Source organism: Mangifera indica, chromosome 1 (genome assembly GCF_011075055.1).
Source record: "Mangifera indica cultivar Alphonso chromosome 1, CATAS_Mindica_2.1, whole genome shotgun sequence".
Taxonomy (NCBI): Eukaryota; Viridiplantae; Streptophyta; class Magnoliopsida; order Sapindales; family Anacardiaceae; genus Mangifera; species Mangifera indica.
In genome coordinates this window covers 26,721,558-26,848,320 of record NC_058137.1, presented here as the reverse complement: position 1 = coordinate 26,848,320, position 126,763 = coordinate 26,721,558, and the positions used below count along the sequence as shown (strand labels likewise).

At 33.7% G+C, this 126,763-nt stretch overlaps 12 protein-coding genes, 2 long non-coding RNA genes and 5 pseudogenes across 15 annotated transcripts; 8 read left to right on the top strand and 11 right to left on the bottom strand.

The window, feature by feature from the left end:
* The first annotated feature begins 13,529 nt into the window (after positions 1 to 13,529).
* On the top strand, positions 13,530 to 16,356 carry LOC123214408 (transcription factor bHLH123-like). Of its 2 annotated transcripts, none has more exons than XM_044634161.1 (7): positions 13,530 to 14,109; positions 14,225 to 14,849; positions 14,958 to 15,074; positions 15,211 to 15,276; positions 15,385 to 15,444; positions 15,541 to 15,594; positions 15,693 to 16,356. In XM_044634161.1, the coding sequence occupies exons 1-7, from the start codon at positions 13,793 to 13,795 to the stop codon at positions 15,840 to 15,842; spliced, it is 1,389 nt and encodes a 462-aa protein (XP_044490096.1). In that variant the 5' UTR covers positions 13,530 to 13,792; the 3' UTR covers positions 15,843 to 16,356. The 2 variants fall into 2 exon arrangements, with proteins under 2 accessions (XP_044490096.1, XP_044490088.1); XM_044634153.1 differs by having other exon boundaries at positions 13,531 to 14,109; positions 15,385 to 15,450.
* A 2,467-nt stretch (positions 16,357 to 18,823) lies between these two features.
* Positions 18,824 to 19,258, bottom strand: LOC123209213. Its single transcript, XR_006500998.1, has 2 exons — positions 19,083 to 19,258; positions 18,824 to 18,952 (listed from the first exon to the last, which is right to left on the bottom strand). It is a non-coding gene; the product is annotated as an uncharacterized LOC123209213 (long non-coding RNA).
* A 903-nt stretch (positions 19,259 to 20,161) lies between these two features.
* Positions 20,162 to 23,521, bottom strand: LOC123209206 (probable NAD(P)H dehydrogenase (quinone) FQR1-like 1). Its single transcript, XM_044627071.1, has 4 exons — positions 23,370 to 23,521; positions 21,806 to 21,899; positions 20,707 to 20,969; positions 20,162 to 20,618 (listed from the first exon to the last, which is right to left on the bottom strand). Exons 1-4 carry the CDS (start codon positions 23,390 to 23,392, stop codon positions 20,387 to 20,389), a joined length of 612 nt encoding a protein of 203 aa, XP_044483006.1. The 5' UTR covers positions 23,393 to 23,521; the 3' UTR covers positions 20,162 to 20,386.
* A 3,486-nt stretch (positions 23,522 to 27,007) lies between these two features.
* LOC123192212 lies at positions 27,008 to 30,168 on the bottom strand (annotated as a pseudogene).
* A 3,391-nt stretch (positions 30,169 to 33,559) lies between these two features.
* Positions 33,560 to 37,033, bottom strand: LOC123223439 (G-type lectin S-receptor-like serine/threonine-protein kinase At4g27290). Its single transcript, XM_044646605.1, has 7 exons — positions 35,611 to 37,033; positions 35,328 to 35,474; positions 34,995 to 35,152; positions 34,709 to 34,919; positions 34,354 to 34,591; positions 34,119 to 34,269; positions 33,560 to 34,041 (listed from the first exon to the last, which is right to left on the bottom strand). Exons 1-7 carry the CDS (start codon positions 36,881 to 36,883, stop codon positions 33,733 to 33,735), a joined length of 2,487 nt encoding a protein of 828 aa, XP_044502540.1. The 5' UTR covers positions 36,884 to 37,033; the 3' UTR covers positions 33,560 to 33,732.
* A 1,322-nt stretch (positions 37,034 to 38,355) lies between these two features.
* Positions 38,356 to 55,769, bottom strand: LOC123192133 (annotated as a pseudogene).
* LOC123223514 lies at positions 46,525 to 46,936 on the bottom strand. Its single transcript, XR_006503798.1, has 3 exons — positions 46,837 to 46,936; positions 46,673 to 46,749; positions 46,525 to 46,569 (listed from the first exon to the last, which is right to left on the bottom strand). It is a non-coding gene; the product is annotated as an uncharacterized LOC123223514 (long non-coding RNA).
* Positions 55,770 to 58,021: 2,252 nt separating the features above from the next.
* Positions 58,022 to 60,028, bottom strand: LOC123223486 (receptor-like serine/threonine-protein kinase SD1-8). Its single transcript, XM_044646649.1, has 3 exons — positions 58,749 to 60,028; positions 58,624 to 58,653; positions 58,022 to 58,206 (listed from the first exon to the last, which is right to left on the bottom strand). Exons 1-3 carry the CDS (start codon positions 59,539 to 59,541, stop codon positions 58,175 to 58,177), a joined length of 855 nt encoding a protein of 284 aa, XP_044502584.1. The 5' UTR covers positions 59,542 to 60,028; the 3' UTR covers positions 58,022 to 58,174.
* A 3,585-nt stretch (positions 60,029 to 63,613) lies between these two features.
* Positions 63,614 to 64,201, bottom strand: LOC123223497 (calcium-binding protein KRP1-like). Its single transcript, XM_044646657.1, has one exon. It carries the CDS (start codon positions 64,072 to 64,074, stop codon positions 63,724 to 63,726), a length of 351 nt encoding a protein of 116 aa, XP_044502592.1. The 5' UTR covers positions 64,075 to 64,201; the 3' UTR covers positions 63,614 to 63,723.
* A 4,856-nt stretch (positions 64,202 to 69,057) lies between these two features.
* LOC123223428 (G-type lectin S-receptor-like serine/threonine-protein kinase At4g27290) lies at positions 69,058 to 72,750 on the top strand. Its single transcript, XM_044646594.1, is given in 8 exon segments — positions 69,058 to 69,946; positions 69,948 to 70,572; positions 70,649 to 70,783; positions 70,987 to 71,153; positions 71,343 to 71,553; positions 71,651 to 71,888; positions 71,968 to 72,118; positions 72,302 to 72,750. Coding segments are annotated over 8 exon segments (2,490 nt in total). The 5' UTR covers positions 69,058 to 69,289; the 3' UTR covers positions 72,608 to 72,750.
* Positions 72,751 to 74,037: 1,287 nt separating this feature from the next.
* LOC123223419 (G-type lectin S-receptor-like serine/threonine-protein kinase At4g27290) lies at positions 74,038 to 77,951 on the top strand. Its single transcript, XM_044646588.1, has 7 exons — positions 74,038 to 76,053; positions 76,155 to 76,286; positions 76,413 to 76,576; positions 76,659 to 76,869; positions 76,964 to 77,201; positions 77,289 to 77,439; positions 77,534 to 77,951. The coding sequence occupies exons 1-7, from the start codon at positions 74,706 to 74,708 to the stop codon at positions 77,840 to 77,842; spliced, it is 2,553 nt and encodes an 850-aa protein (XP_044502523.1). The 5' UTR covers positions 74,038 to 74,705; the 3' UTR covers positions 77,843 to 77,951.
* Positions 77,952 to 81,354: 3,403 nt separating this feature from the next.
* On the top strand, positions 81,355 to 85,166 carry LOC123223447 (G-type lectin S-receptor-like serine/threonine-protein kinase At4g27290). Its single transcript, XM_044646613.1, has 7 exons — positions 81,355 to 83,140; positions 83,307 to 83,447; positions 83,547 to 83,665; positions 83,740 to 83,950; positions 84,068 to 84,305; positions 84,386 to 84,536; positions 84,663 to 85,166. The coding sequence occupies exons 1-7, from the start codon at positions 81,844 to 81,846 to the stop codon at positions 84,966 to 84,968; spliced, it is 2,463 nt and encodes an 820-aa protein (XP_044502548.1). The 5' UTR covers positions 81,355 to 81,843; the 3' UTR covers positions 84,969 to 85,166.
* Positions 85,167 to 86,779: 1,613 nt separating this feature from the next.
* On the top strand, positions 86,780 to 88,160 carry LOC123223476 (annotated as a pseudogene).
* Positions 88,161 to 88,408: 248 nt separating this feature from the next.
* LOC123223505 lies at positions 88,409 to 91,977 on the top strand (annotated as a pseudogene).
* Positions 91,978 to 93,153: 1,176 nt separating this feature from the next.
* On the top strand, positions 93,154 to 97,017 carry LOC123223411 (G-type lectin S-receptor-like serine/threonine-protein kinase At4g27290). The gene is made up of 7 exons (XM_044646577.1): positions 93,154 to 95,170; positions 95,272 to 95,403; positions 95,530 to 95,693; positions 95,776 to 95,986; positions 96,081 to 96,318; positions 96,406 to 96,556; positions 96,651 to 97,017. Exons 1-7 carry the CDS (start codon positions 93,823 to 93,825, stop codon positions 96,957 to 96,959), a joined length of 2,553 nt encoding a protein of 850 aa, XP_044502512.1. The 5' UTR covers positions 93,154 to 93,822; the 3' UTR covers positions 96,960 to 97,017.
* A 3,302-nt stretch (positions 97,018 to 100,319) lies between these two features.
* Positions 100,320 to 108,822, top strand: LOC123192024. The gene is given in 13 exon segments (XM_044604529.1): positions 100,320 to 101,679; positions 101,845 to 101,985; positions 102,085 to 102,203; positions 102,278 to 102,488; positions 102,616 to 103,073; positions 103,200 to 103,497; positions 105,370 to 106,659; positions 106,804 to 106,938; positions 107,010 to 107,128; positions 107,209 to 107,419; positions 107,512 to 107,749; positions 107,835 to 107,985; positions 108,072 to 108,822. Coding segments are annotated over 13 exon segments (4,980 nt in total). The 5' UTR covers positions 100,320 to 100,382; the 3' UTR covers positions 108,384 to 108,822.
* A 944-nt stretch (positions 108,823 to 109,766) lies between these two features.
* LOC123223457 (G-type lectin S-receptor-like serine/threonine-protein kinase At4g27290) lies at positions 109,767 to 113,080 on the bottom strand. Its single transcript, XM_044646624.1, has 7 exons — positions 111,737 to 113,080; positions 111,419 to 111,532; positions 111,153 to 111,304; positions 110,848 to 111,058; positions 110,518 to 110,755; positions 110,295 to 110,445; positions 109,767 to 110,208 (listed from the first exon to the last, which is right to left on the bottom strand). The coding sequence occupies exons 1-7, from the start codon at positions 113,013 to 113,015 to the stop codon at positions 109,921 to 109,923; spliced, it is 2,433 nt and encodes an 810-aa protein (XP_044502559.1). The 5' UTR covers positions 113,016 to 113,080; the 3' UTR covers positions 109,767 to 109,920.
* A 1,177-nt stretch (positions 113,081 to 114,257) lies between these two features.
* LOC123230305 lies at positions 114,258 to 119,741 on the bottom strand (annotated as a pseudogene).
* Positions 119,742 to 120,692: 951 nt separating this feature from the next.
* Positions 120,693 to 124,323, bottom strand: LOC123223466 (G-type lectin S-receptor-like serine/threonine-protein kinase At4g27290). Its single transcript, XM_044646633.1, has 7 exons — positions 123,055 to 124,323; positions 122,764 to 122,877; positions 122,421 to 122,569; positions 122,113 to 122,323; positions 121,792 to 122,029; positions 121,570 to 121,720; positions 120,693 to 121,414 (listed from the first exon to the last, which is right to left on the bottom strand). The coding sequence occupies exons 1-7, from the start codon at positions 124,274 to 124,276 to the stop codon at positions 121,109 to 121,111; spliced, it is 2,391 nt and encodes a 796-aa protein (XP_044502568.1). The 5' UTR covers positions 124,277 to 124,323; the 3' UTR covers positions 120,693 to 121,108.
* Between the last annotated feature and the right edge of the window lie 2,440 nt (positions 124,324 to 126,763).

Sequence of the window (126,763 nt, the reverse complement as noted above, 5' to 3'; positions counted from 1 at the left end):
CCATTTCCCCAACCATTTCATTTTCTATTATATTCATTCTTATCTCACTATCCACTTTAATTTGTCATACTTATATTTATTCATCATGTTTATGAAAAACATTGCTTTACGCATCAATTTTTTCATGCAATATTTGTATCTTCATAATATAAAAAATAATAATATTTTGTGTACCCTTTTTTATTACTTAATTGGGTATTTAAATGATGTATTATTATGTGAATGAATTTTTTTTTTTTTGATTTAAAATTAATCAATTAGATCTGGGTACGCAATTGAATTCAAAATTTGATGCATATAGTTTTATCCATATAAAAATGGCTACTCCTTTTGAAGGCTACTGCTTGGACATGAAATGGGTTGATGGAATGATGATTAATTTTTTATTTAGATCAATATTAAGTGGCAAATACATAGCAACTAAAATGTTGAGAAATTTTATTGGTAATAATTAATTTTTAAATTATAAATCAATTTTTAACATCAAAATTTTACTTGCAATATTTAAAGCTAAGCAAATTGAGCCATGGTGGGTCAATTTGGTTCAATCGACCCAAGCCACCAACACCTTATGACCTTTCTTTTTAACTTCAACAAAGTATAAAATCATGAAATCTAAACTAGTTTTTTTTTTTTTATTATTTAGAAAATAAATTTAATTGCTATATGGAAAAATAAAATGCTTTAAAATAGATGTTACCAATTTCTCTAGTTTTTTCCTTTTTTAGTTGGTTTTATATCAATTTTTATACGGTTCTAATGGACCCCAAGTTAACTAATTTATACATAAGGATAATTATTGTGAAGTAATTAGAGATTAAAAATCCAAAATAAGTACTAATTTTGGAAAAAATCGGCGAGGAGTATTTGTAGGAGAAAGAGACAAATCCACGTATCTAACACTAACATCCCCCCATGCAAAAATTAGGGTTCCCCACAAGGGTAGGATCCGGGTAAAATTACATTCGGATGCCCGGATGGGGGCTTCTCCACGGGGAGGGGGACCGTCCCCCAGTCTTACGCCAAGTGGCACTCAGAAGCGTTGACCATACGTACTTGTTCAACAAAGTTTCCATCACTTTTATATATGTGGGTCCCTCTTGAGTTGAGCCAATAAGAGCACAGAGATCCACGTGGGACTGTCTATTTTACAGTGCTCTGTTTGGCAACTTTTTTGTTAGAAAAAAAAGACGGCCAAGTGAAAGTGCTTTTGTTACTAGAAATCAACCAAACCTAATTCATTTAATTCAATCAATTTTTATTTTTATAAATTTAATTTCAAGAATAATAAAAAGTAATTTTAGTGAGAAGTGAAATGTATATTGATGAAAATAAAAAATATACTGATATTAAAAATTGTATCAACAAGAAGTATATTGAATTATGAGTATAATTTGATACAAGTAATTGAAAACGATAATATATTTGAATATAATAAGGTTTTTAAGGCAATTTAATCAACTACCCGAAAGCTTACATTACAGCTATGTTATTAGTTTTTATTTTTATTATAAGTTGACAGTGTTATAGTATAAATGTTAAAAATATTCTCTCTAAGTGTCTGTAAAATCTTTAATTTATAATAAGTCGAAAAGTGGAGTTACAAGTGTAATTACATATATGAATGTTATAACTTTTGTATATTGAATATAAACAAATCCACCTGTTAAGAAAAGTAGATGATTATATGTTCTTGATTTGATAAAAATTAACTCTTATTTTACGATGATAAGTAGGGTTAGATTCAAAGTGAGTTTATTCGAATTTGAAATGAGCTTAATTCAAACGAACCTGAGACAACAAACATAAATTCGAGTACGAGCTGAAAAGTAAGACCAAAAACGAATCTGAATCTGAACCTGAGCTAAAGCCATGTTGGGCTCACAAACAAAGCACGACTCACTTGAATCCTTTGCAAACGATGTCTTTCCCAACCCTACTTAAATATAAGGTTAGATTTAAAGCGAATTTATTCGAGCTCAAAACGAGCTTAACTCAAACGAACCCAAATAAGAGTCCAAGATAACAAACACAAACATATGATTGAGCAAACTCGACAAGCCTAAGTCGAAGTCGAGCCGAGCCTAGTCCAAAACAAGTTGAAAAAGAGTCAGATCTTGTTCAAGCTTGGCTCAGCTTGTTTCCAACCCTAATGATAAGAAATGAAAAAGACACATGGAAGAGATTGTAGGGGACAGTTGTAACTAGCAATAGTTTTGCTTTCCACTATCTAAATAGAAGGTCTTTTGTCTGCTTTGTGTTATAGACTTATGTGTAAATGATGATGTTACTCACTTCATGTCATTCGTATAGTTAATCGTTATTTAAAGTTTTATCATTTTTTTAATGTTACTTTCATTATTTTATAAGGAGTTTGACTAACTAACAAAATCATTAGGTTAAAATAGTGATGTTATAATTTAAAATAAAAAATGAATAATAAATTAAAAAAAGAAATATGATTAATAAAAAGATGGAAAAAAAAAAAAACTTTAGGGATCAAGCAATAGAGGGAGAAAAAAGTTAAGCCTTTAGAGACAAATAATCCAACATTGACTATGATAGTAACCAATTATGATAAACATTATTGATGCATATAATTATAATAAAATTAAAAAAAAATTGATAGACAGTGAAAGTTGTAACAATAATGAACCATGCCATAACAATTACCATACGTTTGATAGAAAATGAAAGTTAATAATATTAGAGAGAGAAAAGAAAGAGACTTGTCAACTATTTGGTGGTAGCTTGGATTAGTGTTTGATAATTGATTTTACCAAGGAAAAACCAAAAATTAGATTGCAATATTTGACCGAAAATTGATTTGTACTCACTTGCTCTTATAAGGTGAGAAATTTTTTATTCTAGCGATTAGTTTGATCCGTAAAGTGAAAAAGTATTTTTATGAAATATCAGATTTCGAATAACATGAACTCTCTCCCTCATGTGAAAGATTTTATATCAATTAGTTTGGGCCTAAATAGGGATAAATCACAATAAAATAAAATTATAACTTATTTATATAGTGAGTGTTGATCTAATCACTGTATCTCAGAAAGTTTACTTGTTTAACGAAGTTGGACAAACTTCCTTTGTTCAACCAAAAAAAAAAAGGTGTGAAGTTTTGAAATCCCATTTTGATTACTTGTAGTTAATCATAATTAAGCAAGTCAAAAGTGGGATTAAAAAAAAAAAACAAATGAAACATGAGGACCCTCAATTTGGGGAACATATATAAATAAAAAAATGCGTTACATGACCTAAGCCAAGCAAATTAATAGTCACACTAAAAAATGACCAAACCAAACGACAAATAATTGGGCCAAATCTCACGTGAATTGTTGCGAGAAGAGAACGGCCCAACTTTGGTGGTTGAGGGGGCACAATCCAGTGTGGCCCTCACACGTGAACCCGACATCAAACAATTACACGTGTGGCCCATTCGAATGTTGACGTTGACCCCATCCACACGTGAGACAAATCCCCTTTGTTCCCCCTGTCGGACCCTTGGAAAAGGGCCGTTCGGCCCACATTGGGCCCATTAAGCAGTCACAAACAACAACAATTGCTTGTGTTGTCACTGAAAGAGATGGGTCATAGGTGTTATTGCTTAATATTCTATCATCCTTCTTGTTCACATGGTGTGACTTATTGTCCCAAATAATCCCCCTTAATTTAACAAACAATCAAAGGTTTGGTGACGTATTGTTTGTATAAATGTTGACTAAGTGGTGACACAAGCACAAAAATAACTAATTATTATATTTAGAGTATAGTATTTTGGGTTATCAATATTTAAATAGTTTGTAGAAATGATAAGCTTATTTCATGTTAGTATATAAATATAATGTTGAATTTCTTGATTAGGAGCCTCCAAAGTGATGGTGTTATAAATAGTAACAACATTATTATTATGAATAAAATTATGCGAATAAAGCTACAAACAAATTTTATTAACTTATCCATACAAACTAAGGTAATTATATGTGATTGAATAATGTAATCAGAACAGAATTGAAGGGGTTCAATTGACCCCCCTTGGGTTTAAAAAATATAAATTACCACTATTTCGTATAAAAATAAGTATTTAATATTGTTTAAATATTTAAAATATCAAAATAATCTATAAATTTTTATAGAGACCTTTTTTAGATTTTATTATTTTTTAATTACCCACTATACTTTTACTTTTATTTAATTTTAACTTCTCTATATTATATTTTTAGGTTTGTCACTGGATATAAGTGTTTATTTTTTATCTTATTTTAAAATCACTTAATTATATGTTAATATCAAATTATATAGATAAATTATTAAAATTTGTTTATATATATAATATTACTTTATTATTATTATTATATTGATGGGGGTTGAGTAGTTTTTGTCCAATGTCTTGCTAACGTTTAACATTAGTTGAGTTTGACAATATCAAGATATTTAAATTAAATCATTTAAACTAAGTACAAGGGAGATTATGTAATATGGGTATGTGTCAAAAGAGACATTTGAACTATAGGGAGAAAATATATGCATGGACCATTATTAATAAAACATATATTAGTCATAAATTTGACACAAATCTTCATTAAATATAAGGGTTTGGTCACTGATTAATAAATTATTAAGCATGAGAAAAATGAACGATTAGTTTATTGAATGTATTTGACATGTTTAATGGTTGAGTTGTTTTCTAAATATCTTACACTCATTAAATGACTACGTATGTCTTTATAACATCAAACAATGTCAAATTCTAACAAAAACAAAACTTCTATTCCACTCAAACTCTTGCTAATGGATATTGAATTTACAACAAAGAAAATGTTAAAATTATATTGACTTGGATTGGAGAAGATTCGTATTCGTATTTTTGAATCCAACTCCATTCAACAAATGCCCACAAGTTAACCCATGTGTTTTTGAACCCCTTGCAATACAAATCTAATAGACATATATTATTGAACATACGAATAATATAATACACTTGAGTGGCAAAAGTGGAAACATCCAAGTAAAAGAGCATGTGTTTGAAACTTGATAGTGATATACAAAGATTAAACGCTTAATTTACTTGGTGTTGAAGTTGTAAAGTCGGTTATTACATTTAAGTTTCACCTACTTGGTGTGTTTAGTTTTTTTGTTTATCTTGTTTTATATTGCTAAAGAGATAGATGAGTATCACCATTTTAAAGTTATTTTAAAAGGGTTTGTTTCGTTGAATCTACTTAGTGTGTTTAGTTTTTTTGTTTATCTTGTTTTATATTGTTAAAAAGATAGATGAGTATCACCATTTTAAAATTATTTTAAAAGAGTTTGTTTCGTTGAATCTATTACATAAGGGTTTTTATTCTAATATAATCATGTAAAAGTTTAGTGTTAAAACTTGTTTTCAATGGAAAACAGTTGTGTGAACTAAAAAATAAACATGTACAAACTTTAACTGAAAATGTATAATATCTTAATAGTAAGATTTTACGTAAATGTGCTGAATAAGAGAAGGAAAGAGAAATCTGCCTTTTTTTTTTTGGGTCTTTAATTAACATACTAATGGTAGACTTGTACTTATGGCCCAATACATGCTATGAAAAGGACTAGAGTAAGAAATCTCTGCATACATATTTCAGTTGATGCATTAATTAAAACTTAGCTCGAGGGCCCAAATTCAAAAAGCCTAAAATCCGTCAAGCTCACCCACATTGGCCCTTGACAATTTTGCTACAACCTCTACCGCTATTTAATATCTCAATAAGAATAATGATATATGTATAAATAATGTATATATTTATATACAAATAATAATATATTATTATATAATTAAATAATTTTAAATTAAAAATAAAATAATATTAAATCATACAATGATATATTATTATTTACATATAAAATTGTATATATTATTTATATACATAATTTTATCGATCTCAATAAACTCTATTTAACAATAATAAAAAAATAATTACATTTCAAATTGATTGAAACAAAATTACTAACTGTCTTAAGAAAATCATCACTAACTCCACAGAGTAACGTGTTTATTTATTATTAATTGAAAATTATCAAATCATATAATAATATTTTTATTTATTTATATTTATTAATACCTAATTATTCGTAAGTAATAATAACATTTTTTTTATTTATATTTATTAATACTCAATTATTTGTGCATAAAGTATTATTGCTAAATTAAACACTGTCTATTGCTAGAATTAGAAAAAAAGCTAAATTGCATCAAGTAAACCAAAATGAAAAGAAGAAGATGGTAATATATTCAATGTATAAATGTAGATAAATTAGAAGAATAAAGCAATGAACAGAAACATCATGATGAAAGTGAAGAAGTGAACTCCATTAGATCTCTCCTCTTATAAATTCTTTATACAATCATGAATCCTTTAAAAAATCACTGCATTTTATAATACATTATCATCTTCATGTGCATACAATAATAATAATAATAATAATAATAATAATAATAATAATAATAATTCCATGTTTATATATATAGAATGATGTAAATAAGAACTCATGGTGTGCACTACTTACTTGTTAGCCAATTCAGAACTGACCCACTTTGCCTTAATCCCTCAGAAATGTTGCAAGTTTTGATTATTAGAGATTCCACTAATTGCCAATAATCGAAACACAATTAATCACAAATCATTATAGTCTTAATTAATTTCTCCCTTAAATTTGGGAGAAAGATTTACAAAATATATAAACCATGGAATAATATAGGTTAGGTGGTTTATCAAATTAACCATTCATAAATATAAATATATATTTTTCTAATGAAAGAAACCCCTTATTGAAAAATAAAATCATATCCCATTAACAAACAAAACAACAATAAACTCAAATAAAGGGAATAATAATTCACCGACCAAGAAAATAAATAAATGAAATGAAAATAAAATATTGTTGCCAAGAAACACATGAGGACAACCAAAGAAAAAGGTTTGAATAATAATAATAATAATTTGTGGGATTAATTTTGTTTTAAAGAATTATTTATATATATATTAATTAAGGTTGTGATAAGTGGGTCTAATCGAAGACTAAAAGGAATGTTTCATCAAAGAGGGTCAAGAATCAAGACCATCCAAGTCAACCCCACCAAGGGTTTGAAATATGACTAATTAATTTATTTTTTAATATATTTTGTGGCAATGCACATGCTCATTGCCCACTACTCAATTTGTTTATCAATTTCATTTTTTATTCATATTTGTATTTTATTCATTCACTCATCATCTTATTAAAACATGATGGCACTTCCTTTTCCAATTTTTTTTATGGTTGAAATTTTGTGTTTGTATTTGAATTCTTTGAATTCAACCCCAAGTCAATGACATGAGAGATGATTACATAACCCACAAAACACATGCCCCCAATTTTTTTTTTTACCACATAAAAAAATTTATTTCCTTAAATATATTTTTTTTTTTGGTTTTTAGAGTTAATTTATTCATTTTAACGAGTTTTAAGATAAAAAATTGATTATTAATTTTAACAAAAAACTTTGTGAACCCAATTAATAAAAGAACTAAAATAAAAAAATAATTTTAATTATTTATATCAAATTTTAAATAACAATAATTTTAACTTTTTCTTCACCTTTTTTATACTCAAAGAGAAGAAAAATCATATCTTTTACTCTAATTTAATACTAATATTTTTTTCACATTTTTCTCCTAATTTTTGATTTCAAGGTTTCTTTAATATAAGAAAAAACTAATAACATCTGTAATTACATGTGAATTTATGTTTTGTTGATATTCTTAAACATGTTTAACATTGTGTTTAAGATGTGATTAAGTTATCAGTTATACTTGTTAATAATAACAACATTTTGAGAGGAGATGATAAGGAAGGAGGAAGTTGGTGAGGATGACTAGAATTGGGTTAAGTTCCCAAGATTAGAATTCCACATTTCATTTAGATGTAAAGCTAGCTTGGACTTTGATAATATTTATTTATTTATTTATTTTAATAAAGATATAATCATATTGTAGGTGAGAATATAAAGCAACCCAACCGTAGATCTTACTAGAACAAGAAACCATGGACCTGCCTTTGTTTTTATTTTGTTAATAAAACGTTTCTATTCAGAACTCTTTGTCCCACTTTCACAAAGTTGGCGAAATTATACACATTTATTTTTGCTACAAAGTGGAAATCTTAGTTGGTGTTTTGTAATATAAGAGTGGAAAGGAACGGCTATGTATCATTATTTTATTTTAAATCGAATTATATATATATTTATTTATTTTTATGAATTGGAGTTATAAATTTAATAATCATAATTATTGATCTCTATATTTTTGCTTTACTATAGGGTATTTTTTGTTTCCATTAGATTAATAGGGTTCATCAGAGCTTTTGCACCATATCACCTAACACTTCAATGCTAAAAATTTAACAATCTTTGTCATTTAAATACATTTTTTATTTTCATTTTTTCGTTAAGAATAATGAATTTTGGACCTTGTTTTCTATATTGTAAATTATTTAATCATTTGTAACTCTTGCATTTATTAAATTAGAGTAATATTGACTTCAGGAGTTAGTAAAATTAGTGAAATATTAAAATTTTCATAGAGAATATTTGGGTTCAAAATTCTGTCATGCTTATAAAACTCTAACTTATTTGGTACAGTGGTTATAGATCTAATTGTTGTATTTCGAAATTTACTTGTCTAACTAATCTGGATGAAATTCCCCAATTATAAAAAAATTAGAGTAATGTTCGACATTTAAAATTATAATTCATTACAATCATATATCATTTTATGTGATGTTATCAAAAAAAAATGTTAATCAACTCAATACTATAATATGAAATATATAAAATTTAAATTAAAAAGAGAAATTTGAAATAGTATTTGAGTTATTATTATAAGCTTGATCATTTAGAAAATACTAAAAACCTCAAAATTATTAATTTGCAAGGTTATATCAAAATCCTATCATTTTCAGAAACTCTAGTAAAAGTCTGATATTATTTGTGAATTATTGATGACGTTATATTATGGAAAAATCAAGCCCAAGAATTCTGAATTACATTGACTACCACAAAAAACAAGATGAATGTTGAATAAGAGTAGATTTTTATTGATGAATCTTAACAGGTCAAACAAAAGCTAAAAACAAAAAAAACCCACCAATCTGGACCGTCGAAATTGCTCCAGTTGGTGCATGACTGTGGAAACATTAGTCAACCCAAAATTATATCAGTTGACAACATTTAAATGGTTAATATTGATTGACCAAATGACATAGGTTTACAGTCTGGCATCAATCACATCAAGCTGAGATTAATTCCTCTAACACAATTAATTAGCTTATTAATATAGCCACCAATGAATTAATCTAGAAAATTAATTCAAATTCTTTGTTTGCAAGTGTTTGTAATAATGTTTGACTTGAAGATTTTTCTTTTGATCTTTACAAGAAGAGGCAAGTGCCAGCCACGTTCTGGGTTTGACAATGAACAGTGAGATAGATGCATGGGCCAGGCATGGAAATTTAGAAGCCGTGTTTCGCTGCTGAGATGTTGCAATTTTAACTTTGTTGTTTTTTGTGTGTGATATTATATTAGCTTTTAGAAAGACCCCACCAGGTTTACTCTTGTGCTGTGTCTTCTTCTCTAATCTCTTATCTACTTTCTTCTTTATTTCTTTCCCTTTCGTTGACGCCATTCACAACTTAAACTTTGTGTAAAGCTTGCTTATGCACACCGCACACCACTTACATCACCTATCATCATTTTGCCTAAGGGTTTCACTCTATTGGCTCTATGAACCCCTATCAATTTTGATTTGCATTTTACTACACTTATATTGTTAATTAGCAAAGTAGTCCATAGTTTAGCTCCTAAATAACAATAACACCATATATATTCAATTTTAAATATCTCATTAGATATTCAAATGATATATTATTATATGATTAAGTGATTTTAAATTAATTATAAAGTAATTAAATATTTAAAACTAAGTAGTACACATAACATTATTTTGTCAATATATAGATTCTAAAGAAAGATATTTGTAAGAGCCTAAAACCCTAAAAAAACTTACAAAATAGGATTGAACTTCTTTTATTTAGTTTATAACTTTGTTAAGGTAAAAAATCGAAATCGAAGATAAAAGATTCATAGCATAACATGGTTCTATTATTATTATTAATACTAAAACGTTGTTAATGTGTGGGATTTATGATTAATCTTGATTTCCAATACACATAAAAAATAATAATGATATATATGATGATTATCAAATTAGTTAACTTGAGAAATATGCATAATAATAAGTGAAAGAGAATAATATTGGTGATGAATAATGGCATAACATAAACCTTATAAATGGGTATAGAATGGATTGGATGGTGCCTCAAGCTCCAACAAGCGCAATTTAAGGTAAGTCATGTCAAATCCCAATATCTCTTGTACACCAAAATAATTGGATACTCATTCACTATTTCCCTTGATTATTTTTTCTCAATATACATGTGCTACCAACTTTCATACCCAATTAGGTATTTTTATTTGTACATTGTATACATATGTATAATTGATAAAAGAGAAGAGCACATGCGATGAAACTGCCTTTATAATTAATCATTCGTTCTCAAATTGTATTCAAAATATTCAACTGATGAATGTGAGATATCGAAGCTTGCTTGCTTCATTATGAATAATTCTCTTCGATTGTTACAGGTTCTTTAAATATACATATATTTATAGGGCCATAAGACTATTTCCTACCCAAGATTCTGTTGATGAATTTATAAAATGACAATAAGGTCATTTTGTATAAATTCATCTATATCTCTTTGTTTCTCTTATTCTTTTTATTTTATATTTTTCTAATTTTTTCTATTTTCCCTCTTCAAAAGTTCAAAACACTTTGGTCTAGAACTCTTTGTCTGGATGACAGGACGAAGGTTTTGCCTTCATCGTCTAGACGATAAGATGCCCTTGGAAGAAACAACAACAACTTTAGGTTTAAAGAAGAGTCGCCGGTGGCTGGAGATAGTCATCAAAGAGCCATTGAAAATAAATCTTAAGTTTTGGAAAGGAGAAATGTTATTTTTTAAAATTAAAAAATTTTTATGTAGAAGTAAAATTATTAGTTTTTAAAATTTAGAAGATAAAATATAATAAATTTTATATTTTTTTAATATTAATGATAAAATAATAAATTTATCTTTTTCTATAACAAAAAAAACTTAATAACAATTAGGTTATGGGTAAATATTTAAATTTTTTAATCATTATGGATATGCTTTGAAATTAAAGTAAAATTTGGGTGAGAAATAGTAATAAATAGAATACAGAAAGACAAAAATATCTAGGTAGAATAGAGAAAGTGGGGGATGCGCAGGTAGGCAGAATGATTTGAAGGAAGAAAATAAGAGGAGGAGAGCGTCGTTTTCAGGGCTCTGACTCAGAGGTGAAGCCAAGCCAAGGGGAAGGATGATGGGTCCCACGTGTCTTCGCACGCGTGCACGCCGCGTGGACCCCCACTCGTTGACTTTCTTCTTCCAATCCAAATCCAAAGCATGACGCAATTTGACCAAATTGGTCTTGTTTTACTTTTAGTCTTCCCTTTGCCGCCTTCATTCAACTCTCCTATTTAGCATTTATCAAAGTCAATTCCTATTTCTCCATCTTAATTCTATTTATTCAACTAATTACTTTTTAATTTCATCTAAATATTATGCAATTTTCTTATTAATTTCCTTTTTATTTCTAATTAATAAGCTATAATTAACCTACTTTCTATACAAATATGTAAGTTTGGAAACATAAATTTCTACATGGGCATTACAAATTTTCTATTGAAATATTCTCAAACCCACCTATTCATATAATTACAGTTTCAAGTTTCAACTATTATAAGTCCACGGTCTTGGAAAAGAAAAATCAAACAAACAACATTGGAAGTCTTGTCACGAAATTTAATAGTTGGTTAAGTTTGAAAATTCCATAGGAATTGGAGCTTGGTTTTCTCCAATTTGTTTCTTAATTTCTATCTTTAATTTTGTGCTCACGGCATGATCTTCTTCTTCTTCTTCTTCTTAATAGTGTTTGAGTTTTAGAATATGATTTCTCAAGAAAAGAAAAATATTTTCTTTACGAATGAAAGAGGGAAACGTAATGCATGCAAGGTAATTGTTGGGGTTATATGTATTTATAAAAGAATATGGCAGACAAATTAATGGCATTAGAAATCATAATTCTAAGATCAAAATGAACTTATCTTGACGCCAATTGTTTCAATATCTGATCATCATTCCAATTCGACATTATTGAGAATCACAAAAATCCAAAGAAATATTTTATTTTCACCTACCCTAGGCCATTCACCAACAGGTTTAACTTTTTTACTTATATGAAGATTTGTTGTGAACTTCTAGATTACTATAATTATTTGATTATCATGATTCATCAACAACAAAATTTTGCACTTGATAATCAATTGATTGCCAAGTGTCATCCACCTGCCGGGAGAATTTCAACCATCTTATTAAAGATGGGAATTGAATTGAGATAATTAATTTGCCTAACAAAGTATGCTTTTATAGGAGAATTAAGTTAATACCATTCTAATCTGCAGCTTAAATATAAATATAATATTGAGCAAGAATATAAGGTGAAACGCTCCTCTTTTTTAAAAAGAAAGTTAAATTGGCATATCTTCCAAATTTGGGCTGCGATCGGCTAAACAAAACAGAAATGTTCATTGAGTTTGTGGGGAGATTCTTCTCCATCGTTGGGCAATGGGCTCCATCTACCTGTGGACGCCAATTTTGGCACCAACTTATTTAATAAAGCAAACCCATGGAGTGTAGGTTGGAATCAAGTTGAGTTAGCTCGAACTCAGTTTATTGGTTAGTTTGAATAAACCAATTTTTTGTTGAAACAATTTTAGTTAATTGAGTTTTAGTTTGGCTCATGATCAACGATAATACTAAAACTCGTCTCGTCAATGATTTTTTTCTTTTTTAGTGATTAATCTTCATCTTCTATAGTTTTTCTTCATCTTCGATAATTTTTATTTTTATTTTTATTTTTATTTTTCTTTTCTTCTGTGATTCTTCTTCTTTAATATTATTGTTCACTTTCTTTGATATTATTGATCACCAACTCAAGTAACCAAGCCCAAACTTACCGTTATTTATATTCGATTTGATTTGAATTCATCCCTAAATCTATCAGACATACATAATATTTCTCACATATATTTTTCTATTAAAGTATTGAACCCAAATAAGTAAATAAAAAACTCAATAAGAATCATAAAATCAGCAAAACTGTTAAACGTTTTCTCTATTTCCAATCTTAAATACTAAAAGAATTGGTAAATTTTCAACTTAGAAGATGATATAGTGTATTTGATTAAAAAAAAAAAACCCCCTTTTGAAAAGAAAATAAACACACAAATATCTGACTTTTTGGCATTTAATTAAAATAAATAAATTGAAATTGAAACTGAGGCTTCTTTCTTTCTAGTCTTAACCCTGAAATGTCAACCACGTTCCGGTTACAGTCGTTTGAAGCTTCGTATTTATATAACTCATTCGCTTGAACGGTAACCTGCAACAGTCGCTTGAAGCTTCTTATTTATATAATTGTAATATGCAGCGACCCGTTTCTCATCATTTTATGTAACTTCAATACCTCCAAGAAACCAAAGCAAGAAGCTCTGTTATCTCAAAGATTCTAAGAGCAAAGCAATCTTCCAAAATAGCCACAATCAGGCAACAACTGTGCTTTCTAGCCATGGCAGACGAATTCAATACGACTACCAACTGGTGGGATTCTTCCAGAACCCGGTTTGATAACAGCGGATCTTCTTCTTCGTCTTCAGGTCTCAATAGCTTGGGGAGCTTCGGATGGCCAACTGAAATGGTGGATATTAAAGCTAGAACCTCTACAGATTCTTCTGTTTCTGGTAGTTCCTTGGTCTTTCAAGACACCCAAAAGCTGCAACAACCCCCTCAGGATTCTACTTCTGCCGCCGCTGGTGGTGTTGCCGACTTGCATATGGTGGGTTTAGGCCTCTCTTCGCCTTCCATGGAGTGGAATCAAACCTTACTGTAAGATAAGAAAATGATTGTAAACTTGTAGTATTTTCATTTTGTTAAGTTTATTAGAAGCTTAATTGTGGCTTCATATTTAATGAGATAAGGCCTTTCCTTTTCATTTTCCCAGTCGGGGTGATAAATCTGAAAACAGTTTTCGATCCATACTGCAAGAGAACTTGAATTCGAGTGCAAATTATCAGCAAGAAACCGGGCTGGGATCGTCTCAAGTTCATTGGAGATCGGAGAAATTGTTTTCCGGGGTGAGTGGAGACTCATCAGTGAATGAATTCAAGCAAATCAATAGAGGCTTTTCATTAGATCATCAACCTCAGTTTAGTCCTCACGGCGGCAGCTCCAGTGACAGCACCGTCACATGTCAAGGTTTGCCGTCAAGTTTCCAAATCGATTCATCTGCTTTGTACGGCAGTCCTTCCACTATTTTACAAGGAATATTAGGAGCGCCAGAGAATAATGATAATAATAATAATCAGCCACATCAATCTTCCATGAATTATCAATACGGCGGAGCAAGTAGCTACGGCAATGAGCTAGTTCCTTCATGGTCCAAAGTTCCTCAATTCCTAAGAACTTCACCGCCGAAACAGCCGCCGCAACACAGCCACTTACACTTCTCCAATAACGCTCCATACTGGAACGCTTCCGCCGCCTCCATGAACGATGTTCGATCTTCAGGCTTTTTCCCATCGTTGCAAACCCCATATGCAACACAAAACTACGAGGAAAAACCAAAGGTAATTGATCAATATCAACCATTTACGATTTCTTTTTCTTCTATACTTAAATTAGGGTTTTCTGGTATTTTATTCGACCATTTTATTTCTTTGGTAAATTATGTTCAGCATGCTATATCTGAAGCTCGGGAGCCAAGTACGGCGGTGAAGAAAAGCAACAGTGGAAGCGAAGCGGCATCGAAGAGGCCTCGAAACGAAACGGCATCTGCTATGCCGGCTTTTAAGGTATAGAATTATTGATAATAAGTTGATAAAATTAAGCTTTTGTTGATTTGAGAAGAAGGAAAGGAACTTTTTCAAGCTTTAAAATGATTTATATAGAGAAAAGTCATAAATGAGGATCAGTAGCTTTGTTCTTTAGGTGAGGAAAGAGAAGATGGGGGACAGAATCACTGCACTGCAACAATTGGTTTCACCTTTCGGAAAGGTAAATTAGTAGGTTTCTGATGATGAAATTTTTTAATTTTATCTCTGAATTCATGAAAAGATTCCTCATTCTTAATCTTGCAACTGTATTGTATATAAATTTTGTCAGACTGACACAGCCTCAGTGCTATCTGAAGCCATTGAATACATCAAGTTCCTCCATGAACAAGTCAGTGTAAGTTCCATTAAAGATTTCCATTTTCACAATAAATTCTAATAATAAGATATCATGATGACTTAACCATTTTGATATAAATTTTTTCAGATTTTAAGTACTCCATACATGAAAAGTGGAGCTCCTAGTATTCAACACCAACAGGTATATATCTCTGTTGGTTTTCCAAAATTAAGTTCTAATATATTCATAATTCTTTCAAATTGGGTTCATATTATGCGTTTTTGTCGATTCTGATTCAGAATTCTGAGAAGTCTAAGGACAGTGAAGGACCAAAACAAGATCTTCGAAGCCGGGGACTATGTCTAGTACCAGTTTCAAGTACATTTCCAGTGGCACATGAGACCACAGTTGATTTTTGGACACCCGCATTTGGAGGAACATTCAGATAGAGGAATAAAAATTTGTCTTCGCCAGCACGTAAACATCTTGCCAAAGTTTAACCCTAGCCAAGCCAAGCCTAGAATGGGGATTATTGATAAGAGATTTTACATATGATTTTAATTATGAAGAAGTTAATTAGTGAAAGCAAGCAAAGAAGCACAAGAAGCTGATCTTCTCAAGAGAATTAAAGTTTCTAGTCGAGGATGGAAATGGATTAATTGTAGAAAGAAACTGTAAAAGAGAAACCCAAAAAAAAAAAGATCCCTCAAAGGACTTGTTGGGGCAACTTCAAGGCAAAATGATGTAAGTTTGCCCAATATTTGGGGCGATTGGGGGGTATATTAATTGTTGTAATAATTGAAGAATTATGATGAATTTAAGGTTGGTAATGGGGGCATGAGATCAATCTTTAGGTTCTGATTTTAGGAAGACAAAGTTGTTCAGTGAAATCACATTAATTTGTAATGTAGCAGTTGATGATCATTAAGCTTAATAAATAAACTAATTGGTAGATTAATTAAAGACATTCTTGAATAGGGTAGCTATGGCTTTTGTTGAAGGGGAAGGAATAATTGAATTTCAGAATAGCAGTGAGTGTGGGGATGAGATTTGATTGGAAAATTCACTTTTGATTTGTTTATGTGTTTGGAATATATGTTAGTGGGAAGTCAGAAGGTGTCCCACTTCTCTTTTCAGGTTTTATTTTAAGACTTTATTATAAAATTAATCACATTAGAAAAATTAATATTGGAGAAAAATAAATAAATGAATCAATGTGCAGATGCTATCACAATTTGCTTTTGTGCTTTTCATCCAATGGTCACATACACCAGCTTCCATTGGAAGGTTAAGATGCAAGCCAAACCTCTCTCTCTCTCTCTTTTTCATCTTCAACCTCTTGTTATCCATACATAAATATATTATCATCTTTTTGTGTGATTTTATTTTCGGTGGACTTCTCAATACCATTGACACATATTTATAGGGTCCTCATTTCATGATCATCATCTCCAATATATACATATATAACTTTTATGTGTTTTGGAATTCACACTCTGCAGAACTGCATAATATGGGCAGGGAGTAGAAGGTGAACTTATTCTTGATGTTGAATATTACAATCACTTATATTAATAAAAGTTTACATTAATTCACTCTTAATTGCTATTATATATTCTGGTTTTCTTAAATTTTATAGTGTTTTGTGGTATTACTTTTATAAGCTATGTAATATGTATATATTTTTTATTATACAATATAGTATACTAACAATATATCATTATGTAATTGTATCTTATTTTATCTTTAATTTAAAATCATTCATTCATATGAGACATATTATCTATTTACCCAATTGTATACTTAAAATCATATATATATAATTTTATTATATTTGTATTCCATTTTATAACGTAAGTTTTACATTAGATAAACACAATTTCTAGTAGTGAGTAGTGAGAAAATTCTTTTAACGACAATATTACTTTGTGTACAAATGTTGTAATTATCAAATATAAACAAATTGATATGTTAAATTATACAATTATATAATGACACGTCAGTTTATTTATATTTGTTAGCATTTGTCATATATATATATAGTGCAACTCTTTTAGCTATGATGTAGAATATTTTTTTTAATTTTTTGTGTAATATTTTTTATATATAAGATTATTAATTTGCAAAATTAATCATATGAAAATAAATGTTTTGAAGATGACATGGATTCTTTATCTAATTAGTTTTTGAACAAAGACTAAATTAATAAAAGTTTGAGTGAGTGTGAAGACTAATTCAAGAATATTCCCATAAAGTGAAATTAAAGGGAAAGCATCAAAAAGAAAGAAAGAGAGAAATAAAAAGCTTAATATATATAACAAGACTAAATCATGAAGCTATCAAAAAGAAAGAACAAAAATAAAAAAAAAGGCAAAAGATCTTTCTTCTCAAATCTACTTCATTATTATTTGGCATCTCTTCTTTCTTCTCCCACTTTCCCTCTTGTTGGCTCAAGAGTTGTGTTTTTGTAACATATCTTTTCCCAAACCCTAATTTATATTCATACTTTATTTTCATTTCTTGCAACAAAACCTTTCATCATTTTTTATCCCACTCTACTCTTGTACTATTACTTTTGACTTTAAGATGCCAAAAGCTTGTTACTCTTCAATCTATATATATTTTTCCTAAGGAAGAAACTGGGGTTTTTAGGGATGCTTTTCTTTGTACATTGGTTTAAAGGTGAGTTTCAAACTAATGTAGGGAAGCACTTTTTACCAAAGGAAATTAATGGTCAATGGGCTTAGCTAACTCCCAATTGAAAACCACTTCTTCTGCCCAACATCATTATTGGATAATGGAATGGAGTGTAAAATGCGTTATCAGTCACTCACTCATGTGCTTCACATATGAAGTCTTCACTCGAGACAGAGATTTAAAAAAAAAAAATTAACTCAAATTTTCCGAAAAGAATCAATTCATAGTAATAGTAAAAATAAATATACTCAGTTTTAAATATTTAATTAGATACTTAAATGATATGTTATTATATAATTTGTTGATTCTAAATTAATTATAAAATAAGAATTAATTATTTAATTATATCTAATTTAAATACTCAATTAAACACTTAAAATTAGATACACATAACATTACTCTAATGGATTTGCATTCAATTTCTCCGCATGTTTATATGTTGAACACAACATTCATAAGTCTTAATATCAATTTTCGAGGTAATGTTATGTTATCAATTCATGAGAAACTATTCCCTTCGAGTTTGATAGCTAGCGACTTCTAAGGCCATCAATAATTCGAATTTGATTTGTTTCTTTCGAAGGTACCATTTTGTCTTTCATTTTGTTGATTCTAAGAGAAATTTAATCACTTCAAAGATGTCTAATCTGATCTAATCATCCTTTGTCCCTTAGTGTTGAAGCATAAAAACATGATTGAGCAAATTTCTAAAGAACAAAAAAAAAAAAAAAGAAGTTAAAATCCCCTTTAAGAATAAATTTATTGGAATCTTGTAATTATTATCAAGGATTGTAATGACATGAGTGGCTTCATTAAAATTTGATTGCCTCTTTTTGTTCTGTTCCCTATCTGTTTTCTTCTTCTGCAATCCAATGAAGAAAGTTGATAATGAAAACTACAAATCTTGGGCTCCATAATTAACAGTGGATTAGCAATATCATTAGTGTAAAATATGAATGTTATTTTGTTGCCCTTAAGGAGAAAGCTAAAACCTTTAATTGATTCCAGCTGATTGCTATACTGTTTGTTTCATTATTACAGGTAAGCACTATGCCGTTTGTCTAGCATTTTTTAGAAGATGCTAGCTACAATCAGACCAAGAAACTAATTCATATGCTACGCAAAGAATAAAACTTCGTTTATATATTTTTAAGTACTTTACATATGATTTATTATCATGTAAAGATTAAGAGTAAAATAATACTCAATCACATAATAATATATATGATAATCGAATTGTATATAAAAAATTAAATTTTTTATATTATGTATTGAATATAATATCTTATAATATGATACCATTTTTAAAAAATAAAAAAATCTTATTGACACGTCATTATTTTAGAAAATATCATAAATATCCTTAAAAAATTAAGATTTTTCATATACACGTCTATTATATCATCATTTTTTTTCAAATATATTGATTTAAATCAGTAATATGTATTTTATTATAAGATATATATCATAAAATATATCTATTACATCGTATTAATTCGATATATCTCATAATATTTATTATTTTTATCTATTTTATATTATATTATAAAATATATATTATATATTGTAAAATATTAACAACTATAATGATATATAATATATACTTAATCAAGATTTATTTTATCTATAGTTATTGAAAAAAAATAAAAAACTTATAATGTGAAGTTCTACCCTATCCTATTTTTAGAATCCCGGCCCAATCTAATGGAAGCTCAGAAGTTTAAACATACGGTAGAGACAAGAGGTGTACTTTTTCAGAAAAAAGGTACATAATTGAGTGATTTCAGCGTACGAAATTTAAGCCTCAAAGTTATTTTTTCCAGAGAGAGAAGGAGAATAAAAGTGTAAATGGTGTTGGGAATATATGTTACAAGGGGATTGGCACACATCTCTGCTGTCAAGGTATGGGGTAAATTGTAAGGGAATAATATATATTACGAAAAGTAATAAATACCTGACGTTAGGTTTGCTCAGGCAAATCAAATTCCTGTCGGACGCTTTGGTTTCCAATTCTTCATTTTGCTTTTACTTTACCCCTACTAAGACAAGTTTCAACAGTAAGACTTTGCAATTGCTCACAAAAATAATCTTTCATCTTAATTTAGGAATACATAACATAACAACCTGAAACAAATTTACCATTGAGAAACAGGACTGTATATATAACACACTTACAAATTTATATGAAACAAAGCGGGAATTATTGTTTGCAAACCTTGGAAATACAAATTCTAAATGTGAAAAGAATGGAAGAAAGGGGCAATGTAAATGTGTTTATGGTGTTATCCAAATTTATTTAAGCACTTCCCTTGAGCTTCTTTGTGATGTTGGCAATGTACTTCCCTTGGTGGAAAGCTTGCTCCAACTCGAGTTCAGTTGGCTGTCTCGAGCCATCCCCAGCAAAAGTTCCAGCACCATATGGACTTCCGCCCTTAATCTTCTCCATTTCAAACATGCCAGCACCAAATGTGTATCCAATGGGAACAAATATCATCCCATGGTGAACAAGCTGAGTGATTGCAGTCAAACTGTGAAAAGAATTAAATAGTTAGTTTTCATTGGTCTGAAGAGTTTTGGCAATTTCAGTTCAAACAAGACTGTGATATAGGCACTTACGCTGTGGTCTCTTGACCACCACCTTGTGACCCAGTGCTGAAGAAGATTCCAGCAGGTTTTCCTGCAAGTTGTTGGGTTCTCCAGAGACCGCCAGTTGCATCCAAAAATGCTTTGAATTGAGCAGCCATCATTCCAAATCTTGTTGGAAAGCCAAAAACAAACCCATCAGCCTCAGCAAGTTCTTGGGGTGTAATGATTGGTACATCACTCTTGGGTGGTGCACCCATCTTGCTGAGCACCTCCTCTGGCAGTGTCTCAGCAACCTATTCCATGTGGGAGTTAACATCAGTAAGGGTATGTATATCAACTTCTATAACGCAGAATAAGACATTCATGAAAGTATCTTTACTTTTAATAAACAATCAATGCACATCCACTAGATTTTTAGTTTGATTTAAACAAGAAAGCAGAAGAAAACCATAACAGATTTGCAATCAAATTAACTAAGAAACATTAGAAAATAATGAAGACGAATGGGAGACAGTAGAAAATTCATTCAATAAAGAAAAACATAAACGGTAAGCATATCTGTGGATCCTGGCAAACACTGTTAATTTAGAAAAAAAAAAAACATGATGAAAAAAACCAAGAGTAGCAGTTATGAAGGAGCAGCATTATGAATAAGAAAAAAGAGTTAACCAACCGAGATACCTGATTGTGGAAGAACAAGCAATAATTCACAATGATAAAGGAAGAGAGTATGGGGCAACATATAATGATATGAATAGATGTCAAGAAAAAAAGAAAGTTTAAAAGCCTCATGGAAGCCATGGTTTTAAACAAAAGCATCTAGGGCAAAACTTTTCCATTGACCTGAAAATAACTGAATTTGAGAATGGAGGATGATCATAGCCTACCATCTAAATGATATACCACCTCTAAACATCTTTCTTGATGAAAAGGAAACCTGGTTTGCAGTCTAAATCATATATTAGTTGGCTTTTTTTAAATAAAGTGAATGTCTCTTTGCTAAATTTGTCTGTTCTCAAAATGGGTTAATAAATACAATCTACCAAGCAAAACTAAAACATACAGTAAAATTAGCAGTTAATTAATGAATACAGAATGATATGCATAAATTGCATAATGAATATCTTACCTGCCATAATTGGGCTTCAACACCTTCAACAGATGAAGCACCTTTCTTTATCTCTTCTGCAAGTTTCTCTACATGTCCATACATGGAATAGTACCTGCAATAGCAGCAAGAAATATTGATCAAAAGATTGACAGTGCACTAGCAACATAGTAAAGCAGTGAAAGATAAAAAAGAACTAAGAAAATGGACAGTGGCATGTAATCATAATAATTTTAAAATGATTGTACCACTATCTATTACAAATTAAATATTGCATGAGAAAAGGAAAGAAAACAGTTATTTATGGGCAATTCATTCAACTAAATATTACCACAATATATGAAATATCAATTTATTTTACATAGATCTGAAGACATTTAGATGTGTACATCTGTTACAAATCCTTACTCGCCTATTAGTTGCCATTGCTTGCCCGGAACTACAAAACTATGACCAACTAGACTTAAGGTCAATTACCATGTGTAACGTACCACATATATCAGCAATCATCTAAGTTATGAATTCAGAGTCAGATGGTGATGTAACAAATGGGTGGAATGGATGACTGAAGACAGAACTATACCGGCCTACAGATTTTAATACATTTTCATACAGTCTTTGACCAGACAATAATGAGCAAATTCAGCTTTCTCTATCAAAAACAGATTAATGAAAGAGACACTAGAATTAACATCAAGCTGTGAAAAATTTTATCTAAATGATCAATTAGGTCCTCTGCTTACAGATAACATTACATCTAAAAAACAATTTATTATTAAAAAATGACAAGTGGGACTAGAAGTTAAAGAGGCCTCTTATCTACAGCATTAGCAAGACCAAGCTTTCAGCTACATTAAACTAATAAATAAAATAAAATAAATTATCATTCGGCAAATCAGTCAAAAAAACTACAAAATAAAGTCTAAACAGAGGAAATAATCTGCACAACAAAGCAAACAAAATTGCATTCACAAAGAGAATTTGATAATGAAACTACACTGCCTCACTAATCACATTATCTTTACTTTTCACACCACCTAATTCAAAACGAGATATATCCCTATAAACCATCTAGATATATTAGAAAATGAGCTTCAGTATCCATCCAATTCAAATTCCATCACACCAAACACAGCTTGAGTCTATATTTTGACAGAAAATTGAGCATTATATTTTAAATTGATTTATATTTCAGAATTTTTTCTCCAGAGTGCAATCTTAGAAACAAACTTCATAACTATCAAATCACTTTATCGATACCTTATCACATCAAAATTAGAATTATTTCACGCTTTTTAAGCAGAAATGTTACTCTCAATATATTCAATTCTTAACAAAATGACTCTTTCATGATAGTAAATTCCAGGAACTAAAATAACAGATTCTCAAAAGGCCAATCCGATCAAAGAATTCACTGGAAAATCTACAGCTAAAGCTCACTAATCACACAGAGTTTAGGTAGACAAAACTCAAAAAAGTTGAAAGCATAAATAGATCCAAAACTTGCCGTAAATTCTATACAGAATCAAACGATCAGCAGCAAAACGAAGATTAAATCACTAAAAAATGAGAGAGAAATACGTACACAATATACACTTTGACGGCCATTTGTGAATGAGTCTTTCACAAGTCACTGAGTTTTTTCTTCCGTGTCTGAGATTGAGATTTTCCACGAGTAAAATTGAAGACGCTGGAGCCTATTTATAGTTGCACTGGAGAGATTAAGAAAGTTGATTAGTTGCTTAATTGGGTGGTTTTAAACGACTCCGTTTTGAATTTTTGGATTAAAAATAAAAGATTAATGATGATATGTTGTTGTCACGCTCATCATCATCACCGCCGTTGGAAACTAATTCTGTAGAAGATAGTTAATTCATTTTAAGTCTTTATTTTATTTTTATAAATAATTAATTTTTTGGTTATTTTAAGGAACAATAATTAATTTAATTTCCCCTATATTTGGTATAAGTACAGTCTAGAAACAATGCTTTTTTAAATTTGTATTTACATAAATAATATTGAAACTTATAATAATAATATAATACTAATTTAGACCATCAATCTCTTATGCAAATAAATCCTCAACCAGTATCATGTGGGGGAATACGTATTTTCATTAATTGAATTGGTAATTTGAAGGATTTATAATAAAATATGATTTTTTTTTAAATATTTATTTGAGTATTTTAAGCAAATGGAAGCAATTAATTTATTAGGCCAATCGAAAAGAGGGACTGTGAGGGTGCGATGGACGGCTGCGATAGTGAAATGAAGCTAGGTAAATCTGCACCGTGGATGAATGTTTCCGAGATTAACGGTTTTGGAGGGACTGATAGGATGAGTTTACGTAATTCGGCTGCTGCTGATTGGTTGATAGGGTTGACTTTTTTAACTTACATGTGGACAAGATTAGGTGACGTATCGTAGGGTGCATGCTGACCAAACGACACGTATGATTGAAAGCTTGGATTTTAAGAAATTTGTGGTGTGTGAAATGACGGGAATATGATTCTAATTAAGATAAGATAAAAATCAGCTTAATTAAGTAATTTTTATTCATGATTAAGCTTTGATTAGAATAAACAGGAGGGGACTGAAGTTGGTGGGTTAGATTAAGAAGCAATAAAAGGAGAAAAATTGAAGTTGGAGAAATTAGATGTCATAATTTGGATTATTAAGTCAAGAAAATGCAACTCTCAATCAATCATCCCATAATGGGTGCTTCAATTTTCCAAATTCTATCATTTTAATTGGTCCAATTAATTTGGCGAATACGTGGAAGGTGCAAAGCATTAATGTGGAATAAAAAGCTTATAATTATTTAAAAAAAAAAGAAAGAAGGCGAATTTTTGGGTCAAAAAATGCAACTCATAATGATCCAAAATTAATATTATAAAAAGAATTGGCATGGTCAATTTGATCACAGTGAACTTAAAATATTTCAAGTTGTGCTCATTTATTCTTTTTTAAAATATCATCACAGTGATGTCACCAAACGACACCGTTTGCCCGTCCAATCTATACACAGCCAAAGGGATTCTGTTCCCATCACAAGAATACAAATATAGACAATGTCAAATAATACGTAATACAGACGATCATCTTTTGTCATCTAAATACAACTTGAAGTGTCTCATTCCCGTTTTGTTTTATATAATGTGACTTTAAAGACATCTCCAAATATTTGACATGTCAAGAATATATATAAATATAATAAAATTATATGTAAAAATTTTAAACACATAAATAGATATATATTTGATGTATATTACTATATAATAAATAACTTTAAATTAATAATAAAATAACACTTAATTATATAATAATAATTTAAAATATGTATATATAATATTACTCTTATAAATATTAATATATCAATATATTATTGAGTATTAATTTATATTAATTTAAAATAATTTAATTATACGATAATATATTAATATTTGAGTGATTTATGTGTTAATAGTTTTGAATATACCTAATTAGGTATTTAAATTATATACATTATATAATTAAATGTTAATAAAATATTATTTTATTATTAATTTAATATTATTGAATCATATGATAATATATTATTAGAATATTCAATTAAATACTAAAAAATAAATACACTTAATTTTTATACGTATTTTTACTTTCTTGTAAAACTGATCATACTATTCTACTAATCTACCCTAAACAATAGCATAAAAATGCCAGGACCAAAAAATGAACTTTGAGGGTAGTCTATAATAAAAACAATCCAACTATTTGTATTAATAATTTGTATATTAATAATGATGTGCATTTAAATTAAAAATAAAAAAATCTAATTATATGATAATATATTGTTATTAATATAAATATTAATATTCGTATATATAATTTTTAAAAAATTTTTATTTAAATGAAAAAATTAAATATATATAATTACACATTATATATATATGTGTGTGTGTGTAGTTTGGATAATAAATGACATTATCACTTTACTTCAAAGAGAAAGAAAGTAAATTTTATATTTAAAAAAGGAATAGTCTCTTTTGAATAATCAAGAATCTTAATTCAACGATCTGATATATATCACTACCACTCATGATTGATCATAATTTCTTTTACAAAGGGTCTAAATAATACAAGTGTATGAAAATGGGGGATTGAAATTGGCTTTGGCTTCAAGAATATAATATTTATATACGAGTTGTTTGTCAAACCGTCTGCCTCCATGATGTTGTTTCAATCAATGTTCTTCTTGATGTTGCCTTCTTCTCAAAGTTTATGCTAACAGACATTTTTGAATTGACTATATCTCCCTTAACATACCTTGCTCTCATTGATTTTTCCTGCCTTCTCTCACCAAACCCATCTTATATCTAAAACTTGTTCTTGTATTGTTTGACTACATTGCACATCTAAGATATCCTACCTTGTTGAGCAGAGTACTGGGTACCACGCTTATAATCTTATCACCTGGATTGGTAGTTTTTGTAAGACCATACTTGATGATAATACGTAACTCCTTCACTTGACAAAGTAGATAGATATCACATCCATTCCTGCCACTAACATGTTAACACTATTATTTTCTTAGATAAGTTAAGAGTTTAATCTTATTATGTCGTTATAGGAGACTTAAACTCATACTCTTTTACACATAAAACTTCTATTAAGACTTATCATAATAAGGCTAAATTTTAGGTAAAAATTAATGTGCAGGTTCAGTTAGCTAGTGTTTGAATGTGGCTGTATTATTATTTTTGTTTAATACAAATTCTTAACTAATCCACTAAAATTAACAAGATGTATAAATTAATACGTAAGGCATAACCAAATAATAAATATAAAAAATTTTATATCGACAAGGAAATGAAGGTTTTGGGTAAATATAAACTCTTTTCTTCCCCATGAGATGTCTTTTTAGGATAAAATTATGAAACCAACAAAGTTTAAAGCAAACACCACATCATCACTTTAGCCTGTTATGTGCATATCAAAACAACATCAACAATGGTTGATAACTTCCATATGAACGATGCCAGGTACTCTATCTAAGCCCCTCTACAGGAGCTGACACCCTCTAAGTGAGGCAACATCAACACAAATAATACCAAATTAGTTAAAACTGTGTGATGCTTCAGGATGATATAAGCTAAACTACCACATAATTATTTCACATTGCTAATTTTTCTAAATGAATCAAAAATTTTTTGGTCTGCGGAAGTCTAACATCCATTTGTTCAGTTCATTAGGTTAAAAATTATATAACTATCGTGCCTCTAACAATGAGATAGTGATTTCATTAGTTGAAGAAGATTCAGCCTTTGCCGATGAAGGGTCTGATCCCTGTGATTTCCTATGCATCAAGAAACCAGGTTGTTTCGGCTCAGGCAGAACGTTCTTACTATGAAGCATTACAACTACAGATGACACGTTTGGCCTTTCCTCCAGATACCGTTGAACACACAAGAGACTAATGTGGATACATCTCATCACTTCTGAAAGATTGCATGATTGATCTCCCGATACTAAATCAATCAGCTCCAATGGCTTGCCTTCTTTCCATAGTTTCCATGCCTAAAATATATCAAAACCCTTCTGTCATTCTGCCAGAAATAACATAACTCCTAAAACATTATTAAGATTTCACTTACAGACCCTATAAGGTTGAGGTTGTGATCTAGATGATAAAACCCTCTGTTTTTCTTTCCGCTTATTGTCTCCAGCATCAAGATGCCGAAACTGAAGACATCGGATTTTACTGAGAATAGTCCATCAATGGCATATTCTGGAGCCATATAACCACTGTATAAGAATGTAAATGGAGATTTTGTTCATTGTAGAGGGGAAGTAGTGAACATTAAAATGACAAGGCAAGAGAATACTTTCTAAGTTCTAACCACTCTTTTTGTGTTTCCGTCTTATTGATCTCCACCAAAAGTTCGTGCCAAGCCACACTCTAAAATTTTCGAATTCATCTCATGATTAAGTACATTACTTGCTTTCGAATCTCTATATATGATCTACAATCTTGAATCTTGACGAAGATACAAAAGACCTTTGGCAATCCCACAAATGATTTGGAAACACTTGGACCAATCTATTACCTTACATCTTGTTTGATCTAGCAAAAATAGTATTCAGGTTAGTGTGTAGTTATGCTTGAACTGTTAAAAAATTAGCCTCAATTTTGCTAGAACAAATCAAATGTCTGTAATAGAAATAAACTAATCCAGCAGACCGAAAATGAAAGAATCTAGGCTTTTGTTGGGCATGAATTCATATATCAGCATTTTCTCATCTCCTTCAATGCAGCACCCATGAAGCTGTACAAGATTCCTCTGTTGTAGTTTGGCAATTAGTATAGCTTCATTCTTGAATTCATTTACTCCTTGCCCAGAAATCTTCGAAAGTCTCTTGACTATGATCTCGTCCATCCAAAAGTGTCCCCTGGAGAAGATATATTGTGAGTAAAATAGTAGTTATATGTTCTTGTTATCAGTTCAAATAGTGTTATGAGCTTACTTTGTATACAGTTCCAAAGCCACCTTCTCCCAGCTTCTTGTTGATTGAAAAATTATTAGTGGCATTAGAAATTGTATCTAATTCAAACAGTGGAAGCTCCAAGTCTTCTTTTGAATCAGCTTTTTTATGACTGCTGCCCCGGTTGTATTCTGTTTTCTCTGAAACAGTGAACATGTTGGCTATAAATAATGAAACATTGTTCACCATATGTAATGAAGACTCAATGTTCATTCTGTAAATAGAAGCTACCCTGTTTCAGAAGACTGACTGAGAAGAAACTGCTGGCATTCAATTCATTTTATGCGAAGTTTTGACAAACAAATGAAGCCACACTTGAGATTGCGGACTGAGTAACATTACCTACTAAGTTTGTCCTGTTTTTGTGAATATAATAGACAACAATAAGTGAAAGCACTCCAGCAACCACAGCAATGGTAGTAAATACTATTATTAGTATAGTCTTCTTCTCATCATTCGCGCCTTCATTGCGACAGTCTTGATATAGCAAAGAGAGCATAATCAAGTTATATAAAGTACTTCTATATTATCTTAATCTGTACTCAGAAGAAGAAGAAGCGATATTAGTAGACAAAATTAAGGCAGTACCTATTTCTAAAGCAGACATTCAGATATACAAGTCCTGCCCACCAGGTGAAAACTGTCTCATGTCTATCAGATCACCAAACCACATAGTGCAGCCACTGCCTCCTCCTCTAATATCTGAGGTAGTGTATGCCATACAAGAAGAGTTCTGTAAGCATTTCTCCCTGCATTCCTTCAGATTCATACTTTTTTCCAACGAAGAATGTGTAGTGTCTGGCAATTTCAACCCACCAAATTTGATAAAACCATCTGCTTTAGAGTAGTTTAGTGGCTTATTGCGGAATGCAGCCTTGAGACCAGTCCATGCTGTCTACTGATTTAGGCTTGAATCCTTCTAATCATTGGCAAATTGGTGATGCACTAGGAATGCAAATCCCATAAGAACCACAAAGACCGTAACTGTCACAGCGATCTCTTGGCACGGATGCATACCTTTTCCAGCTCTGATCTTCTTTATTCCATATGAATCGTTCACGAACATTATTGGTTTCACTCATAACAATTCTTAAGATTGCTGATTTTTTTGTCGCATTGAACATGTAGTAAACCTCTTCCTCATTAGATACAAAGTTGTACTTAAAAACTGGATTAGGCCTTAACTCTGGTGTTCCACTGGATCCAAGGCCATTCCATGGACCGCTCCTATAAATTTTTTTGAACCCTTCCACATAATTATCTCAGGATTTTCTTGTCGTTCAATTCCCCATAGTAAAGTCTCCTGGTGAAGGTTTATCTGGGCTCCTCCAGGCTGATATTCGCCGTTCAAAACCAGTTCTTAAGTCCCATCCAAGCTTCATTCCTGCTATTAATGTATCAGAAGGATAGTCAAAACTTTGCCACAAATAAGCTCCTAAATCACCATTTTGTTCATCTCTTAGAACAAGATTTCCTGTATCCAGGAGCTGAACTACCACTGAACTTGACACTTCTTTTGTCAAGTTAGCTGACCATACTACACTTGTGTTCTGGCTCATCAGAACAAGATGGCCTGTTCCGTTTATCATCAACATTCCTGAAGAATCATTGATGGGATTGAGTCAATTGGCTACCCAGACAACAGTTTGAACTAGGATCTTCTTGTACCAAATTCCCAAGTAACGATTCTTTGAACTACCCGGACTGAAGAAACCAAGCTCAAATGTTCCATCTCTTGAAACCAAAGTCCTGCTTTCAGAAAGGGATTTGGGTGGACGAATGGTGTCAATTGTTGCATAACATAATCCAGAGAAAAAGAGCAGAAACTTATAACTGATAAATAATAAACCAGGAACATCCATTGGTGTCTGGACCAATTAGCTCTCTGCAACAAGTTAAAGATGAAGAACATAAATAACCGTCATCTAGAAAAGCTAATAATCTTAAGTTAAATCAGAGTAAGAGAACTATTTTTATTTGTTGCTGAATGAAGGACATTTCAATAGCACATTGGTTGGTGAACATTTAATAACACATTGTTATGAAGAAAAAGTTGGTGCAATGTGCAACATAACAAAATGAAATAGAATTTGATTGGTTTGTCAGGCTATGCGGCAGTTTTTACATTCACATGACCCCAAAATTTTCACACTGGAAAATGACATGCTTGACTTCAATAATTGATTTCTGTTGTAAATATAGTTGAAAAGAGAAAGAAATATAAATGTATTTAAGCTAAAAGAAACGAAAAGAAATGGAAGCAAAATATGTGCAAGATTGATTCAAACGGAGGGGAGTATGAATGCTCTAAAGTGGAAAAATAGTGTGTCAACAAAAGGGGGGTGGGTGCGTGGTGGGGTGTAAAGAAAAACTTACTGTTCCCCACCGTTCACATCTAATGTTTTCCTATGCTTATTTACTCTCACATTTAACGTTTTCGCACCAAGTTTTCAAACTTGCCTCTATGATGGAAAATCTACCATATCTATAGCACTTTCTCTTAAATTTTCATTATTTACAAATAATTATATTAATTTTATTGAGAAAAAACTTAATAAGATAAAAATCAAAATAAAAGAATGTAATTATTTAATAAAATAACTTTCTTATCTTTTCATTTAATATAATTCATTAACAAAAATAGATGACGGGTTAGAATTTTACTTTTTAAAACTTAAAAAGGATGCAAATATAATCTTAGCAAACCTTGGTTAGGAAATAGTCTTTTGACCTTCTAATAAATATGATTAGTTTGTTTTAGATAATCATAGATTAAGGATTTCAAATGTATTGTTGGGATGCCATTTTAACACTTTTTTTTAAATCATATACTATTATTAAATATGGTATAGATATATCTTTGTGTTACCAGTGAATCCTTAAAGTTTACAATTTTATCACAAATACCCCTTTGTGCCAACTCTATCACATTACCGTCTAGTTATCAAAACATCTCCTTATATAACCGAAGATACTATTTTACTCATCTACACTAAACAATAACATAAAGAAGTTAGGACCAAGAAATATTTGTGCAAAATTTCGAACTTTGTGGGTTGTTTATACAAAAAGTGTAGAACTCGTTATCCACATGAAAAATTTAAAAACTTTGTGGGTACTAGATGATATTTTCCTTTGTTTTAAAGAGAAAAAAAATAGATTTTACATCGAAAAAAGGAATGGTCTCTATTAAACAATCAATAACCATAACTCAACTATCTAATATATATACTACTATTATTGATGATCGATTATAATTTCTTCTACAAGGGGTCCATATAGTACTAGTGCATGAAAATAGGGAAGTGGAATTGGCTTTGGCTTCAAGAATACAATATTTGTATATAAATTGTTTGTCCACCCGTTTGCCTCTATGATGTTGTTTCAATCAGTCTTCTTCTTGATGTTGCTTTCTTCTCAAAGTTAATTATGTATACATATAGACATTTTTTAATTGACTTTGTCTCCCTTAACATACCTTGCTCTCATTGATTTTTCCTCCCTTCTCTCATCTATATCTAAAGCTTGTTCCTGTATTGTATGACAACATTGCACAAGTAACATATCCTATATATCCTCCCTTGTTGAGTGAAGTTATCGGGGCTTATAATCTTATCACCTTGTTTGGTAGTATTTGAGCTCCTAGGTGGATAGAGATGTTATTTACATTGAATCCTTTCCTGTCATTAACAAGTACCCATAATGACCTGATATACAAATGTTCATCAGTTTATAAGTCAAGAAAATTAAGATAAAACATAATCTCATTTAAAATCTATAAATAGAAAATAAGGGTTCATATCAATCACAACTTTTGTAAATTCAGCAATCACAATTAAAATGTAATTATTGCCCTTCCAAATCGAAATCATGATAGTGTCTATCAAGCCATACATCTTCACACTTTACAACAAAAAAACATATATGCATATAATCCTTACTCCTACTAATATAAGGAAGGACTAAGCGAGAGACATGACTAACCTTCAATTAGCATTCCATTATAATGCTAGCTTCCAGTTTACATTACTCAAATAATATCATTACAATATACGTATGCCCTTGACATTGTTGACGAAACCATCTTAAAAATTGATTGTTTATGTTCTTTCATGTCTCTTCATATTCTTACACCAAATTTCATAACAATCTAGTATACTTCTCATTAGTGCGAACCTCATCACCAAGCACTTGTTACTTTTTACGTAACACAAAAGTTAGGGTTGGGTGTTTATGGCACTAAATTGGGTATAATTTAAATAGTTTGTGGTTTGGTGACTATTTTGAAGCAGGAGGTTGAAAGCTACTAGTAACCCTTTGTCTTTGTGCCTTTAGTTGATGCAGTATTATTATTGGTGAGAGATTGAATATTGAGCAAGGAAACAATCATTGTCATTATTAAATTATTGTTTGTCCTCTTAACTTCAATTGGGACCCATCATCAAAAGGTTAAATTTTGGATAAAAGTTAATACGCAGATTGAGTCAGCTAGTGTTAGAATGTGGTTTTATTCTTCCTTAACTCAAATTCTTAGCTAATACACTGAAATTAAAAAACTATATAGATTAATACATGAGGATTGATTAATTTGTTAATGCCAAAATTCTCACATTGAATATAGTCAAAGATCTTAGATCAAGATAAATTTATTATTTCTTTCTCGCAAATATCCTTTGAATAAAATTGTAAGATCAACAAAGTTTAAAACAAATAATACCTTATAATTTTAAGTGGCATGTTTTGTGTAAATCAAAACAATATCAACAATGATTTGTGCCTTCAATAAGAAAGATGTTTGATGCTCTCTCTAAACTCCTCTCTTAACTAATGCCCTTTGAATTGAGATAACATCAACACAAATAATACCAAATTAGTTAAAATCCTAAGATGCTCTAGGATCATCCTTAATATATCAATTGATATAAGCTAAACTACAACATAATCTATTTCACATAGCTAAATTTTGTAAATGAATCAAATTTTCTATGGTTCACGGATGTCTAATATCCATTAGTTCAGTTTAAAACAGATAATATCTTATCAATTCAAATGGTTTGTTTTATACAAAAAATATTACTTCAAGTGATGAACAAAGTTTAAAACAAACAATATCTTATTACTTCAAGTGATCTGTTCTATACAGATGGAAGTAATATTAACAATAATTTGTATCTTCAATAAGAAAGATGTCAAATGCTCTCTCTATGACTGACGCCCTTCTATTCAGACAACGTCAACACAAATAATACCAAATTAGTTAAAACTCTAAAATGCTCCAAGATCATCCTCAATATATTAGTTGATACAAGCTAAACTACAACATAATCTATTTCACATAGCTAAATTTGATAAATGAATCAAAGTTTCTGTGGTCTATGGATGTCTAATATCCATTAATTCAGTTGATATAGTTAAAAATTATGTAACTATCGAGCCTCCAACAATGAGATAGTGATTTCATTAGTTGAAGAAGATTCAGCCTTACCCGATGAAGGGTCTGGTCCTTGTGATTTCCTATCCATCAAGAAACCAGGTTGTTTTGGCTCAGGCAAAACGTTCTCACTATGAAGCATCACAACCACAGACGACACGTTTGGCCTTTCCTCCGGATACTGTTGAACACACAAGAGACTAATGTGGATACATCTTATCACTTCTGACAGATTGCATGATTGATCTCCCAATGCTGAATCAATCAGCTCCAATGGCTTGCCTTCTTTCCATAGTTTCCATGCCTAAAATATATCAAAACCCTTCCGTCATTATGCCAGAAATAACATAATTCCTAAAACATTATTGAGATTTCACTTACATATCCTATAAGGTTGAGGTTGTGATCTGGATGATAAAACCCTCTATTTTTCTTTCCGCTTATTATCTCTAGCATCAAGATGCCGAAGCTGAAGACGTCAGATTTTACTGAGAATAGTCCATCAGTGGCATATTCTGGAGCCATATAACCACTGTATAAGAATGTTAACGGAGATTTTGTTCAGTGTAGAGGGGAAGTAGTGAACTTTAAAATGACAAAGCAAGAGAATACTTACTAAGTTCCAACCACTCTCTTTGTGTTTCCTTCCGATTGCTCTCCACCAAAAGTTCGTGCCAAGCCAAAATCTGAAATTTTCGGATTCATCTCATGATCAAGTAGTACATTACTTGCTTTCAAATCTCTATGTATGATCCGCAATCTTGAATCTTGGTGAAGATACAGAAGACCTCTGGTAATCCCACAAATGATTTGGAAACGCTTGGACCAATCTAATACCTTGCATCTTGTTTGATCTAGCACAAATAGTATTCAGGTTAGTGTGTAGTTATGCTTGAACTGTTAAAAAATTAGCCTCAGTTTTGTTAGAACAAATCAAATGTCTGTAATAGAAATAAACTAAGCCAGCAGACCGAAAATAAAAGCGTCTAGGCTTTTATTGGGCATGAATTCATATATTAGCATTTTCTCATCTCCTTCAATGCAGCACCCAAGAAGCTTTACAAGATTCCTATGTTGTAGTTTGGCAATCAGTATAACTTCATTCTTGAATTCATTTAATCCTTGGCCAGAAATCTTCGAAAGTCTCTTCACCGCAATCTCTTGCCCATCCAGAAGTGTACCCTGGAGAAGATATATTGTAAGTAAATTAGTAGTTATATGTCCTTGTTATCAGTTCATATAGTGTTATGAGCTTACTTTGTATACAGGTCCAAAGCCACCTTCTCCAAGCTTCTTGTTGCTTGAAAAATTATCAGTGGCATTAGAAATTGTATCTAATTCAAACAGTGGAAGCTCCAAGTCTTCTTTTGAATCATCCTTTTTATGACTGCTGCCCTGGTTGCATTCAGTTCTCTCTGAAACAGTGAACATATCAGCCATAAATAATGAAACATTGTTCTTCATACGTAATGAAGACTCAACATTCATCTTGTAAATAGAAGCTATCCTATTTCAAAAGACTGACTGGGAAGCAACTGCTAGCATTCAATTCCTTCTACGCAAAGTTTTGACAAACAAATGAAGATATACCTGACATGGCAGACTGAATAACATTACCTACTAAGTTTCCCTTGTTTTTGTGAATATAATAGCCAACAATAAGTGAAAGCACTCCAGCAACCACAGCAATGGTAGTAAATACTATTATCAGTGTAGTCTTCTTCTCATCATTCGCCCCTTGATCACGACAATCATGATATAGCAAAGAGAGCATAATCAAGTTATATAAAGTACTTCTATATTATCTTAATCTATACTCAGAATAAGTCAAAAGAAGCAGAACCAATATCAGTAGACAAAATTAAGCCTGTACCTATTTCTGAAGCAGACATTCGGATATACAAGTCCTGCCCACCAGCTGAAAACTGTTTCATGTCTATCAGATCGCCAAACCACATAGTGCAGCCACTGCCTCCTCCTCTAATATCTGAGGCAGTGTATGCCATACAAGACGACTTCTCTAGGCATTTCTCCCTGCATTCCTTGATATTCATACTTTTGTTCACTGAAGAATGTGTAGCATCTGGCAATTTCAACCCATCAAATTTGATAAAACCATCTGCTTTAGAGTAGTTTACAGGCTTATTGCGAATGCAGCCTTGAGACCAATCCATGCTTTCTACTGATCTAGACTGGAATCCTTCTAAACATTGGCAAATTGGTGATGCACTAAGAATACAAACCCCATAAGAACCACAAAGACCGTAAGTGTCACAGCGATCTCTTGGCACGGATGCATACAGCTTCCAGCTTTGATTTTCTTCATTCCATACAAATCGTTCACGAACATTACTGGTTTCATTCATAACAATTCTCGAGATTGCTGATCTACTTGTCGCATTGAACATGTAGTAAACCTCCTCCTCATTAGACACGAAGTTGTACCTAAAAACTGGATTAGGCCTTAACTCAGGCGCTCCACTGAATCCAATGCCATTCCATGGACCGCTCCTATAAACTTTTTTTGAACCCTTCCACATAATTATCTCAGGATTTTCTTGTTTTTCAATTCCCCAAGAAAAGTCCCCTGGAGATGGGTCATCCGGACTCCTCCAAGCTGATATTCTCCGTTCAAAACCATTTCGTAAGTCCCATCCAAGCTTCATTTCTGCTATTAATGTATCAGAAGGATAGTCAAAACTTTGCCACAAATAAGCTCCTAAATCACCATTTTGTTCATCTCTTAGAACAAGATTTCCTGTATCCAGGAGCTGAACTACCACTGAACTTGATACTTGTTTTGTCAAGTTAGCCGACCATACTACACTTGTGTTCTGGCTCATCAGAACAAGATGGCCTGTTCCGTTTATCATCAACATTCCAGAAGAATCATTGATTGGATTGAGTCGATTTGCAACCCAGACAACAGTTTGAACTGGGATCTTCTTGTACCAAATTCCCAAGTAACGATTCTTAGAACTGCCCGGACTGAAGAACCCAAGCTCAAATGTTCCATCTCTTGAAACCAAAGTCCTGCCCTCACTGAGGGACTTGGATGGACTAATGGTGTCAATTGTTGCATAACATAATCCAGAGAAAAAGAGCAGAAACTTACAACTGATAAATAATAAACCACGAACATCCATTGGGGTCTTCACCAATAAGCTCTCTGCAACAAGTTAAAGATGAAGACCATAAATAACTGTCATCTAGAAAAGCTAATAATCTTAAGTTTAAATCAGAGTAAGAGAACTGCTTTTATTTGTTGCTGAATGAAAGACACTTCAATAGTAGAATGGTAGGTGAAAATTTAATAACTTTGTTGATGAAGAAAAAGTTTCGTGCAACATTACAGAATGAAATAGAATTTGATTGGTTTGTCAGCTTTGTGGCTGTCTCTACATACACGAACCCTCAAAATTTTCACTCTGGAAAATGACATGCTTGACTTCTACAATTGATTTCTACATACAATTTCTCTCTGTAATTTTTCACATTGAGTAAAGTTAGGCCATCACCATCAATCAAGGGCAATCCACGAAGGAGACATATCTACAATGTCAACTTTAGGGTAAACTTAATTTCTTCTTGGTTTCAGTTGAATTCAATTTATGTGCTAAAAGGGAGATAAGAGCTTTAGATATTAAATTAGCTTGAGTAACAGACTGTTAATGCAATCATAATCTTAGATGTGTTAGGTCTACTGAAATGTATCCATTATTAAGAGGCGTAAGTTTGGAATGCTTCTACTTGATCCACTTTGGTGAAAATTTGAATAATGAGCCAAGGAGAATTATCATCCCTGCTGTTTTAACTTATTATGGAATTGAAGAACAAGGTATAAATAATGAATTTGAAAATATATAATTAGAAAACTATGGAGCCTTCAAAAGTAAGAGTGAGTTTATTCTTTGTCATTAATCCAGGATTGCTTGGTGAAAGGTCTGGCTCGAGAAATTTCGTGTCCATCACGAAACAGGTGGCTTTGACTGAGGCAATGGAGACCCTGCCAAACATCACTACATTTGACACTGATGGCCTGTCCACGAGATACTGATTCACACTAGAGATGACAATTTGTGTTTGATTTTAGGGGTCCTGACTCTCTTCGACCCTAACGGAGAGGGGATTCTCCGATAGAAACGGGAAAGGGGACGGGTACGGGGATTAAAAAAATCTCCGTAATTGGGGACGGGCCGGGGATGGGGATACATGTGTCCCCTCCCCGCCCTTTTATATTAATATATTTATTTAAAATATTAATATATTTTTTTAGTTTTAAATTATTTATATTTTTTAAATTTATTTAGATTTTTGTTGTGCATATTAAAGTAGTTAATATATAATATTTATGATATTTGAAATAGTAGGTTAATTTTAATTTTGTTATTTTGTTATTTAATATATTTATATTATATTTAGAAAGTATAAAAAATAGACTTTTTTTTACGGATACGAGGAGGAGATTTTTCCCCGCGGGTACGGGGAGGGGATTTTTATTTGCTGGGAGGGGACGAAGATTCATTTTCATCCCGGTAGCGGGGAAGGGGATTGATATCCCCTATGGGGATGGGAACAGGGATTGAAATCTCCTACCCGCCCCTCCCCGTTGCCATCCCTAATGCACACGTAAGAGACTAATGTGGATGCATTTTTTGACTTTTGAAATATTGCAAGATTTCTCCCGACACTGAATCTATCAATTCCAAAGGCTTGCCTTCATTCCACAATTTCCAGGCCTAAAATATATCAAAACCCTTCTGTCATTTATGATTCACCAATCCAAAATTAATCATAAGTTGACATAATTCTATTGAAAGTATTCACTTATGTATCCAAATTTGATAGTAGGCCTACCTACGGCTTCTTCTCTTGGAATTTTCTTAAAGGTCTTATTGCAGACAGCCTCAAAATTTTCATCCATTTTAAGCAATCTCCACATTCCATAGACAAGGAATTAGGGTATTCAATATTCATTATTAAATGAATGCATCAACTTAAGCCATTAACTCTCAATATTATAAATTTTTTTCACTAGAAACTTATGTTATAATATGTATTGAAAAATTGTATATTACCAAATTTTTTTTAAAGAAAAGTCAGATTGCGAAATGTGTCATTAACCTTAAAATTTAAGGAAAATTAATTAAAACAACCATATTTAAGGCATTTACGAAATTGGTTGAAATTCTAAAGGTTATACGAAGACAACCAAATAACTCAAGTAATGAATACGCTCGTCCTATCCTGAACATTTCACCACTTGTTGCAGGACATTAAGGGGATCCTTTAACGGATCTGGGCCTTTGTCAGGTAAGCTTTTACCTTCCCTCAAATAAAAGTTGGAGGAGGCTCAAAACATAATTATTCTCAACCCAAACCAATATAGCCCACTTGTCATCTCAATAATTATTCCCAACCCAAACCAATATAGCACAAAAATAAAAGGGTTGTTATAAAGCCAGGTGGCTTTCCACCGAAGCAAGTCAAAAAAGGCAGTGGGAATTCATTTATTAGAGCAAGAAGAAAATGAAGGTGACGCAAGAGAAGCAAATAAAATGGGTTTTAGTCAATATATTAGGTAAAAGGGGAGGCGGTAAACTGCTAACACCACCCTCCCCACCCCCAAATATTTTATACGCAATTCTTTCTTTCTTTCTGCTTCTTCTTGTTTTTTTATTCTTTTTGTCGTGCTTTGGCTTAATAATTTTATTTAGCAAGTCAATTACTTTATTATTTTTATAACATGTTATTAACACAATCAGTTCAGGTATATTATATCTTTATATTATGCTGTTATGCTGTTTAAATATTATAAATACGGATATCCCAGTTGTGATATCCCAGTTGATTTTTAATTTATGTTATATTTCTGCTTAATTTTTCTTTATAATTATACAATATTTGAATCTAGACCTGAAGTCTAGAATATCTTAAATCTGAACCTGAAGTTCTGAATCCTATTTGTAACTTGAAGTTTACAAAATTATAAATCTGGACCTGCAGACCTGAATATCATGAATCTGGATTTGAAATCCTGAATATCATTCGTAACTCGAAGTTTACGAAATTATAAATTTGTGACCTGAAGTCATAAATATTATTTGTAACCTGAAGCTTACAAAACCAAGAATCTAGACCGGAAGTCCTGATATTATTTAAATGTTTATTTTTATTATATTCCATTTATTTGAATATTTATTTATTCGCATATTTATTTATTTAAATATTTATTTATATCCGATTTACAACCTGAAGTTTGTAAAATCGTGAGAAAATCATATATGGGCCCGAAGTCCCGAGTTTTACAATTTACAACTTGAAGTTTGTAAAATCATAAGAATACATATATATGGGTCGGAAGTCCCCAGTTTATCAAAGTCTTTATTTTAATAATGATATCACCTTTGCAATCTGAAGTTTGCATAAAGTGTGAAAAATATAGACTTGAAGTCCAAAACATACTCAGAATACGTATTATAATATTTTGAAAACTAATTATAAAACCAGAAGTTTTGTATATATGGGATAATATATGGACCTGAAGCTTCCAAAATTAATCTCAATATTTCTCCTACAAAATCAGCTATTTTGTAAATATGAAATAATATTTGAACCTGAAGTTTTAAAGATTAATTCATATATATTGTTTATAAAACCAGAAGTTTTGTAAATATGACAATAATTGAACTTGAAGTTCCTAAAATTATATGGATAATATTAAATGGGCTTTTTTTACATAAGTCTCCACCTAGAATTTGTGAGCCTTAAAAAACTAACTAAATAAAATATCTCAAAAGGACAAATACAAGACTATTATCTTTTGGCATCATACCCCTGAAGGATTACAAGCCAAAATATGAATACAATGACTCTATATTTAGTATAACTCTGTAATATTCAGAATCTTTTCTTGAACGTGGAAGATAAAATATTTCTCATATTTTATTTTATGCTCCTGTAGTAGCAATATTGGAAAAGAAATTCTGAATTACTATTTTTTTGTTATATATCGTTCCCTGAAGTGAACGCAACTACCAGAAATAGTTATTATGAGTATGAAATGCCCAAAATTTTTATAATTAAATCCATTATATATATTTATTTTGGAGTCATGCATATTATTTTATTGTCATGTTCTCTTCCTTTCAATATTTTGTATACGTTATAACTAACGTAATTTTTAAATGAAAGGAAATGGACTCCAAAATTAAAGCGTTAACTTCAAAAGCTAATGTGGGAGACATATGTTTGGTGGATAGTGTAACAACGCACACAATTCTTAAGGAAAAGAAATTTTTTTTATCTTTAGCATTAATTGAAGCTAAAGTAACTACCATATCAGAATCAATTGATCTGATAGAAGGCTCCGGAAGAGCCACAATTATGTTAAACAATGAGACCAAATTAAGCATCAATGATGCATTATATTCAAGTAAATCCAGAAGAAATCTACTAAGTTTTAAAGATATAAGAAAAAATGGTTATCATCTTGAAACCATGAGTGAAAATGGTGCAGAATTCATCTGTATAACTAGTAATGCCTCCAGAAGAAAGCTTATACTAGAAAAATTGTCTGCTTTATCATCTGGATTGTATTATACAATCATAAAGGCAATTGAGACCTACGCAGTATCGAACCAGAAGTTCGTTGATCCAAAAATATTTATGCTTTGGCATGATCGTTTAGGCCACCCAGGATCTACAATGATGCGTAGGATTGTTGAAAATTCACATGGATATACATTACAAAATCATAAAATTTTATTATCTAGTGAACAATTCTGCATCGCCTGTACTCAAGGTAAATTAGTAATAAGACCATCTCCCTTTAAAATTGGAGGTGAATCTCCATCATTCCTGTAAAGGATTCAAGGGATATATGTGGACCCATTCATCCACCAAGTGGGCCATTTCGTTATTTTATGCTCTTAATTGATGCATCTACACGATGGTCTCATGTTTTTTATTGCCTACTCGAAATGTTGCATTTGCTAAACTGTTAGCACAAATTATCAAATTAAAAGCACATTTTGCAGATCATTCGATCAAGTCAATACGTCTAGATAATGCTGGTGAATTTACATCCAAAACATTTGATGATTATTACATGTCTATGGGGATTGAGATTGAACATCCAATCCCGCATGTCCATACACAGAATGGATTAGTTGAGTCTCTTATCAAACGACTCCAGGTAATTGCACGTACTTTATTATTAAAAAGTCAATTACTTACTTCTATGTGGGAACATGCTATATTACATGCTGCAGCGTTAATTTGCTTGCGACCTTCTTCTTATCATCAATATTCTCCCCTACAATTGGTTCTTGGTCACCAACCTGATGTATCTCATTTGAGAATTTTTGGTTGTGCTGTATATGTCCCTATTGCGTCCTTTCAACGCACAAAAATGGGAGCCTAATGTCGTTTGAGAATATATGTTGGATATAATTCACTATCCATTATCAGATACCTAGAACTATTAACAGGTGATCTTTTTGCTACACGATTTGCAGATTATCACTTTGATAAGACAACTTTCCTATCTTTAGAGGAAAAGAAAATGCCTCCTGAAGTTAGGCATGAACTTACTTGATATGTACCTACCATGTCTCATTTAGATCCTCGCACATCCCAAAGTGAAACTGAAGTACAAAGGATAATGCGATTACAAATTATTGCCAACCAAATGCCCGATGCATTTGTGGATACGGCAAAAGTGACAAGATCACATGTTTCAGCTGCTAATGCACCAGCAAGAATCAATGTGACTGTTGAATAGTCCATTCGAGCCATGACTGATCTATCTACCTCACACCAGAAGCGTGGTAGACCTATTGGATCGAAGGACATTGTCCCTCGAAAAAGAAAGACAAATAATCAAACAAATATTCCTCCAGAATAGGGTATAGTCCCTAAAGTGGTACAACCCCTGAAGTGGTACAAAATCTTGAAGAACAAGAAAATGAGAATATTGAAATATCTTTAAATTATGTTCATACACAAGAAATGTGGAATCGTGAAACAATTATAGTTGATGATATATTTTCATTTGCAGTAGCTACTGAAATTCTGAATGATGATGATTTTGAACCACGTACTGTGGCTGAATGCAAACAAAGACATGATTGGCCTAAATACGAAGAAGTAATTCAAACAGAATTAGCTTCTCTAACAAAACGTCAAGTGTTTTGACCTGTAGTTCCAACACCTCAAGACGTACAACCCGTTGGATATAAATGGGTATTTGTGAGAAAAAGAAATGAGAAAAATGAAATTGCTAGATATAAAACCAGGCTTGTAGTCCAAGGCTTTGTCCAAAGGCTCGGTATAGACTTTGATGAAACATATGCACCTGTAATGGATATAATCATATTCAGATATTTAATAAGTTTAACAGTCTCTAAAGGACTGGATATGCGTCTAATGGACGTAGCTACTGCTTATTTGTATGGAAATTTAGACACTAAAATTTATATGAAACTCCCTGAAGGATACAAATTGCCTGAAGCAAAAAGGGTCAATTCAAGAGGCTTGTACTCAATTAAATTACAACGATCATTATACAGATTAAAACAATTCAGACGTATGTGGTACAATTGTCTCAGTGAATATTTGAAAAAAGAGGGATATGTGAATGACCCTATATACCCATGTATCTTTATTAAAAGGTCAGAATCGGGATTTGCTATTATAGCAGTTTATGTTGATGACATGAATTTAATTGGAACTCCTGAAGAGCTCTCAAAAACTGCTGAATATCTGAAAAAAGAATTTGAAATGAAGGACTTGGGGAAAACAAAATATTGTATTGGCTTGCAGATCGAGCACAATTCAAATGGAATACTTATCCATCAATCAGCGTATATTGAAAAATTATTAAAACGTTTTAATATGGATAAGACTTATCCTTTGAGCACCCCAATGGTTGTTCGGTCTCTTGATCCAAAAAAGGACCCATTTCGTCTTAAAGATGAAGATGAAAAGATACTTGGTCCTGAAGTACCATATCTTAATGTCATTGGAGCCTTATTATATTTGACCCAATGCACGAGACCGGATATATCCTTCGCAGTTAATTTATTGGCCTGATTTAGCTCTGCACCAACCTGTCGCAATTGGAACGGAATCAAACATATACTCTGTTACCTTTATGGAACTAAAGATTTGAGATTATTATATTCTGTTAAATCCCCTAAAAATCTTAGTTTGGTTGGATATGCAGATGTTGGTTATCTTTCTGACCCCCATAAGGCCCGTTCACAAACGGGATATGTTTTCACTTATAATGATACAGCTATATCATGACGCTCCACCAAGCAGACCTTGGTTACAACTTCTTCAAATCATTCAGAAATTTTAGCTCTCCATGAAGCCAGCTGTGAATGTATATGGTTATGGTCTGTCATCCATCATATTCAGAATGCATGTAGTCTTCCTTCTATAACAAACACTCCTTCCATATTATATGAAGACAATGCAGCATGTATAGCCCAAATTAGAGGTGGGTACATCAAAGGAGACAAAACCAAACATATCTCACCGAAGTTCTTTTACACTCATAAGCTCCAGCAGAGTAAAAAGATTGATGTCAAGCAAATCAGATCCAGTGAGAATCTTGCAGATTTGTTCACTAAAACACTACCGACATCAACATTTGAGAAGTTAGTGTATAACATCGGTATGTGGCGGCTCAACAAGCAACCAAGTTAATCCTACTACAAAGAGGGGGAGCGTTCATCAGGGGGAGCATTCATCAAGCAAAATTTTGAAGTTTATCAAATATTAGACAAAAGGTACACTGTACTCTTTTTCTCTTCACTAGGTTTTGTCCCACTGGGTTTTCCTAGTAAGGTTTTTAATGAGGCAGTTTAAGCACGTCCAACGCCAACTTACAGGATATTTAATAATTATATTCCTTTGCTTTGGTTTTTATCCCACTGAGTTTTTCCTTAGCAAGGTTAATATAATTATTTGTAAGTGGTGAAAATCCAAAGGGGAGTGTTATAAAGCCAGGTGGCTTTCCACCAAAGCAAGTCAAAAAAGGCAGTGGGAATTCATTTATTAGAGCAAGAAGAAAATGGCAAGGTGACGCAGGAGAAGCAAATAAAATGGGTTTTAGTCAATGTATTAGGTAAAAGGGGAGACGACAAACTACTATATAACCCCCCCCCCCCCCCCCCCCTCTCTTTCTCTATTATTTTATACACAATTCTTTCTTTCTTTCTGCTTCTTCTTGTTTCTTTATTCTTTCTGTCGTGCTTTGGCTTAATAATTTTATTTGGCAAGTCAATTACTTTATTATTTTTATAACAAAGATTTTTTTTTAAAAAAAACTACTTTCCATCTCAATCATTATTCCTAACCCAAACCAGTATATCCTACTTTCTATCTCAATCAGGGGTGAATTCGAGTCGAATCAAGCTCGAACACAGGCAAACTCGTTTTCAGCTTGATTACTGTTTACTCGAGCCGAGCCGTGGCTCAAGCTCGCCGAGCTTAACGAAAATACAGCTCGTATTCGAGCTCGCTGGCTCGCGAACTGTTCATGAGCCTTTAATGAGCCTGGCTCGTAATGCTTAACGAGCTGAAATTCGCGAGCCTTTTAACAAGCTAAAATTCGAGCCGAGCTTTCAAACCTTTTAACGAAAGGCGTGTACACAACTGATTTCCCCACCAATCCGCCATTCAAATTCAACTATTCCGGCACACCGTCGAAAAACCTTCTGGTAAACAGCTGCACAAAGATTGTGGTGCTGCCTTGTGGTTGGTCAAGGCATTGGAAACTTCAATCTCAACAAAGACCCTAAAAACTTCAACCTGGTTAGCCCTGCTCAGAGGAACACTGTGGGCGTACCCTCTGATGGGTGGGTCGCCATTCGTTTTCTTGCGGACAACCCAACCAAGGTAGGTTTTAAAGCTAATTACAGTGTAAATTGGTTTATAGTCAAGATAACGACAAAATTACTCTAATTAATAACTTGTCGGCGTAAATCTACAATAACTACTGATGAATAATGAACAGGTGTCTGGTTTATGCATTGCCATTTGGAAGTACACACCAGTTGGGGGTTGAAGATGGCGTGGATTGTGATGGATGGAAAGGAGCCAAAGCAAAAACTGCCACATCCGCCGTCTGATCTTCCGAAATGTTAAACTTGAATTTGCCCTCCGATGATGCGGAGCTTCTATATCTATCAGTTATTCTTAATTTCTATTTTTTTCTTATACTTCAGACAGATTACCTATATATGAACAAAGTTTTGTACTATTATGTTTCAATCGAATCAAACAAAAATTTCCATGTTAGTAATTATTCTTCTTCCTTGTTTTCGTAGGGAATGTAATATTATTACTTGCATCTTGACTGTTCTCCTGGGATCATACAGTGACATAAAGTCAAGCAACAATTTGCTTGATAGCAATTTGGAGGCATAGGTATTTGATTTTGAGCTTTCCAATTTTTAAGAAGATGAAGAATCACTCATTGTGACCATCGTTGCAAGAACATTTGGGAACATTTGGCTGCATGGGCTCAGATAGGCATGGTGAATACAGTACCGTACTCTGTATATTTACCATTTCAGAGACCATTTGACTCTTTATTACTTGAATTGTGGAAGAACATCCTTGTGACTTGGCCAATGAAGCCTAGTTATCACTATTCACAAGTCATAGTTAATAAATTGTTGACATTTGTAGAGTGAATCACATTTCTATCTCTTGATTAAATAAATAATATTTTTTTATTCAATGTCCTGCAAATATATTCAACTTAATATCTCTTGATGCCTCAAATGATGCTTCAATGTCCTTAATCTGTCTGTCCCTGCAAATATATTCAACATTCTCAGTTAAAAAAAGGAAAGTTCCCTCATAATGTTTTTAAGCTCTTATACTTGTTCAAATAGACAAGTTTGGATAGAACAAACCTATCATTAAGGTTTTCTAAAATGTTACGGCCTCCCTTCTTCTCTTTCAGTTCTTTTGCTTGTTTTTCAGTCAAAGACTGCAAAAATCAATGTATTTGTTACAGCAAAGCTTTCACAAGTATTTTTCAAAAAAATATGAAATAAATAGTTCTCTTATCAAGTACCTGTCTTGTTGATTCCATGCTAAGAGGAGAAATATACTGAGTCTTAACCAGCCAAGAAACACCTTTATCAGTCGGCCGTTCTTTTTTCCTTATACCATCTTTCTTCCACATCATCATCATGCAACAACTCTTCATCTTCTGGAGCAAGAGGTATTCTGACACCCTTGGGAAGACTAATTAAACATGCAGAAAATACAACAATCAGGACTGTTGGCCTTGATTAAAAAAATTATGAAATTCTTAAACAAGTTTAAACTGGTAAGAAATAATACTTGTAAACATTAAGGTCAAGCAGGTCAAGAGGTATCCCAAGATCCGGCTCAACATACAGCTAGGGCTTGTAATTTTTCTCCAGAGATGTAATTGTGTATCTCGTAAATCTGCAACGTGGAATAAGAAGATTAACATGGCATTATTACACAATATAATCAGAACATGAATTCTGGATGCATGCAGACAGCTAAACTTTTTCCCTCAATCTTTGCAACTTAAAGAGGACAAAGGCTGTTTCAAATGTTCCGTTAACATAGTCCATTTGATGCATGCTATCATTCAAATACCCCTTGGAAAATTGATCTGTTAGCATAAAAATATTGAAAGTAGTTTTAATTGTCCAATTAAATTCCTCAACACCAAACATGTTCCAGTCAGATATACACTTTGTCAATCAGAGCACAAAATAATGTAACTGCTGTAACTTAAGTAGAAATCGCCCAAAAGTTATAATTACACTCTCATACACACGCATGAACAGGATCAACATGTCAAGATAATTAAGAAATGTTGCATAACGATCTTTGTCCTTCTTCAAAGCCATAAGCTTTGGCTGTGCACTTGGGTCAGGAAGCTCATTACGGAATCTACACAAAAGTTCAGGGGTTAAAACAGCATGTCTTTATGCTTGCCCAACATATCACGTTGCTAATCTAGCTTCCATAATACGAATTATAGTGAATTATATTAAGGACATTGAAACATCATTGAAGCATCACATTTCTATCTCTTGTTATGGCAAAGATTTGATTAGAATTAAGTTGAATTCCCGCAATATACATGTTGGTGTTTGGAAACAATGACGACAAGTTGTCGCCCATCATAATCAAAAACTCCACACAAGCAGCCTACAGAACATAGTACTCTTCACCTTTTAGCACAAGATAAGAACAGGGGACCAAGTTAAATGGACTTGTTAGAGGCACACAGGAAAAATTCGAAGGACTTACATATAATTTCATGTACAAGATAATCTGCATTTCGCAAAAATCAGCTCTCAGTGTTACTTCTAATGCAAACAAAAGTATATACATGTATAGACACATGCTTGTTAATAAAGGAGAACTGATTTCTTAAATGAACTTACGGCTATCACTAGGCGACCAGGTTTTCCAAAAGCAGCTTGTCCAATGTCTGGGTAAGAAAGATATATTACTAGTTTAAATGAGACAAAAGATTAGAACAGTTCAGTATTAAAACAGGTCTCACAAATTAAATTGATCAATCCTATAGTTTCACGGATCATATCACTACACAGTATTGAGATAGGAGGTTAACTAAATTAAGAGAGATAGAGCATGCAAGTAGCCTTTTTTTTTTTTTTTGAAGCAGTATCCAGAATCATAGTTCATCAAATTAGTCAAATTTGGTATCCAACAATGAGTAATCAAACAACGAAAAAAACTGGAAGCAAACACAATCGATTTAACACGCATAAAAGAAAACAAACAAAAGTTATACAACTTCAAAAAAAATTACAGCCTGCATTTAACCTCCACAGACAGTGAAATGAATAGATTTCTCTTCAAACACAAAGACTTTAGAATATAGATTTAAACAAAGTACACTAACTTACAATGGATCTTTAATGATGCATGACACAGCATAGCAATCACAACAAATTTGAACATGTAGCAAACAAGATTGCAATGATATCATAAGACCTTTCAGTAGCAGATTATAATAAATTGGATCTACTTCAGGAATCAAATTATACATGAACATCAAATTGAACGCAAGCAGTAACCCTAATTAAAATTTTATATTAAAACATGTATGTTGAAACATTTGATGTTCATAATCCAACCCCAACAGCGTAGTTTCAACAATAAAATTTTATATTAAAAATTAAAAAATTAAAAACCCCCAATTCAGAAACCCTAATTCCAAAGTTAGGGTTCAATCAATTTAAAGCAAAATTAAAAAATTGAAAGTGAAAAAATGGAAAAACACAAACCTGAAATATATTTGTGTCATCCACGTCGCCGCCGTCGTCAAACTTCTCTCCGTAGAACTCTCGATCATTGGAATCTTCTATTGGCATGTCAGAAGACTTGAACAGAAACGCTTGAGAAACCCCCGTCGACGGAATTGGAGAGCAGCTGTAGGTCGAAACTTCAGATGGCGGAGGGTTGTACTCTGGTTTAGAACTGGAACTGGAGCTTAGAGTTTGGAGGAGGAGAGTTTTTACGCGACAGGAAAAATAAACAAGGTTAAAGGGGATGAACTATCGGCTCGTGAGCCGAGTCGAGCTGCTCGACTCGCGAGCCATAACTAGCCATTGGCTCGCGATCCATAACGAGTCACTGGCTCGCGAGCCATAGCGAGCGGCTCGCTTTCCAGCTCGTATTCAGACTCGAGCTTGGTTCTTCCGAAACTTGAAGCTCGAGCTCGGGTTCAGGCTCGTTAGTACTTGGCTTGTTTCGGGCTCATTCAAGCCGAGCTCTATTTTGAGCTTGAGTTGATTCGGCTCGAATCCAAATAATTATTCCCAACTCAAACCAATATAGCCCAAAAGTAAAAATATTTTATTTTTTCAAAATTTGAAACGTCTTAGAAACCCTTTCTCTCTAGTCATATCATCTAAGATTTTAATCTTAGCTCATTGATAGATTTGTTACTGTTACAAGTTGTAATATTTTATTATTTTTTATTTTTTCACTTATTTAATAAATTAATTGATTTATTTTGGATTTTTAAAAATAAATGATATTATTGATACGTGGATTTTTTTCCCTTAAAAATCAATATTTGATTGATATTGCAAGAATTTATAGGATGAATTATAAATTTTTAATTTGAAAGTTATTTGAGTGTAACTATTATATTAAATGGTTAGTGTTTACATTCTTTTATAAATTCTTCGGTGAAATGTTTTTAAATTTTGTGTTATAGTTTGTAAACGAGAAACTTATATTTGCTTCAAAGATAGACAAATGCCACAGTATTGAAAAACATGATTTTATGGGATATTAATTAAAATCGATAAAAACTTTTCTGCTTAAATATTTTTAAGCAAACTTATAACAGTTTCACTTTTATAGACAAATTTATTTTTAATTTCAAAAATACTTTCTCTTAGTTTATTACATCACTCGTAGCGATTTACGTCACGTTCGGCCGCCTAAAATTTTTTTAATAGATTTGATAATTTTTTATTCGAACTATTACTAATTCATATTCTAAGGATTAAAAACATACTTAAAAATTGATTAATTTTTGTTCAGGTTTCAAATACAACTAGTAACTAAAAAATAACATAAATGAAAAGAATGATAAGTGCGAACTGATGTTGTACCACAATGTGTATGAAGCGTAAAAGATGCATACAAGGTGCGTGCAGGGTGTGTACAGGGTGCGTAAGGTACGTGTAGGGTGCAGAGTGTGTAAAGGGTGCAGAATGCAGAGTGCGTAAAAAATATAAGTATAAATAAACAAATAAATTTATATATATAATATTTAAAAAATATAAATATATAAATATATATATTTATTATATATAAAAATAAAAATAATAATTTTTAAATATATATTATATTATTATATATATTTATTATATTTTTTTAAATATTATATTCTATTATTATATATAAATATAAATATATATATATATATATATATATATATATATATATATTTATATTTATATTTTTTACGCACTCTGCACGCACCCTGCACGCATCTTGCACGCACCCTTTATGCTCTATACACACCGTGATACAACATCAATTCACACTTATCATTCTCCTCATCTATGTTATTTTTTTATTACTATCTGTATTTAAAATCTAAACAAAAATTTATCAATTTTTAAGTATATTTTTAATCCTTAGAATGTGAATTAGTGATAGTTTGAGTAAAAAATTATAAAATTTGTTAAGAAAATTTTAGATGGCAGAGCGTGACGGAAATCGATAGGAGTAATGTAATAAACTGAGAGAAGGTATTTTTGGAATTAAAAGTAAATTTGCCTATAAAAGTGAAAATGCTATACGTTTATCTAAAAAAGTTTACGAGAAATTTTTTTTACCAATTTTAATTATCATCCCTGATTTTATAAACTCCAAGAACAAAGTATAGAAGAAACATATAATCTAGCTCCCAAGTAGCATAACATCATGTCTCAGAAACACTCCAGCAAATGGCAAACAGAAAGCACCAGAAAATTAACTAAAGCTCCACGGATATCCAAAACCGCCTGCATGAGCCGAAAATTGTCAAAAGAAAAAAAAAATTAAAAAATAGAAACATAATATTATTTTAACCAAAGTAGCAAATATGTAGACATTATCAAAATTCTAGTTTATAACTAAAAATTTAACGGTACGTACTAAAATTAAAATATTTGGAATCAGCACATATATGTCAAAGCATATTAACATTCAAGTTCCCAGACTTTTATTCTGCAATCAGTTTTACAACTTGCTGATGCTCATTAACCTATCACAAACGTTTCACTATGTGATTGAATTTACAAGGTATTTTTTATGAGGAAGCCTAATTGAAAATTAGATGGAGACAAGTCTCAACTTTACCTGATATTTTCTTCTTCCCCTCACTCAGCCCTGAAAAACAGTTTGAAAACAACCAAGCAAATGAATTATTAGCACTACCCCAAAGACAATACATCAACCAAGCACATATTCCATGCATAAAACATATATTATCAATTTAAATAATGTTAGAATTTATTTATATAGACATATATATTAAAAATTACATTGAAATGTAAATTAATGCTTCTTACTTGTCCCACAAGAGTAAGACTTTGGTCTGTGTGATAAAAACTTCTGCATTTCTTTCCACTGACAATCTCCAGCAGTAGAACCCCGAAGCTATATACATAAGATTTTGTTGAGAATTGACCATCAATCATGTACTCTGGCGCCACGTATCCACTGTAGGAAGTTGTTAAAACAGAAATTTTATTAAGGTAATTAAATTATAAAGAAGAAAAACATGACCAAGACTTACAAGGTTCCAACCACTTTCTCCGTTCTTCCGTTAATCCCATCTCCACCAAAGCTTCTTGCCAAGCCAATCTGAAATTTTTGGTTTCATCTCCTGATAAAGTAAAACATTACTTGCTTTTATATCTCTGTGTATAACCTTTACTCTAAAATCTTGATGAAGATAGAAAAGACCTTTAGCGATCCCATAAATAATGTGAAAGCGATTTGACCAGTCCAACAGCTTGCGATTTGTTTCATCTGGAAAGTTTAATATTCAAGTTAGTTTAATTTCTCAAGGATTAAAGAAATGGCCTATATTTAAATAGAGAACTACGCCAAGTGAATTCATTAGTTGGGAATGCAAACCAAAAATGAAGTAGTCTAGACTCTTGTTGGGCATAAATTCATGAACCAGCAATTTCTCATCTTCTTGAATGCAACCACCAAGAAGCTTTACAAGATTTCGGTGCTGTAGCTTGGCAACCAGTATAACTTCGTTTTTTAACTCATTTAATCCCTGCTGTGAAATGTTTGATAGCCTCTTCACTGCAATTTCTTGTCCATCAGCTAATGTACCCTGGAAAAATATTTGTTAAATGATTTGTTTATTTTAGGCAAATGCTTGTTTATATGATAATACTCACATTTAAGAATTTTTATGTTATACAAAAATATTATTTTTCAAATCTTCTGTGGAAAAAATGTTAACATGTGTATATATAGACACACAAGCGCATATACATTTGTACATTTGTATATATAGCTGATAATACTCACATTTAGACATTTTTATCTTAGGCCAAAGGACTATTTCCCACTCAAGGTATGCTGCATTCTCAAGTTTCCCTCCTTTAACTTTGATAATACCAAATATCCACCCATGAGCAGTCAAATTTATTGAAATTCTAACCCCTTGAAATTTTATCTCTTTTTACCCTCTTAAACTTTAAAAACTAAAAGTTTTCTCTAGCCTCAGTTTTAAAAAATGACAGTTTCACCCTAAGATTTCGTTTTGAAATCTCCGATGTCATCTTCGGCTCCATTGCTAACGGCCTTTCCCTACGGCGGTCTCTTTTCTCTTATTTGGACGTCGAGGAAGTGGTCGAAGATGAAGAACTTAGAACTTCGTTGAAGAAGAGGAAGTTCTTCATTTTTCTAGGCAAAGACGAAGATATCATTTTCTTTTAAGAAGACAATCGTGTTCCCAAAAGAAGATCTTTGGAAAGACGATCATTACAAAAAATTATTAATTTTTGTAAATAAAAAGAGTAAAATGAAATATAATTTTATTTATTTTAAATTAATAATAAAATAATGATTTTATCTATATAACTAATCGAAAAATATTAAAATAAAATTGTTTAAGAAATGCATATAAAACTGAATTATTCAAAAAAATGAATTTTATTTGCTTATTTATTTAAAGGGGATTTGTTTATTTTTCTGTTTTGATTTGTTCTCCTTGTTTTTGAAATCAAAGCAAAACTGATTTGCTTGCTTTCTCCCCCTCCCTCTCTACATATATATATATATATGTCCACTCCGGATTTATTTTCTTCTTATGTTTAAAATGTCATGAAGTCAACCTTTTACCGAAAATATTTTCAGTATAATGTTGACCGTAAAATAGGATAGATTGAATCTGGAGTGGCCCAACGTATTGTGCTTACACCTTAGTGGGCCTAGCAGGCTAAGCCTTGGGTGGTCAGGGGCAGAATCAAATCTCCCAAAGGAAACATTTAGTTATAGAGATGTTTTATTACTAAAATTAAAAGATTATTTTAAAAATAAATTATTTTAAAAATTATTAATTATAAATTATTATTATATTTGATAAGATTTGATAAAAATAGATAAATATAATAATTATTGTGTTTGGTTAAAAATAATAAAAGAATACTAATATATTATTTTACTTAAATATCTTTAAATATAATTATTTTAAAATATTTTTTTATATTATTTATTATATTAATTGAAAATAATGTTATTTTTACCCTAAAAAAATTAAATATTACATTTTTATTTTGAGCAATGCTATGGATATACTCATTTAAATATTATATTATGTGATTAAATATTATTTTATCTTTATTTTAAAATAAATATATCACGTAATGATATATTATTAGTATACCTAATAGTATAATTAAAATTATGTATATATAATTTTATTTTCTGATATTTTGCAGATTACTTGCAATTTAGTTTTTATATGAAAAATTACTCATCCTGTGGTTGTATAAAAAAGACGGGTTATTAAATATTTCAAAATTTAAAAGGTAACTACAACGAAGAGGCTTACATCAATCAACCCATTTAAAAATAGGGCAATTTGATTTCATTTCCGATAAGGGATACAAATCCCATCTTAATATGGGATAGTTTTGACGTTTAGGTCTGGTCCATGGAATGGTCTCAGGTTTAGTGGTATGCCAAATTTAAAACCAAACCCAATTTACACATTTCGACTTTGTTTTCAACGACAGGGAAATACACTACAAGTATGAACTGGTTAACAGCTCAGTTGTGACGAGAATGGAGCTGACTTCTGGTGGAGCTCTGCAGCCTTACATATAGGTCGATCGAACTAAGGAATGGAACCTGTATATAGATGCATCTCAAGCCTGAGTTAGCCAACATTTCAAGCCTGAGTAAGTCCACTCCTCATTCAACCTTTACCAATTCCAGGAGAAGCTTGGACTGGAATATCTACGGACTTTATCATTGGTCTACCCCCATCACAAGGGAAGTCAGCTATTTTTGTGGCGGTAAGCAGACCTACCAAATATACTCATTTTGTTGCCACTGTGCAGCCCTTTACTGCCAGTTAAGTTGCTAAGGAATTTTTATATCACATCTACAAGTTACATGGGCTAACACATTCAGTTGTAGCCAAAACAAACAAAAGTTAGATAAAACAAGAGCTTATAGAATAAAGAGTCTAGATCTAGCGAGATCAGGCGGAGAATAAAAACGAAATCGAGAAATCCTATCGAAGAGAGAATGAGGGAAGAAACCTGATGTATCAAATGGAAGCCTAAAACTCATCTTCTTTGCCATTTATCTAATGAAAATAACATAGCTTCGGATTCCATTTAAATCATCAGTGTAGTCGTTTGGTGGTGATCGGAAGCTGCGATCTTACAGAGTGGAGACAGTCAATGGCAGCAGGCAGGAGCTTATTATTATATATAAGCTCTGATTTCAATCAATACTAATCGATAGTGTATTTTATTGTATTTTAAAAATTTAATTTTTTTATATTATATATTAAATATTATATTAAATTATATAATTTTTAAAAAATAATAATAATAAATGTAATTAATATTTTATTATTTTTTATAAAAATATTATAAATATTTTTAAAATTTTAAGATTTTTAATATACATTTTATTATATCTTTTGCTTTTTAAAATATCTTAACTTATATTAATAATATATATCATATTGTATAATATATTTATTATATTATATTAATTTTGATCATAATATATATAATTTTTTATTTATATTACATTGTATTGTATAATATATAAATCATATATTATAGAATAACTTACCTGAGTTTTGTTGTTTAAATTGAACTAATTATAATTTAAAGGGCCATAGCATGTATCCAAATTTGATCGTAGGCCTACGGCTTCTTCTCTTGGAATTTTCTTAACGGTCTTATTGCAGACAGCCTCAAAATTTTCATCCATTTAAGCAATATCCACGTTCTATAGACAAGGAATTAGGGTATTCAATATTCATTGTTAAATGAAAGCATCAACTTAAGCCATTAACTCTCAATATTATGAATTGAATGATATGGGAGGTACATTTTTTTCACTAGAAACTTATGTTATAATATGTATTGAAAAATTGTATATTACCAAATTTTTTTTAAAGAAAAGTCATATTGCGAAATGTGTCATTAACCTTAAAATTTAAGGAAAATTAATTAAAACAACCATATTTAAGGCATATACGAAATTAGTTGATATTCTAAAGGTTATACGAAGACAACCAAATAATTGAAGCAATGAATACATTCGTCCTATCCTGAGCATTTCACCACTTGTTCCAGTACATTAAGGGGGTCCTTTAACGGATCTGGACCTTTGTCAGGTAAGCTTTTACCTCCCCTCAAATAGAAAGTATCAAAGAAGTAGGAGGAGGCTCAAAACATAATTGTTCTCAACCCAAACCAATATAGCCCAGTTGACATCTCAATAATTATCCCCAACCCAAACCATTCAAGCCCACTTGTCATCTCAATAATTATTCCCAACCCAAACCAATATAGCACAAAAATAAAAAGATTTTTTTTAAACAAAAAAACCACTTTCCATCTTAATCATTATTCCCACCCAAACCAATATATCCTACTTTCTATCTCAATAATTATTCCCAACTCAAACCAATATAGCCCAAAAGTAAAAAGATTTTATTTTTTCAAAATTTGAAACGTCTTAGAAACCCTCTCTCTCTCTCTCTAGTCATATCATCTAAGATTTTATTCTCAGCACGTTGATAGATTTGTTACTGTTACAAGTGGTAATATTTTATTATTTTTTATTTTATTCACTTATTTAATAAATTAATTGATTTATTTTAAATTTTAAAAATTAATGATATTAATGACATGGAAATTTTTTCCCTTAATAAATGATATATGTAAAAATGTTAAGAAGATTATAATTCACGATTGTTTACTATTACAATATTTGATTAATATTGTAAGTATTTATGGGATGAATTATAAAATTTTAATTTGAAAGTTATTTGAGCGTAACTATTACATTAGATGGTTAGTGTCTATATTCCTTTATAAAATTTTTTGATGAAATATTTTTGAATTTTGTGTTAAATATTCTATAGTTTACAAATGAGAAATTTATATTTGCTTCAATACAATAAAAACTTATATATAAACTACTATTAATTATAAATGACCTTATGTAAATGCCACTAAATATTATGTAGATTGTTGAGATCAATTCTATAAGGTGGAAATGAAACTCAATTTTGTTAAGCAATTCAAATATAATAAAAATTTATTAATTTTAAATGTACTAGTAAGAATAAAGCAAAATTGTTTTCAAAACAAGGATACTATTAGATTTTTTTTCTCTCAAAGTTCATAAAAATATTATTAAACCCAAAAAGTTTGGTCAATTTTTAAAAATCCTCTTAAAAGTAAGTAAAATGGGAGTTTAATGAAGATTAATATATTACTGATATTTCTACTAATCAGACAATTTTTATAATTGTGATTAAATTATAAATTTGTGTAAATATTTTTTGTATATTTATTTGGCAATTTTTGTATTACAATTGTGTGGCTTTTTCTTTCCCTTTTTAAAAGTTTTTTTTTTTTTTAAACAATTACTAATTATTGTATTTTCTTAATATTATTTTTTTTACTCTAGGTTTAGTAGTTATTTTTGAAGGGACTTGTTAATTGACATATAACTGGAGGATTTTATCAGTAAACTGTTATCGGTAAAGAATTTTCACTTGCATATCCTACAAGGTTTAGGCTCTTGTTAGGAAGATAAAATCCTCTTTCTTATCCCGGTTACAATCTCCAACAATAAAATGCCAAAACTAAAGACATGAGATTTTATCGAGAATGACCCATCGCGAGCAGATTCTGGTGTCATATAACCATTGTATAGATGATTAAAAGAGAGATATCAGTTATTGGGTGAAACTGAACAATAAAGATGAAATGACCAAACATACTAAGTGTCAACCACTCTTTTTGTGTTTCCTTTGGTCTAGTCTCCACCAAAAGTTATTGCAGAGCCAAAATCTGAAATTTTTGGATTTATCCCATGATTTAGTAGTATATTACCTGCTTTTAAATCTTTGAAATAATCAAAATATTAACTACAAAAAATGAGGATATGAAGCTTAGTTTTATTAGAAAATTACGAATATTATTAGAGAAGACGATGAACATCCTCCAAAGATAGACAAATGCTACAGTGTTGAAAGACATGATTTTATAAACCCCAAGAACAAAGTATAGAAGAAACATATAATTTAGCTCCCAATTAGCATAACATCATGTCCCAGAAACACTCCAGCAAATGGCACACACAAAGCACCAGGAAAATTAACTAAAGCTCCACGGATATCGAAAACCCCCTGCATAAGCCGAACATTGTCAAAAGAAAAAAAATTAAAAAATAGAAACATAATATCATTTTAACCAAAGTAGCAAATATGTAGACATTATCAAAATTCTTGTTTATAACTAAAAATTTAACTGTACGTACTCAAATTAAAATATTTTGAATCAGTACATATATGTCAAAGCATATTAACATACAAGTTCCCAGACTTTTATTTTGCAATCAGTTTTACACCTTGCTGATGCTTATTAAACTATCACAAACCTATCACTATGTGATTGAATTTACAAAGGCATCTTTTATGAGGAAGCCTAATTGAAAATTAGATAGAGACAAGTCTCAGCTATGCTCTGTTGGAAAAGGGTTGGATAGAATAAATTTTCTCACATGAAGGACCATACATTTCTAAAAGCAAACAGAGTAACTTTACCTGATATTTTCTTCTTTCCCTCACCAGGCCCTGAAAAACAGTTTGAATGCAGCCAAGTAAACGAAGCAGTAATACAACACCAAATACAATACATTTAATGAACACAAAATTGGTTAAGCCCGTACCTAGTTCTGATGCAGACATTCGAATAAACAAATCCTGTGCAGCACCTGTAATTTGTCTCATATCAATCAAATCACCGAACCACATGGTGCAGCCGCTGCCTCTTCCATTGACATACAAATTTGCGTATGCCATACAAGAAGAGTTCTGTAAGCACTTCTCTCTGCATTCCTTTAGATTCATATTTGCATTAACCAAAGAATGGTTAGCATCCGGCAATTTCATCCCCTCAAATTTGATAAAACCATCTATTGCTGACAAGTTTAGTGGCTTATTCCGCACACACTCCTGTGACCAGTCCACATTTCCTGGTGATTTAGGTGTGAACCCTTTCAAACATTGGCAAAATGGTGATTCACTGAGAATACAAACGCCATATGAACCACAAAGCCCATAAGTGTCACATCTATCTCTCGGCACAGTAGCATACAACTCCCAGCTTTGAGTTGATTGACTCCAGGTAAATCTATTACGTTTTTGCTCAGTTTGGTTCATTACAATCCTGGAGATCACTAAATTATTTGTAGCTTCGTATGTGTAGTATATCTCATTTTCATTGGATACGAAGCTAAAATTGAAAAGTTGATTAGACTTTAACTCTGGGGCACCACTGAATCTCTGGCTATTCCAGGGGCCACTCTTGTAAAATTTGGTAGATCCCTTCCAAATAACCAGCTCAGGATTTTGCTGTGGTTCTACCTCCCATGTGAAGTTTCCAGGAGACGGGTCATTAGGGCTCTTCCAAGACGTCAAACGCCTCTCAAAACCATTTCTTAAGTCCCATCCAAGCTTCATTCCTGGAAGCAAAGTATCAGATGGATAGTGAAAACTTTGCCACAGATAATCAGTCCTGGAGTTCCCATCCTATTCATTTCTCAGGACAAGACTCCCTGTATTCAAGAGCTGAAGTATAACCACGGAACTTGATATTTGTTTGGTAAAATTTGCAAACCAAACTACATTAGCGTTCTGGCTCATTAAAACAGGGTTGCATGAGCCATTTATCATCAACAAACCTGTCGAATCATTGGTGGGATTGAGTCTATTCGCAACCCAAATAACAGTTTTAACTGGGATATTCTTGTACCAAATTCCCAAATAACGATTGACGTTATTACCAGGACTGAAGAACCCAAGCTCAAAGGTTCCATCCTTTGAAATCAAGCTGGTGCCACAGGTATCACAGAGAGACTGTGATGAACTAAGAGAATCTGGTGCAAAGGAGAATTCCGAGAAGAAAAATAGTAACTTAAAACTGATGAACATGAAACAAAGAATACCCATTTTTGCCTGCAGCTTCAGTTAGAAAGAATCTCTCGAAAGAATACGCATATAGATACGCAATGTATCTGACTCTCTGCAGTCTACACCTATGCTGCTGTAATTTGTAAAGAAAAGTTATGTTATGCTTCTGTAATTTGTAAAGCGATGATACATGTGCATATATATATATATAAGCATATAGAAAAAATGTCACTGTGATACCCGATGTTCTAATAAGTAAAGGTAGTCTTAATAATATTCTTGGATATCCGATGTTCAGTTTTAGTTACTATCTGAACCCGGCCAACTTCAGATAGGTTTTAGTTTCGATTCTGATTCCGGTTCTACCCCTCCAAAACCAGACCAAAAATCAGAACCTATTTTTTCATTTCAAATCAAATCGTCTATTTGTTTTAGGCAAATGATTGTTAATATGATAATACTCACATTTAGACATTTTTATCTTATATAGAAAAATTATTTTCAAATCTGCTGCCGAAAAGATGTTAACATGTGTATATATAGACACACACGTGCATATACAGCAAGAGTTCAAGTTTGATCAGGTCAACTTGGTTAGTTGGTTACATAGAGTAACTACACAACCAATATACAGATCCCAGAAAACTTCAAGCAAATAAATTAAAGGAAACCAAAATGACCAAAAACAATGACTTGTCTTCCACCACTTTCATAAATTTTGGTCCAAAAGACCCCAGCAATCCTATTGTCAATTCCACAACAGGGTTTTGGAAAATTCCACCTTAGATTTTAAAATCTGTATGGCACCATCACTTTAAAGGCTTCTCCAGCAACAAAGATTTTGCCACACTTTTCCACAAGTGATCTAACATTACTTAATTATTTCTGATAACAAGCCTGTGACAAGATGAATAATCTAATTTAAATATTTCTTTAGGTTCATGAAATTGATCAAGAAAAGAATATAAATTTATTTCCGTAACAAAGGAAGAATTGTTTCAGTTTTTTTTCTTATGATTTGTTCTGTTATTTGATTAAAAAAATCATTGTTCTCCTTATTAATACATATACGTTGTCCACACGGCATTCAAAAAAGAAAAATTACTTTAAAGAAAATTGTTGGTTTAAAAAACTAAAAAAGGAAATGAAATAAATTTCAACAGATATCAATTTGGAGATTAACAAATTTTGGTTTTTGACATTTTATTAAACATTTTACATTAACATTTACAGATTTACTGTGATTGGAATAAATTCTCTAGACCGTATGTATACGAGGAATTTTAATTTGTATGTTATGCATGTTGCCCCAAATGTATTTGGATAATGATATGTGTGAATTCTCATTTGCAATACCCATTTATGACTTCGAGTAATATGATTTTCCTATCACGTGCTAATCATGTGCTAATCTCGTGTAAATCACGTGCTAATCATGTGCTAATCTTGTGCTAATTTATAATATATCGGTAAATAATTCAAAATTGTCATCTGAAAATTATTTGAATGACTATTCAATTCAACCGATGTGAGTATTCTGCACAACAAATAAATAATATTTTAAAGATCAAGTTTTGAGAAGCAGGTGGATTTAGAGGATGTAAACTTATTAGTAATATCTTCAGCTTTATGTCATCAGTGGCCGCTTGATAAGTGGCTAAAATATAGCCAAGTTAATATTCATTAATGCTGTAACATAGAGAATAAATACAATAAAAATGAAAATTAATCAAACCAGATTATTAAAAGAAAAGTTCACTATTATATTTTTTGATTTGTTCTCCTTATTTAGGAGATTAAAACAAAACCGCTCGCTTTATATATGTAAATATTAAGAGGATTTTATTTATTTAATATTTTGATTATTTTTTCTCATCTTTACTTTATTATAAAGTCAAGATTACATGAAAAATAGTGGATACTATTTTCTGTATAAAGTTGACTGTCCCTTGTGTTCATATATTGATACAAGTGATTTTGGAGACAATTGCTGGTTGGTAATCTCAATAAGTTAAGGGTTTTTTTTGGGCAAACAGGTTTGGTAATCTTATTTAGTGGGGTTTTTGTGATTGAAATTATGTCATATAAAAACACAAGAAATTGTATGCAAACAAACGTATTTGATTTCCAATGATTGAATGAAACAACCCAAAGCACATATTAATAGTTTGATAACTTAATTTAACAAATTATATTTTACTATCTTTAAACTGTACAAAACATATATACAAAAACACTTTTGTGCTGTTATATACATAGTACAACTGCGCATTATTGACAAAGGTAAAGTGAAAACCGGGTTAGGCCTTCGTGCCGGTGAACCACTTAATCCAAGGCCATTCCATGGACCGCTACTGTAGAATTTTTTGAGTCTTTCCATATAACTTGCTCAGGATAATCTTGTAGTTATACCCCAAGTAAAGTCTCCAGGACATGGATCATTTGGGCTCCTCCATGTTGATAGGCGGCGTTGAAGAGTGGTGTTCTGCCTGAGTAAGACAGGATAGCCTCTGCTGTTTATCATCAAAAAAACAAGAACAATCATTGATGCAATTGAGTCTATTTGCAACCCACACAATCGTTTTAACCGAGATCTTCTTGTACCAAATTCCTAAGTAGTGATTCTTGGTACTACCAGGACTGAAGATACCAAGCTCAAAGGCTTCCATATATTGAAACTATGGTTCTTCAAGAGACAGGGATGAACTAATGGAGTCGGAAGCATGAGTAACCAACAGTTTGTAAGGAATGCATTTGGGAATAAAAAAGAGATGTTATGCTATAGAAGAATGCAACCTTATCCATACACGTCTATAATTTAGTCATCTAAACTGGTCTACTGAAGTCAAAGAACGGCATTCCAAAAGACTACAGCCTTCAAGAGTTCAAGTTTGATCAGGTCAACTTGGTTAGTTGGTTACATAGAGTAACTACGCAACCAATATACAGATCCCAGAAACCATCACCATCCAACTCCAAGCAAATAAATTAAAGGAAACCAAAATGACCAAAAACAATGACTTATCTTCCACCGCTTTCATAAATTTTGGTCCAAAAGACCCCTTAGATTGGAAATTCCACAAGAGGGTTTTGGAAAATTCCACCTTAGATTGGAAAATCTGTATGGCACCATCACTTTAAAGACTTCTCCTGCAACAAAGATTTTGCCAGACTTTTTCACAAGTGATCTAACATAACATTACTTGATTATTGTCTTAAGTGAATTTAAGTTAAAGGCAAAGGCTTGATTCTAAGCACTATATTGTGGATTACAGATTACAAAACTCAAGCTAAATGTTTAGAATAACATAATTTAAGACTCTAGATAATCTGCTTTTGCTCTGTCTTTGTAATGACACTTGACCATTCAGCCATTGCCAGAAAGCCAGAACCTAGTCAGAAAGTTTCTTAGCTTTTTCATGGTTTTAGAGCCATAACTAATTATATTTAGACACCTTAGAGTATATTAACAGACAATTACCGTCGCATTTGAACCCAAACTTCTCCATTTTACACTCTCAAATGAAATCATAATAGCGCTTTAAGCTTGGGCTCTTGCTATGCCCCGAAATGTATGTGCAAATGAATAATTCAATATAACAAGAGCAACCCGGAACAAAAATGGAAATGAAAAATGTTTATGAATTTCTCATTTTCCTCATGTATATTCATCAATTCATTAAACGAATTATTCCCAAAAAAAAAAAAAAAAAAAAACAAATACAAAAGGAGTCAATGACAAGCCTTCAACTCTTGTTCAACAGCCTCTTCAACCAAAAATCTTGAGGCTTCCATCAACTCAGGGCTCAATCTGAACATCAAAACACAAAACTCCATCTGATTAAGAACTCCATCTCCATCAAAGTCACCTTCTTTTAACATAGACCTGAGATCATCGTCACTCAACTCTTGTAAGCCCATCAAAGCTGAGTTCCTTTTAAGACTCTCAAATGTGATGACCCCTTTATCAGCATCCTTCAAAAGATTGAACCCATTACACAACTCTCCGATCAAACCATCCCCACCAAGCTTGTGGGCCATGAAGGGCAAGAAATCTTGAAAGTTTTGTGAAGCAGCTGCCATTGTAATCAATTAGAGAAGGAAGAACTCAAAGAAAGAATTTTTTATAATTCTGAAAGTTGATCTGGGTTTGAGATGTGAATGATGGAGGAATGTATATATAGGTGAAACAGAGAAGGGTTTTCCAAGAAAGAGAGCCATGGAAGACAACTAAGTTACAGGTCATGATGGAAAGGATGGGCAATTTCTTAACACCGTGATATGGGTTTCTGGGAAGGCGGTCAGGGGTAGAATGGTCATCTTAAAGGAGTAGAACATATGGGGACAAAGGGGTATAATGGTAAAGCAGGTTTGGTCGGACAAAGAAGGAGTCATCAGGGGTGATATTGCCATTCTGAAGAGATGGAAAAGGAAATTTGTTTACTTAAGGAGAAACTTAAGGGCTAGATTTGTCAAATCAGGAAAAGCTATGACTCTATGAAGAGTTACCAACCACTCATTTCGTATCCAATTCATATCCAATCAAATTATATTTATACAATTTTAAAATTTTAATTAACTATATAATTAATATTATTATATAATTAAATAATTTTAAATTAAATAAAAAATAATATTTAATTTCATAATAATATATTATTTAAATATAAAATGATATTACCATCTCCTAGTCATAATTTCTTGTCTGCCTCCTCTTCTGACCAGATGGGAAGAAAGAATTGACACTGTCTCGGAAATTGTTGTTTCAAGTATGTTAATAGACCAAAATCAGTTTCTCAGTAACAGTTAATTGACCCAACATTCTTTGAATTGTTCCATTAATTCCACGTCAAAGGTCTAAGTCTGACCTTTTTCGACCGCTACTGCCATTTGAAGTTTCCTTTTCCTTCTTTTTCTTTGGATGCTTTCAGGAATTTACAACTTGGGAAGGAAACTCCCAGGGGCAGATTAGTCATTTAATAGTTGAAAGAGGTTGGAAATTCCTTAGGCGACTTTATTTTGGAGGAAAGCTCATTAGGGGTATAATTGTCCATCAAATAAAATAGAATATTCTTTTTGGGTCATGTCCATATTATAAAAATCATACAAAAGAAACATACAAAAGGCAAATTCCTTTCGCTTTTATAGATTTGAATAATCAGTATAAAATTTATTATATTTTTTATTAGCTATTTTTCATAATTATATATAGAATTGGGATATTGAATACTTATTGTTTACTTTTATGATACAAGATAATATATATATATATATATATTTGCCATAAATGATTTATATATTATAAATATAATTAAACAAAAATTAAAAATGAAAAGAGAAATATGTGATAGAAACGGAGAAAAAAATATATAAGAAGAAGCAAACCCTTCAATTAATTTGAAGAAGGTGTTTACATGAACGTAAAGCAAAAATGGGCATGTCTTTACAAATGGAGGTGGAAGGGTCTTTATATAGATGAACTCATTGTCTTCCACTGTCCACATTTCATGCGTATTTTCTTTTTATATTTAATGCGTTCCCATCCACCATATATATATATATATATATAGTTTTAAATATTGAAATAAATACATAAATAATATATCATTATTTAATTGAATATTATTTTATATTTAATTGAAACTCATTTAATTATAATATAATATATTATTTAACTCATAATTATGAATAACACTATATATCTATAATAATATATATTAAATATATTTATTTATATATTTAAAATATATATGAATAAGTATATGACTGGGGATAACAATAGCAACTGGATGGTTGAGATTGTTTAGATATGATTGAGCGTATGAGGCCTTTGTTTGCTAAACCGAACTGATTTTTAATTTAGAGGGCCCATAGCTAGAATCTAAACGTGATAATGGGCCTGAGACTTCTTCCTCTCGGAATTTTCTTGTGTTATTGTATAAAGCCTCAAAATTCTTCCTCACGCTAAGCAATCTCCCCACATTCCATAGACAAGGAACCAGGGCATTCTTGTGATTAATGATTAAGAGAATATATGGATGTACTGAAGCGCCTTGGGCAACTGGCCTCATGGTGATATGCTCATAGACCTCATAGATACACAGTGAGAGATGAACATGGTTTCAAGAAGAGATGGGCAGGTCTTGTCGATTATGTTCTTGTGCATCACTATGGGAGAATATAAAGAAGAAGAAGAATCATCTAGCAAACACTGCAGGCAGTAGGCAGTGGCAATCTATCACCTTAATGATTTTTAGTGATGGGGGTTGTTGGCTTTTTTGGAGAGAATTGAAAATACACTTCGATTTGCAAGCTTTGACATGCATTGCTCTGCATGATTCTTTCAGGATAGGATGACAGACCATGGGGAAAAAACACTGCCCTTATGTCTGTCTTCATTTGCTTACTTGCTGTCAATTCATCCCATTGAAATCTTGTCTCTCCACAAATCCATTAAGCTAGATCGTGCACAAGATCATGTATGCAAACTTAAAGGACCTTTTGGCATTTTTTCTGATACTTGATGGTTGAAAATTTGACCTTGATAAGAGATCACGAAAATACTCCAGGCCTAAGTCTTCCATTTGTTTTAATATGCTTGATTGTTTAGTAAGCTCTTGTGCCATCAATAGAAGAACATGTTCTTTCTGTTCTAATTCGTAATTCTTTGAAAAAATTGCACAATATGCAAAACATCTCTTTAGATGAAAAGGAAGATGATGGTAGCTTAATCTTAATACCGGAAAAATGACGCTTAGAGCTAGGGATCTTTTCCAATCCTAGTTTACTGCTGTTTTTCCAGATTTCTTCCAACCTTCTAGAGGTATCTTTTATCTTGGACTCCATACTTCTCCACATCATTGGCCAAGTCCAGAAGATCAGCAAGCCCAATTTCACAGCTTTGTCATTCAGTTGTTTCTCCTCTGCGTGGCTGAGAACTGCCTGGATCTTCTCAAATTCTCTTCCCATTTTTCCATCTTGGAAGATACTCCCTCTTGACTTACAATGTTGAGCAACTCTGCAGATGTCTGTCTGTCTGCCAAATAGCCTTAAGGAATGCATAGAAAGACCTTCCCATAGCAATTGATACAATTTACTGTTGAAAGGAAAGAAACAAGATTGGTTACACAAAATAGAGAAATAAGAGCAAATTTCTCACTAAAGTTCTTGTTCACAAGTTCACTTAGGGCGCGGCTACAGTTTTTATGGGAAGGAGATTTAGAGCAATTTGCAATTAAATAAGTAGAACCAATAGACAACTACGATTTGTTTTGGTAATGCAACCTGCAAGCAAACAAGAGTTGATGCGATTATAAAAATCAAGTCGAGTACAAGGCATAAGTTGTGTTAAGTATTTATGATTAGAGTTAATATTAAAGCGTCGAGAGAATATGTCAAAAAAAGAGTGAACTAAGAATTTAGAGCATACATAGAGAGAATAAATAATCTCACCTTCACCTGTCAATCTTTTTTCACTATAATGAAATTTTCTCCAGCTAATTTTCAATTTCTCATACTTTTTCTTCTCTGATTTCATGACAGAGGGATAATATTTTGTGCTTCGTCCCCACTGCATAATTTTTTTTTCTCCTGTATGACATTGGCAGATAGCACGAGTAGGAGTCTAAACAGTCTAATCCTGGAAATTAGTGGCACTTGCATGACTAATGGATTCTAATATGTAATGGCAGTCTTAATAATATTCTTGAAAATGGCATCACCATCAAGAATCTATTTGACTCAAAAGGTACGGAGAATATTACTTAAAATTCAATCCAGTACCACCTGCACCAAATGGAAAAATCAGCAATAATGCAATGGTACTGAATGACCTCAACTTTGTTTTTATTCTCTAGTTCTCAAACATCTATTCTGCTTTATCAATTTTAAGCAGTCCAACCTCTTTTCATGTTAAAAAATAATACATCAGGGGGAATATGGGGAAGGCTCTCATTTCGTTTCAAAAAAGAAATCAAGGCACAACAGAAGTCTTCAAGCTCATGTAGAACTCTTGTACCTCCCCTATTTTGTTTCATAAAAGAAATGAAGCCACAGAAAGAGGAAACTGGACAAATCTTAGCATCTTTGTCTGCTGGAAAAATCTTAATTTTTTTCAGGGCGATCCACATATGAAACCAAGCAATAAACTTATTTTCTGAATATGCTGCAAGCATCCCATGATCTGCTAAAAAAGCACATTATATTTTCATCACAATTGCTATGTGAAATATATGTTTTTTTTCAAATCTTGATCAAATTTACCTGTTTATTACTCCATAAAATACAAGGTATGCATTATTATTATTATTTTTTAATTACAAAACAAAATGAGATCTGGGCAGATGATTTCCCACCAGAAAAGTGGATTCTCTATTGACTGCTCTTATTCTTTACACATTTAAAACATTCGTGGGTTCAGACTACGATAAGGAAATGATGAATTGATGATGATATTCATTGAATTTTCAAGCAGAGACTTTGGAGGCCTTTGCCCACTACAAATTTGGAAATCAGATTTTTGCCAATATCGTTGACTTCTAGAAGCCTTTCAGAGCAAGTGAAAAATAAAATAAAGGAGAAAATTCATGGGATCTGACCGTCCAAGAGTTAGGCATGAAGCCATCAACTATTTTGCTTTTCAATATATTGTGGATTACACAGTATTGAAGTGAATACTAAAGAATCAGTGTATTCAAACCCGATACCTCATTAGCGGAAAATTTACATTTCAAACCACTGATTTTTGAATTCGAATAACCCCTTATAGAATTCGATTCACCACTATATAACAGTACTTATTTTCCAAGAAAACAACAAATAGGCACATTAGTTAGATGTCAAGAGTCATTACTTCATATTGTAGAATAACCTAATGATTTTGGTGTTGTATTCTTACAAATAATTTTGACCCTCAATTCCTACCTATAAGTAAAGATTTTTTTGTGATATCCCATCATTTTCCCTCAAAACTAAAGTCTTGAGGAGTTTTTTAAATGGCTGGTTCTGGTATTATTCAATCTTCATTTGTCAAATTTGAAAGAGAAATCATTAATAAATGCACCACATTGCAGCTGCAAAATTGGAAAAAAAAAATTTTGATTGACTTGACGATTATAATTGGACCAAGTATACCATATAAAGCAAAACTTGCAAAAAGAAAAAGATTGGTTGTTCAAACACTAGCCGGAAAATTAATCCTCCATCCCACCAAATTAAGTTCATTCGTTGCAGATCAATTTCCTCGCCAAACTTAGATGACTAATGAAGTTTTCTTGATGTTGGCCATAAACTAAGAAGTATGAAGGTATCAGTTGCAGGCTTTGTTGTCCTTATCATATATTTTATTTCATTATTTTTCACAATAGGCTGTTCAGCAAGAGACACTCTTGATGCAAAGCAATCACTTAAAGATGGTGAAACCCTAGTGTCCGCAGAAGGAAATTTTGAGATGGGATTTTTTAATCCTGGAAAATCTGAAAAACGGTACTTGGGGATATGGTACAAGAAGATAGCTACTGGGACAGTTGTTTGGGTTGCCAACAGAAATAATCCCCTTAATGATTCTTCAGGGGTGCTTAAGTTTCTTGATGAAGGAAATCTTGCCCTTGTCAATAGTACAAATGATACCATCTGGTCTTCCAAGTTATCAAGATCGGCTACCAATCCAGTTGCACGGCTTTTGGATACAGGAAATCTTGTTGTGGTAGATGTAAATGATGATAACCCCGAAAACTTCTTGTGGCAGAGTTTTGATTACCCTGGTAACACATTTTTAGCAGGCATGAAGGCCGGTATAGACTTTCGCACTGGCCTGAAAAAAGACTTGACATCCTGGAAGAGTCCAGATGATCCTTCTGCAGGTGAATATTCAAACCGGCTTGATCCTGGTGGAGTACCACAGCTTCTTTTATGGAAGGGTTCAGTTTTGAGGTTCAGGTCTGGTCCATGGAATGGTCCTCAGGTTTAGTGGTATGCCAAATTTAAAACCTAACCCAATTTACACATTCGAATTTGTTTTCAATGATGAGGAAATATACTACAAGTATGAACTGGTTAACAGCTCAGTTGTGACAAGAATGGAGCTGACTTCTGATGGAGCTCTGCAGCGATACATATGGGTTGATCGAACTAAGGAATGGAACCTGTACGTAGATGCATCAATGGATGATTGTGACAGGTATGCATTGTGTGGTGCACATGGCAGTTGCAACATAAACAATTCCCCAGCATGCGGGTGCTTGGAGGGATTTGAGCCAAAATTCCCCGAAGAATGGGTCTCAGCTGATTGGTCTCATGGATGTGTGCGGAAGGTCTTATTGGATTGCAGCGAAGGGGAAGATTTTCTGAAATATTCTGGAATTAAAGTGCCTGACACGCAGCAGTCTTGGTATAATAAAACCATGAACCTTGAAGAATGCAAGAAGGTGTGTTTGAAGAACTGCTCATGTACTGCATATGCCAATATGGATATCAGTGGAGGAGGAAGTGGATGCATACTTTGGTTCAATGATCTGCTTGATATCAGACAGTATAATGAAAATGGGCAAGATATATACATAAGACTGGCTGCCTCAGAAATTGGTAATGTATTCATTTAATCTAAGTCATAATCATACTACTGAATTAATGACAGTTTTCACTTAATTTGGCTATGCAGCTGCATACAGAAGTTCCAAAGGAAAAGAACGGATTATGAAGATATTCATCCCTTTATTATGCTTTGTAATAATTCTCCTAGGTCTTTTCCTGATCTTCGTTATCTTGAAGAAAATGGCTAAATTTAAGAGAAAAGGTAGTTCCCCTTGATTTTCATTGAAGGATAAGTATTATTATCATGTTATTCCACTAATGTTCTTATTTGGCTCTTCTTGATGATGGAATGTAGGAAGTTTCATTTTCCTTTCGATTTGTTTTTGCATCAATCAGGGACACCTTGATAAATTTCTTAAGTTTCGCTAGCATCCTCCCTGAGCTCCACTGTTTCTATTTTTGTAGGGGGCCTAGGGGCTTTTGTGCTGAACCAAGAGCATGACTTCACTGAAGAAGGAGAGACAGAAGATTTGGAGCTACCATTATTTGATTTTGCTACATTAACAGATGCAACTGGTCATTTTTCATTGAACAATATGCTTGGCCAGGGCGGATTCGGATCAGTTTACAAGGTTTTCCCAATATTGCTTATGGCTTCTTGGTTATTATTCTTGCTGCTATGCAATCTTCAGAATGCATGATTGAGGCTTTAATATCTGCATTTTTTGATATATTCAAAAGCAATATTATCTTTTTAGTGAAAACTAACTAAATTCACCAGTGCACATAAAGATTGGCCACTGACAAACTATTTTTTCCAGGGAAAATTAAAAGATGGGCAAGAAATAGCGGTGAAGAGGCTTTCACAGACATCGAGGCAGGGAATTGATGAGTTCAAGAATGAAGTTTCATGTATTGTTAAACTTCAGCACCGCAACTTAGTGAAGCTTCTCGGTTGCTGTATTCAAGCAGAAGAAAGGTTGCTGATCTATGAATATATGCCTAACAAAAGCTTGAACTTCTTTATTTTCGGTATGGTTCTCTCAAGACCCTCATTGGTTTCACTTCATTTCCACTATTTGCATAATTAGCAGCATTAGATTGTTTCTAAAGGAAAAAAATTGAGCAGATCAAAACAGAAGCAAAGTATTGGATTGGCCTAAGCGCTTCAACATCATCAATGGCATTGCTAGGGGACTTCTTTATCTTCATCAAGATTCTAGATTAAGAATCATTCACCGGGATCTAAAAGCTAGCAATATTTTATTAGATCATAATATGAATCCAAAAATTTCAGACTTTGGATTGGCAAGAAGTTTTGGCGGAGATGAAACAGCTGCAAATACAAACAAAGTTGTTGGAACATAGTAAGCAGTCTCAATGATTAATGCAATTTATCTTCAACTTGCTATTTGCATGTAAACTTATTCAATTTTTCGGCTGCAGCGGCTACATGTCTCCAGAGTATACAATTGATGGACTCTTCTCCACAAAATCTGATGTTTATAGTTTTGGAGTTTTGGTATTAGAGATAGTCAGTGGGAAGAGAAACAGGGGATTTACTCACTCTGATCACAACCTTAATCTTCTTGGGCATGTAAGTGCAAATATGATGTTTTATTGTTTTTGCATACCTAGATAACGTGTTGTCATATGATTGGATGATAGATTATTCTTGACACATTTTTTGTGTATCCAACTGGGCATTTGAAATTAGATACATATAGTTTTATAGTTTTTTTAACTAGTTCTCTTCTTCTTACGGTTTCAAATTTTTCAGGCTTGGAGACTGTTCAATGAAGGCCGTTCTATCGAATTGATCAACAAATCTGTGAAGGAATTGTGGAACATATCCGAAGTGTTACGTTCAATTCATGTGGGCTTATTATGTGTGCAACAAAGTCCAGAAGATAGACCAGGCATGTCGACCGTAATGTTGATGCTGAGTAGTGATATAGCATTGGCTCAGCCTAAGAAACCCGGGTTTTATTTAGAAAGGAGTTTGACAGAAGGAGATTCTTCAACAGGCAAGCAAGATTTATCTTCAACCAATGAAGTAACTGTTACATTGCTAGAGCCTCGATAAAATACACATCTTGTAACAGAGCCTGCATAGATTTGCAGAATATGTTTTTATCCTCAAAATAGTTTTCTTTGTGCATATGTTTTGATCACATTATATAAGGCCATAGTCTCTTACTTTCTGTGAGAGCTTAGTGAATTCCCGGAGACAGAAGAGTGTCTAAATGGCTATGATTTGATTTCTTTGACAGCATTGGCAAAACCATCCGAATTTTGAAAGAAAGAAAATATTTGGAGGATATGCATACGAGAAAAATCCTTTTACAGAATGAGATAACCAGATGGCAAAATGCATAGGCATATACCTAATTAGATAGTAAATATGTTATCATGTGATTAAATAATTTTAAATTAAAAATAAAATAATATCTTCTTTGTAAACTCATTATCAGACAGATAAAAATTTTTTTCAATCAATTAACTTACAGTTTTTGTTAGAGAAAATAAAGTTGAATCTATCCAATAAGAACATTTATAAAATTATAATAATTATCATCTAGATTTTTTTTAATTTAATAAGAACTAAACACATTCATGATAAAGAGAGATGAAATTAAACCAAGTTATTAGCTTACCCATTTTTATAATATCATATGTCCATTGAAAGTTATCTTCAGACACAACCAAGTTATTTTACTTGGGTCGTCTCATGTTAGGCTTGGGCACAGAGTTCCAAAAGAGCCCAGCCCCCAATTTATTGGGCTATATTGAACGTCCCTACGTTATGATGCTCCCTTTGTTTTATTTTATTTCCTTTTTAATCTTTCATTTGTTATCAACAAAATTACTCAGGTTTAATAAGGATCCATTCGAGTATAGTCTAAATAGAAATGGATTTGAATTTGGATTAAATTTAAAAATTCAATTGAAACTCATTTAAAGTAACGATGATTTATCAAACAAGATATCATAAAAGTTATTAGAGAGAGTATAAAAAAAGATAAATCTATTATTATTAATGAAAAATTATTAAAAAAAAAGATGAAAATGGTCGAAAAAAGGGGATTTGTAAATGATTGGACAAAATCAAGCTAACTTGTCTACCCCAACTCAATTTCAGACATGTTTGAGCTCACTATGATGTAATCTTATTCTCATATATAGTTTGTCCATACAAGAAAAAGATTACGCTTAAAACAATTGTAATTGTACGATTGGGGGAATCTGTGAAAATTTAAGAGCCATGCTGTCACAGAAAGAAGAGAAAAGAAGAAAAAAAGAATAGAACTTAGGAAGGAAACTATCTCCCCTGAAGAAGCCGCAATTTTGGAGTCAAAAGACATGTGGAACATGACAAGAGTTTTGGTGTTACGTTTATTTCCCTGTTGCAAATCTTTCATCTCAAGTAAATTAAAGTGGTTAAAGGTCTTAATCAGAGAATTTGATCTGTAGATTTAATTAAATTAATTTTAGATGGTGAGTCATATTGTTGGCAAAAAATTCCTCAGATTAGTTGGTAAAGTCATAAATGAACGCCAAACCATGATTTTTCTCGAAGCTTTTTTGGAAGTTATCAGGAAATTCACAACACAACATCTGCAAAGGCCAAAGCTCAATTCATTAACGAGCCTTTCACTGTCTACTTTGCCCTGGTGCCCACGTTATAGAGGTAGATTGGCTCTCGATTGATTTTTAGATTTTAATATGAGAGAAAAAATGGAAGATAGCAACTGCAAGATCATAGCGCAAGCTTCACTGCTGGGCCATGGCCCCGGCAACTTTACCAGTGGCGGCCGGTACCCTATGAAAATCCTTTGTTAAGACTTGTATTAGTAAACAACTAGTCCAGATTGTTTTGTGTTTTTTTGGATGTCTTTATCAGTTCCTTTCATTTTGAATTAGGCTGGAAACACGTTCACATTAGCTGAAGAAATTAAACTCCTCTGTTCAGGGTTGCCATGGCTTGCTTTTCGAGGCTTTCATATTGTTTTGTATTTTCTGGGTTATTTTATTGTACTTAAACTTCTTTCTTCTTAATTAAAAATTTTAACCTTTTGGACTTTGTTGCTAATTTGGTACCCTAACACTACAGTCTTTTTTGACAAGCTTAAAAGATTTCCTGGAAATCAAAATGTCTATATGCATTATATATCACTATAACTATGCTGGGCCAATTTTGGCTAAAATGTAACAGCAAGAGCTTGAAGTTAAGCATGAGGAGTTCTTTAGGGGGCTTCAGAATCCTGGTTATATGCCTGTTTCTGGTTTGTTCCATAAGAACTGTCACTGCAGAAGACACAATTTCTATGGGCCAATCTATTAGAGACGGGGAGACAGTAGTTTCAGCAGGAGAAAGCTTTGAACTTGGGTTCTTCAGTCCAGGAACATCAAATAGCAGATACTTGGGGATTTGGTATAAGAAAATTTCACCTGGGACAGTTGCTTGGGTTGCTAATAGAGATTCTCCACTTTCTGATCTCTCAGGAGTTCTTAGTATTAATCTTCAGGGAGATCTTGTGCTTCTCAATAGCACAAATTACACTATTTGGTCATCAAATTCGTCGAAAACAGCTCAGAATCCTGTCGCCGTGCTCTTAGATTCAGGAAACCTTGTTTTGAAAGATAAAAATGATGATGATAGCACAGACAACTTTTTGTGGCAGAGCTTCGATTATCCATCTCATACTTTATTACCAGGTATGAAACTTGGCATAAACTTTGTTACAGGTTTGAACAGGTTTTTGTCATCCTGGAAGAGCTTAGATGATCCTTCTAAAGGAGATTACACATTTGGCATAGACCCTGATGGGTATCCGCAAGCATATCTTAGAAAGGGATCAGATATACTATTTAGATCAGGTTCCTGGAATGGTCTTCATTGGACAGGAGCTTCAACACTGAAACCAAATTCAGTCTATACTTACGAGTTTGTATTGAATGAGAATGAAGTGTACTACAAATTTGAAATCCTGAATAATTCAGTCCCTTCAAGGATGGTGCTGAGCCCTTCAGGTCAGTTGCAGCGTTTCACATGGATAGATCGAGCGGGAAGATGGGCTCCATATTCTGCAACAATGAGTGATCAGTGTGACAATTATGACCTGTGTGGTGCATATGCTAGTTGTAACATTAATAACCCTCCAGGTGTATGTGGTTGCCTGGATGGATTCTCACCAAAATCTCCAGGAGATTGGAATATCTTCGATTGGTCCGATGGGTGTGTTCCAAGGACTCCATTAAACTGCAGTGAGACTGGAGATGGCTTTTTGAAGGTTTCGGCTGTAAAATTGCCGGATACGAGTCATTCAAAGGCTGATAAGAACATCAGTCTTTTGGAATGTGACAAACTCTGTCTTGACAATTGCTCTTGCACAGCATATGCAAATTTAGATGTCAGAGATGGGGGAAGTGGTTGTTTGCTCTGGTATGGTAACCTCATTGACATAAGAGATTATTCTGACAGTGACAGTGGGCAAGATCTCTATGTTAAGATGGCTGCTTCAGAACTAGGTATTCTTCCTTATTGACATATCTTGTTCTTTAACTCTATAGTATTTCTTCACAATTTTACTGCTAAAATTTGTTTAATAACTCTATTTTCAATGTTTCAGATATAATTAGGAAAAGAGGGCAATTCAGTAAGAAGCATGTGGTGATCATAGTAACATCTGTAATTGCAGCCATGGGAGTCCTTGCAATAGGATGTATCGCATATATGCTGAGAAAGGAACTGAAGAATCAAGGTAAAATAACTAAATAAAAATCTCTGCTAGACTAAATTTGGTTCAATTTGTTCTATTTTGTAGACATGAAACGATTGTTGTCTCACTGTAAATATTGCTTGCCAATTTTCTCTGATAAACTTGCAGGGAGGACTGAGAACACCCATCAATTTTTAGACCAAAGCAATAAAGACAGCAGGGAAAGTGAAATGGAACTGCCAATGTTTGATTTAACCACCATAGCTAACGCCACTAACAACTTTTCAAACAATAACAAGCTGGGAGAAGGTGGTTTTGGGCCTGTTTACAAGGTAACTTTGCAGCATGCAAACAAGTTTTGTGCTACAAAACTTCATAGAAAAAAAAGATTGATGTTTGAGTGATGGTTTGCAGGGTAAGTTGATAGAGGGACAAGAAATTGCAGTTAAAAGGCTTTCAACAACTTCTGGACAAGGAATGGTAGAGTTCAGAAATGAAGTTCTTCTGATTGCTAAACTTCAGCACCGAAATCTTGTAAAGATTCTTGGTTGTTGCAATCATCAAAATGACAGAATGTTAGTTTACGAATACATGCCCAACAAAAGCTTGGACAACTTTATTTTTGGTATGATATATCTTCACACAGACCATTTTTTTAAGTCATATAGTACCCATTTAATCACAGAGCTAAGAACTAACGTTGATGGGGAATTTTTTAGATGAAAAAAGAAGGAAATTACTGGATTGGGGCAAGCGCATCAATATTATTGAGGGAATTGCCAGAGGGCTTCTTTATCTTCATCAAGACTCTAGATTGAGAATTATACATAGAGACCTGAAAGCTAGTAATGTGTTATTAGATCATGAAATGAATCCCAAAATTTCAGATTTTGGCATGGCTAGGACATTCTGGGGTGATCAAACTGCAGCAAACACAAGTAAAATTGCAGGAACATAGTAAGTGCCCTTGCTTTTTTTCTTATCCAGCTTATGCAATTTGTTGTCAAATCCCCTCCCTGACCCTTTTCCAATGCAATCTTGCAGTGGTTATATGTCTCCTGAATATGCAGTAGACGGGCTCTTTTCAGTAAAATCTGATGTCTTCAGCTTTGGCGTTTTAGTACTGGAGATAGTAAGTGGAAAAAGAAACAGAGGATTTCAAAACCCTCAGCACAACCACAACCTTCTTGGACATGTAAGCACAAGGATGTGCCAAAACCCATTTGAACATTAACTTCAAATGCCTTTTAGCTTTGAATCTAACTGTTGTTTTTATCGGCAATTTCCAGGCATGGAAACTGTGGATTGAAGGGAGGCCATTGGAGCTAATTGATGAATCTTTGGATGAGGCTTGCCCATCGCCTGAAATATTAAGGTGCATTCATGTTGGTCTGCTATGCGTGCAACAGGCACCTGAAGACAGGCCAATTATGGCATCTGTTGTTCTGATGCTGGGTGGTGAAAGATCATTGCCTCAACCGAAACAGCCTGGTTTTTTCACAGAAAGAAATCTGCCTGAATCCTTGGAGTCCTCAACAAGCAAGCATAAATTTTCTTCAAACAATGAAATCACATTCTCATTGTTAGAGGCTCGTTAAGTGTATGATGTCAATCCAGTATTCTTCTATCTAACATAGTCCTCTTAATCATTTTATACGACTTGAGTTTGTAGAATAATTTTATTTATTTATTTTTGTCCAAAATCTACCATAGTTCTCGAAGAAGATATCCTTCAAGCTTGAAAGTCTTCAAGGTAAGAAAAACCAAAGTAAAATTGATGCAACAAGTCAAGAAGAAAGAAAGGTTTAAAGATTGAAGCATGAAGATGTAGGTTGAAAAAAATTGAAAGAGTTTACAAGAATCTGAGGACAATTGAATAATCAATAGAAGATTACAGATAAAGCAGGGATGTTGAAAAAATAACTTGTAATCTAGAAGAAATAGGCATGGATCAGAACAAAAAGAAAATTTTATAACTAATAGATTTAGAAAGAATTAATATAATAAAAAACTAAATCATTGAGATTTTGAAAAACTAATGCAAATAAAGCATTAGTTCTACCTAGAACTGACGATGAGGGCTATGGGGAGGACTTACAGGTAGGGATGGCAATTTGGACCCGATTTTAGGGGTCCCGACCCTTCCCGACCCTAACGGGGAGGGGATTCCCCGATAAAAACGGGAAAAGGGGCGGGGATGGGGACGAAAAAAATCCCCGTAATCGGGGACGGGTCGGGGATGGGGATACATGTGTCCCCGCCCCGCCCCTCCCCTCCCCTCCCCTCCTCGCCCCGCCCCGTCCCCGCCCCGGCCCGCCCCTCCCCTCCCCACCCCACCCCACCCCCTAAACCTAATATATTAATATAATAATTTCTAAGCTATTAAATTTTAGAAATTTTTACATTATGATTTATTAAAACTATAACTTTAATTTTGCTAATTTTTGAATTATCAATTATTAGCTTTTACTAATTTCTAAACTATTAATCTAATATATTAAAAAAATCCCAAAATCTCATTATCATAAAATGCAAATGCACCAAATTAATTTTATTTCAACTTCAAAACTTAATTAGTCCATCCACCAGATTTTACACACAAAAAATAATAAATTATAAACTTGATAAAATCAATTGAAGTGAATGAAAAGTGTTAAATTTAATGTTATTATAAAATTACCCTAAATCACATACATGAAAAGCTACTAATGAAGAGATTGATTATTGCATATTGTTAGATTTTATGAAAACTTTATATTTGAACTAAAATAACAAAGAATATTTTGTAGCTTTTGTAGCAAGTGATATTTTGAGAAAATATGATTTATTTTATTTATTGAAATATATAAAAGAATTAAAATTTATATTTATGGGTATGGGGAGGGGATTTTTCCCCGCGGGGACGGGGAGGGGATGGGGAGGGGATTTTCCTTCACGGGGAGGGGACGGGGATTATTTTTTATCCCCGCAACGGGGACGGGGCGGGGACGGGGATTGATATCCCCTACGGGGATGGGGACGGGGATTGATATCCCCTCCCCGCCCCTCCCCATTGCCATCCCTACTTACAGGTGAACCAGTAAAAATTATAAAAAAAAAAAAACTAAAAATATATATATAAAAATTCAATTTTTAATGAGTGGACAACAACAAAAAAACCCACGGAAGCATGACTCAAAGGCTACGAGTTTTGGTCAGGCCCAGCCCGACCTGGCCTATGAACAGGTCTAGTTGTGCCAAACAAGCCCAAACTGAAAAGGTTTTGGGCTTCAAGAACTCCTGTATTTTACAGACACCAAACAACTCTGCGTTCTCCAATCATTTTGGGACACAAGCCATCTAAACTACAATAATTTTAGTGCAGCACACTGAGCAATGAAGATATTGTCCGGTGAAAGATTATCCAAGGCTGGACAACAACATGCATAATTTTTAAGTAGGATTATTTCCAACCCTAACTTTGTATTGTGCTACCCTTGTTATGGGAAAAAAGAGGTGCCTTGACACGCAATTTTGGGCCCAAGAAGCCCACCTAATTAATGATCCATTATTAACACTACCAACATTTTTGTATTCAAGTTGTTGTAGGTCAGCATGTCATTAATTATTGGCTCCATAGCTTATCTTCTGCCCTATGATTCTACCTCTAGTGTCCTACTGTATTTCTAGTTTTCAACCATGATTAGATCTTCTTCAACAAAAATGAATGTCGATGAGACACTTCTCAACCGACTATTGAAATTAGGAATAGGTTTGGATTCACAACTTAACGATATTATTTATTTTACGGATAACTTTTTAATATTATTATATACTAATTTAAATAAATTATAATTTAAATTAATATTATATATTTTATTTGAATTTAAGTCAACCCTAAATTGATTCTTTCTTTCTTAGTTGATGTTGTCATATTACTTATATGATTATTGAAATACCCATATATTTTTTGTAAACCCAAACAATAATCAAGGAGAAGATGGTGAAAAGGTTTCTCCTTTGTTGACTATTTCCCACTCAAAGTTAACCTATTGTTCAATATGTAATTATTAGTAATAAATATTGATAATAACAAATTAATTGGTAGTAAATGTATGTTTAAATACTAAAAAATAATATTTTAAAATTATTTAAATATTAATATGTTCCTGGACATGGTCTTTGACTCAAGTGACTGTTAGGTTAGGTATAATTCCGTCTTCTCCAAGTGAACTTTTTTCATAAAAAAATTATCAAAAGCAAATCCTGGTATGACCGATTCCAGTTTCTAGAATTACCTTGACCATCCAGACAAACTTATCCAATCAAGTCAAAAAGCAAAACATGTGGTAGAAAACAGATAACTTTTTCGGGGTTTTGGTTCAGTTTTTTTAGATCGTATTGATAATCTATTTTTTAATTTTTTATTTAATTTATTAATAATAAAATATTACAGTAATTTTTTATTATCAATATTGATATAACAGATAATATAGTTGATAATTTGATTATTATCTTTATCTTAGATATTTAAAATTATCAAGGTAATTTTGATTTTGTTATAATTATATTATTTTTTTATTCATTTTTTAAGACAAAAATAAATTTATTTTTAATTAATATGGTAAATAATATAAAAAATATTTAAAATTAATTATATTCAAAGATATTTAAGTAAAATAATTTATTAGTAATCTTTTATTACTTTTAATCAAACACAATAATTATATATAACTATCAAATTTTATCAAACATAATAATAATTTATATCTAATAATTTTATAAATAATCTATCTTCAAGATAATCTTTTTATTTTAATAATAAAATATTATCTAAACTAATGCTTTATTTTTAAGGTAATCTTTTGAGTAAGTCACGGGCAGTGAGTTAGATTTGGTCCCCTCGGCTCTCTCCTCTGAAAATGAAAGAAAATGAGAGGAAGAGCTGCCGTGTATATGCAGATAAAGGAGACTTGGTCATGAAGATTTATGTTCATTTTAAACATAATATCAGCAACTGGCAACTTCCATGGTGGTTTCCAATTAAAGGGTCCATCATAAATTAATCTCTGAAAACAATTTTGTTGCAAGCTGTAGAAAATTGCTTTGCTCCTCCCCCTTTCAGGAGGGTTAAAAAAAGCAGGATTTTTGCAAAATGTCATCTAAGTCGTTTGCTTTAAGCAGGGTTTCACCTAAAAGTTGATTGTGTAAAGAAGGGTTTCAGTAAATAAGTCTTCAAAGTCGTTCGGATTTACTTTCCATTTCAACCACTTCACTTGGCTCAGAATGCTTCCCTGCCTAACTCAAACATGAATATTTTCTTTGTCCTGTCTTGTTTATCAATCTTTAAGCCATATGCAATTTCCAGTCAAGCGTATGCCAAAATGCATTTGGTGTATTCAATTAATAAGTGGACATTTTTACAGGAATTACTGGTCTGGTATTTTCAATAAACTCCATCCAAAATGATATTTTGCTAACTACGGAAGAATTTAATATACGGACCTAGCAATATTTATGGTATATGAACTATTCCTGGTCAGTCTTCGTGGCCGCAGAACATAACTGATAACTGATAAAGAAATAAAGAATTAGATCTAAAGCTTGAGAGAGTCTATGCATGGCAGGTGGCTGCACAATTCTCTTTATCTTCTGTTTTCTGGTTTCTACAGTAACAACAGCCACTACAGTAGGCACCATTATCCCTGGCCAAGCCATCAGAAGTGGTGAGAGTACCGTTGTTTCAACAGGTCAAGCTTTTGAACTTGGTTTTTTCCCTCCTGGAAGATCAAGTTACCGATACTTGGGAATTTGGTATAAGAAACTACCTGGAAAGGAATATGACGGAACTGTTATATGGGTAGCCAACAGAGATACTCCCCTCTCAGATTCCTACGGAGTTCTAACTATCACTGAGAAAGGAGTTCTTGTTCTTCGCAATAGTACAAATGACACTGTTTGGTCCTCAACTGTGTCAAAAATTGCGCATAATCCAGTTGCTGTGCTATTAGAATCAGGAAATCTTGTTGTGAAAGATGCGAATGAGGACAATAACCCGGATAACTTTTTGTGGCAGAGTTTTGATTATCCATGTGATAACTTGTTATCAGGTATGAAGCTTGGAGTAAACTTGGTTACTGGTCTAAACAGGTACATGTCATCCTGGAAGAGCAAAGATGATCCTGCTCATGGAGATTTCAAATATATGATAGATCCACATGGGGTTCCACAACTAGTTCTTAAAAAGGGGAATGCAACTCAATTTAGGGCAGGTCCATGGAACGGTCTTCGTTGGACGGGCGTGCCTCAACTGAGAGAAAATCCTGTTTATGGATTTGAGTTTGTTTGGAACGAGAAGGAAGTGTTCTACAGGTTTAATGTCACTAATAGTTCTGTCCCTTCAAGGATGGTGTTAAGTCCAACAGGTGTTACAGAGCGGTTAACATGGATAGACCGAAGCCAGAGTTGGAAGCCTTTTTCACGGTTCTCCGGGGTGACACTTGATCAATGTGACAATTATGCATTGTGTGGTGCATACGCTAGTTGCAACATAAATATGAACACTCCATCATGTGAGTGTTTGGAAGGATTCAAACCAAAGTTCCCTGATGAGTGGAGTAATTTAGATTGGTCTAATGGGTGTGTTCGAAAGACACAATTGAACTGCAAGAATGGGGATGGCTTTCTGAAGCACAAAGGAGTGAAATTACCTGACACGCGTTCATCTAGAATTAACAAGAACATCAGCCTTTTGGAATGTGAGATATTGTGTTTAAACGATTGCTCTTGTACAGCATATGCAAATTCAGATATTAGAGGAAGTGGTTGCTTGCTCTGGTTTGGTGAACTGGTTGATATAAGATCACTTACCGAGAATCAACAAGACCTCCATATAAGAATGGCTGCTTCAGAACTAGGTACCATTTCTTTACTTTTCTGCCTCATCTTTTCACCCAAAATCTTTTCTACAGTTGGACATGGTTTTCAAATTTCTAGTACTAATTACTAGCAACATTAGGAGCAAACTTAAGTTATTGTTCAATTTCAAGAATTTGTTTGAGAATTTTATGTTTAATCTTTCAGCTAGTATTGAAAGAAGAAGACAATCCAGAAAGAAAAGGATTGTGATCATCATAGTTACATCTGTGCTTTTAGCCTTGGCCATGGTTGTGCTTATCTTTGGATGGATCTTATATTTGAGAAAAAAGAAACCCAGGAATCAAGGTAAATTAGCTCATCAGTTACCCCTGTTGATTTAATTTCCAATTTAGGCTATACCTCTTTAGTGAAGTGCATTAACAGCTTTGAATAAAATGATTTAAGGCAACGGGAATGAAGAAATGGATTTACCAATATTTGATTGGGCAGCCATAGCTAATGCCACTTGCAACTTCTCAGACAATAACAAACTGGGAGAAGGAGGTTTTGGACCTGTTTACAAGGTACAATATTCAAATAAGGTGTTCTATCGTCTCTTAGAATAAGAATTTTACTTCTGTGAATGATAATTTTCCAGGGTATTTTATTGGAGGGGCAAGAAATTGCAGTTAAAAAGCTTTCCAAAAGTTCTGGACAAGGAAAGGAAGAGTTCAAAAATGAAGTTATTCTGATTGCTAAACTTCAGCACCGAAATCTTGTAAAGCTTCTTGGTTGCAGCATGCAAAAAGATGAAAGATTGTTAATTTACGAATATATGCCAAACAAAAGCTTGGACTACTTTATCTTTGGTTTGATCTTCTTTTCGAAACTGACACTGTTTGTGGTTTTTATTCATATAATTCAGTTATCTGTTTTTCAAAATTTAAGTATTGGCTGAGGACTAACTTGGATGAGAAACTGTTCAGATGAAGGAAGAAGCAAATTAATGGATTGGAACAAGCGAGTCAGCATTATTGGAGGAATTGCTAGAGGGCTTCTTTATCTTCATCAAGACTCCAGACTGAGGATAATACATAGAGATCTCAAAGCTAGTAATATATTATTAGATAAAGAAATGAATCCGAAAATTTCAGACTTCGGTCTGGCTAGGACATTTGGGGGGGATCAAACTGAGGCAAACACAAACAGGGTCGTTGGAACATAGTAAGTAAGCTTGCATTTGTTTTATTATTAATCTTTTATCATATTTAGCCTTCTTTCTCTGACACATCGGGATGTTTCAGTGGTTATATGTCTCCGGAGTATGCAGTAGATGGGCTCTTCTCGGTGAAATCCGATGTCTTCAGCTTTGGTGTTATAGTACTAGAGATAGTGAGTGGGAAGAAAAACAGAGGATTCCACCATCATGATCACCAGCATAACCTCCTTGGACATGTAAGCTTTAGAAAAAAGATTGTCACCAGAATTTTGTCTGTTTTAATTTAGAATCTGATTCCTATAGTTAATAGAAGCTCTTCAAAGTACGGAAGTGGAATGTAATTTTCGTTGTCTTCTGTTCAGGCATGGAGACTGTGGATAGAAGGGAGACCAGTGGAGCTAATAGATAAATCTTTTGATGAATCTTCTGCTTTATCTGAGGTACTACGATGCATTCATGTCGGTCTGTTATGTGTGCAACAAGCACCAGAAGCCAGGCCAAATATGTCAACTGTGGTTCTAATGTTGTGTGGTGAAGGATCGTTGCCCCAACCAAAGCAGCCTGGTTTTTTCACAGAAAGAAATCTGACTGGATCACAGTCCTCGTCAAGTAAAGAGAAATCATGTTCAACAAACGAAATCACAGTCTCATTGATAGAGGGTCGTTGAAGAAACAGCACTTCATGAAGAAAACTAAAAATCTACAAGTATCCACTGTAAATAAGCTTAAGGATAGTTCTCAGGGAATTTTTATAAATGTGGATTTGTGGAGATATTTTACCAAAAATCTTACTAGATCTTCAATAATATTATACAACCAGCAAAGTAATTTCTACTTTCTAATAAAGATACATACTGCTGATTCAATGGCTTCTATTGGAGTGGTTAACTGTTCCCTGTCAGTAGAGAGTAATGACCTGAAAACAATCTCAAGAGTTGTTACAGTTTATTTCAGATTAAAAGGTTTAAAATGACTTCTGATAGAACCCTGATCACTATCTGCACACATAAAGGTAGGATTGAGAGCAGAGAAAACCAGCTAGCAAAGTGTGCTAGAAAGGAGATGATTAAGGAAGATTCTAAGAGCACCTAGTCTTGGCCTTGTACCCAAATGTGGTATGTAAATCCCACATCGACAAATCATGAAAAGGATATTGGATCTGTTAATGCATCTCAAATCGTTTAAGGGTACTAAGATTAACGCAAAGCCTAAAAGTAAAACTGTGTGTTTAAAACAAGATAATTTCACACCATGATAGATTATGTATTCAAAGTTGACAATATTTTATGAAAAAATAGAGAATAAAGTGTGAGAGTAGAGGGGAGAAAAGCAGTTTTTACTGAAGGGACAGTAATAGCCTCTTGAATAGCCAGAATTTTGTCTGTCATTTTATTCAGTTTGCAAGCCAAGAGGGGGTCTATGCATCTACCTTCCTTATAATTGCCTTACTGATCAATGAGCAATATCTTTGAGTAAAATTACCAGTCCATTTTCTTACTTATTTCTGAATCTTTGTTCAAGCAATTCTGTGCGTTTTCTGGTTTGTAACACCTTTAAATAAAGGTAATGTTTTTAAAACCAAACTAATGATCTAATTAGTTATCTCATTAGTTTATGGTTCAATAAAAAATTTATCGATTTAACTTATTATTAAATTATAATAAATTTTTTTAAATAATATTAGATTAACCAATAGACTATGTTTACAAATTTATAAAAAATAAATTCAATTAAGATACTCAAACCTATAGTAATTAGAATATATATTTTCTATCTCATTATGTAAAAAAAAAAAAAAAATATGCAAATCATTATCTATAGAAAATATTTTAATGGATATGAGATACATTTTTTTAATATTTTTTATTTTATTTTTGAACTTATGTTTTTCTTATAAACTTTTAGAAATTTATCCACTCTAATCTAAAATAATGAAATTATTCAAAAATAATTAAATTTTATAAAATACTTTAAATTTTGATCAAATCTAATTTTATTGATTTTAATCGATTTATCGATTTATCGATTTTAATTGGGTTTAATCAAGTTAATAAATAAATTATTTTTTAATGTTAATCAAACCAAAATTAGATCTAATTTCTAATTTAATCAATTAAATTAATCAATCCGATCTAATTTTCAAAATAGTAGATAATTCCCCAACTCATTCAAATGATATTAGGGCAATAAATTACCCATTCCCTTGCTTAAAATAGTGTTAAATCAATGCCGTGAATGATGACGCTAATTTAGGGATAACTGTGGATGAGTCAAAAAATTGACAGATCAAGTCAACTGAAGTAAGATGTTCTGCCGTATGTTTACTTTAAAATTCCTACTTTCTAGTTAAAGTACCTAAGAAATAAATTATAACTGCCCTATGAAATACTAAACTTTTTTGTATGTACGCCGTGTTTGCTAGGCCAACTACGGTGGCCACATATAACAAGGGAATAATGTTGAATGCAAGCTTGATATGAGAGTTTATGGGAGGTTTCATATTGCTAATTTTCTCTGTTTTGGTAGTTTCTACCGTGACAACTGCCATTACAAGAGACACCATCACCTTTGGCCAGTCTGTTAGAGATGGTGAAACAATAGTTTCAGCAGGTGAGGGTTTTGAACTGGGATTTTTCAGTCCTGGGAAATCGAAGAGCCGGTATGTGGGAATTTGGTACAAGAAAGTGTCAACTGGGACAATCACATGGGTTGCCAACAGAGATGCTCCAATTTCTGACCACTCTGGAGTTTTAAATATCACTCAGCAAGAACTCTTGTCCTTCTCAATAGCTCAAACTACACTGTTTGGTCATCAAATGTTTCCAGAACTGCGAAGAATCCAATTGCTGTGCTTTTAGAATCAGGAAATCTCGTTGTTAAAGATGAAAATGATGATAATAACCCAGATGGATTTCTGTGGCAGAGCTTTGATCATCTTTGTGACACCTTATTACCAGGAATGAAACTTGGAGTAAATTTGGTTACTGGTCTTAACAGGTTCCTATCTTCCTGGAAGAGCTTAGATGATCCCGCTGAAGGCGAATTTAAGTCTATGATAGATCCCCATGGGGTTCCTCAGCTAGTTCTTTGTAAGGGTTCTGAAATTCTATTAAGGGCAGGTTCTTGGAATGGCCTTCGTTGGACGGGGGTTCCTCAGTTGGAACCAAATCCAGTTTATACATTTGAGTTTGTGTGGAATGCCAACGAGACATTCTACAGGTTCAACATAAAAAACAGTTCAGTCCTTTCAAGGATGGTGTTGGACCCCTCAGGTGTTGTTCATCGTCTCACTTGGGTGGAAAGAACCAAAAGCTGGGAATCGTTCTCGCGGTTCAGTGGTGTGACACTTGATCAGTGTGAAAAATATGCCTTATGTGGTCCAGATGCTAGTTGTGGCTTTAAAATGAACGCTCCTGTATGCGAATGCTTGGAGGGATTTATACCCAAGTTTCCGGATGAATGGAATTTCTCAGATTGGTCTGATGGGTGTGCTCGAAGGACTAAATTGGGATGCGATAATGGGGATGGTTTCCTGAAGCACAAATCAGTGAAATTGCCTGACACTCGTAACGCATGGGCTGACAAGAACATTGGTCTTTTGGAATGCGAGAAGATCTGCTTAAAGAACAGCTCTTGTACAGCATATGCAAATTCAGATATCAGAGCAGGTGGAAATGGCTGTTTGCTCTGGTTTGGTGAACTAATTGATATAAGAGAACTTACTGACATTGGGCAAGATCTCTATATACGACTTGCTAGTTCAGAAATAGGTAAAGATTTTTATGTGATATCCTATCATTTTTCCTCAAAACTAAAGTCTTGAGGAGTTTTTTAAATGGCTGGTTCTGGTATTATTCAATCTTCATTTGTCAAATTTGAAGGAGAAATCATTAATAAATGCGCCACATTGCAGCTGCAAAATTGGAAAAAAAATTTTTGATTGACTTGACGATTATAATTGGACCAAGTATACCATATAAAGCAAAACTTGCAAAAAGAAAAAGATTGGTTGTTCAAACACTAGCCGGAAAATTAATCCTCCATCCCACCAAATTAAGTTCATTTGTTGCAGATCAATTTCCTCGCCAAACTTAGACGACTAATGAAGTTTTCTTCATGTTGGCCATAAACTAAGAAGTATGAAGGTATCAGTTGCAGGCTTTGTTGTCCTTATCATATATTTTATTTCATTATTTTTCACAATAGGCTGTTCAGCAAGAGACGCTCTTGATGCAAAGCAATCACTTAAAGATGATGAAACCATAGTGTCCGCAGAAGGAAATTTTGAGATGGGATTTTTTAATCCTGGAAAATCTGAAAAACGTTACTTGGGGATATGGTACAAGAAGATAGCTACTGGGACAGTTGTTTGGGTTGCCAACAGAGATAATCCCCTTAATGATTCTTCAGGGGTGCTTAAGTTTCTTGATGAAGGAAATCTTGCCCTTGTCAATAGTACAAATGATACCATCTGGTCTTCCAAGTTATCAAGATCGGCTACCAATCCAGTTGCACGGCTTTTGGATACAGGAAATCTTGTTGTGGTAGATGTAAATGATGATAACCCCGAAAACTTCTTGTGGCAGAGTTTTGATTACCCTGGTAACACATTTTTAGCAGGCATGAAGGCCGGTATAGACTTTCGCACTGGCCTGAAAAAAGACTTGACATCCTGGAAGAGTCCAGATGATCCTTCTGCAGGTGAATATTCAAACCGGCTTGATCCTGGTGGAGTACCACAGCTTCTTTTATGGAAGGGTTCAGTTTTGAGGTTCAGGTCTGGTCCATGGAATGGTCTCAGGTTTAGTGGTATGCCAAATTTAAAACCTAACCCAATTTACACATTCGAATTTGTTTTCAATGATGAGGAAATATACTACAAGTATGAACTGGTTAACAGCCAGTTGTGACAAGAATGGAGCTCTGCAGTGATACATATGGGTTGATCGAACTAAGGAATGGAACCTGTACGTAGATGCATCAATGGATGATTGTGACAGGTATGCATTGTGTGGTGCACATGGTAGTTGCAACATAAACAATTCCCCAGCATGCGGGTGCTTGGAGGGATTTGAGCCAAAATTCCCCGAAGAATGGGTCGCAGCTGATTGGTCTCATGGATGTGTGCGGAAGGTCTCATTGGATTGCAGCGAAGGGGAAGATTTTCTGAAATATTCTGGAATTAAAGTGCCTGACACGCGGCAGTCTTGGTATAATAAAACCATGAACCTTGAAGAATGCAAGAAGGTGTGTTTGATGAACTGCTCATGTACTGCATATGCCAATATGGATATCAATGGAGGAGGAAGTGGATGCATACTTTGGTTCAATGATCTGCTTGATATCAGACAGTATAATGAAAATGGGCAAGATATATACATAAGACTGGCTGCCTCAGGAATTGGTAATGTATTCATTTAATCTAAGTCATAATCATACTGCTGAATTAATGACAATTTTCACTTAATTTGGCTATGCAGCTGCATGCAGAAGTTCCAAAGGAAAAGAACGGATTATGAAGATATTCATCCCTTTGTTATGCTTTGTAATAATTCTCTTAGGTCTTTTCTTGATCTTCATTATCTTGAAGAAAATGGCTAAATTTAAGAGAAAAGGTAGTTCCGCTTGATTTTTATTGAAGGATAAGTATTATTATCATATTATTCGACTAATGTTCTTATTTGGCTCTTCTTGATGATGGAATGTAGGAAGTTTCATTTTCCTTTCGATTTGTTTTTGCATCAAGCAGGGACACCTTGATAAATTTCTTAAGTTTCGCTAGCATCCTCCCTGAGCTCCACTGTTTCTATTTTTGTAGGGGGCCTAGGGGCTTTTGTGCTGAACCAAGAGCATGACTTCACTGAAGAATGAGAGACAGAAGATTTGGAGCTACCATTATTTGATTTTGCTACATTAACAGATGCAACTGGTCATTTTTCATTGAACAATATGCTTGGCCAGGGCGGATTCGGATCAGTTTACAAGGTTATCCCAATATTGCTTATGGCTTCTTGGTTATTATTCTTGCTGCTATGCAATCTTCAGAATGCATGATTTAGGCTTTAATATCTGCATTTTTTGATATATTCAAAAGCAATATTATCTTTTTAGTGAAAACTAACTAAATTCACCAGTGCATATAAAGATTGGCTACTGACAAACTATTTTTTCCAGGGAAAATTAAAAGATGGGCAAGAAATAGCGGTGAAGAGGCTTTCACAGACATCGAGGCAGGGAATTGATGAGTTCAAGAATGAAGTTTCATGTATTGTTAAACTTCAGCACCGCAACTTAGTGAAGCTTCTCGGTTGCTGTATTCAAGCAGAAGAAAGGTTGCTGATCTATGAATATATGCCTAACAAGAGCTTGAACTTCTTTATTTTCGGTATGGTTCTCTCAAGACCCTCATTGGTTTCACTTCATTTCCACTATTTGCATAATTAGCAGCATTAGATTGTTTCTAAAGGAAAAAAATTGAGCAGATCAAAACAGAAGCAAAGTATTGGATTGGCCTAAGCGCTTCAACATCATCAATGGCATTGCTAGGGGACTTCTTTATCTTCATCAAGATTCCAGATTAAGAATCATTTACTGGGATCTAAAAGCTAGCAATATTTTATTAGATCATAATATGAATCCAAAAATTTCAGACTTTGGATTGGCAAGAAGTTTTGGCGGAGATGAAACAGCTGCAAATACAAACAAAGTTGTTCGAACATAGTAAGCAGTCTCAATGATTAATGCAATTTATCTTCAACTTGCTATTGCATGTAAACTTATTCAATTTTTCGGCCGCAGCGGCTACATGTCTCCAGAGTATACAATTGATGGACTCTTCTCCACAAAATCTGAGGTCTATAGTTTTGGAGTTTTGGTATTAAAGATAGTCAGTGGGAAGAGAAACAGGGGATTTACTCACTCTGATCACAACCTCAACCTTCTTGGGCATGTAAAGGCAAATATGATGTTTTATTGTTTTTGTATACCTAGATAACATATTGTCATATGATTGGATGATACATTATTCTTAACACATTTTTGGTGTATCCAACTGGACATTTGAAATTAAATGCATATAGTTTTATTGTTTTCTTTTAGTATAACTAGTTCTCTTCTTCTTACGGTTTCAAATTTTTCAGGCTTGGAGACTGTTCAATGAAGGCCGTTCTAACGAATTGATCGACAAATCTGTGAAGGAATTGTGGAACATATCCGAAGTGTTACGTTCAATTCATGTGGGCTTATTATGTGTGCAACAAAGTCCAGAAGATAGACCAGGCATGTCGACCGCAATGTTGATGCTGAGTAGTGATGTAGCATTGGCTCAGCCTAAGAAACCCGGGTTTTATTTAGAAAGGAGTTTGACAGAAGGAGATTCTTCAACAGGCAAGCAAGATTTATCTTCAACCAATGAAGTAACTGTTACATTGCTAGAGCCTCGATAAAATACACATCTTGTAACAGAGCCTGCATAGATTTGCAGAATATGTTTTTATCCTCAAAATAGTTTTCTTTGTGCATATGTTTTGATCACATTATAAAAGGCCATAGTCTCTTACTTTCTGTGAGAGCTTAGTGAATTCCTGGAGACAGAAGAGTGTCTAAATGGCTATGATTTGATTTCGTTGAAAGCATTGGCAAAACCATCCGAATTTTGAAAGAAAGAAAATATTTGGAGGATATGCATACGAGGAAAATCCTTTTACAGAATAAGAAAACCAGATGGCAAAATGCATAGGCATATACCTAATTGGATAGTAAATATGTTATCATGTGGTTAAATAATTTTAAATTAAAAATAAAATAATATCTTCTTTGTAAACTTATTATCAGACAGATAAAAATTTTTTTCAATCAATTAATTTACAGCTTTTGTTAGAAAAGATAAAATCGAATCTATCTAATAAAAACATTTATAAAATTATAATAATTATCATATAGTTTTTTAAAATTTAATAAGAACTAAACACATTCATGGTAAAGAGAGATGAAATTAAACCAAGTTATTAGCTTATCCATTTTTATAATATCATATGTTCATTGAAAGTTAGCTTTTGACACGCTACCAAGTTATTTTACTTGGGTCGTCTCATGTTAGGCTTGGGCACAGAGTTCCAAAAGAGCCCAGCCCACAATTTATTGGGCTATATTGAACCTCCCTAGGTTATGATGCTCCCTTTGCTTTATTTTATTTCCTTTTTAATCTTTCATTTGTTATCAACAAAATTACTCAGGTTTAGTAAGGATTGATTCGAGTACAGTCTAAATAGAAATGGATTTGAATTCAGATAATTCAATTGAAACTCATTTAAAGTAAGGATGATTTATCAAACAAGTTATCATAAAAGTTATTAGAGAGAGTATAAAAAAAGATAAATTATTATTATTAATGAAAAATTATTTAAAAAAAAGATGAAAATGGTCGAAAAAAAGGGATTTGTAAATGATTGGGCAAAATCAAGCTAACTTGTCTACCCCAACTCAATTTCAGACATGTTTGAGCTCACTATGATGTAATGTTATTCTCATATGTAGTTTGTCCATACAAGAAAAAGATTACGCTTAAAACAATTGTAATTGTACGATTGGGGGAATCTGTGAAAATTTAAGAGCCATGCAGTTACAGAAAGAAGAGAAAAGAATAGAACTTAGGAAGGAAACTACCTCCCCCGAAGAAGCCGCAATTTTGGAGTCAAAAGACATGTGGAACATGACAAGGGTTTTGGTGTTACTTTTATTTCCCTGTTGCAAACCTTTCAGCTCAAGTAAATCGAGGTGGTTAAAGGTCTTAATCAGAGAATTTGATCTGTAGATTTAATTAAACTAATTTTCGATGGTGAGTCATATTGTTGGCAAAAAATTCCTCAGATTAGTTGGTAAAGTCATAAATGAACGCCAAACTATGATTTTTCTCGAAGCTTTTTTGGAAGTTATCAGAAAATTTACAACACAACATCTGCAAAGGCCTAAGCTCAATTCATTAACAAGCCTTTCACTATCTACTTTGCCCTGGTGCCAACGTTATAGAAGTAGATTGGCTCTCGATTGATTTTTAGATTTTAATATGAGAGAAAAAATGGAAGATAGCAACTGCAAGATCATAGCGCAAGCTTCACTGATGGGCCATGGCCCCAGCAACTTTACCAGTGGCGGCCGGTACCCTATGAAATTCCTTTGTTAAGACTTGTATTAGTAAACAACTAGTCCAGATTGTTTTGTGTTTTTTTGGATGTCTTTATCAGTTCCTTTCATTTTGAATTAGGCTGGTAACACGTTCACATTAGCTGAAGAAATTAAACTTCTCTGTTCAGGGTTGCCATGGCTTGCTTTTCGAGGCTTTCATATTGTTTTGTATTTTCTGGGTTATTTTATTGTACTTAAACTTCTTTCTTCTTAATTAAAAATTTTAACCTTTTGGACTTTGTTGCTAATTTGGTACCCTAACACTACAGTCTTTTTTGACAAGCTTAAAAGATTTCCTGGAAATCAAAATGTCTATATGCATCATATATCACTATAACTATGCTAGGCCAATTTTGGCTAAAATGTAACAGCAAGGGCTTGAAGTTAAGCATGAAGAGTTCTTTAGGGGGCTTCAGAATCCTGGTTATATGCCTGTTTCTGGTTTGTTCCATAAGAACTGTCACTGCAGAAGACACAATTTCTATGGGCCAATCTATTAGAGACGGGGAGACAGTAGTTTCAGCAGGAGAAAGCTTTGAACTTGGGTTCTTCAGTCCAGGAACATCAAATAGCAGATACTTGGGGATTTGGTATAAGAAAATTTCACCTGGGACAGTTGCTTGGGTTGCTAATAGAGATTCTCCACTTTCTGATCTCTCAGGAGTTCTTAGTATTAATCTTCAGGGAGATCTTGTGCTTCTCAATAGCACAAATAACACTATTTGGTCATCAAATTTGTCGAAAACAGCTCAGAATCCTGTCGCCGTGCTCTTAGATTCAGGAAACCTTGTTTTGAAAGATAAAAATGATGATGATAGCACAGACAACTTCTTGTGGCAGAGCTTCGATTATCCATCTCATACTTTATTACCAGGTATGAAACTTGGCATAAACTTTGTTACAGGTTTGAACAGGTTTTTGTCATCCTGGAAGAGCTTAGATGATCCTTCTAAAGGAGATTACACATTTGGCATAGACCCTGATGGGTATCCGCAAGCATATCTTAGAAAGGGATCAGATATACTATTTAGATCAGGTTCCTGGAATGGTCTCCGTTGGACAGGAGCTCCAACACTGAAACCAAATTCAGTATATACTTACGAGTTTGTATTGAATGAGAATGAAGTGTACTACAAATTCGAAATCCTGAATAATTCAGTCCCTTCAAGGATGGTGCTGAGCCCTTCAGGTCAGTTGCAGCGTTTCACATGGATAGATCGAGCGGGAAGATGGGCTCCATATTCTGCAACAATGAGTGATCAGTGTGACAATTATGACCTGTGTGGTGCATATACTAGTTGTAACATTAATAACCCTCCAGGTGTATGTGGTTGCCTGGATGGATTCTCACCCAAATCTCCAGGAGATTGGAATATCTTCGATTGGTCCGATGGGTGTGTTCCAAGGACTCCATTGAACTGCAGTGAGACTGGAGATGGCTTTTTGAAGGTTTCGGCTGTAAAATTGCCGGATACGAGTCATTCAAAGGCTGATAAGAACATCAGTCTTTTGGAATGTGACAAACTCTGTCTTGACAATTGCTCTTGCACAGCATATGCAAATTTAGATGTCAGAGATGGGGGAAGTGGTTGTTTGCTCTGGTATGGTAACCTCATTGACATAAGAGATTATTCTGACAGTGACAGTGGGCAAGATCTCTATGTTAAGATGGCTGCTTCAGAACTAGGTATTCTTCCTTATTGACATATCTTGTTCTTTAACTCTATAGTATTTCTTCACAATTTTACTGCTAAAATTTGTTTAATAACTCTATTTTCAATGTTTCAGATATAATTAGGAAAAGAGGGCAATTCAGTAACAAGCATGTGGTGATCATAGTAACATCTGTAATTGCAGCCATGGGAGTCCTTGCAATAGGATGTATCGCATATATGCTGAGAAAGAAACTGAAGAATCAAGGTAAAATAACTAAATAAGAATCTCTGCTAGACTAAATTTGGTTCAATTTGTTCTATTTTGTAGACATGAAACGATTGTTGTCTCACTGTAAATATTGCTTGCCAATTTTCTCTGATAAACCTGCAGGGAGGACTGAGAACACCCATCAATTTTTAGACCACAGCAATAAAGACAGCAGGGAAAGTGAAATGGAACTGCCAATGTTTGATTTAACCACCATAGCTAACGCCACTAACAACTTTTCAAACAATAACAAGCTGGGAGAAGGTGGTTTTGGGCCTGTTTACAAGGTAACTTTGCAGCATGCAAACAAGTTTTGTGCTACAAAACTTCATAGAAAAAAAAGATTAATGTTTGAGTGATGGTTTGCAGGGTAAGTTGATAGAGGGACAAGAAATTGCAGTTAAAAGGCTTTCAACAACTTCTGGACAAGGAATGGTAGAGTTCAGAAATGAAGTTCTTCTGATTGCTAAACTTCAGCACCGAAATCTTGTAAAGATTCTTGGTTGTTGCAGTCATCAAAATGACAGAATGTTAGTTTATGAATACATGCCCAACAAAAGCTTGGACAACTTTATTTTTGGTATGATATATCTTCACACAGACAATTTTTTTCAGTCATATAGTACCCATTTAATCACAGAGCTAAGAACTAACTTTGATGGGGAATTTTTTAGATGAAAAAAGAAGGAAATTACTGGATTGGGGCAAGCGCATCAATATTATTGAGGGAATTGCCAGAGGGCTTCTTTATCTTCATCAAGATTCTAGATTGAGAATTATACATAGAGACCTGAAAGCTAGTAATGTATTATTAGATCATGAAATGAACCCCAAAATTTCAGATTTTGGTATGGCTAGGACATTCTGGGGTGATCAAACTACAGCAAACACAAGTAAAATTGCAGGAACATAGTAAGTGCCCTTGCTTTCTTTCTTATCCAGCTTATGCAATTTGTTATCAAATCCCCTCCCTGACCCTTTTCCAATGCAATCTTGCAGTGGTTATATGTCTCCTGAATATGCAGTAGACGGGCTCTTTTCAGTAAAATCTGATGTCTTCAGCTTTGGCGTTTTAGTACTGGAGATAGTAAGTGGAAAAAGAAACAGAGGATTTCAAAACCCTCAGCACAACCACAACCTTCTTGGACATGTAAGCACGAGGATGTGCCAAAACCCATTTGAACATTAACTTCAAATGCCTTTTAGCTTGGAATCTAACTGTTGTTTTTATCGGCAATTTCCAGGCATGGAAACTGTGGATTGAAGGGAGGCCATTGGAGCTAATTGATGAATCTTTGGATGAGGCTTGCCCATCGCCTGAAATATTAAGGTGCATTCATGTTGGTCTGCTATGTGTGCAACAGGCACCTGAAGACAGGCCAATTATGGCATCTGTTGTTCTGATGCTGGGTGGTGAAAGATCATTGCCTCAACCGAAACAGCCTGGTTTTTTCACAGAAAGAAATCTGCCTGAATCCTCGGAGTCCTCAACAGGCAAGCATAAATTTTCTTCAAACAATGAAATCACATTCTCATTGTTAGAGGCTCGTTAAGTGTATGATGTCAATCCAGTATTCTTCTATCTAACATAGTCCTCTTAATCATTTTATACGACTTGAGTTTGTAGAATAATTTTATTTATTTATTTTTGTCCACAATCTACCATAGTTCTCGAACAAGATATCCTTCCAGCTTGAAAGTCTTCAAGGTAAGAAAAACAAAAGTAAAATTGATGCAACAAATCAAGAAGAAAGAAAGGTTTAAAGATTGAAGCATGAAGATGTAGGTTGAAAAAATTGGAAGAGTTTCCAAGAATCTGAGGACAATTCAATAATCAATAGAAAATTACAGATAAAGCAGGGACGTTGAAGAAATAACTTGTAATCTAGAAGAAATAGGCATGGATCAGAATAAAAAGAAAATTTTATAACTAATAGATTTAGAAAGAATTAATATAATCAAGAAACTAAATCATTGAGATTTAGAAAAACTAATGCAAATAAAGCATTAGTTCAACCTAGAACTGACAATGAGGGCTATGGGGAGGACTTACAGGTCAACCAGTAAAAATTTTAAAGAAATAATAAACTAAAAATATATATATAAAAATTCAATTTTTAATGAGTGGACAACAACAAAACAACCCACGGAAGCATGACTCAAAGGCTATGAGTTTTGGTAAGGCCCAGCCCGACCTTGCCTATGAACAGGTCTAGTTGTGCCAAACAAGCCCAAACTGAAAAGGCTTTGGGCTTCAGGAACTCCTTTATTTTACACACCAAACAACTCTGCGTTTTCCGATCATTTTGGGACACAAGCCATCTAAACTACAATAATTTTAGTGCAGCACACTGAGCAATGAAGATATTGTCCAGTGAAAGATTATCCAAGGCTGGACAACAACATACATAATTTTTAAGTAGGATTATTTCCAACTCTAACTTGGTATTGTGCTACTCTTGTTATTGGAAAAGAGAGCTGCCTTGACAAGCAATTTTGGGCCCAAGAAGCCCACCTAATTAATGATCCATTATTAACACCACCAACATTTTTGTATTCAAGTTGTTGTAGGTCAGCATGTCATTAATTATTGGCTCCATAGCTTATCTTCTGCCCTATGATTCTACCTCTAATGTCCTACTAAATTTCTTGTTTTCAACCATAATTAAATGTTCTTGAACAAAAATGGATGTCTATGAGACACTTCTCAACCGACTATTGAAATTAGGAATAGATTTGGATTCACAACTTAATTCGAATGAGTTAATTTCAAATTAGAGTTTAAATTCCGTAATCTAACTTGAATAAGTTAATTTTGAACTAGAGATCTAATTTGACAACTTAATTCAAGATTAATTTGTTTATTTATCTGATGATATTATTCATTTCTCAATAATATCTCATTAACTATTCTAACGATATTATTCACCTTACCGATAATTCTCTAATAATATTATGTACTAATTTAAATGAATTATAATTTAAATTAATATTATATATTTCATTCGAATTTGAGTCAACCCTAAATTGACTCTTCCTTCCCTACTTGATATTGTCATATTACTTGTATAATTATTGAAATGCCAATATATTTTTGTAAACCCAAACAATAATCAAGGAGAAGATGGTGCAAAGGTTTCTACTTTGTTGACTCTTTCCCACTCAAAGTTAACCTATTGTTCAATATGTAATTATTAGTAATAAATATTGATAATTACACATTAATTGGTAGTAAATGTATGTTTAAATACTAAAAAATAATATTTTTAAATTATTTAAATATTAATATGTTCCTGGACATGGTCTTTGACCCAAGTGACTGTTCGGTTAGGTATAATTCCGTGTTCTCCAAATAAACTTTTTCATAGAAAAATTATCAAAATCAAGTCCTGGTATGACGGATTCCAGTTTCTAGAATTGCCTTGACCATCCAGACAAACTTATCCAATCAAGTCAAAATGCAAAACATGTGGTAGAAAAGATGATAACTTTTTCAAGTAAGTTATGGGCAGTGAGTTAGATTTGGTCCCATCTGCTCTCTCCTAGGGCTGGATTCGAGCCGAGTTAAGTTTGAGCTCGTTTGAGTTCGAGCTCAGCTTAGTTCATATATGGGTGGCTCGAGTTCGGGCTCGAACTCGACCGAGTTCGGCTAAGGCCAGCTCGTTTCAGACTCGAATTCGGTTCGATTCATTTTTCATTATCAAAACGATATCGTTTTTAATATATATTAGTCAAAACGACGTCGTTTTGTATGAAAAATTTTAATTAGAAAATTTGTCGAGTAGCTCGAACTCGATCGAGCTCGGCTAAGCCTGACTCATTTCGGGCTTGACCGAGCTGAGCTCGAACTCGAGCTCGAGCTGGCTCGGCTCGAGTCCAGCCCTACTCTCTCCTCTGAAAATGAAAGAAAATGAGAGAAAGAGCTGCCGTGTATATGTAGATAAAGGAGACTTGGTCATGAAGATTTATGTTCATTTTAAACATAAATATCAGCTACTGGCAACTTCCATGGGGGTTTCCAATTAAAGGGTCCATCATAAATTAATCTCTGAAAACAATTTTGTTGCAAGCTGTAGAATATTGCTTTGCTCCTCCCCCCTTCAGGAGGGTTAAAAAAAGCAGCACTTTTGCAAAATGCCATCAAAGTCGTTTGCTTTAAGCAGGGTTTCACCTAAAAGTTGAGTGTGTAAAGAAGGGTTTCAGTAAATAAGTCTTCAAAGTCGTTCGGATTTACTTTCCATTTCAACCACTTCACTTGGCTCAGAATGCATCTGTAACACTCTAGGTCCAATAGCCCAGCCCATTGTTAAGATATTATCCACTTTGGACACACAGTCCATCATGAGTTTGCTTCTGGGTTTTGCAACCCAAAACGCCTCTTTACAGTTAAGGAGCTCACAGACTATTTAACCACTCAAATTCTCCCACCACTAACCAATGTGGGATACATACACAGACCTAGCATCTCTCCAGTGCTTTGTCGATGTGGGATTCGCCTAAGGGTATCATATACACCCCCCTTTACGGGACTCAACGTCCTCGTTGAGGTTTGCTCCACTATTGTTCAAGAGGACATGCAGAACCATTCTGATACCGTTTATAACACCCCAGGTCCAATAGCCCGGCCCATTGTCAAGATATTGTCCACTTTGGACACACAGTCCATCATGGTTTTGTTATTAGGTTTTACAACCCAAAGCGCGTCTTTACAGTTAAGGATGCAATTTCCAGTTAAGCGTGTGCCAAAATGCATTTGGTGTATTCAATTAATAAGTGGACATTTTTACAGGAATTACCGGTCTGGTATTTTCAATAAACTCCATCCAAAATGATATTTTGCTAACTACGGAAGAATTTAATTCTACGACCTACCAATATTTATGGTATATGAACTAATCCTGGTCAGTCTTGGTGGCCGCAGAACATAACTGATAAAGAAATAAAGAATTAGATCTAAGGCTTGAGAGAGTCTATGCATGGCAGGTGGCTGCACAATTCTCTTTATCTTCTATTTTCTGGTTTCTACAGTAACAACAGCCACTACAGTAGGCACCATTATCCCTGGCCAAGCCATCAGAAGTGCTGAGAGTACCGTTGTTTCACCAGGTCAAGCTTTTGAACTTGGTTTTTTCACTCCTGGAAAATCAACTTACCGATACTTAGGAATTTGGTACAAGAAACTACCTGGAAAGGAATATGACAGAACTGTTATATGGGTAGCCAACAGAGATACTCCCCTCTCAGATTCCTATGGAGTTCTAACTATCACTGAGAAAGGAGTTCTTGTTCTTCGCAATAGTACAAATGACACTGTTTGGTCCTCAACTGTGTCAAAAATTGCGCATAATCCAGTTGCTGTGCTATTAGAATCAGGAAATCTTGTTGTGAAAGATGCGAATGAGGACAATAACCCGGATAACTTTTTGTGGCAGAGTTTTGATTATCCATGTGATAACTTGTTATCAGGTATGAAGCTTGGAGTAAACTTGGTTACTGGTCTAAACAGGTACATGTCATCCTGGAAGAGCAAAGATGATCCTGCTCATGGAGATTTCAAATATATGATAGATCCACATGGGGTTCCACAACTAGTTCTTAAAAAGGGGAATGCAACTCAATTTAGGGCAGGTCCCTGGAACGGTCTTCGTTGGACGGGCGTGCCTCAACTGAGAGAAAATCCTGTTTATGGATTTGAGTTTGTTTGGAACGAGAAGGAAGTGTTCTACAGGTTTAATGTCACTAATAGTTCTGTCCCTTCAAGGATGGTGTTAAGTCCAACAGGTGTTACAGAGCGGTTAACATGGATAGACCGAAGCCAGAGTTGGAAGCCTTTTTCACGGTTCTCTGGGTTGACACTTGATCAATGTGACAATTATGCATTGTGTGGTGCATACGCTAGTTGCAACATAAATATGAACACTCCATCATGTGAGTGTTTGGAAGGATTCAAACCAAAGTTCCCTGATGAGTGGAGTAATTTAGATTGGTCTAATGGGTGTGTTCGAAAGACACAATTGGACTGCAAGAATGGGGATGGCTTTCTGAAGCACAAAGGAGTGAAATTACCTGACACGCGTTCATCTAGAATTAACAAGAACATCAGCCTTTTGGAATGTGAGAAATTGTGTTTAAACGATTGCTCTTGTACAGCATATGCAAATTCAGATATTAGAGGAAGTGGTTGCTTGCTCTGGTTTGGTGACCTGGTTGATATAAGATCACTTACCGAGAATCAACAAGACCTCCATATAAGAATGGCTGCTTCAGAACTAGGTACCATTTCTTTACTTTTCTGCCTCATCTTTTCACCCAAAATCCTTTTTACAGTTGGACATGGTTTTCAAATTTCTAGTACTAATTACTAGCAACATTAGGAGCAAACTTAAGTTATTGTTCAATTTCAAGAAAATGTGAGAATTTTTATGTTTAATCTTTCAGCTAGTATTGAAAGAAGAAGACAATCCAGAAAGAAAAGGATTGTGATCATCATAGTTACATCTATGCTTTTAGCCATGGTCATGGTTGTGCTTATCTGTGGATGGATCTTATATTTGAGAAAAAAGAAACCCAGGAATCAAGGTAAATTAGCTCATCAGTTACCCCTGTTGATTTAATTTCCAATTTAGGCTATACCTCTTTAGTGAAGTGCATTAACAGCTTTGAATAAAATGATTTAAGGCAACGGGAATGAAGAAATGGATTTACCAATATTTGATTGGGCAGCCATAGCTAATGCCACTTGCAACTTCTCAGACAATAACAAACTGGGAGAAGGAGGTTTTGGAACTGTTTACAAGGTACAATATTCGAATAAGGTGTTCTATCTTCACTTAGAATAAGAATTTTACTTCTGTGAATGATAATTTTCCAGGGTCTTTTATTGGAGGGGCAAGAAATTGCAGTTAAAAAGCTTTCCAAAAGTTCTGGACAAGGAAAGGAAGAGTTCAAAAATGAAGTTATTCTGATTGCTAAACTTCAGCACCGAAATCTTGTAAAGCTTCTTGGCTGCAGCATGTTAAAAGATGAAAGATTGTTAATTTACGAATATATGCCAAACAAAAGCTTGGACTACTTTATCTTTGGTTTGATCTTCTTTTCGAAACTGACAGACACTGTTTGTGGTTTTTATTCATATCAGTATAATTCAGTTATCTGTTTTTCAAAATTTAAGTATTGGCTGAGGACTAACTTGGATGAGAAACTGTTCAGATGAAGAAGGAAGCAAATTACTGGATTGGAGCAAGCGAGTCAGCATTATTGGAGGAATTGCTAGAGGGCTTCTTTATCTTCATCAAGACTCCAGACTGAGGATAATACATAGAGATCTCAAAACTAGTAATATATTATTAGATAAGGAAATGAATCCGAAAATTTCAGACTTCGGTCTGGCTAGGATATTTGGGGGGATCATCAAACAAACAAAAACAAACAACATAGTAAGTAAGCTTGCATTTGTTTTATTATTCATCCTTTATCATATTTAGCCTTCCTTCTCTGACACATCGCGATGTTTCAGTGGTTATATGTCTCCGGAGTATGCAGTAGATGGGCTCTTCTCGGTGAAATCCGATGTCTTCAGCTTTGGTGTTATAGTACTAGAGACTGTGAGTGGGAAGAAAAACAGAGGATTCCACCATCATGATCACCAGCATAACCTTCTTGGACATGTAAGCTTTAGAAAAAAGATTGTCACCAGAATTTTGTCCGTTTTAATTTAGAATCTGATTCCTATAGTTAATAGAAGCTCTTCAAAGTACAGAAGTGGAATGTAATTTTCGTTGCCTTCTGTTCAGGCATGGAGACTGTGGATGGAAGGGAGACCAGTGGAGCTAATAGATAAATCTTTAGATGAATCTTCTGCTTTATCTGAGGTACTACGATGCATTCATGTCGGTCTGTTATGTGTGCAACAAGCACCAGAAGCCAGGCCAAATATGTCAACTGTGGTTCTAATGTTGAGCGGTGAAGGATCGTTGCCTCAACCAAAGCAGCCTGGTTTTTTCACAGAAAGAAATCTGACTGGATCAGAGTCCTCGTCAAGTAAAGAGAAATCATGTTCAACAAACGAAATCACAGTCTCATTGATAGAGGGTCGTTGAAGAAACAGCACTTCATGAAGAAAACTAAAAATCTACGAGTATCCACTGTAAATAAGCTTAAGGATAGTTCTCAGCGAATTTTTATATATGTGGATTTGTGGAGATATTTTACCAAAAATCTTACTAGATCTTCAATAATATTATACAACCAGCAAAGTAATTTCTACTTTCTAATAAAGATACATACTGCTGATTCAATGGCTTCTATTGGCGTGGTTAACTGTTCCCTGTCAGTAGAGAGTAATGACCTGAAAACAATCTCAAGAGTTGTTACAGTTTATTTCAGATTAAAAGGTTTAAAATGACTTCTGATAGAACCCTGATCACTATCTGCACACATAAAGGTAGGATTGAGAGCAGAGAAAACCAGCTAGCAAAGTGTGCTCGAAAGGAGATGATTAAGGAAGATTCTAATAGCACCTAGGCTTGGCCTTGTACTCAAACGTGGTATGCAAATCCCACATCGGCAAATTGCGAAAGGGTATTGGATTTGTTAATGCATCTCAAATCGTTTAAGGGTGCTAAGATTAACACAAAACCCTAGAAATAAAACTGTATTTAAAATGAGATAATTTCACATAATGATAGATTATGTATTCAAAATAGAGAATATTTTATGAAAAAATAGAGAATAAAGTGTGAGAGTAGAGGGGAGAAAAGCAGTTTTTACTGAAGGGACAGTAATAGCCTCTTGAATAGCCAGAATTTTGTCTGTCATTTCATTCAGTTTGCAAGCCAAGAGGGGGTCTATGCATCTACCTTCCTCATAATTGCCTTACTGATCAATGAGCAATATCTTTGAGTAAAATTTCCAGTCCATTTTCTTACTTATTTCTGGATCTTTGTTCAAGCAATTCTGTGCGTTTTCTGGTTTGTAACACCTTTAAATAACGGTAATGTTTTTAAAACCAGACTAATAATCAAATTAGTTATCTAATTATTTTATGGTTCGATAAAAAAATCGACCGATTTAACTTATTATTAAATTATAATGAATTTTTTTAAACAATATTAGATTAACTAATAGACTATGCTTAAAAATTTATGAAAAATAAATCCAGTTAAGATACTTTAACCTATAGTGATTAGAATACATATTTTCTAATGAGTGGCAATTATTTACCTGATTTTAATGAAATAATTAAATGAAAAAAATGTCTCCATCTCATGATGCAAAAAAAAAAAAAAAATTATGCAAATCATTATCTATAGAAAATATTTCAATAGAGATGAGATACTTTTTTTTTCTTATTTTTTATTTTATTTTTGAACTTATGTTTTTCTTACAAATTTTTAGAAATTCATTCACTCTAATTAAAATAATTAAATTATTCAAAAATAATTAAATTTTATAAAATACTCTAAATTTTAATCAAATCTAATTTTGTTGATTTGGATCGATTTATCGATTTTAATTGGGTTTAATCAAATTAATAAAGAAATTACTTTTTAATATTAATCGAACTAAAATTAGAACTAATTTCTAATTTAACCAATTAAATTGATCAATTCAATCTAATTTTCAAAATAGTAAATAATTTCCTAGCTCAATCAAAAGATATTAGGGCAATAAATTACCCATTCTCTTGCTTAAAATAGTGTTAAATCAATGCCGTGAATGATGACGCTAATTAAGGGATAACTGTAGATGAGTCAAAAAATTGACAGATCAAGTCAACTGAAGTAAGATGTTCTGCCGTATGTTTACTTTAAAATTCCTACTTTCTAGGTAAAGTACCTAGGAAATAAATTATAACTGCCCTATCAAATACTAAACTTTATTGTATGTACGCCGTGCTTGCTAGGCCAACTACGGTGGCCAGATATAACAAGGGAATAATGTTGAATGCAAGCTTGAGATGAGACTCTATGGGAGGTTTCATATTGCTAATTTTCTCTGTTTTGGTAGTTTCTACCGTGACAACTGCCATTACAAGAGACACCATCACCTTTGGCCAGTCTGTTAGAGATGGTGAAACAATAGTTTCAGCAGGTGAGGGTTTTGAACTGGGATTCTTCAGTCCTGGGAAATCGAAGAGCCGGTATGTGGGAATTTGGTACAAGAAAGTGTCAACTGGGACAGTCACATGGGTTGCCAACAGAGACGCTCCAATTTCTGACCACTCTGGAGTTTTAAGTATCACTCAGCAAGGAACTCTTGTCCTTCTCAATAGCTCAAACTACACTGTTTGGTCATCAAATGTATCCAGAACTGCGAAGAATCCAATTGCTGTGCTTTTAGAATCAGGAAATCTCGTTGTTAAAGATGAAAATGATGATAATAACCCAGATGGATTTCTGTGGCAGAGCTTTGATCATCTTTGTGACACCTTATTACCAGGAATGAAACTTGGAGTAAATTTGGTTACTGGTCTTAACAGGTTCCTATCTTCCTGGAAGAGCTTAGATGATCCCGCTGAAGGCGAATTTAAGTCTATGATAGATCCACATGGGGTTCCTCAACTAGTTCTTCGTAAGGGTTCTGAAATTCTATTAAGAGCAGGTTCTTGGAATGGTCTTCGTTGGACGGGGGTTCCTCAGTTGGAACCAAATCCAGTTTATACATTTGAGTTTGTGTGGAATGCCAACGAGACATTCTACAGGTTCAACATAAAAAACAGTTCAGTCCTTTCAAGGATGGTGTTGGACCCCTCAGGTGTTGTTCATCGTCTCACTTGGGTGGAAAGAACCAAAAGCTGGGAATCGTTCTCGCGGTTCAGTGGTGTGACACTTGATCAGTGTGAAAAATATGCCTTTTGTGGTCCAGATGCTAGTTGTGGCTTTAAAATGAACTCTCCTGTATGCGAATGCTTGAAGGGATTTATACCCAAGTTTCCGGATGAATGGAATTTCTCAGATTGGTCTGATGGGTGTGCTCGAAGGACTAAATTGGGATGCGATAATGGGGATGGTTTCCTGAAGCACAAAGCAGTGAAATTGCCTGACACTCGTAACGCATGGGCTGACAGGAACATCAGCCTTTCAGAATGCGAGAAGATCTGCTTAAAGAATTGCTCTTGTACAGCATATGCAAATTCAGATATCAGAGCAGGTGGAAATGGCTGTTTGCTCTGGTTTGGTGAACTAATTGATATAAGAGAACTTACTGATATTGGGCAAGATCTCTATATACGACTTGCTAGTTCAGAAATAGGTACTCTTGTTTCCCTTCTCGTCTTCAAGTGTAATGGTATTCTATTACAGATATCACATAAGTTAAGATTTTTTATCTATAAGGTCCTGTTAAGTGGCCAATGTTTCAATAATATGTTAGCCATCTGAATTTTCTACCTTTCAGCTCGTATTGAGAGAAGAACACAATCAAGAAAGAATATTCTGGTGGCGATAATAGTTTCATCTATACTATTAGCAGCGGGACTGTTTATGATAGGATGGATCTTCTACAGGCAGAAAAGGGAACTCTGGAATCAAGGTAAATAAGTTCAACAAAAATCTTGTTGATTTCATTCAATAACAATAATATCCATAAATCGTTTGATACAGGCAAGGGGAATGAAGAAACAGATTTACACATGTTTGACTGGACAACAATAGCTAATGCCACCGGCAATTTTTCTGAGAAGAACAAGCTGGGAGAAGGGGGTTTTGGACCTGTTTACAAGGTAACATTACAATCTGCAGATAAACTGTTGTTTTTCCATTCAAAGTAGGATTTTCAGCTTTTGTGAATGATGACTTCCAGGGTACATTAGTAGATGGGCAAGAAATTGCAGTTAAAAAGCTTTCAAAATGTTCTGGACAAGGGAAGGAGGAGTTCAAAAATGAAGTTATTCTGACTGCTAAACTTCAGCACCGAAATCTGGTTAAGCTTCTTGGTTGCTGCACTCAACGAGATGAAAGAATGTTAATTTATGAATACATGCCTAACAAAAGCTTAGACTACTTCATTTTTGGTGAGATGTTATTCAAACTGTCACTTTCCACATCCTCTTCCTTAGGAATTTAATAATAGGCTGAGGACTAATTTGGATGAGAAACTGTTCAGATGAAACTAAAAGCAAATTACTAGATTGGAGTAAGCGAATCAACATTATTGGAGGGATTGCTAGGGGGCTTCTGTATCTTCATCAAGACTCTAGATTGAGGATTATACATAGAGATCTGAAGGCTAGTAATGTTCTATTAGATAATGAAATGAACCCAAAAATTTCGGACTTTGGCATGGCCAGGACATTTGGAGCAAATCAAACTGAGGCAAACACAAATAGAGTAGTTGGAACATAGTAAGTAACTTGCATTTGTTTCATTATTGGTCTTTCATCATCCCTAAAATCCCTTATTTGACTCTTTGCAATGCAATTGTTTCAGTGGTTATATGTCTCCTGAGTATGCAGGAGAAGGGCTCTTCTCGGTGAAATCTGATGTCTACAGTTTCGGTGTTTTAGTACTGGAGATGATGACTGGGAAGAGAAACAGAGGATTTCACCATGCTGACCACCCCCATAGCCTTCTTGGACATGTAAGCTTCATACATAAGATTTAAGGTGTCACATAATTAAAGCATGCTTGTGTAATGTAAATCAATGTAAATATCATCTGTTTCAGGCATGGAGACTGTGGATAGAAGGGAGACCAGCGGAACTAATCAATAAATCATTAGATGATTCTTGTGCTTTATCTGAATTACTACGATGCATTCATGTCGGTCTGTTGTGTGTTCAACAAGCTCCAGAAGACAGGCCAAGCATGTCGACTGTGGTTCTGATGTTGAGTGGTGAAAGGTCATTGCCTCAACCAAAGCAGCCTGGTTTTTTCACTGAAAGGAAACTACGTGTATCAGAGTCCTCATCAAGCTTTAGCAAGGAGGTACCATCTTCAACAAATGAAATGACATTCTCGCTGATAGAGGCTCGTTAAAAAGGCCCTACTTCACAGATAAAGCAATGTAGTTTCTGGTAAAATCTAAGCAAAACAATCTGGATAAAAGTTCACCGTATGATAAATGTGTTGTCTCTGTCCCATTCAATTATGAACTGTTGGCTAAGCTTTATTAGTTGAGTAATGTTATGTGTACATACTTTTGATACACAATTTCAATACATATATGAAATATCATCATGTGATTGGATATTATTTTATCTTTAATCTAAAATCATTCAATCACATAATGATACATTATCTGTATACTTAAATTGTATATCAAAAATGTATATACATAGTTTTATTGTTATTAATTTCTTTTTTTGGAGAAGAGGTACAGATGTTCGCTGTATACCATTCCTCTCGGTTCCTAAAAATGAAGTCCTCTTCGCCAAAACTAATCACTGATATATGTGAAGGCTGCTTACTGTTTTCATTTTGTGCTTGGGCCTCAAAGTTAGGCAACTGGTGCATTTTAACCTCACAAAACATACATGGTTTAACTATTGGAGGGAAGTTTTACCCAGCCATGTGGTGCATTTAATAACCGAAAAGTTCAACTCAGGTAAGTCCATGGGCATAGCTAGAGCTTCTTGTAACATTCTGGTTCAATAGTAGACTATCCAGTCTATTATTGAAAATATTGTTATTTTTGGACATAGAATCCATCACGATTTTTTGTTTTGGGCCTTGATAGCTTAGGAGATTATATATTATTTAAATAGTTTTGTCTCTTCCATATTTTGATGATATGAGATTTGTTTAGGGATATTACATTTACCCTTTTACCGAGTTCAATGTACTTTTGCTTTTAGGATTTACAACAAAAAATGTTTTTTGACAATTTATAAATTCATAAATTATTTAATCAATTTTGTTTTAACATCCCAAGCAATATAGGATGCTCATATATACTAAGAATCTTTTTTATGTTTTATCGATGTGAGATTTGTTCAAAGATATTAGAATTTTTTTTTACAAGGACTAAGATTTAAATAAAGTGTGAGAGAACAACCTGAAAGCCTGATTGAAAAATGTATTATTTTGATCAGTTCATCAATATACAATCACCTTAACCTACTTGTCTAAAACACAAAATTCCTTTCCTCTCAAACATGAGATTAGTTGGAGGGCGATGTGACAGAAGCATGATAGTTAGAACAACTAAAAGTTTAGATAAAAATTGTACCATTAAGTAGGGTTAAATTCAAATTAAGTCAAATTTGAACTTAACAATTTTAAATTTAATTTAATTTAAAAGAGTTAAACTCCTCTTAAACTCAGCCTAAGTTTGACTATAGTATTAAATCATACTCAAACTTTGTTTGTATTAAAATGATACTATTTGGATGTGTAAACCTGTATATATGAGAATTGAACTAAAAAAAATTGACATTGTGGAAACATTTTATGATTATATTTTAGAATTATTTCCTGACAAGAAAGTACTTGAAGCTTATAATATAAACAAAAATATGAGCATAACTAATGCATGCCCCAACAGGAAACAACTATTAAACTGGGGCTTGAAATTCTATCTTCCTTCCTGTATTGTTATACTCATTCCATTTTCTGAACGAGAACTTTCTGCACTTAAAACTCTCTCTGTGAAGAAACCTGGCTGCCCAGGCTGAGGTAGAGCTACCTCTTCATTCACTAACATGAACACCACAGATGACATTTCTGGTCTGTTCTCTGGGAAGTTCTGGACACATAATAAGCCCACTTGAATACATCTTTGAAATTGAGATTCGATGAAAGAATCTTGTAAACAGCTATCCGCTAGGTCCAAAGCCTTTCCATCGTTCCACAGCAACCAGGCCTGAAAATTTTGCAGCACATCTGCTTTATTTGTTCACAAAAATCAACAATGTGAGAAGGAAGAAGTATATCAGTTTTAACACTTACATGTCCAATAAGATTATGATGGTGATCTCGGTGCCGGAATCCTTTATTCCTTTTCCCACTTATTATCTCTATCAGAAGAACACCAAAGCTAAAGATATCGGATTTCAATGAAAATGTGCCCTCAGTGGCATACTCGGGAGACATGTAGCCACTGCATCAAGGTATCAGTTTTAAGTTCTGTTCTTTCAACTTGTAAAAACACAATTAAAGTAGTAGAACTTACAATGTTCCAATGACTCTCTTCGTGTTCACTTCTTTGTCATCACTTCTGAATATTCTTGCCAACCCAAAATCTGAAATTTTAGGATTTAGGTCACTGTCTAACAAAATGTTGCTGGCCTTCAAATCCCTGTGAACTATTTGAAGTTTAGAATCTTGGTGGAGGTAGAGAAGTCCTCTTGCAATTCCAATGACAATATCAAATCGCTTTTTCCACGACAGAACTTTCCTTCTTTCTTTTTCTGCAAATCATTGCCAACTTCAGTAACATTGATTATTAGCAACTAATATATGTGTAACTAGTAAGAATGGTATAAGATCAAGAAGTACAGACCAAAAATAAAATAATCCAAGCTCTTATTAGGCATATACTCGTAGATCAGCATACTTTCTTCTCTTTCAATGCAGATTCCAACAAGAGCAACAAGATTTCTGTGTTGAAGTTTGCCAATTAAAGCAGCTTCATTCTTAAATTCCCGTGGACCCTGTTTTGATTTATTCGAAAGCCTCTTCACCGCGATTTCCTGTCCCTTGGGAAGATTTCCCTGTGTATTGTCATCGAGACATTACTAGATAGAGAGTCAAGGTACCATTTACTTTTCTTACGAGTGTTTCATAAATACATATAACTTCTGTTACCTTGTAAACAGGACCGAATCCACCCTCACCAATCATGTTGGCATTTGAGAAATTATTTGTAGCAGCAACAATGGTAGCGAAATCAAATATAGGCACTTCTGTGTCTTCTTTCTTGTTCTCTCTGGATATTAAAGTTTGCGCTTCTTCCTTACCTGTCCAGCCATAGACTTCACTTTAAAAAACAAGATGACCTTCCTTAACGTTTCAAAATATCATAGACAGATCCAATTTCTTCTCTTTATTTTTTCATTGGATGAATGTCTCACCTTTATTCCTTGTTTTCTTCCAAGCACGGCAGAGTACAAGGCCAAATATAAACATACTACAAATTGTTGAGACCACGGCCATCTTTATTATTCTCCTTCTATGTGAATCATCCACTGATTTACAGTAGAAACATGAAATAACTTGATCAATTATCTGAAATTCTGTTTTATTTGAAAATGCAAAAGAAAATAAGAAACAAAGAAGAGAAAAGATTTTGGGGATTTGTTTTCTGGAATCTGTAGACAATAGATCAAAGCTGAACCTCCAGGAACTTTTGCATTTACTTGTTCAGCTACAAACCAAATGAAAAAACTTACCTAGTTCTGAAGCTGCAACTCGTATAAAGACATCCTGTCCCCAGCTGAATCCGTCTGTGCATTCTTTCATATCAATCAGCTCTTCAAACCACATCAAGCAGCCACTACCTTTTCCCGCTGCATCTAAATTCGCGTAAGCCTTGCAAGAACAGTTATTTAAGCATTCAGCTCGACATTCCTCCATATTCAGGCTTCGGTTCAATTGACCATTATCAGGCAATTTCATTTTCGCGAGCTTTAAAAACTGTTCTCCATTTCGGCAATCTGAATCTTTTTGCAATTTCTTTACACATTTTGTAGTTTGAGGTGTACCCCATTCATCCTGTGACTTCAGTACAAATCCTTTCAAACACCCACAAATAGGTGTCTTGCTAATTCTGCAGATGCTATTGACACGACACACTGCATAATAGCCACACATATCAAATGGCCAAGAGTACAGAGTGTTCCATTCTTTTCTCCCTTCATCCCACACAAGTCGCTGCAGTGCATTAGCTGATTGATTAACTTTTAATCGTGTGAGAGCTGTGTCACTGGAAGTATCAAACATATAACTCAACTCATCATTTTTTTGAACCAGCTTTGGTTTGAAGATGTGGTTCTGCACCATGGGGATTCCATTAAACTGGAAACCATTCCATGGTCCACTGCGAGCCACTTTTTTTGATTCTGTTCCAATAACTAATTGAGGTAAATTATTGTTCTCAAGTCGTAGACTGAAATCTGCAGGGGATGGATCATCAGGACTTCTCCAGGATGTAAGATTTCGCTCAAACCCGGTTTTTAAGTTCCATCCCAGCTTCATGCCCGCTAAAAGTGTGTCTGACGGGTAATCAAAGCTCTGCCAAACGTAGCTTTCAGAACTCGAGTCAATATAGTCCCTGACAACAAAGTTCCCAGAATCCAGGAGCTGCGCTACTGGATTTCCTGGCATCACCGGTGAATTAGAGGACCAGATAATGCTCCTGTCTTGATTGAAGAGTACAAGGCTTCCATTCTTGAAAATAGTCAGAACTCCAGAGTTACCAGCAATTGATTTTTTTCTGTTGGCCACCCACACAACTGCCTCAGGGCTTACCTTGTACCATATCCCCAGGTACCTGTTGTTTGAGTTTCCTCGAGAGAAAAAGCCCAGCTCAAATCTCTGGGATGAGGAAATTAATGTCTCACCATCTCTTATTGATTTTCCAGGAGTTATTGTATCAACAGCAGATGACAACTCCACGATTGATACAAGAATCAAAACACAAGAGAAGATGAAGAACGTCAGGCGCTCCATTCTTATTTGGAAGTTAAAAATATCATATTGCAGTCATGATGGAAATGAAGATATTTTAAATTTAAACCTTTCATAAGTATTCTCTTAGTTGACCTCGTGGTCTTGTTTTACTAATGTTATGTAATTACGAGGAAAATGAAACTGCAATACTTTTCCAGGTTAACCTTGTTTTACAATTGGAGTGATTGACAATGGCAATTCCTTCAAAGTCAGATTCAAAACTATTAAGTCATCATTATAAGCAGTTAGTCAAGCAACTTCCTGAACTTCAATCATTTCTTATCTGCAGTACCCTTATAATTCTTATTGGTGGACTTTCAGCATTAGACTCGTCAAAATGCTGTTAACATTCAAAATAAGACAGCGTTGATTTCCCCGTAAACTATGTTATCTATGGTTCCAAAATCTTGAAATGTATTCAACGCGATTGTCTTGAGCTTACAGTGAAGTTTTCATGGCCAATTGCAGCACGGCAGGTTTTCATATATGGACAGATAACTTGTTAGGCAAATTTGAATAACTATAAACCTTGTAAAAAGTCACATGAAAATATTTGTCTATCAGTCAACCGAGAAGCTTTGAAGTTAATGTTACAAAGCTATCATATAGATTCTTCCTGTCTGGGGAATCTGGAAAATATTCGGCTTCATATACATCCATAGTAAGCCCATAAAGTCAGTCTTCTTGAGCAACTTTTTCCACATCTATCAAGTCTATACTAGCTCCAGCTTTTGGAGACAATGACAAATCGTTCAAAGTTCAGATTCACGTTTTATCAAATTTTAGTCATTCATCTCGACTTCAAGTTAACGCCAACCCGGAAATTTTGACCAGTTTTAAAGATTTTACAAATGTAAGTGCAAAATTATAAACTTTTAGGGTTTTTTTTTTTTTTTTTTTGATAATACACATAGCTGAGCTGCGAACTTGGGAGGTCACCGAAGCTCAACTCAAGTATAATATATGTCAATAAATGATAAAGTCCGGGGAAGTTTTGATCACTCTTAAAAAAGCAGACATCAATTTAGATATTCTTAACTGAGTTTTCTCCCCATCACTTTGGTATTTACATACTATTACATCAATTAAGATAAAAAATATTTGAATAAAAAAGTTACATAAAAACCAAACTGATCTTAATTCAACTCCTAAAACATTTATACAACTTTTAGAGTATAATCATCTATGATTTACACTAGTATCTAACAGTATTTTTTGATGATGGGCATAGCATGAAATTATTTATCTACCTTCCAGCATTGTCATGGTTACCACATTTTCTGAGTGTGATTCTTCTGACTTTGATAAGGGTTTAGTATCAGCAGGACTTCTTTCAATGAAGAAACCAGACTGCTTCAGCTGAGGCAATGTTGCTCCCTTGTTTGCTAACATGAGAACTGCAGATGATATATGTGACACCCCTAGGCGAATCCCACATCGACAAAGCACGGGAGAGATGCTGGGTCTGTGTGTGCTCTGTCTATGGATCCCACATTGGTTAGTGGTGGGAGAATTGAATTGGTTAAATAGTCTGTGAGCTCCTTAACTGTTAAGACGCGTTTTGGGTTGCAAAGCCCATTAGCAAACCCATGATGGACTGTGTGTCCAAAGTGGACAATATCTTAACAGTGGGCCGGGTTATTGGACCTGGGGTGTTACAAATGGTATCAGAGCAACTCCGCGTGTCCTCTTGAACGATGGTGGGGCAAACCTCAGCGAGGACGCTGAGTCCCGTAAGGGGGGGTGTATGTGACACCCCTAGGCGAATCCCACATCGACAAAGCACGGGAGAGATGCTGGGTCTGTGTGTGCTCTGTCTATGGATCCCACATTGGTTAGTGGTGGGAGAATTGAATTGGTTAAATAGTCTGTGAGCTCCTTAACTGTTAAGACGCGTTTTGGGTTGCAAAGCCCATTAGCAAACCCATGATGGACTGTGTGTCCAAAGTGGACAATATCTTAACAGTGGGCCGGGTTATTGGACCTGGGGTGTTACAATATATCTGGCCTGTCTTCTGGAAACCTTTGAACACATAATAAACCTACCTGAATGCATCTAAGTGCTTCAGATTTAACAAATGTATCCTCCAAACACGAATTCATAAGTTCTAAGGCCCTGGATTCTTTCCACAACAACCATGCCTGCACAATTGTAAGTAACCCTTATTCCATATCCCATAGAAATGAGAGATCACCATAGAAATGATACATATCCTCTCATGTTTCAACTTACATGACCAAGAAGGTTACGACGGTGATCAGGGTGAAAGAATCCTCTGTTCTTTTTGCCACTTACTATCTCTAAAAGTATTACATCAAAACTAAAAACGTCACATTTCGCTGAAAATGTTCCATCAATTGCATACTCAACTGACATATATCCACTGCAGAAAGAAGTATTAATTATAAAAATCATTTCACTGACATTCATGTGTGAATAGTTGATAGAATTTATAATGTTCCCACAACTCTGTTAGTTCTTGCATCTTCATCATCATTGTTAAAGATTCTTGCTAAACCAAAGTCTGAAATTTTTGGGTTTAGATACTCGTCTAGTAATATATTACTTAGTTTGAGATCTCTATGAATGATTCAAAGTTTGGAATCTTAATGGAGATAAACAAGTCCTTTTGCAATCCCTATTATTATCTACAAACGCTTTGACCATGTCAATAATTCTTTTTTCTATGGATCTGCAACATCAAGTTAATGTCATATTTAGATCTTTTACATTATCATTTCCGAAAACATGAACTCTTTTACATTATCGTTAAGCTGAGTAATCAAATTATATCTGACAAACTGGATGCATAGAGGGCAAAGAGGCTTTAACCATAGATAAAATAATTCAAGCTTCTGTTAGGCCTGTACTCATAGATCAAGAGCTTTCCTTCCCCTTGAATACAGCATCCCAAAAGTGCTACAAGATTCTTGTGTTGAAGTTTGGCAATCAAATTTGCTTCAGTCCTAAACTCTTCACTTCCCTGCCTGGAATTTTTTGACAACTTTTTGACTGCTATTTCATCTCCAGTAGAAAGAATGCCTTACTCATATTCATAAAGAATATTAATGGCATTAAAAATAAAGGACTCTAGATTCTTGAAAGGAAAAGAGACCTTTCAGCTGACAGTGGGAGTAATATAAATAGCTTTGACCTTGTAAACAGATCCAAAGCCACCAACTCCAATGAAATTTTCCTTGGAGAAATTTTTTGTAGCAGTCAAAATAGTAGACAGTTCAACTAAAGGTACCTCAATATCCTCACTGTTTTCGTGGCCCGTTAAATAGGTTCAGAATTAGACAGAGAAAAACTGAATGTCAGTATATATATCTCTGCCATATAAATATTATGTTCCTAAATTGGGTTTGGTTACGACAATCAGCAAGATTGAATGAGTAATTTTACCTCTTTTTCTTTTTTTCTTCCATACCAGGCCCAAGATAAACAATCCAGATGCAAGCGAAACGACAAGGATGATCATCTTTTTCTTCTCATTATCTGAATCAAAAACAGCAACATAAAAAAAAAAAATGTTAAATTCTAGCTTATATTTTCAACCTATGTAAGATTTCATGCTTCCAACCAGTGAAACCTCTATCCAGGTGTTAATTATAAGCCTGTCTTCTCAATCTAATGGAAAAATTGCCTTGTATGTCACTCATGGCCTAGAACAATCCCAGTGGTGTGATTTATAGTATGGAACCCTTCAAATTTTCTGGACATGTTCAAGACCAGCTAGTGCACTACAATGGATAAATCCAGGTGAACTTTTGGCATGAGCTTATAATGGCAATTTAACTGATAAAATGACAAAAAGCTAAAGACGAAGAAGAAAGGAAGTTTCTCTTTCCATAAATCTACTAAAGGGTTGAAATGCTGGAAGAGGGAATTCATTCATATTATGAACATGAGAATCTTTTAAGGCAAACATCTTCTTTCTTGACTTGCAACTCTGTTTAATGAGAAGATACTAATTCTTTTGTCAGTTTAAGTCATCAAAATGAAAGTAATTAAACACTAATCCTAGATTCCTTTATAAAAAAATTTTGACTACAGGGAATCATCTGGGGTCATGAAAGCTTAAATAGCCTTGAAAATGAGTGAGGCAGCAATACATCTGATAACACACATACCTAGCTGAGATGCTGGAACTCGAAGAAAAATATCCTGTCCCCAGGTGTATTGTTTAGAGCACTCTCTCAGATCTGTTAGGTCCTTGAACCACATCAAGCACCCCATACCTCTTCCAGTTAGATTGGAATTCGAGTAAGTTCTACATGAACAGTTTTTAGTACAGGCTGTTTTACATTCTTTGAGATTCATACTTTTGTTATACCAATCTATATCAGGTATTTTCATTCACTCAAGCTTCGGAAACCCTTCTCCCTTTGGGCAATCTGATGGCAATTTCTTTATGCACTTCGTTGTTCGAGGTGTTTTCCATTCATCCTGAGATTTGAGCACATACCCTTTCAAACATCCACTAGTAGGAGTCTTACTAAAACTGCAGTTGCTATTAACGCCACACTGTTGATAATTGTCACATACATCAAATGGCCAAGAGTACAAGACACTCCATTCACCGCTCCCCTCATTCCAAACATATCAATGTATGATTCTTGATCGATCCAATACTAGACACATAATAACTGTACTGTTGAATGGGCTGTAGGTATAATAAAACTCGTCTTCAGTATCAACCAATTTCAGTATAAAGATCGAGTTCTTAATCAGGGGAATGCCTCCAAACCGGTATCCATTCCATGGTCCACTGCAGGCAACTTTTTTTGATCCTGTTCTTAGAATTAATTGAGGTAATACAGAAATATCAAGTCTATAAGTTAAGTCTTCAGGGGATGGATAATCAGCATTTTTCCAGGATGTTAAATACCACTCAAATCCAGTTCTGAAGTTCCATCCCAACCTCATGCCTGATAACAATGTATCCAATGGGTAATCAAAGCTCTGCCAAGAGTAACTTTCAGAACCTGTGTCAGTATTTTCTCTAAGAACAAGGTTTCCGGAATCAAGGAGCTGTGCCAATGGATTTTCTGGCACACTTGATTAATTTGAAGACCAAATAGCACTCTTATCTTTATTGAGAAGTACAAGGTTTCCATCATTGTTCATTGTTAAAAATCCATTCTTATCAGGGATTGGATTGTTTCTGTTTGCAACCCAAACAGCTGTCTCACGACTAATCGAGTAAGCTCTGCATGAACAGTTTTTAGTACAGGCTGCTTTACATTCTTTGAAATTCATACTTTTGTTATACCAATCTATATCAGGTATTTTCATTCGCTCAAGCTTCAGAAACCCTTCTCCCTTTGGGCAATCTGTTGTCTATTTCCTTATGCATTCTGTTGTTTGAGTTGTTTTCCATTCATCCTGAGAATTTTGCACATACCCTTTCAAACATCCACAAATAGGTGTCTTACTAATTCTGCAGTTGCCATTAACACCACACTGTTGAAAATTGTCACATACATCAAATGGCCAAGAGTACAAGACACTCCATTCATTGCTCCCCTCATTCCAAACATATCGATGTATGATACCTGATCGATCCAATACTAGACACGTAATAACTGTGCCATTAAAGGGGTTGTATGTATAATAAAACTCGTCTTCGGTATCAACCAATTTTGGTATAAAGATCAAGTTCTTAATCAGGGGAATGCTTCCAAACCGGTATCCATTCCATGGTCCACTGCGGGCAACTTTTTTTTGATCCTGTTCGAAGAATTAATTGAGGTAACACAGAAATATCAAGTCTATAAGTTAAGTCTCTACGGGATGGATCATCAGCACTTCTCCAGGATGTAAGATACCACTCAAATCCAGTTCTTAAGTTCCATCCCAACTTCATGCCTGATAACAATGTATCCAATGGGTATTCGAAGCTCTGCCATGCGAAATTTTCAGAACTCCCGTTAGAATTTTCTCTAAGAACAAGGTTTCCGGAATCAAGGAGCTGTGCCACTGGGTTTTCTGGCATACTTGATGAATTTGAAGACCAAATAATGCTCTTATCTTTATTAAGAAGTACAAGGTTTCCATCATTGTTCATTGTTAAAACTCCATTCTTATCAGGGATTGGATTATTTCTGTTTGCAACCCAAACAAATGTCTCAAGACTAATCTTGTACCAGATTCCGAGGTACCCGTTGTTTGAGTTTCCCGGAGAGAAGAAGCCAAGCTCAAAGCGCTGGGATGAGGAAATTAACTTGTCACCATCTCTGATAGATTTTCCTAAAGTCACTGTATCAGCTGCAAATGATAACTCCAAGAATGACAGAACGGTCACAGACTGTTAGATTTTCTGGGTTTTAAGTGCTTAAATTTTGGACAGGTTATATAAGCAAGAACTAAACAGGAGCTAGCTTTGAAGAAGCAGAACACTTTTTTCGGAAGAGAGCAGCAGAGGTAAGAAATATTTTTCTGCATATTATCATTCAGAATCAAGGCTTTTATATAAAACAAAATACAATATTGGCCTTAACTTAATTAATGAGCACCATACTTATAACAGCAAAAAGGTGTCTGAAAATATGGATCATCATCCATTTACAATAAGCTGCAACCACTACCAACAGCTTTTCTGACTTAGATACAAGCAAAAAGACACAAACATCCTCAATAAACTAACACAGACCAAACACAGATTAGGAGTAAAAGGCTGCTCATTCTTGTTTCAGACAGAATAAATTGCAAACTGTATGCATGTTGAACAAGTCTTTTAAACAATTTTGTTCGTGATTGGTTCAACTTGATGAAGATGCCTAGCTACTCTACAAGATGTATATTTTTATTATACTGAAATTACGGGGAACAGAGGGAATATTTTTATAAAGAGAAAACAACTGAATGGTGCAAACATGTCGTCTAAGATCAGGAGCGATTAAAATAAGAAATCTGGACCCCGGCTCTCCTTGGAAATTGGGTGCAAATAGAGGTGGATTCAGCGGGCCGAGCCCAAACACCCATTGGCTCGAGTTTGGCTCAAATAGAAAATAGTCCAGTTCGAATTCAGTTCAAGTTCATCGAGCCAAAATTAAATATAGCTCAAGTTCAGTTCGGATAGAAAATGGCTCAATTCAGTTCAATTCGAATTTTACTCAATTTCATCGCTTGAATTAATTGTTCGAATTCATAGCTTGATTCGGCTCAAATTAATGGTTCAAATGGACGACTCAGATTTATGGCTCGAGTTCATGGTTCATTAACAAAACGACGTCGTTTTACCTAAATAATATTTAAAATTTCTCATTCGAGCCACGGATTCGAACCGAACCGAGCCATGTTTTCGAACTATTGAATTCGAACTGATTCAAGCAAAATCGAGCCATGAATTCTACCTATTAATTTGAGCTGGATTTGAGTTGAACACCCCTTAGCGCGAGTTCGATTCGATTTAAAAAACGAGTCAAATCTTTCTGCTCGAGTTCAATTCAAATTTTAATCAAATGAGTTTAAGTTGAGCTAAATTGAATCGAATCGACTTTCAAGATGGAGCCGGCTCGAATCATATCTAAGCCTAAGTGTAAACAAGCCAAACTGTGCTAAATAGAGCTTGGTTCAAGCAAAGTTCGATCGTATGTATGTAGAGTTCAAGCTCAAGTTTACCAGCCCAGTAGAATCTTGGATCAAGCTGAAGCTTAAAACAGAAATGATTAACTCGAATTCGATTCGAAAAATTATATTTTAACCTCTCAATTTGTAAAATTGTCCTAGAATGAGACACCATATGCCTTGTCTTTTGCCTATTGTTGGGGAATGTATACCATCACGACCGGCCACTGATGTTGGCATGAAAATATATAAAACCTTGAAAGCACCCAAATCAAAGCCTGCAGGACATTTGTCAATCTTAATGTTTTGATGGCTCCACTGCTTGAAGACTTTGATCTCATTGAGAAGAAGACATGTTGACTTGTTGCTTTCTGTAGAAAAGGTATTCCTCCTGCTTCATGGCCTTATCCGGAGTTACACATTTGGAAAGACTTAAAATTTAAATGAACGGAGAAAAAGTATCTGCATGATTACAGGAATGCCCCAACCGGAAAACAGTACTAAACTGGGGCAAGAAAATCTATCTGCCTTCCTCTACAGTTACACTCAAAGCATTTCCTGTAAAAGATTTATCTTTACTTGATGATGTATCTGTGCTGAAACCTCTTTCTGTGAAGAAACCTGGCTCTCTAGGCTGAGGCAGCACAACCTCTTCATTTGCCAACATGAAAACTACAGAGGACATTTCTGGCCTGTTCTCTGGGAATTTTTGAGCACATAGTAAACCCACTTGAATGCATCTTCGGACTTGAGACTCAATGAAAGACTGTTCTAAATACTTATCCATTAGTTCCAGGGCCCTTCCATCATTCCACAGCAGCCAGGCCTGGAAACATCTCAAGACATTAGGTTTTCACAAAAATGATTGTGTGTGAAGTAATGTTATGTGCACACAATTGCACATATAGATAATGTATCATCATGTGATTAGATATTTGTCATTGTGTCCAGATGATTTTATTGTATAATTATCCTTCTTACGTGTCCCAGAAGATTGTGATGGTGCTCAAAGTGATGGAATCCTCTATTCCTTCTTCCACTTATTATCTCCATCAAAAGCACTCCAAAGCTATAAACATCTGATTTGAATGAAAATGTGCCATCAGTGGCATACTCCGGAGACATGTAGCCACTGCATCAAATTATCATTTATATAAGTTCTTTGAAATTGTAAATAGATATGTTTACAGTAGTAGAACTTACTATGTTCCAACAACTCTCTTTGTGTTCACCTCTTTTGCATCACTTTTAAAAATCCTTGCCAACCCAAAATCTGAAATTTTTGGATTCATGTCACTGTCTAACAAGATATTGCTGGTCTTCAGATCCCTGTGAACTATTTGCAGTTTGGAATCTTGGTGGAGGTAGAGAAGTCCTCTTGCAATCCCAATAATAATTTCAAAGCGTTTTTGCCAGGACAATAGTTTCCTTCTTTCACGATCTGCACACCATTGCCAACTTTAGTAATTGAAATTAGGCTTCTCCTACAATTTTCAAAATGGGTATTGGGTTCAGATATACTACCAAAAATAAAATAATCCAAGCTTTTATTGGGCATATACTCGTAGATCAGCATCCTTTCATCTCCTTCAGTGCAGATTCCAATAAGTGCAACAAGATTCCTGTGTTGAAGTTTCCCAATTATAGATGCCTCATTCTTGAATTCTTCAAGACCCTGTCCTGACTGTTTGGAAAGCCTCTTCACTGCAATTTCCAGTTCATCTGAAAATTTTCCCTGTGTAATGTCAAAAATATTAGAAAGTTTGCTTTTTGCTAGCAAGAGGTTTAAGGCACCTTCGGGTGAGTGTTTCATAACTTATAACCTCTATTACCTTGTAAACAGGACCAAATCCACCCTGGCCAATCATGCTGGCATTAGAGAAATAGTTAGTTGCAGCAGCTAGTGTTGCAAAATTAAATATAGGCACTTCTGTGTCCTCCTTGTTCTCCAGGACAATTAAAGTTTGAACCTCTTCATTACCTGCCGATTTTCAAGATTTAGTAAATGTTAGTGTTCTCATCTAAGATTTCATTAGGATACACATTAATCTAGTTGTGACTTTCCCCTCATAAAGGTTACTAATAAATGTTAAAAAGTTTATGATTTTTATTAATAAATTTTTAAACTTCATGATATCCAACAAAAATATCGGCAATATGAGATGAAGGTATTACCTTTGTTCTTTTTCTTCCAAATTTTCCAGGATACAAGTCCAAATATAAGGATGCTAGAAACAGTCGAGACCGACACAATGATCTTTATTATTTTCTTCTTACTCAATTCCTTAGCTGAATTTAGAATAGCCCACATGAAGAAGCTTAATCAAATCGTTGAAACTTATTTCAGAGAGGAAAAAACAATTAACAAAAAGATACAAAGAGAATAGATTGTTTTTCCTGCATAGGTAGGCCAAAGCCAAGACATTTGTAATGGAGCAATTCTTGTAAATAAAAAAACTTCATTACCTAGTTCTGAAGCGGGGACTCGCATAAATATATCCTGTCCCCATTTGAATCTTGTGGAGCATAGTTTCATATCAATTAGGTCAGTAAACCACATCAAGCAGCCACTACTTCCTTCACCCTCATTTAAGGCTGCATAAGCCCTGCAGGAACAGTTCTTCAAGCACTCTGCATAACATTCCTTAATATTCATACTTTGGTTTGACCAATTAACCTCAGGCAATTTCATTCGCTCGAGCTTCAGAAACCCTTCTCCATTTCGGCAGTCTGATTCTGTTGGTGATTTCTTGACACATTTCTTAGTGTCTGGTGTGTCCCACTCATCTTGTGATTTGGATTCATACCCCTTCAAGCACATACACTCAAGTGTCTCGCTGGCTATGCAGTAAGCATTAGCCCCACACTGTGCATAATTATCACACTTGTCATACGGCCAAGAGAACACAATACTCCATCCCCTGATCCTCTCATCCCATACAAGACGCTGCATATGACCTGACGAGCTCATCAATAATCGTGTGATAACTTTATTGTCAAAAGGTTTCCATGCATAATACAGCTCAAATTCTGTGTGCACCAACACTGGTTTGAAGACCTTGTTGCTCGTCAGGGGAATGCCACCAAACTGGAGAACATTCCATGGTCCACTTCGGACTGATATCTTCAATGGCGTTGTGATGACTAATTGAGGCACCCCACTAATGTTGAGGCTGAGGCTAAATTCTCCAGGGGATGGATCATCTTCACTTTTCCATGAGGTCAATTGTCGCTCAAATTTTGTTTTTAAGTTCCATCCCAACTTCATGCCTTCCAACAATGTGTCTGATGGGTGGTCAAAACTCTGCCACATATAGTTTTCAGGATTCATGTCATTACTGTCCCTAATAACAAGGTTTCCAGAATCTAGAAGTTGTGCTACTGGATTTTCTGGCACCCTGGATGAGTTTGAAGACAAGATAATGCTCTTATCTTGGTTGATAAGTACAAGACTTCCATTGTCACTGATGGTTAAGGCTCCTTGACGATCTGGAATTGGGTCTTTTCTGTTTGCAACCCACACAATAGTCTCAGGACTAATCTTATACCAGACTCCCAAGTATCTGTTTTTTGAGTTTCCTAGAGAAAAGAAGCCTAGCTCAAAGCTTTGGGATGAGGAAATTAATGTCTCCCCATCTCTGATAAATTGTTTAGGAATTATCATATCAATTGCAAATGACAACTCCATGATCAACAACAAGATGAAAGAACAAAACAAAGTGAAGAGTGGAAGGTACTTCATTCTTATTCCTGGAAGAAAAGATGAAAAATAATAATTGCAATTTGCATTTATCTTGGAAAAGAATCTTTTTAATCAAACCCTTTGATAAGATTTTTCATGGTTGACCTGCACCGCAGCCAAGTATTTTTTTGACAGGACAGAGGCTTCGCTAAAACCTCAGTAATTAGAAGGAAAATGTTGGGAAAGTACCATTAGGAGTCAAAAAACTTGGAATCATTCTTAATTACGCTGCCCAATAATGTAGCAGGACTAAAGAATTCGTGCAGTTCGAATGAGTTTACTCAGTTCTAGCTAGAAAATTCTACAGGTTGGTTATGGCCTATGAGTTTATTCAGTTCTTGCTGTAAATTTTCAGTAAGTCCTTACTGTGGTCAGAAAGAGCTCATAATTTTGAAGGATATTTTAAGGAAACGACCCAGTTCGATAATTAGTGTCACCAATCAAACTTGTTATCTCAGTGCATTAATTTCTTTGAATCTCATTGACTCCTCTTTGCGGTCCATAGACGTCAACTACTGGGGAACTTTCAGCATCAGCTTGGTCACAATCCCTTGGAACTTTCTAAGACATTAATGTTCCAGTCTGTAAACAATGACTTGTGGTCCTCATATTATAATCACTGGTTAAGGTCTGTTTAAGATTAATTTGAAGATTTCTAGATGCACCTCATGTGATACACACGTTCAATGTTAACACAACTTCATTAATGATGTTCATAACATAAGGTCATGTTCCTACATGAGTCATGCACAAGTTCAAGTTAATATTCATACATAAATTTCATATTAATAGTGTAAGTTCAATGTTAGAGTATTAATGGTTCATGAATAAGTTCAATGTTAGTTCATGTATTTATGATTTAAAAAGTCATCTTTATACCTATATATATTCTAGTGGTTTTGTATTTGAAGTATGAATAAAAATTGCAAGTCTTCCTCTCAAATAATTTTCTTTCACACAAAGCTTCTCCCTTATAAATTACCTCTCATCTCTAACAGAGTGGTATCAAAGTCTGATTCCTTTGAGAGATGGCAAATAACAATGGAGTCTTCTCATTTCAATTTTCTCGCCTCACAAAGAAAATTATGGAACTTAGTGTCTACGCATAAAAGTTATTCTTGGCTCACAAGATGTTTGGGCTATTGTTGAGAAAGGTTATGTACAACATGAAAATAAAGCCGATTTACCACAGAATGAGAAAGATGTTTTAGTGAAGATAAGGAAGAAGGATCAACAAGCTCCCACCCTTATCCATCAATGTTTGGATGATTCAATATTCGTGAAGGTGGCTGATGCAACTACCTCTAAGGAAGCATGAGAGATTTTGCAAAGTTCATTTCAAAAAATTGACAAAATAAAAAAAAGTGTGACTCCAATCATTACAAGGTGATTTTGAAGTTTTGTGTATGAAGGATTCCAAATCAATTTCATATTATTGTTCAAGGGTAAAAGTCATCGTAAGTCAAATGAAAAGGTATGACAATCAAATTGAAGATGTCCGTGTGGTAAAAAAAATTCTTCTTTCCTTGACTTCAAAGTTTGATTATATGGTTTGTATCATTGAGGAGTCCAAAGATTTAGACTCCTTGTCACTTGAACAATTAGAAGGCTCTTTACAAGCCCATGAAAACAAGATTAAATGGAGGGAAGATGAAGCATTGGAGCAAACTCTTAAAGTGAAAATTTTTTTGAAAGATGATAATGGCGAAACTAACCACAAAGGATGAGGCCATTGTCCTGGTCACGGTTAAGGAGGAGAGGTAAAAGCAATTATAACAACTTCACCAATAATGAAAGGAGTCATCAATCATATAGAGGTCGAGGAAGAGGAAGAGGAAGAGGAAGAGGAAGAGGTAACAATTTTAGACCAAATGAAAAGAGGTGTGATAAGTCTAAAGTTGAGTGTTACAACTTCCATAATTTTGGTCATTATTCTTGAAAATGTTATTTTGCAACGACTCATGTTAAAGAATAAGTGAATATTGTTAATGATAAACAAGAAGTTAAAAAGCCCATTTTGTTGCTAACACTCAAAGATAACAAGAGAAACGAAGCAAAATGCTTGAAGGTAGATGTGAGAGATTCGTCTGAAAAGGAGGTTTCCATCGAGAGATATAAGGAAGTGCTTATAGAGTTAAATCATAAGAGGCAAGCACGACAAGCGGTGGAAAATTCAACATTGGAATTAAATGAGATATTCAATTGGTTGAAGGTTGTAACACATGAGTCAACCAAGCAATGCGATGAGTATGTGAGACTGAAAGACGAAGCATTGTGTCAGAAGGATGAGATTACAAGATTGAATGAGAAGTTGTCATCGAAAATTATTGAAGCCAATAATGTCAAAGATCAGGTTTATGAAGAGTCAAATGTGAATCAACAATTTTTAATTAATGAAGTGCAGAAACACGATAACATGATAATGCAATTGTA

What these genes read in the sequence shown, in the direction of transcription:
- LOC123209206 (XM_044627071.1), bottom strand. Translation starts at nt 23,392, where the DNA reads ATGGCCGTCAAAGTGTATATTGT. An exon ending in TTGAAGCCCAATTATGGCAG is followed by an intron (nt 20,970 to 21,805) that starts GTAAGATATTCA and finishes CACATGGAATAG; the next exon opens with GTTGCTGAGACACTGCCAGA. An exon ending in GGTGGTCAAGAGACCACAGC is followed by an intron (nt 20,619 to 20,706) that starts GTAAGTGCCTAT and finishes TTCTTTTCACAG; the next exon opens with TTTGACTGCAATCACTCAGC.
- LOC123223486 (XM_044646649.1), bottom strand. Translation starts at nt 59,541, where the DNA reads ATGAAGCTTGGATGGGACTTAAGAAATGGTTTTGAGAGGCGTTTGACG. An exon ending in AATGTCTGCATCAGAACTAG is followed by an intron (nt 58,654 to 58,748) that starts GTACGGGCTTAA and finishes ACTGTTTTTCAG; the next exon opens with GGCCTGGTGAGGGAAAGAAG. An exon ending in GGGAAAGAAGAAAATATCAG is followed by an intron (nt 58,207 to 58,623) that starts GTAAAGTTACTC and finishes CGGCTTATGCAG; the next exon opens with GGGGTTTTCGATATCCGTGG.
- LOC123223457 (XM_044646624.1), bottom strand. Translation starts at nt 113,015, where the DNA reads ATGGAGCGCCTGACGTTCTTCATCTTCTCTTGTGTTTTGATTCTTGTA. An exon ending in CTTGGATTATTTTATTTTTG is followed by an intron (nt 110,756 to 110,847) that starts GTCTGTACTTCT and finishes AATGATTTGCAG; the next exon opens with AAAAAGAAAGAAGGAAAGTT. An exon ending in AAGAGAGTCATTGGAACATT is followed by an intron (nt 110,446 to 110,517) that starts GTAAGTTCTACT and finishes ACCTTGATGCAG; the next exon opens with TGGCTACATGTCTCCCGAGT.
- LOC123223466 (XM_044646633.1), bottom strand. Translation starts at nt 124,276, where the DNA reads ATGGAGTTGTCATTTGCAATTGATATGATAATTCCTAAACAATTTATC. An exon ending in TTGGAAGAAAAAGAACAAAG is followed by an intron (nt 122,570 to 122,763) that starts GTAATACCTTCA and finishes GAAAATCGGCAG; the next exon opens with GTAATGAAGAGGTTCAAACT. An exon ending in AAGAGAGTTGTTGGAACATA is followed by an intron (nt 121,721 to 121,791) that starts GTAAGTTCTACT and finishes AATTTGATGCAG; the next exon opens with TGGCTACATGTCTCCGGAGT.
- LOC123223439 (XM_044646605.1), bottom strand. Translation starts at nt 36,883, where the DNA reads ATGGATGTTCGTGGTTTATTATTTATCAGTTGTAAGTTTCTGCTCTTT. An exon ending in CCTAGACGCTTTTATTTTCG is followed by an intron (nt 34,592 to 34,708) that starts GTCTGCTGGCTT and finishes TATTTGTGCTAG; the next exon opens with ATCAAACAAGATGCAAGGTA. An exon ending in AAGAGAGTGGTTGGAACTTA is followed by an intron (nt 34,270 to 34,353) that starts GTAAGTATTCTC and finishes ATTCTTATACAG; the next exon opens with TGGTTATATGGCTCCAGAAT.
- LOC123223411 (XM_044646577.1), top strand. Translation starts at nt 93,823, where the DNA reads ATGCTAGGCCAATTTTGGCTAAAATGTAACAGCAAGGGCTTGAAGTTA. An exon ending in AAAGAAACTGAAGAATCAAG is followed by an intron (nt 95,404 to 95,529) that starts GTAAAATAACTA and finishes ATAAACCTGCAG; the next exon opens with GGAGGACTGAGAACACCCAT. An exon ending in GTTTTGGGCCTGTTTACAAG is followed by an intron (nt 95,694 to 95,775) that starts GTAACTTTGCAG and finishes GATGGTTTGCAG; the next exon opens with GGTAAGTTGATAGAGGGACA.
- LOC123223419 (XM_044646588.1), top strand. Translation starts at nt 74,706, where the DNA reads ATGCTGGGCCAATTTTGGCTAAAATGTAACAGCAAGAGCTTGAAGTTA. An exon ending in CTTGGACAACTTTATTTTTG is followed by an intron (nt 76,870 to 76,963) that starts GTATGATATATC and finishes GGAATTTTTTAG; the next exon opens with ATGAAAAAAGAAGGAAATTA. An exon ending in AGTAAAATTGCAGGAACATA is followed by an intron (nt 77,202 to 77,288) that starts GTAAGTGCCCTT and finishes GCAATCTTGCAG; the next exon opens with TGGTTATATGTCTCCTGAAT.
- LOC123223497 (XM_044646657.1), bottom strand. Translation starts at nt 64,074, where the DNA reads ATGGCAGCTGCTTCACAAAACTTTCAAGATTTCTTGCCCTTCATGGCC.
- LOC123223447 (XM_044646613.1), top strand. Translation starts at nt 81,844, where the DNA reads ATGGCAGGTGGCTGCACAATTCTCTTTATCTTCTGTTTTCTGGTTTCT. An exon ending in CTTGGACTACTTTATCTTTG is followed by an intron (nt 83,951 to 84,067) that starts GTTTGATCTTCT and finishes GAAACTGTTCAG; the next exon opens with ATGAAGGAAGAAGCAAATTA. An exon ending in AACAGGGTCGTTGGAACATA is followed by an intron (nt 84,306 to 84,385) that starts GTAAGTAAGCTT and finishes GGGATGTTTCAG; the next exon opens with TGGTTATATGTCTCCGGAGT.
- LOC123214408 (XM_044634153.1), top strand. Translation starts at nt 13,793, where the DNA reads ATGGCAGACGAATTCAATACGACTACCAACTGGTGGGATTCTTCCAGA. An exon ending in GAGTGGAATCAAACCTTACT is followed by an intron (nt 14,110 to 14,224) that starts GTAAGATAAGAA and finishes TCATTTTCCCAG; the next exon opens with TCGGGGTGATAAATCTGAAA. An exon ending in CTAGTATTCAACACCAACAG is followed by an intron (nt 15,595 to 15,692) that starts GTATATATCTCT and finishes ATTCTGATTCAG; the next exon opens with AATTCTGAGAAGTCTAAGGA.